Source organism: Electrona antarctica, assembly GCF_951216825.1.
Source record: "Electrona antarctica genome assembly, chromosome: 9".
In the NCBI taxonomy this organism is placed as follows: Eukaryota; Metazoa; Chordata; class Actinopteri; order Myctophiformes; family Myctophidae; genus Electrona; species Electrona antarctica.
In genome coordinates this window covers 14,656,341-14,800,519 of record NC_136790.1, presented here as the reverse complement: position 1 = coordinate 14,800,519, position 144,179 = coordinate 14,656,341, and the positions used below count along the sequence as shown (strand labels likewise).

The 144,179-nt window shown below is 42.0% G+C and overlaps 6 protein-coding genes and 1 long non-coding RNA gene across 12 annotated transcripts in view; 3 read left to right on the top strand and 4 right to left on the bottom strand.

Annotated features, from left to right (window-relative positions):
- The window catches only part of LOC306929841 (BTB/POZ domain-containing protein 10-like), a gene marked incomplete at its 3' end in the record, with an annotated part of 8,035 nt that extends 5,419 nt beyond the window's left edge, over positions 1 to 2,616 (top strand). The window contains exons 6-7 of the mRNA XM_079510577.1: positions 1,123 to 1,211; positions 2,059 to 2,616. Coding sequence (XP_079366703.1) covers positions 1,123 to 1,211; positions 2,059 to 2,616 — 647 coding nt within the window. The remainder of the gene's footprint in view (positions 1 to 1,122; positions 1,212 to 2,058) is intronic.
- Positions 2,617 to 6,372: 3,756 nt separating this feature from the next.
- Positions 6,373 to 33,878, top strand: LOC306929519 (choline/ethanolaminephosphotransferase 1-like). 2 transcript variants are annotated; one of them, XM_079510081.1, is made up of 13 exons: positions 6,373 to 6,547; positions 10,125 to 10,156; positions 12,905 to 13,005; positions 13,285 to 13,405; positions 14,392 to 14,581; positions 15,167 to 15,341; positions 17,534 to 17,681; positions 25,153 to 25,294; positions 26,345 to 26,429; positions 27,831 to 27,962; positions 30,193 to 30,351; positions 30,822 to 30,947; positions 31,904 to 33,878. In XM_079510081.1, exons 4-13 carry the CDS (start codon positions 13,381 to 13,383, stop codon positions 32,030 to 32,032), a joined length of 1,311 nt encoding a protein of 436 aa, XP_079366207.1. In that variant the 5' UTR covers positions 6,373 to 6,547; positions 10,125 to 10,156; positions 12,905 to 13,005; positions 13,285 to 13,380; the 3' UTR covers positions 32,033 to 33,878. The 2 variants fall into 2 exon arrangements, with proteins under 2 accessions (XP_079366207.1, XP_079366206.1); XM_079510080.1 differs by lacking the exon at positions 10,125 to 10,156.
- Positions 33,879 to 41,003: 7,125 nt separating this feature from the next.
- Positions 41,004 to 47,284, bottom strand: LOC306929376. Of its 2 annotated transcripts, none has more exons than XR_013790776.1 (4): positions 47,152 to 47,284; positions 45,202 to 45,356; positions 43,402 to 43,533; positions 41,004 to 42,949 (listed from the first exon to the last, which is right to left on the bottom strand). It is a non-coding gene; the product is annotated as an uncharacterized lncRNA (long non-coding RNA). The 2 variants fall into 2 exon arrangements; XR_013790777.1 differs by having other exon boundaries at positions 45,202 to 45,312; positions 47,152 to 47,259.
- A 21,139-nt stretch (positions 47,285 to 68,423) lies between these two features.
- On the bottom strand, positions 68,424 to 100,973 carry LOC306929840 (integrin alpha-2-like; the record flags this gene model as incomplete). The annotated part of the gene is made up of 22 exons (XM_079510576.1): positions 68,424 to 68,510; positions 69,642 to 69,755; positions 70,026 to 70,115; positions 71,397 to 71,502; positions 72,489 to 72,572; positions 72,658 to 72,740; positions 73,036 to 73,119; positions 74,296 to 74,440; positions 84,604 to 84,661; positions 85,592 to 85,728; positions 86,011 to 86,141; positions 86,733 to 86,936; positions 91,302 to 91,445; positions 92,869 to 93,014; positions 93,622 to 93,760; positions 93,893 to 93,966; positions 94,925 to 95,111; positions 95,549 to 95,705; positions 97,275 to 97,432; positions 98,588 to 98,715; positions 100,002 to 100,111; positions 100,912 to 100,973. 22 exons carry the CDS (start codon positions 100,971 to 100,973, stop codon positions 68,424 to 68,426), a joined length of 2,628 nt encoding a protein of 875 aa, XP_079366702.1.
- A 5,508-nt stretch (positions 100,974 to 106,481) lies between these two features.
- cUnh3orf18 (chromosome Un C3orf18 homolog) lies at positions 106,482 to 115,205 on the top strand. 3 transcript variants are annotated; one of them, XM_079510089.1, is made up of 6 exons: positions 106,482 to 106,951; positions 109,142 to 109,580; positions 109,973 to 109,998; positions 110,472 to 110,589; positions 112,912 to 112,989; positions 115,001 to 115,205. In XM_079510089.1, exons 2-6 carry the CDS (start codon positions 109,311 to 109,313, stop codon positions 115,079 to 115,081), a joined length of 573 nt encoding a protein of 190 aa, XP_079366215.1. In that variant the 5' UTR covers positions 106,482 to 106,951; positions 109,142 to 109,310; the 3' UTR covers positions 115,082 to 115,205. The 3 variants fall into 3 exon arrangements, with proteins under 3 accessions (XP_079366215.1, XP_079366214.1, XP_079366216.1); XM_079510088.1 differs by having other exon boundaries at positions 109,136 to 109,580; XM_079510090.1 differs by lacking the exon at positions 112,912 to 112,989 and having other exon boundaries at positions 109,136 to 109,580.
- Positions 115,206 to 124,011: 8,806 nt separating this feature from the next.
- Positions 124,012 to 138,730, bottom strand: LOC306929048 (uncharacterized protein). The gene is made up of 6 exons (XM_079509399.1): positions 138,596 to 138,730; positions 131,958 to 132,161; positions 130,586 to 130,669; positions 128,585 to 128,635; positions 126,261 to 126,299; positions 124,012 to 124,132 (listed from the first exon to the last, which is right to left on the bottom strand). The coding sequence occupies exons 2-6, from the start codon at positions 132,063 to 132,065 to the stop codon at positions 124,052 to 124,054; spliced, it is 363 nt and encodes a 120-aa protein (XP_079365525.1). The 5' UTR covers positions 132,066 to 132,161; positions 138,596 to 138,730; the 3' UTR covers positions 124,012 to 124,051.
- Positions 138,731 to 143,077: 4,347 nt separating this feature from the next.
- Positions 143,078 to 144,179, bottom strand: part of mst1 (macrophage stimulating 1) — a 28,686-nt gene continuing 27,584 nt past the window's right edge. For both annotated transcript variants that reach the window (XM_079510069.1, XM_079510068.1), the window contains exon 18: positions 143,078 to 143,449. In XM_079510069.1, coding sequence (XP_079366195.1) covers positions 143,264 to 143,449 — 186 coding nt within the window. In that variant the 3' untranslated portion in view covers positions 143,078 to 143,263. The remainder of the gene's footprint in view (positions 143,450 to 144,179) is intronic.

The following is a 144,179-nucleotide window of genomic DNA, read 5'->3' as shown; positions in this document are numbered from 1 at the left end:
CCAAGCATTAGTTTTGCATAAAAACACTCATTGGGCTAAATTTGGCGATAGCAACTTGCCCAACTGTGCTGATGTCAGCACATTTGGGCAAGTTGCTATGGCCAAATTTAGCCCAATTTGGCCAATTAGCCCAAACTAATGCTTGGAATGGATTTAGCATCATGAAACCCCCTAGTTTGATATGTCACATGCTACTTAAAGCATAAGGAAATTTAGAAAATATTGCCTTATAATAGGATGTCAATGGTGGCATTTTGAAAAATGGCTGCCATGGGTGCCATGTTGAAAATTCAGGATGCCTCCACATCCAATTATGTTTGGGATGCCCTTGGCTATATGTGTACCAGATTTCATGCTTTTATCACAAACTGAACGATTCCTTTATATATTGGAGCTAAGCAGCCATTTAGAATTTGACCTCTCCCGGGCCTCAGAGGTCAAATCAGACTTGACTCCACATCTGAAAATACACCTCATGGTATCATCTAACTATGGTAAAAGTTTCATGCTTTTTTGAAAAAGTGCACAATTTTTTGGTAATCCGCTGTACTAGTAACCAAATGGACCCTATAGATCTTTAACTCTTGAGACTGTAAAATTAAACCAAATGGACCTGTATATAATTAAAGTTAAATTATTGTTAGATATCTGCATTACTTAACTACACAACTAGGGAATGTTGAAGATTTTTTTTTGTCTCTCCAACGTTTGCCTGTTGTCTTTATGGTATCACATCAATACAGCATGGAATTGAGGACAAAGTCGTATCCAACAACAACAAAATATTAGTATAATAAGTTTTGGGTCTGAGAGGCTAAGGGCTCCATTTTCGTCACCGCTAAACCCCTTATCCCTACAAATTTGAATAGTTCAACTAGCCAATCTACATTGACACGTTGTGAGCTTGTAGACTGGCCATTATAACTATTCAAAAATGTTTTGCAAAACAGTAAAAAAGGCAAAGAAGTTTAGGGATAAGGGGTTTAGCGGTGACGAAAATGGAGCCCTAAATCTCATACAAAAGGTGATTGGTCCAAATAAATAATGGACCACCTTGATATGAAAAGGGTTGAAAACCACTGGGTTAGATGGACTCGTTGGATTAACCCACTTATTTCCCAGGATACCCCACCTGTAAGGAGAAGGTGAAACGGCGTCCCGGCGGGAGGTCAGAGGTCATCTATAACTACGTGCAGCGTCCCTTCATCCAGGTGAGAACACATAAACACTGCCTTGAGACGATCTACAAGCTCCCATGTGGGACACGGTGCGAGCTTGTAGATCAGCAATTTATTTTGCTAAATTTTAACAACCTGAACTTGTAGAGAGGGAGGGAGACCCGCACACTGTCACTTACTGGTTCAAGAGCTTTTTTATTTAATATCAAATGCAACGTTTCGGTCTTTCGACATTCCTCAGGCCTGAGGTGTGCGGAGGTCTTCCCTTCAAAAAACAACCTGAACTGTTGGGGGGGGGGGGGGGGGACAAAAACAAATTGCACCTGCTGTGTGATGTGACAATAAAGCTGATTCTGACTGATTCTAACTGTAGACTAGAGTGGCTATTTTGAAATGTGAAGTGGTCCTTTAAAGGCATAGAAGACAGTATACAGTATGTATCTGACTTCTCCCTGTGTTTGCATAACAAAACAAATACATTACCCATCATTCCCCTCTGTTATGTAAACACAGGGCAAAGTTATATAGTTTGCCTTTAAGGCCTGACTCACACGTGCACAACAGATTGATGTATAGCTGATGCATGAGACTACTGATGCAAGCTCGCAATGCATTTCCAATGGGAGTCACATGGTTTGACACAACATTTTTGTTGTATGAGGGGGAGGGGGCAGTCGAAACACAGCCGAAAGCCGTACAACACAAATGTTGTGTCAAACCATGTGACTTCCATTGGAAATGCATTGGGGCAAGATGTAAACAAACCCTTTGTTTACATCTAGCATCCAACAATGTTGTATGCTAGATCGAAAGGTGTGAGGCCATAGAAAGGTGCTAAATAAAGTTGTATTGTTGTTGTTGTTATTATCATCATCATCAGATGTCATGGGAGAAGGAAGAAGGGAAGAGCCGTCACGTTGACTTCCAGTGCGTCCGGAGCAAGAGCGTCCCCAACTTGATGACATCATCATCATCATTATCATCGATGCCGGGCGGGGACTGTCCCGCGGCCACGCCCACCCAGCAGGTGGACGAGCTGGACAGACGTATCAGCCCTGACCACCAGAACTCACAAGCATCGCCCAGGCTAATCAGCCCTGACCACCAGAACTCACAAGCATCGCCCAGACTAATCAACCCTGACCACAACTCACAAGCAACGCCCAGACTAATCAACCCTGACCACAACTCACAAGCAACGCCCAGACTAATCAACCCTGACCACAACTCACAAGCAACGCCCAGACTAATCAACCCTGACCACAACTCACAAGCAACGCCCAGACTGATCAGCCCTGACCACAACTCACAAGCGCCGCCCAGACTGATCAGCCCTGACCACAACTCACAATCGCCGCCCAGACTGATCAGCCCTGACCACAACTCACAAGCGCCGCCCACGGTGTTTGTGATGACAACCAATAATCTGTCACTATAAATTGACCCATTGTCATGTCTTCGGATTGCTTCACCTGCACCTCCAGCCCTTCCGCCTTGTTCCGCCCTGGCTCCACCTCCGAGTTTGATAATTGTCGAAAAAAGTATTGCACTTTTTAGTCAATTATTTGAACACTTTAGTAACTACTTCATAGATTTTGATTATGCCTTAATCAAAGGTCTAAATCAATGAACATAAAATGGGTCAGGTCGGAATATTTTATCCAATCAGGATAGAGAACTCAGTCAGGATACAGCTTAAAAAAGTGAAATTGGAAGTGACAAAATTGGAACTGGAACACTGTAAACTAGAAAAAGTGCCCTTCTGGGCACAGGTCTCCACCAGGAGTATAGGATTGTGTGTGATGTTTGGCAAAATGTTTAGGAGTAATATAAACATGTTTATTTGTGTGTGTGTGTGTGTGTGTGTGTGTGTGTGTGTGTGTGTGTGTGTGTGTGTGTGTGTGTGTGTGTGTGTGTGTGTGTGTGTGTGTGTGTGTGTGTGTGTGACGCAACTTGGCCTGTTGTAGCGCCACCATGAGGCTGATTTGAAAACTGTCAAGTGGCATTTCTTCCTCAAACAAATCACATGATCACATGACTATGGAGAGCATACCGATTTGCGTGAAATTTGGATAACATCTGAAGGAGTAATATTAGAAAATGTGTTTTACATATGTCGGCCTCCTGGTGGCGCTATAAAGAGCAGATGTGAAAAATTCAAGGCAAAGGTTTTTCCTTGGCCTCTAGGGAGTGTGCATACATGGTTTTACACAGATCGGTGCAGTTATAGGTAAAACACAAATCGGCCAGTTATAGCGCCACCATGAGGCTGAGTTGAAAATATTCAAGTGGCATTTCTTCCTCGACCTAGTGGGAATGTGCGTGCAAAATTTCACGGAAATCACACCATGTGTTCATGATTTGCAGCATTTTGTTTGAAACGGAGCACTCCTGCGAACTTTGGAAGCCAATCTTAGCCAATCAGGATGGAGTCTGAAAAATCTGAAAGACGCGTTTCGTTGAATGGCTCTAGAGAGACTGTGTACCAATTTGCGTAATGTTTGGACAAAATCTGTAGGTGTACTGTCAAAACATTTGTTTTGCACAAAGCGGCCTCCTGGTGGCGCTATAACAGGCCAATGTGAAAACTTTGGGGCAGAGGTTCAGCTCTGGCATTCAGGGAGTGTGTGTGCAGAGTATGGCTGCGATCAAGCCAACGGTGCCAGAGATTAGCTGTTCACAGACGGACACACGGACGGACGGACACACAGACAGACGGACACACGGACGGACGGAGTGCAAAACATACTCTCTCCCCATGCCTTCGGCCACACGGACGGACGGACACACGGACGGACGGACGGAGTGCAAAACATACTCTCTCCCCATGCCTTCGGCCTGGTGGAGACAAAAATGATAAATATGTACTCACTCCTGTGGCTCACATTTTGTCACCTACCTCACAATGTGTAGGCCTACATTTTCTGTTTAGTAAAGAGATTTAAATTCTTAACAAAATAACCTTTTATTTTAGCAAAATATATACCTTACCTTTAACCACTTAATGCCATAATTTATACTCTACTCTACTTTATACAAACATTGTTGGATATGATCATTTGAGAAATGGAGCATTCTGAGTACATTAATGTCAATAACTTTGTACTTTTACTAAAGTTGTATTTTGGATATTAAGCAATTTTGCTCGTAATAGACATTGTTGTAGGCATATTGCTACAATAGTAATAATAACATGTAATAATAGGAGTAGGTCTACTTATTTCACCATCGCTCATAACAACTGCTGGTGGCCAATTGATTGATTGATTGATTGATTGATTGATTGATTTATTAACAGATCGGAGAATTACACTACATTTCAAGCACAACTCAATACAAAACTGTTAACTGTGGACGACACCATGAAGTATTACACTTGTTTACAATAGGGCCCACCATGTTCAATTCATCAATAAAACTGTAATTCTCAGTCTAAATTGATGATAAATGCAGCTTATTTGTTTCCTTTCTCTCTTTTTTCTCCCTTCTTCAGTCAGTTAAGTCCTGTGGCCATTTGATGTGATGTAGCCATGTGTACACTCGGTGTACGCAGAAATACACCTCTATAAAACAATACTTATTTGAACTTTACTATTGATGTCAAAGCTTACTGTGAATTTCACTTTCAAACATGTTTGGTGTTAGGGCCGATTCATACTCCTATTTTACCGCTGTAGTGCCGAAATGATTCGGCTCGTCAGAAATTTTCAGTAGCACCGAAGAGCCGACTTTAGGACGGTACCCGCCCCCCAGTGTGCAACCAGTGTGCAACTAAAGGCCTATACATACTCCAATTTTTAGGTGGTAAGGTTAGGTGGTTAGTAAAAACAGAGCGATGTGTATGGGTGAGCAAATACATCATAATTTGGGAGTTCCTTTTTAAAACAACATTAGTAATCATTCATGTTATTTTTAAGATCCCCATAGGGTCATCCAAATAACATAATAAACGTTTGATATACTTAGACTAATAGAAAATCCACTAAGTATAACTTTAGTGGATCAAGGTCAATTCAGGGGTTGAAATTTGGGGCCTTATATATGCCTTCAGCGTCACATTATTTTTTCATGTTCTGTTCACAAGGGGGAGTGGCAGGGTACAGGAGGCTAATCACCTTGCGTGACCTTTTATTCAAAATAACGCAAAGCTGTTTCACTGTGTGTAGATTTCTCAGTATCTTAGTAACAACCCCGCCTGTTTGAGGATGTGTGTTGTTGATTGGATCGTCCCACCATGTCAGCTGTTCATCTGCTGCATCACCCTGCAGGGCTGTGTTCATTTATATTCTGTACATAGGCCTTAGGCCTACAGATCAAACTGTTGGTGCCAGTTTGATAACTGAAACTGATATGTCCTTTGACAGATTGACGGTCATGTCCATGAATCATGTCATTCATATGGCCCTGTAGGCCTACGTGGTTGATTAGGCCTATTTTCAACTAGTGCAAAAACAAACTTCTTTAACTCATCATGTATTTAGAGAAACATACATAAATTGTCCGTTTGTAGGAGAGGTCTGTCAGTAACAACTTTTATTTTTTATTTATTTTAATGTTTTTTTTTTGTGGCTTTTGCCTTTATTTTATATATTTTATGGAGGGACAGACAGTAGGCTGACGGGAGATGGGGAGAGAGATGGGGGGGAGGACATGCGGTAAAGGCCGTCGGGATCGGGAGTCGAACCCGCGGCACACTGCCAGACTGGATTACCAGCCAAGGTGCCTGGACCACTGAGACATGGCCCAGGCCAGTAACAACTTTTCTGCCCAAGTAAACTCACATTTAAACTCACAAGTTGACAGGTCCCTGATGATGACTCTTTTACACACACACACACACACACACAGGCATGCACGCGCACGCACGCACGCGCACGCACGCACGCACGCACACACACACACACACACACACACACACACACACACACACACACACACACACACACACACACACACACACACACACACACACACGCACACACACGTCTATGCTCTGCTGCTAGGAGGCAACCCTTACCCTCCGTCTGTGGATTCGTCTATATGTCCTCTCCTTCTTTACATAGCCTTGCCTTGATAGCTAGCCAAATTCCATGTAAAGAAAGGCCACAGTAGGGAAAGAAGGAGAGGCCGCAGACGTCACTTTCCTGGGGGTTTCCGGGGTGTTCGTCCTTCCAGCTGTCAGCTGAGAGCGAGAGCCGGTGTGTGTGTTTGTGGTGACAGCTGAGCCAGCCCAGCCGCTAACGTTAGCAGCTATAGGCAGGCTAACGGTGTGTTGTTGTTGTCGTCACGGATCATAAGGAGCCATAAGGAGCACAAAGGAGGAATCATAAGGATCACAAGGATCTCTGTGTCCTCCTGAATAGGCGCAGGTTGGTCATCATGTCATGTTTTAGCTCTCTTAGTTGTGAACACAACATATGCTAGCAGCTAAACCTAAAGGAAGTCTGATGGTTGTTGCAGTAACTTCTTGTTGTTGTTACTATAACGTTGCTCAAACTAATTCGTGAATAGTGATTGTGTTCATTTAACCCCCAGAGTGTACAAATGTAACCAAATGGACTGGTCCACATTTGCTTACATTTGTACACAACAACACCACTATTATTAGAAGGAGTAGCTGAGATTTCTTACTAAGCTAAATGTATGTGATATTTTGTTTGGTAATATAAATGTTAAATAGCTCTAGTATCTAGTGATATAAATCATTGCTATATAGTGTTGTTCAGTAACAGTGTTAAATAGCTCTATCTGGTGATAGAAATCATTGTTATAGTGTTTGTTCAGTAACAGTGTTAAATAGCTCTATATAGTAATAGTAATAATTGCTATTAGACTGGGTCCGTTTCCCAAAAATATGAACCCCGAAGGCAAATTGTGTCAATGTTTATGTTTTCTAGGGGTATTAAGGTCTGCTGAATCCAAATCTGCTGTATGTATAACTCATAACTTTTCATGGAAATCATAAATCTACATTTCTTATCTCTTTACACAACTAACAGTAATAAAACAGGGGAGTAAATTATGCCACTCAGTCACACATCATTATGATATCAGATTATCAGGAAGCTCAAAGTCTAGACAAGTGCATGACAGTGAATTACACCTTTAATGAACCTAACAATATGCTGTTGGAGGACAAGCATAAAAAGCTTTTTTTTGGTACAGTACTGACTACAGTATGTGGACCATGGTGACATTGATCAATTCTTGATAAAATAGCTTCTAATATATTATTTAGGCCCCAAAATCTATACATCTCAGTCACACTATTAAGGCAACCGGCCGGTTCCACGCACTGCACAAGGTGCCCTTTTTTCACTTGAGCACCTGCCCCTCAAAATGTCTGTGCACGCCACTGCATCCAGTCCTAGTATTTCAGAAATAACAGACCTCACATCCAGTCCTAGTATTTCAGAAATAACAGACCTCACTCTTGGTTATCTGAACTGACTTGTATATTACACATGGAGAAATGTGTTATGTTATGCGATTTGGCAGCAATTCTTAGAACACATTGCTCAAATGTCTCACTGATCCCACTTGGCATTTAGTCTGCATGCAGCATCTGTGTGTCCTCCACTTTCCATATGATATATTCTAGTCTCTAGCAGTGTAACTCATTGATTTGAAATCATGCCCTGTTCTCTCTTTTTTTGTTGTTTATGCTTTTTTTTGCTTTTTTCCCCTCTCTTTTTCTTTTCAATTTTTTTGTCTGTTCTTTTTTTTTTGCAAAACCTTAATACAAATATTAAATGCTGATGGTATATTCTCCATAGTCTCGCTGTACTATAGGGCAGTGGTTTTTAACCTTTTTCATGTCAAGGCCCATTAGGAGAGAACAGGAAAGACAATTCTTCTACATTCTCTAATTGTGTAGACTTCTTGTAAATTTAGTAATGCAGATGTTTAACAATAATCTTAAAATTAAACCAAATTTCGTTTCATTTTATGCTCGCAAGAGTTAAAGATCTAAGGGTCCATTTGGTTACTCTCTATCATTTAGCTGGGGACCACCTGGAACCCCCTCAAGGACCACTGGTATCACTAATATCCCTAATATGTATGGCATGGTGTAGTACAGTTGAGTTTGGGTTTTGCACCCCAGCCTACTGACAGGAAATATGTTGAGCTGTGTATCGGACGGTTATTCTCTTGAAACCACATGGTTTCATGGAAATCATAAACCTACATTTCTTATCTCTTTACACAACTAACAGTAATAAAACAGGGGAGTAAATTATGCCACTCAGTCACACATCATGATGATATTAGATTATCAGATGTAATTGTGAAAGTACAACAGAGGTTAAGGTTATGCGACAACATATATGAGTTTTACGCAATTTACTCACACTTTATTTGAAATCTGAATATTTAATTGGATTCCCCATATATGAAAACCTAAATTAAAAAAAAAGAAAAAAGTTTCTATACCTTTTTTTTTGGTCAAAAATATGCTATGTAATATATTTCAGTATAGTGGTGGCCGCCATTTTTTTTGAGGGCTTAGCATCCATTTTTGAGTTATACATACAGCAGATTTGGATTCAGCAGCCCTTAATACCCCTAGAAAACATGTATGTAATAAATTAACACGATTTGCCTTCAGCACTTTAAATAAGCATATTTTCTGAAATCAAGCCTAGTCTATATAGTTCAGTAACAGGGGTCTCTCTCTCCAGTCTTTCTCTCCAGCTGTTTAATATATAGAATAGAACATACTTTTTCAAGTCAGGATACCAATTTCATCCAATCAGGAGTAGATAACTCATACAGGATAAACAAGTGAAATTGGAAGTGAAGAAGCCCACCTTTTAAACTGTATATTTCAACTCTATACAATTATTGAAGCTGATGCATTTATCTTCGTGGAGTTCTCTCTCCTGATTCTTACTTTAAACTTGACTTTATTTGTTTATTTAGTCGGGACTGGATGAAACCTGAATGATGCATTTTCTTTTGACTCGAGTGCTGGAGAGAAGTCATACAAAGTTACGTGTGGTGAGCTTGTAGATCGGCTGTTTTTGAAACGAATAGGCTCAAAGCTGCACTATACTGTCTGTAACTCTCCTCTACTACACCCTGGATTTGAACCTGGTGTCCTGCGCAATTGCTGACATTCTAATACCATTGACTTGAGGTAGCCGACCTGCTTGCTCAGGGGGTAAATAGAATCTTAACCATCAGGTCAAAATGTGTGTCAGATCCTCATGGTCAGTGTGTGGCCTGCCCTGGGCAGCATTCCATTTCGGGTTTATGATCCGTTCGGGAGCGGATGGTAACTTTCGTCATGTTGTAGTCAATGATTTGTAGTCATCTGGCAGTTAACAAGACGGAATCAGAACTATGAATGGTGGAATTCTTATTCCGCCTTGTGGTTTCCTGCCAGATGACTACAAAACTCTACAAAAAAAACGTGGGCAGCTGTGGCCTAAGGTTGCCCCGACGGGCAGGAAAAATCTGGGTCGGGAAGTGATTGGTCATCACTCACCCAACACCGCTGAAGTGCCCTTGAGCAAGGCACTGAAACCCCAACTGCTCCAGTGGAGCTGCTTAGTGGCCAACAGTATAAGGCCTCACTCACACGGTCGCAACAGATTGCTGTATGCTTGTTGTATACAAAGGGTCAGGGTGTGACACAGCTTGCCCCAATGCATTTCCAATGGGAGTCACATGGTTTGACACAACATTTGTGTTGTATGAGGGGGAGGGGCGCAGTCGAAACACAGCCGAAAGCCATACAACAGCTTGTAGTCCAAAATGTGGACTACAAACCATGTGACTTCCATTGGAAATGCATTGGGGCGGCCATGACACTCACAGCATTCATACAACAAGAATGCAGCAATGCTGCAAAGGTCTGAGTGAGGCCTTAGACTGTGGTTGTACTGGTCAGCTCCCAGGTTTTAATGTGTGTCGTGTCTGTCTGTGTGTTTCTATTTGCAGGGCGTTGCTGAAAATGAGCACTACTACCCTGGGTAAAAAAATAAAAATAAAACAAGACTACAACATGACATAAATTACTATCCGCTCCAGACCTGTTCACACACGGTGATTTTGGAACACAGACCAGGCTTTCCTCCGAAGTGGAAAGCCTGGTGACGCGAGGTCATGGTCAGCGTGGTTCCCAAACTTTTCAGGTCGAGACCCAAAAGAGATTATAGACGTTTGCCCAGTACCCAAACTAGTGTGGTTGTAGATCTGCTGTTTTCACTACTTCTTCTTAAACATTAACTTTTCTAATGTATGGAATTTCTTTGATTTATTCATGAAATTACTGAAACAAATCATTGAATCTTGTTTTTTAAGTCATGAAATGCACATTTGATTTTTTTGCGAATGTTGCTTTTTGGGGGGGATTTTGAAATAATAATGATTAAAAAATAAATATATGGAACAAAAAATAAAAGGACCCATAGAAATGTTTCTGCGACCCACAGGTTTGGTTAACCCAGTGTTTGGTTAACAGTGCTCTAGATAATACAACCACCCCAATTGTATAACTCACATTATTGTATCATTCACATACTCACAGATCAGACAAAATTACGTTTTATTCATTTTAAAAGGAAGTTACAGCCGCATTAAGTGGTTAAAGATAAATAATACTTGTAGTCCAATAATATGACTTTCTGGTAGAGATGTCCCAATACTGCATCAGTATTGGAATAGTATCGGTATCGGCCCTTATTTGTCATATCGGTATCGGCGAATATGCCAGTCTAACCATCGATCAGACACAGGCATAAGGGGTTGACACTATATGGCAGGTAAATAAAATGTTGGGGCATGTGGAGTTTGCTTTGGAGTTGCCCAAACTGCAAGTGCACTATATGAGTGAGGAGTCTGCTATAAACACAACACTATAGATATATAGCTAGATAGCTATAAACACAACACGAGATCACAACACTGTATTCGGTATCGGCTAACACAGAAATTGTGGTAGTACTTTTACTTTTGCTACTTTAAGATATGCCAATACCTTTTGCACTTTTAGAAAACCTTTCCAGTACATAACCTTTACTTGTAACAGAGTAGGGCTGTCACGATTACAACATTTAAAGGAGCATTCAGTGATTTGGGTGATTTGGAAAACCACCCAGTCCGCCCCGGTAACAAAATGTGCACATGCACGCTCTACAGTGGGGGGAAGTGCAACAGGCCAACAGCATGTGCACCAAGGCCCGCCCCCACTCGATCATGATTGGAGGAAGGCCCCTCTCATCCTGATTGGATGAAGGCTTTGCCACCCGCCACCAAAACTGAAACTAGGGTTTTTTGACCCCAGGGGCTCACTGGGGACAGGGAGGAACTCCTTATATAGTCAGCACACTCTATAGTAGGGAGGATTATCCAGAAAAAAGAGAAAAAATAAGTGATATTTGAATTAAGTCAAATCACTGAATATACCTTTAAGGTGACGATTCATTTTCATACAAATAAGTGCAATTTTAGGCTTTTGAAGTAAAACTAGAAAAAGTGCCCTTCTGGGCACAGGTCTCCACCAGGAGTATAGGATTGTGTGTGATGTTTGGCAAAATGTTTAGGAGTAATATAAACATGTTTATTTGTGTGTGTGTGTGTGTGTGTGTGTGTGTGTGTGTGTGTGTGTGTGTGTGTGTGTGTGTGTGTGTGTGTGTGTGTGTGTGTGTGTGTGTGTGTGTGTGTGTGTGTGTGTGTGTGTGTGTGTGTGACGTGACTTAGCCTGTTGTAGCGCCACCATGAGGCTGATTTGAAAACTGTCAAGTGGCATTTCTTCCTCAGCCTAGTAGTGGGAATAGGCATGCACAGTTTCACCGCAATCGGACGCTGCGTTGCGGAGTTGTGGCAATTTGTACAAAACGGGTACAAAACGGGCTACTCCTGAAAACTTTAGAAGCCAATCGTAGCCAATCAGGATGGATAATTATGAGAAATCAAACAAATCACATGATCAAATGACTATGGAGAGCATGTGTACCGATTTGCATGAAATTTGGATAAAATCTGAAGGAGTAATATTAGAAAATGTGTTTTACATTATGTCGGCCTCCTGGTGGCGCTATAAAGAGCAGATGTGAAAAATTCCAGGCAAAGGTTTTTCCTTGGCCTCTAGGGAGTGTGCATACATGGTTTTACACAGATCGGTGCAGTTATAGGTAAAAACACAAATCGGCCAGTTATAGCGCCACCATGAGACTGAGTTGAAAATATTCAAGTGGCATTTCTTCCTCGACCTAGTGGGAATGTGCGTGCAAAAGTTCACGGAAATCACACCATGTGTTCATGATTTGCAGCATTTTGTTTGAAACGGAGCACTCCTGCGAACTTTGGAAGCCAATCTTAGCCAATCAGGATGGAGTCTGAAAAATCTGAAAGACCCGTTTTGTTGAATGGCTCTAGAGAGACTGTTTACCAATTTGCGTAATGTTTGGACAAAATCTGTAGGTGTACTGTCAAAACATTTGTTTTGCACAAAGCGGCCTCCTGGTGGCGCTATAACAGGCCAATGTGAAAACTTTGGGGCAGAGGTTCAGCTCTGGCATTCAGGGAGTGTGTGTGCAGAGTATGGCTGCGATCAAGCCAACGGTGCCAGAGATTAGCTGTTCACAGACGGACGGACGGACGGACGGACACACGGACACACGGACGGACGGACGGAGTGCAAAACATACTCTCTCCCCATGCCTTCGGCCTGGTGGAGACAACAATGTATTCCACTGTGTTCTTCTTGTCCACTGCAGCTTGCAGCTCCTTTTTGGATCAGCATATGGCTGTTGTGTTAGCGCTGGAGGACGCACTACCAGAGGCAGCCTGAGGGAGGCACTAAAGAGGCACTCTGAAGGTAGGCTTGTCACAATTCTTACACAATTACTGTACTGATCACAATTATTTTTGATAATCACTATAACTTTTGCATAATAATAATAATAATAATAATAAATACATTTAAAAGGATCCCTGCCTAATAAGCCTTATATGCCATAATACATTATAATTGCCCTATATAACTAAAGTTAGAAGTTCAAAACAGCTTTATTTATATTTATTTTACAAATAGTTTGTCTTTCACTCAATGGGGACAACTCCCATCACAAGTTGATGTTTGATGTCACATGTCCAGGTCTACCTGAAGGAGGCGCTAAAGAGGCAGCCTGAAGCGTGACACGAGGTGACGGACGGTGCTCCGCAGCCGGCTGGCTGGCCAGGCGCGTCCAGGATGAGTGTCCCCGGACTGCAGCAAGGTGAGTGTCCCCGGACTGCAGCAAGGTGACCACTATCTGGCATGTACCCATGTCATTTCATTCCTTCCCCATACCAATAGGACTGCAGCAAGGTGACCACTATCTGGCATGTACCCATGTCATTTCATTCCTTCCCCATACCAATAGGACTGCAGCAAGGTGACCACTATCTGACATGTACCCATGTCATTTCATTCCTTCCCCATACCAATAGGACTGCAGCAAGGTGACCACTATCTGACATGTATCTATCTGGCATAGAGATGATGTACCCATAACTATCTGACATAGAGTAATTTCATCAACTATCTGACAGATGATGTACCCATATATTCTCCCTATACTTCCTTCACAGGTGTTACCAATGATACTAATTAAGGCTCTGTTCCATTCTGTTTAAACTGAGGCAGGGTGCATGTTGGCTCACTGGAAACAGTGTCCTTGAGTGGGTTCCAAATGGCCCGGTACTGGTGTGTGACTCGGGGAGTGTACAAGTGGAAGCAAATTGACCCGCTGAAGCATTCAAAATATTACTGTAAATGAAATGTCATGTGATAGCGCGTGTGATGTGCGTGGTATCAGACTGGCGTTCTCACCAATACCGGTACCGGCTTTTAGGCAGTGCCATCATCACTATCGGAACAACTCTAATCTGAGATACTCCTAATTTTATTTATTCACTTATCTGAGATAATCATACGGAAACATTTTATAAATGTTGAGGGGAAAAAAATAAACTAACTATAACTAACTATATGAAAAAATAAACCAATATTGTCGTTTAGATAGGCAGGCAGTTTGATTTGTATAGCACTTTTCAACAAGGCAATTCATCGCTCTAGAATCTAGAATCTAGAGTCTAGATTAAGGACCAGTATCTAAGTTGTCCCTAAACTCGTGCTCTACATTAAATCAATCACAGTTATTTATTTGTAATGACAATTTGATCGCCAACGACAATCTCATGACGTTATCACAACCCCTAGGTGGGCCGCGGCTGCACCGCGTCCCTGGCGGCAGCATCAGGGACAGGGACCCCCCGGCCGGGCAGAGCAGCATGGTGGTGGGGGGGATGGATGCAACGTGCTGGCTGGCCCCCGGAGCCCTGCGCAGGCTGATAGAGCTGCCCTCACCCCCTCTGACCAGACACCAGCTCAAGAGACTGGAGGAACACAGGCAAGTTCGCCTGAATTTAGTTTTTTTTGCATAATTGTCATGAATCAAATAACCAACACACACTCAAGCTTCATACTGTACTGTACATGGCAGATTACTATTATTCATTTATTTTGTATTATTATTATTATAATACAACTTAGCCCATTTAGGCCTGACCTCAAAATTTAAAAAAAATCTTCTAAATCCTCCAGTTTTCTGAAATAAATATTTTCACGATTAAAAAAAAATAGCAGACCTACAAGCTCGTAGCGCGCCACTCGGTGGCGCGCTATGAGCTTGTAGATCTGCTATTTTTCAATAGCTAAATTATAACATAATGTGTAAAACACCAAAAGGGGTTCCCGCCCAGAATGGGTTAAAATACAATATTGGTACATTTAGGTTATTTGTCATATCTTCCCCTGTGTAACTTCAAAGCCTAACAGCCAAACAGAAATGTAATATTTATTCATGTACGTACTACGTATGCTCCAATGTGATGACTCGCATTGAGGAACCAGAATCGGCTCCTCAAAGCTGGATCGGGTTCTTCTGGTTCGCTGTGCCAAACCCTATGCGTTGTCTCATCAATATTGGTTCCAGGTACAGCAGTGTGGGCTGCTCTCTGTTTGAGCCTCTGATGCAGCGCTTCTGGGAGTGGCTGGTGGCCAGGGTGCCCGTGTGGGTGGCGCCCAACCTCATCACCATCGTAGGCCTGGCCACCAACGTGTTCACCACGCTGGTGCTGGTCTACTACTGTCCAACGGCCACCGAACAGGTAGCACGGCCTTTCATTGATTCATTGAAACTCTCCCCTGGCAGGTGAAAAGAAGCAGCTCGGACTCCTCATGAATGAAATGAAATGATTACTATATTTACCCAGGGTATCTGGGCTAAGCTCAAGAACTTGTTTCCAGCCAGGCCCTGCTCATAGAACACATTTCATCGTAGTGGTTCAATGCCTTGTTCAAGGGCACTTCAGCGGTGGTAATTTTAACGTGTCGGACCGCTGATTCGAACTGGTGACCTTCCGGTATCAAGACCGCTCCGCTATCCGTTCGGCCACCGCTGCCACCAATAGAAGGAAGCATGAGGTGTCAGTCCACTGCCCCCCCCAGGTTGGCAGAGGGAGTGTAGTGCCCAGGATTACATTAGATAATTGACACTGGGTGAACAAATGGGTTGCATTTTTGTGGGATAGAAATTATAGTAATAAAAAAAAATAACTTTAAGGACCTAGGATACATACTATATTTTATCTTAATTTCTCGGTTCTTATATTATTGTTATGGTGCAGTTGCATTTCCTTGGGGGGGTCTATTGTGAAAATAGCCGATCTACATGCTATCTGCTGTCTGCATGTCTTTGTATTGTTTGCTTGTCACGCTGTCTGCAAATGTGTCCACTAGAGGGTGCCACAACACACTACTCCAGTTGTCAAGTTCTGTGTAATCTTGCACTCCAGTATGCTATGCCCTACAACAGTGGTTCCCAAACTGCAGGGGGTCCCTGAATTATTGTGGGGGGCGGGGGAGAGAGGCGGTCCACAGATGATTAGATTAATGTGCAACATTGTTGTCTCACTCAACAGTAAACAAACCAACATACAGTGTAAGTGTATATACACACAGGGTATCTGTACAGTTCTAAAGTTACAATGTATTGCAATGTGCTGTGTGATTATACAAAAACTATACCTTTTTGGCCGGGACCCCCGGAAATGCTTTGGCCATGTCTCGCGACCCCCTCCCCGCCCCCCCTCCCCACCGCCAATCTAAACTGACTGCAAAAATAACCTTAATAATAGAGAAAATATATCATAAATAAATACTGAAACCAGATATAATCATTAAGGAAAGTGTATGCATGTACTATGTAAACGCTTCATTTCCATTTTCCAGCCATTCAGTTGCAAAAAAAAACCCCATTTTAAAATAATAATTTGGGGACCCCCCAAAATAATTTGGCGAACAGCCCCCAACCCCCCCGAGGGGTCGCGACCCACGGGTTGAGAACCCCTGGTATAGAGCATCGCAGTCCCGCCCCCTTTCATGACGACGAGAGACCCGGAAAAGAGTTCCCCGTTCATTTTCCTCATAGACTTTTCAAAAAGTATTTATTTAAAGACGTTTACGCCGTGGACAAAGCCAACTCGAATTGTGACAAATCATGACAATAAACACAATGTTTTGGGCCGATCAAATAATTTGTTAGAAGAAAAACAAAACAAAGTGTTGTAACCTGCCTTTTTTTCTTCTTTCTAATTATTTGATTGGCTTTGGACTGCGACGCTCTATTGGCCTGACGACGGGGTACAATAATGTGGGGAAAGGTTTTGAATATTCATTGACTAAAAGGAGTAGTTCACCTCAAAAGTTATTTATTTTTGTATCAATTATTTTATAAGAAAAAGTCCTTCTGCACACCTACAATGGACAGGTGCGTCCGATAACTGGAACTGAGAAGTAGAGAAAAAAGAATCCCACACTCTGTCTTCACTTGAGTTAGATTTATTGAGCAACGTTTCGGTCATCAGACCTTCATCAGGCACCCTGATGCCTGATGAAGGTCTGACGACTGAAACGACTGAAACGTTGCTCAATAAATCTAAAAGTGAAGACAGTGTGCGGGATTCTTTTTTCTCTATTTATCAATTATTCACCTCATGAAGCCTTTAATTCATGGAGAGTTTTTGTTGTTGTTTTTGTCGCTTTCCTGAGCCAATAATTTAATGATCGGAGGATAGAAAATAAGTAATTTTTCGGGTGAAATTACTGAAATAATTACTGAAAAATGTGCGGGAACCCAGTTGTTCAATTGTAATAACTGGTGTGTGTGTGTGTGTGTGTGTGTGTGTGTGTGTGTGTGTGTGTGTGTGTGTGTGTGTGTGTGTGTGTGTGTGTGTGTGTGTGTGTGTGTGTGTGTGTGTGTGTGTGTGTGTGTGTGTGTGTGTGTGTGTGTGTGTGTCAGGCACCGTTGTGGACGTACCTCCTGTGTGCGTTGGGACTGTTCATCTACCAGTCGCTGGACGCCATCGACGGCAAACAGGCCAGGCGCACCAACAGCAGCTCTCCACTGGGGGAGCTGTTTGACCATGGCTGTGACTCTGTGTCCACAGGTGTGATCTATTAAAATGGCATTTTAATGCATTCTAGCCTAGGTTTTATTTTATTTTAATTATAGCGAAATTTTAGATCAGGGATCTTCAACGTTTTTCAGGCCAAAGACCCCTTCGCTGAGAGAAAGATGAAGCCGGTACCCCCGCTACATATTTTATAAAAATATGTTGCAGATTAAACTTTTTCGTAGATTTCATGATAGCTTCATCAACAAATATAGATAGATAGACAGATAGATAGACATAGACTAAATTAAAATGTTAGGGAGGGACTAGTGGAGAAGAGATCCAGTAGAACTAAAAGACAAGTCATTTTATGCTTGGTTGTGTGTGTGGGTCTCACTCAAACTCAAACTGGCAATCTACAAGCATGTTGTGCTATTTTCGGCACACAGCTGGTATAAATCAGACATTAACGACACCACCAATACATTTAGTCGACCATAGCAACTGTAGATTTAGTTGCCTAAAGTCTAAAACTAGATTAAAACGGAAACATTTCAGATAAAAAATATCATATCTTATGTTATGGTATGTTTATTATCTGTGCAGTGTTCATGGTGCTGGTGTTATGGCAATCTGTGGGACACATGCTCAGGAAGACATAATAATGAGGCAACACAAGGATTCATAGTTTGGAAGTATTAGGATTTTACTCGAGTAAGGAGTCAGGAACTTACATGACCAATTCAATGCATCGGAAGACCCCAGTCTGACTCTCTGAGTAAACATAAGGCCACAGCCTTTATAGTCTCCACTCCCACAAGAGACATCCCCCAACATAGCCCAAAGGAATTTGGGGAAGTAACAAAGTAACCAAAACAGCACCACAGGGGTGTCACAGATAAGATAACATCAGAGTGCAATAAAGGGGTATTATTATATGTTTGCAGTCTAAATTTCTATGACATTACCCCACTTTTAAACATTTAAAAACCCCTAAACACCACTTATCAGTACATCGCAGATGTAGGCAAAAAACCTGGAACCCAATGGGTTAGACAAACAGGGAAAATTCCTACATGGCCCTCATCTATGAGCGACCGCACACAAGGCCTACGATACACAGTGGTACAATAGTTTCAAACAAAACAAACAAAACAAGGCAAAGCCAAATTAAACATACAGCAAAACGTCGTAGCCCTCAGACCAAAAAAACATCTCAGCACCAGAAAGCGTCCGTTCAGAACTGTCCACTTGCACACATCACAGACAGTGTACTGCAGGTGCCATGTGGTCCACACCGCACAGAGCAATCCAAAACCGGAAGCAGCTCTTTCACAGAGCTCAAAGCACCAATGTGCATTACATCCACAAGCTCCAGACATGTCGTGAGCTTGCAGATCGGCCATTTGACAGAACTGCACACGTCACAGCCTTCCAAAAGACCAGAAATTGTCACCGCACAGGTGATGCAACATCATTCAGAAACGGCTCCCGAGCACATGATCGCAGGATTCAGAGTCCAGAGTGCTAACAGCACTTGATCCCCCATAGGGACATCAGCGTGGACACGTCGCGGACAGCAGACTAACCACTCATTTCTGAAAAAGAAAGAAAACCAATGCGAGTAATATGTCATTAACCACACCTAACCGGAGCCGGGCATTCATTCGAGATGGCCCCTGACCTTATATGAATCACGGGTCCTGCTCCGTGGGCATGCCTGCATTTAAGCCCCCAGCCTGCAAGAGCAGTCACAGCAACCCCTGGTCTATTATGGGTAGGTTAAGTCGGGTCTTGAACCTAACCTGCATTAATCAACCGTACTTATCTTCTGTCCACAACAATCAGCTGGCACATTATTACCTTGTGGTATCTCAACATGGATAGGTATAATAAGCCTTGGCTTGATCATGTAACACAACTGTCTTTTAAACACGGAAATGTAAGTACCAAAATTAACTATTCATTCATAAACCAGTCTATACATACTATCATTCATTCAACCCGACTCCGCATCTAAGTGGACCTTAGTTAGTTGACTTAATTGACAACTTCTCATAATACATATTCCATATCATCCCCAAACGATACTTAGCCATGTCATCAGATCCACTTCATCATTCGTCATGTTATTCCAACACGACTCTTCTCATTATTATGGAGCTGAAAGAAAAAATTACAACACCATTGAAAAGCCCTACTCTACCTGGATCACATTTCCTTCGCTATGTCATCTCCAGCTCAGATACAGTCACATTACTACTAATTTCAATGTTGATGGTGGACTCAATACTACGTAGTTACAGCAGCAATAACGTGTATTATCAGGCTATGCTCAGCTCCACCGTACAACTCTAACTCTCAGTAAGCATATGTGTGTTTGTGCAACTATCTATTGCGTAGATATCTTATCTCTGAACACATTCTTATATGTCTCTTTAGTATGGCATCATCAAACAATACCGTTGTTCAGAACTAATCGCATAACTGCAACAGAACATGATTTAGAACATCCTCCTATGCTCAATTATTCCACCAGGAAACATCAAGTTGTTGCATAACTTACCCACGTAATACTCACAGATTTTGATACTTTTTCCTGCAAATACAGCAAGATAACATTCGGCGTACATGCACAATTTCAACCCATGCACAATTTCAACACATGCACAATTTCAATTTAGTCAATTTCGTTAGTAACACCATGCCACAAACATATGAGAGAAATCAATCTCATGTTCCATCAATCTGGATCGCCTCCACATGAACCTAAGAAAACTTGGATCAGAATATTCATACAGGAAACATAACAATTTTAGTACACTCTTACATACTTATGTTTGTTTCAAGGCGTCCCTCGAAACAAACCCCTTTTATCACACGTATATGAATAATGTTTACAGTGAAACACATACCTTGTCCTATTTTAAATACACCATATACTTCTATTTCTCATATGATACTCCACCTTGGGGTGTCCAACAAATAGATCACAATATGACCTATTTTGTCAATGGGTTCTTCTCTTCCTGCCCAAATCCTTATTCAGCTCATACCTGCTCTTACTACTGTAGCCTACTTATTAATGTATCCTTCTACTGATATGTTCGCACTATTGGTGAGATGCGAAAATACTTTCCGCTGTACTTTGCTTGTACTGTACACTGACACACATTCAATTTATCAATTCAAATTTACCGGTCCAAACCGTCATGCATCATTACAAATACTACTCAAATCAATTGTTATTTAACAAAACTATGCCTGCAATATACTGAACTTGCAAGTCTTGCATCCTAATTTAATTCTCTAACCAACATAACGTAGAGATTGACTGATTTTACACCATTTCAACCTCTAAGATTTTACCTTGATCATGACCTTCAGGACATTCTTTAAGAATTATTCTATCTTAACTGTCCTTCTTATTTGAGTGAGCGTAATTACTGCACACACATGCTGAAGTGATTCAATGATCTATCTCACTTATCTAGTACTATAGGCCTACTATTGAACTCCACCAATGTATTAGTATTGTAGTATCTGACCCTGTGCAGCTGATCATAGTATGCCTTTACATTCTCAACATAGCATCACCCATAGCATCACCCTCCCCAGGCTAATCAAAACACAGCTGGCCTACCATCATAGAGATAAGAAACACAGCTGCCCTGGGGCTTCTTGCAAGGTTCTACCAGGTCAACCCAAATTCCTTGACAATAGGCTACTCCTAAAGCTTGATCACAATCTGATCATGTAAACAGGTTACATCAGTACAGTATGTCTTAAATTTAACTCATACAGCCAATACATCAATAACAGCCATGTAATCAATAGACCTTTTTGCTAAAACTACTCATAACTTCGGCACCACTAATTGAACTAAATTAACTTGTACTTTCACTATACCTTGGTCTGAATTTTTAGCCGAATGAAGCCTCTTGGCAGCACTTCAACGTCTATTCCCAGAAGGGGGTTTTATTGACCATGTCACAGGAACTTAGATAAGTGCCCTGAAACAGCTGGAAATCCCTTTGTTTACTGATAAGATAATTTTACGTCCTGCATGGGACACAAAAAGTCAAACTCTGTTTTTAAGAGTTTGCCAGTTGTCAGTGAGATTGACAACCAATCACAGTATCTATCACTACTATATTTTTGTAAATACAACCTATTTTTGTTTTATAGCAGCCATAAGTGGAACAAATGCAACTCTGTAGCTACTCACTATCATTCGATCCCAATGTACACCTGTCAGCTTCACCTCACCCCTCCACCATACTGCAGAGAGAAACACAATCAGCCACAAAAATAGCACAGCTTTTTTCGCATTCAGTTGTCACCAACGCGTACTCCTTCATGTCGGGATTCCGATTCAAGAATCTTTGTTTCCTTCAGATTCCGATCGTATCATTGTCCAGTGATCCCCCATCACTGTTTGCAATGTCAGTGCATCAATGTCCAATGCTAGTGACCAATGTCCAATGTTCAGTTCGTTCTCTTCTCAACCCTGACACAGAGTTGCCCCCTCATACTGGAAAAAACAAAACCAGTAGTTTGGACCCGTCCATGTAACCAGTAGTTTGGACCCGTCCATGTGGTACCCTCTTTCCAACGGAACAGGATGAGGTGTTGTCGACAGCCGTACATTTATTTTTGCATAATATTGCAATCCACTGTACACTAAAGTTTGCAATTATAGCTGCTATATTCTATTCCATATTTAACTTTTGGGTTCCTGTCCTTCAAACAATGTCATCAAATCAATCACCGTCACAAGCTATCAGCATGTGGGCATACTCATTTTATTTTATGCCTTATTTGGACTTTCAAAATTTCAAATCTGTATATACTTTAAGACATAGGCCTACTGTAGATTTACACTTTAAGACATACTGTAGATTACAACCCAACACAAACCGGGTATACTTATGACTTACACTACATTTTTCACTAAGACCTAAGTCCAGCTGGTTCTCCCTATACTGACAACAAAACCCTACCCCCAGGCATTTTGCGACCCACCTGGGGTAAAATACTTCACATTCTCTGCCTTTTCTGCTTTTACAAGCCGACGGCTTGGAGCTACTTTACTCCCCCAGCACATTTTACGTTCTTAAATTAACCCTAACACTACGAGTTGGCCTAGGGGTAAAAAGGACGCAATATACTGTAGGTGGTAAATGATTCAGCTCTTTTGAATGCATTGATTGCATACACTGCTCTGTAATATTTTCGGCCTATTCGGTGTTCCTATCCTAATCTTACCTATCCATTCTGTTTTACCTTAAACATTTTAACATTACCATACTGTTTGGCATTTTTTCTTTTCTCCAATCTGTCTACAATTAAAACAACGTGCTTATAATAACTAGGTTCGCGCGCACGCAGTAGATCTGTCATTTAAAAAAACTTTCTTTCAGTCTCAAGTAATCTTTATCTCAATCTCACTCCACTAACTGTCACACTGTCCAATTTACTATTGAGCAGACGCTCTTAATTCAGAGCGATTTACAACATGAATATCCAGGGGCATACTTATACATCAAGCTGCGTATATTACAGAAAACAGGCGATAGCCTCCTATACTGTATGGTGCATGGCTTAGCAAGGCTCACTTCTTTAGGAACTAAAGAGCCACTTAATTTTAAACACTTAAACTAACTTTTAATATCAATCAGGGCATGGCCTGCCTGGGGAATTTAGATTAAATTCTTTCTACATTTTAAATTTCACGACAACTCCCCTTGAAGGGAACCGTACAGCCCTCAGGGGCTAGCTACCATGCCATGTTAAGGATAAATAAGTCTATATTAGACAGTCACTTGATCAAAATGAAGTGATAACTAGTAAACCAGTCATCGATGCTACTCTTTCATCAAGGCTACTTTAGCCCCACACTCAGGATAACTGAGTGAGGTAATAGATTAAACTATTTTGACTACCATTTCACCTGTTGACTACTCTAGCCCACATTTCGACACAGAAACTGTACATAATGCACCTAAATATCCTCTCCAGGCCCTAAAAATGTTCTTCACAAGTTTGAGCATTTTCACTCATACACATGTGTACACTCACGCTTTCAAACAGTATACATTGAGACATATGTACTCCATACACATACTGTATTCACTTCCTTATTTTTATCCCTATTTGGAACTATTTCCATTTTCTCGTCTCGAGAATCATATGACATCATATGATTTAAAACGTATTACTTTACCTTAATATATCTCTATATCAATTCTCATATCTTCATTTTCATTCTAGGCTGTTAACTATTTAACATCCCTTTTTCACAATTTCCTCTCACACTTCTTTTCTGTCTCACACTGTCTGCCTCTCTCTCACACACTCACATACAGGCAGAACACTCCATTCTACACTCAATCAGTTTTCATGACAGACCATTCACATTCATTTTCAAATGATATATCCATACATAGCGCTTCACAATTGTTTTATGCTTCTGTTAGCAAAGGTACCCTAGTATAAGGCGAGGATCAACCCCCCTTCTCAGTAGCTACGAAGTTTAGGCAAGACAACTTGTCTCCCTTTTTTTTTTTTTTTTTTTTTGGCCATACATTTAACACTCACAGACATACACTTAGGACTTAGGACAATACACACACACACACACACTCTGGCTAGCCAATTTTTGTTGCTTCATAAAACAACAAGGATACCCTAAGGCAGGATCTCTCCCCCTCTTTAGACAGCAGGCAACGTAATGAGTGATTTATTGAATAGACTATTCTTTTTTTTCCAACGTACACTGGTACCATTTGTCAGACCTCCTTGTCTAACCATCTTGAGTCATTCAACCAACCAAACACTGTTCCTCCGTCTCTCATGGCATGCACATGAAAGGCAAAACTTCCGTTTCCCTCTTTTAAATAGGCCATCAAAAAATGCCTATCGTGATCACAACCAAATTTCATCACTAATACCTTAAAACCCTGAATAAAAGCAATACCTCATTTTCTGAACATCCAAACAGACACCCATATACTCACTTGCGCACGTCGTCGGCCCAGCCCGAAAGAATGAACTTACTCACCAAGCCGACGACCGCCAAGTCCAGCATTTAGCACACCATCTCGGTAGGAAACCTCCAAAATGTTATGGCAATCTGTGGGACACATGCTCAGGAAGACATAATAATGAGGCAACACAAGGATTCATAGTTTGGAAGTATTAGGATTTTACTCGAGTAAGGAGTCAGGAACTTACATGACCAATTCAATGCATCGGAAGACCCCAGTCTGACTCTCTGAGTAAACATAAGGCCACAGCCTTTATAGTCTCCACTCCCACAAGAGACATCCCCCAACATAGCCCAAAGGAATTTGGGGAAGTAACAAAGTAACCAAAACAGCACCACAGGGGTGTCACAGATAAGATAACATCAGAGTGCAATAAAGGGGTATTATTATATGTTTGCAGTCTAAATTTCTATGACACTGGGCACGTGCATAGCGGTCCAGCTTACTATGTTATGGTATGTTTATTATCTGTGCAGTGTTCGTGGTGCTGGGCACGTGCATAGCGGTCCAGCTGGGCACCCACCCTGACTGGATGTTCTTCTGCTGTTTCGCGGGCATGTTCATGTTCTACTGCGCCCACTGGCAGACCTACGTGTCGGGGACGCTGCGCTTTGGCATGTGAGTGTTACTGGATTATATTCGATATTGGATAGTGTCCGGCAGAAACCAGAGATTGTGAGTTATGGTGGTAGCCTGGTTTTCCAGCCTGAATTGCTGCCTTCTGTGATTTGTTTTGTCACTTCGCTACTCAGTCTGGAAAGTCTCCTATCTTCTTGGTAGGTGGGGCATGACAAAACCGAGGCTTCTGATTGGTCTGCGGTGCGGGTTGGGACCAACACACCAGTTTGACATCGTATCAATGCGCCTACTGTGGTTGCCCTGCAACGTCCCCTTATCATTCACTAAGATCACCCCACACAGCCGGCAATTATTTTGTACTACTGAATCTGACAGTGGACTACTGCTGAATCAAAATAGTTTTTACTTTTGACGGTAGATTTTACTCTCGCTTCTTGAACTGGTGCTATTTTTTTCCAACAGTCACGAAAAGCATGGCTGATGAAGTATCAGCAACAACGTGGCTACGTAACGGGTGACGTTATGATATACGAACCAAACGGGAGGCTGGTCAGACTGAGTAGCGAAGTGAAAAAACATCACGGAACGCAGCGGATCAGGCCGGAAACCAGGCTATTATGGTGGTCCTTGAAATGAAACACTTTTAGAACTACTAGCATTGTAATTGTAGTAATTGTAAGTACAGCACTATACCAGCTCTGACAGCGTGATTAAAAAAAAGAAAAGAAAAAACGGTTCCAGAAACAGGTTCCAAATCTGATGGAACCGACTCCGGTTCCTCAGTGTTGGATCCAGTTCCTCCAGTTCAGGATCTAATGACCCCAGTAAGATGTATAAAGATGGTCTTTCCTGACAGAAGCATTTGGAGCTCGTCTCCATCAGTAAAGCGAGCGGCGGAAGTCGAGGGTAACATAGCTCTAAATGCTTAGCTCATTAGAGCTATGGACCAGAGCTACGCTGTGCTGTGGAAGAATTAAGACTGCGTAGAGATCTGATCTGCTACTTCCCTGTGCTTCTCTCTTCTCTTCTCTTCTCTTCTCTTCTCTTCTCTTCTCTTCTCTTCTCTTCTCTTCTCTTCTCTTCTCTCAGCATCGATGTGACAGAGGTGCAAATCTTCATTATAATCACCTATTTGCTGGCTGCCGTGGGAGGATCCGATTTCTGGCAGTCAACGGTAATTCACAATGCTGACTAATTCACCATCAATTGAGATCAAATCGTTAAAGGACCACTTCACCACTTTTCAAATGATCTTCATATAATTGGTCCTCACTAATGTTCATGATAAAATACCACCATTTCTTTCTACTCTAGTCTGTGTCTCAAAGGAGGGCAGTGGGCAGTTCAGAAACCCGTCCTCCAGTGACATTAGGCAGATTTTATTTAAAAAAGAAAATAGATAGAAAGCCTGCAGTTTCTATTAGCTTGGATTCCCCACCGATGATGTCACTGGTGGATGGGTTTCTGAACTGCCCACAGCCCTCCTATGAGACACAAACTGAGTAGAAAAGAATTGTGGGCATTTTATCATGAACATTAGTGATGACCAACTATATGAAGGTAGGTTGAAAAGTGGTGAAGTGGTCCTTTAAGGGAACACAGAATATGCTGTTTGACCTGGCAGCGCCAACCTCCATGTCTTTCTATGGTAAGGACACACATGGAAGACTGGTGGCGCTGCCAACTCAAAGTACCAAAGTCCTGACGTTCTTAAATCGTCACACAAATGTGCAGATATCCCGTATAGACACTTAAAGGTATATTCAGTTATTTCACTTAATTCAAATATCACTTTTTTTTACCCCTTTTTTGTGATAATCCTCCCTACTATAGTGTGCTGACCATATAACTAGTTTCGGTTTTGGTGGTGGGTGAGAAAACCTTCATCTAATCAGGATAGAGGGGGCCTTCCTCCAATCAGGATCGAGCGGGGCGGGCCTTGGTGCCCGTGCTGTTGGCCTGTTGCGTGTCCCCCCACTGTAGAGCGTGTGCACATCTTGTTACCAGGGTGGACCTTTTGATTTTCCAAATCACTGAATGCTCCTTTATTTTGGTTTGTTTGCTGTTGAGCGGGAAAACCATGTTGCACATTATGCTAAATATCTGGGGAACGCTCTGGTCTAGACCCTCAGTTTGAGCAGCACTGTTATAGAGGCTAGTTTGCACACACATTGTAAATGGGTGAAGTGCTCCTTAAGTACAATTTTAAGGTACCTTGACTGTTTCAAATTCTCAACACTTATAGAATTATGTTATTGATATGACTTGCTGTAGGTAGCACTTGCCCTAGCCTTGACCACCTTGCAGGCTCATGCAAAGGCTAAAATGTAACTTACTGTACAGTAGATGACATGTTATGTAGACAGATGACAGGTCATTTGTAGATCTGGCAAGGATCTTGTTTTACCTATGACTCATTTGATGTATTACCTTGTGTTGCCCATGCTGAACTGTAAGACGCTCTGGACTAAGTGCCTAAATTGTACGATATGATATGAAGATGGGTTGAAGTGGTTGTTAAATCATTTTGAGTTTGAACTCATTTTTATTGTGATCTCTGGTGCATCTTCCATAGATTCCCATTATAAATGTCCAGATGAAACTGGTCCCTGCGGTCTGCACGTTTGTAGGTGCCATATTCACCTGCACCAACTACTTCACCGTTATTTTCACGGGTGGTGTGGGCAAAAATGGATCCACCATCGCAGTGAGTACATGAACGCTGCATGATTTAATGCTTGAAAGACCTAATGCAATGATTATTGTTTTTCCCCACAGAGCTTATAATAAGTTCATAATGGAGACAATGTCGAAAAGAAAATATACGAGGTTACTCTGTGGTGGGAAATAATACTAAGTGATATAACTTCCTTAGGAAGTTAAGTATACATTTTTTTTTCCTTTAGGTTTTTCTTTTTCAAATTGCTTAGATGATTTTGTGCTCTTTTACAATGTTATCAAAACATGGTGGACCTTACAGGTCTGTAACTCTGTAACCCACAAGGGTCCATTTGGTTCCATTTGTACACTCTCAGGCTCCTTGAAATGTAATAAACTTTGAGAACCAGTGGTCTAGGTCCTAGACCTAGACCACTGGTTCTCAAAGTTTATTACAGTATCCTAGACTCTAGGATACTCCAAAATTGGGATAGAACGTAACAGAGGCAATGAGGGGGTCCTGTCCCGAGCTAAATAGAGAGTTTGTAACCAAATGGACCCTTATACTGGAGATCTTTAACTCTTGAGAGTGTAACATGAAACCAAATGGACCCGTAAGCCCATTTGGTTCCATTTTACACTCTCAAGAGTTATTGTTAAACATCTGCATTACTTTTAATTTACAAGAAGTCTACACAATTAGAGAATGTAACAGAATTGTTATTTTGATCAACGTTTGCCTGTTTATCTCTCCTGTGGTACCAACATCAATACAGCATGATGGAAATGTGGACATATTCTTTAGTTTGGGGTCTGCAAGTCTAAGACTCCTTTTACACGGCGACCATCTCCAGATAAAACGGCAAAGTCCCGTTGCGTTCTCAGTTTTTATTGACCCTTTACACGAGAACGCACACTTTATGAAAACGCTATAATATCGCTAGGTGGCGGTAACGGGCTGCCAAATAGACCAGTCACCCACGTTATGTACAAGAAGAAGAGCCAGCTCCCCCTTCACGCAACAGTTTCATTGTTCCGTGTCAATCACACTACAACACACACTACAAGTACACACTTCAACCCCCACTTTTCAATGACTTACATAGCTTGCTGTGTTAAGTGTTAGACTACGAGACCATTGTATGCATTGGCCGTGAGTTCAAACCTCACAGCAGACAGTTTTTCGCGATTTTTGCGGTCACTTTATTTTCTCACATATTAATAACGCTACCAGATTAAAGTTAGGAATAAATAATACTGAGGTAAATGTGATGTTAATTAATAGGTTAATAGGGGAGGGTGATTCCTTTTTGTTTAATCACCTGGGGAGGGGACTGGATTTTTATTTTCATTCACAGGGAGGGTGATGGTGGTGACAGACAGCCCAGAGCATGCAGGCAGAGCGCGCCACGGGATGGTTATATATTTTATAATACATTAGGCTACATAAACGCTGCTGCCGCGGCTGCCACCTATCACAATTAAGGCATTTTATTTACATCATGGTTTTACATTCACCATCACTGATGAGCAGCGCTTTGTAGGCGAGGAGGGAGGCTTGTTCAGGAACTCCATTATATCATAATTATGCATCAATGTAATAATATATGCGCTGCGAGCCAACGTGAGCCATGATGTCATAAGTTTTGCAGATTCACCGTTTTGCCTGTTTACACGGAGAAGGGATAAAACGGTGTTCTCAAAGATTTCCACTCTGGTATGGGAGGTGGTTTCACTTTGTTGCGTTTTCACCTCCTGAAAACACCATTCTCGTCTAAACGGACCCCAGCAAACGATACTTTTTTTTGCCGTTTTATATGAACACCATTCTCGTGTAAAAGCCACCTTAATCTCATCAAATGGTGGTCCGTGGCTCAAATGCAGAATAAATAATGGGCCTTGAGATATGAAAAGGGTTGAAAACCACTGTTTTAGTTGATAAAATGAACACTGCACTAGGGCATTAACTTCTAGTCATTTTTACTAGTTGACTAGTTGCCTAGTTTACTAGTAGACTAGTCGACTAGTTGTTTAACTACCTAGTATAAGAAATAAACATTTGTACATTTAAAAAAAAAACTGTGTGACTATAACTATAGTCTACTCTACCTGATCTTGAGGCCTACAAAATCGGGAAAAAACAGTCAACTAGTACCAACAAGGTCGACTAGTGGATTTACTAGTCGAAGTAAACTAGTCGACTAGTTGCTTAATGCCCTACACTGCACTGGAATGAACACTGCTCATATAACCAAGGTGTTTGCCTTTCGTCCCTGCAGGGCACCAGCGTGCTGTCCCCCGTGCTCCACATCGGCTCCGTCATAGTGCTGGCCATGATGATATACAAGAAGTCAGCCGTCCAGCTCTTTGAGAAACACCCCTGTGTTTATATCCTGTCCTTTGGCTTCGTCTCTGCTAAAATCACCAACAAATTAGTTGTAAGTGCCACACACACTGGGGACCCCCCGCCCTGAATTGTAGACTCGATTCCACAGATACATATTGTGAAAATATCCAAACTACAAGCTCACAACGCCTCGCACCTTGCACTGTGAGGTGTTGTTTGCCTATATTTTTACACTTTTTGCCTCTTTCTTGGGCCATATTTTATTATTTGCCAAAAGGTCTTAAAAGTCTTTAAATTGTAACTTAAGAAATGTGCAGAATACCCTGTATACACTTATCTTGTGTACTGTATCTTAGTTTGTTGAGAAAAGAATGTTGTACATTAAGCACATCATCTGGGGACTCCTCCATAATAATTTGGGTTTTGAATGGGAACCACTGATGTACACAGTATGCAAAATTACACTGAATATGTATTGGCACAACGCATACTTTGTACATGACAGTGAACCTGCATGATAAGTTTGTACGTGACACTAAATATGTATTATCTGATCCATAGGTCGCTCATATGACAAAAAGTGAGATGCATCTCCATGACGTAGCGTTCATGGGCCCGGGGCTGCTGTTCCTGGACCAGTATTTCAACAGTTTTATTGATGAGTACCTGGTGCTGTGGACTGCACTGGTGAGTGGTTCAACAGTTTTATTGATCAGTATCTGGTGCACTGGTGAGTGGTTCAACAGTTTTATTGATCAGTATCTGGTGCACTGGACCAGATACTGGTGGATGTCCCAAACCATAATTTTGGTTAGTTAAGCCCATATATGGGAATGTCAATATATGGCCATATTGTGAGAGTCTCATGATAACCAGTGTGGTTTCCGTGACGCGAGTCACAAATGAAACCAAGTTGGTGCAACACATGGATCTCCATTATGTGGAGCTGACTATCATCACCTGGATCTCCATATATGAAGATCACGACACTGACCTCATCAAACCCTGGATAGCCGTACATGGTTTGACATACTAGATCTGCATATATGGATTAAGGCGGCCAGCAACTCTACTCTACTTGCTTACTTCATTTACAAAAAGTCTACACAATTAGAGAATGTACTGAGAAGAATTGTTATTTTGATCAACGACAACAAAATATTCTTTAGTTTTGGGTCTGAAAGGCAAAATCTCATCAAATGGTAACGGGTTGAAAACCCCTGGTTTAGACTGGCTCATCAGGTTCATAGTTTACCTGTGATCCTAGTTTACTGAGGCACTACACTGTCCCTGTACTCTACTGTATATGTACAGTATGTGTTTTACCTTGCTTATCCCATTTTGACGAGATCAGATTCTAAAAATGTATTCTACATCCTGACAGTTTTCTGAAAAAGCTATGTTTCTATGTCAGTGGTTCTTCGATTTTTCAAAAATAGCAGACCTACAAGCTCGTAGCGCGCCACTCGGTGGCGCGCTATGAGCTTGTAGATCTGCTATTTTTCAATAGCTAAAGCATAACATAATGCTAACACCAAAAGGGGTTCCCGCCCCAAAATGGGTTATTGCAAGTCACTCTGCATAGTACGTTTTTTTTTCTTGCCTAACCGACGTTTTCTTCAACGGTTTCTCCTCCCGTGCAGATCATCTCGTTCTTCGACCTGCTCCGGTACTGTGTGAGCGTGTGCAACCAGATCGCCTCCCACCTCCACATCTGCGTCTTCAGAATCAAGCCGTTGTCCCCAGCCAGTGCCGCCGCCGCGCTACAATGAGGAACCCAACCCACACCTTCACTGACGCCGTCTTCTAACCGGTCACCCTTTGTTCTATATCAGGGTTCCCCAATAGGCGGGCCGTGGGCCATTTGCTGCCCGCGGAGCGCCCCCTTGGGTCCCAGATATAAATGGCATTAAATGGGGGTCAGTAGCCTATGCATGTCAAACTGGGCATCCTTTTCAAATGGGGTCTTGCCCTGAAAATGAATTTTCAGGGCAAGACCTCGACCTCGGACTCGGCCCCCAGCCTGGTACCCTAGTCAAAATATGGCCCTTGAGGAAAATTAATTGGGGAACCCTGTTCTATATGCTTCGTCATAGTGATCGACCCATTATGGTTTTTCAGTGGCCGATGCCGATATCTAGTGAATAGGGATGGGTCGATATAAGCCTTTTTTCTTTGGTTTTTAACCCATTTTGGCCTGACATCGAAATTTAAAAAAATTCTTATAAATCATGACAGTTGTCTGAAATACCTATCAGTGGTGCTCAATATTTCATGTCAAGTACCCCAAAAATGATATGTAATTGCCCACCGACCTCCATCTGAAAATATGTTGTCCCAGTGAACCCCCAGAAGCAAAGATTTGAGTTAAAAACGTTCGCTCTGAAAGAATATAATCAAAGATTTCCGCCACATTTTCACGATTTTTCAAAAAAAGCAGACCTACAAGCTCGTAGCGCGGCACTCGGTGCCGCGCTATGAGCTTGTAGATCTGCTATTTTTCAATAGCTAAAGTATAAAATAATGCTTAAAACACCAAAGAATGGGTTAAAAATGTAAAATGAATAATTTGAAACAATAACAAGCGGACCTGCCGTGGCTGCTCGTTTTCTCCCACAAACTAACAACATCTACAAGTTATGAACATGTGCTCACGCCTCATGGACATGGAAAGCTGTGATCGGTGTTCTAAAATCACTTGATTCCCAAACGCTGTGAAAATAGATGATCATCCACAAGCTCACACACGTGGCACAAAGTGACACATTGTGAGCTTGTAGATCTGCAATCTTCACTAGTTTGTGTCCCGGGCAAACGTATAATTGAGCTAAATAGTTTGGGAACGACTGAAAAATAAAGGTATAAATTCGACCGATATAATTTAGATACATCGGTAACATTATTATATGTGTAAGAAACATACTTACATAATACGTACTTCACCATTAACACAACAGCCGATATTTAGTCAAACAGTCGATTGTGGATCGATGGAACTAACGTAGTCTAGTTTAATATTAATGTTGCATTATCATGTGTTTTTGCCAATATTATTTGGGGTGGACCCACTTAATACCCTCAGGGCCCACAGGTTTAGAATCTCTCCAAAATTGGGATCGGTCATCGGTCGGGCTCTATAGAAGTGACAATTTGAAAAGAAGGCTTTTGACCCGACGGTGTTGGTGTTGAGAATAACACAGTGTTGATTAACTCTATGAGTGCTAACCCAAATGTCAATTTGGGTTCACTTGTACACTCGTTCACACTGGCGTTCACACTGGCAGCTGCAGAAGATACACAGCTGAAGGAGCTAGGCAGCATACAGTACCTGTCGTTTTGCACCCGCTTCGACTGTTATCAATGGACAAGACCGCAGTTATCAGTTCGGATCAGTACGATTTGTTTTCGACGAGTATGGGCATGCCTGCCGACTGATAAAAAAAAACGACAGGATTAAGGTTGGCGAACATGCGTTAATATTAGGACCGCGCTGCAACATGCTTGTGGTTAAGTTTAGGGGAGGGTATGAGGAGGCTTGTCGTTTTTAGTAGGCAGTAGACCAAAACGACAGGATTAAGGTTGGCGAACATGCGTTAATATTAGGACCGCGCTGCGACATGCTTGCGGTTAAGTTTAGGGGAGGGTATGAGGAGGCTTGTCATTTTCAGTAGGCTCAGTAGACCTGAATAGACTGTTAAGATCCAATCGCAGCCAGTAGGCTCCAGACGAGCCGATCGGCTAGATAAGATCGGCGTAATAAGTAACCTACTGGGAATTATCGGTTGATTTTCGGTTGAAACGGCTGGAAAGAGCTAGGCAGCATACCTGTCGTTTTGTAGCTGCAGTTGAAGCCAGCTTGTCTTGTAGATTTTGTAGCAGCTACAAACACCGGGTGCCGCTTTGTATCTTCACGTCGCTGGCTACCGTTGAAAATGAATGGTAGCCTGTTAAATGGTGCATTTATATATAGTAAATGGTGCATTTATATAGCGCCTTTATCCAAGGCGTTTTACAGAGATTGTGCATTACATTCACCCATTCACACACTGATGGCGGCAGAAACCATGCAAGGCACCAAACAGCACATCAGGAGCAATTAGCGGTTCAGTGTCTTGCTCAAGGACACTTCGACACTAACTCTGGGGGAGCCCGGGTTCGAACTGGCAACCTTGTGTTGGTTACCATCCGGCCTCTCTACCCCTGAGCCACCGCCGCTACAAACACCGGGTGCCGCTTTGTACAGTGTCTTCACGTCGCTGGCTACCGTTGAAAATGAATGGTAGCCTGTTAGCCTTGTATCTTCACGTCGCTGGCTTCCGTTGAAAATGAATGGTAGCCTGTTAGCCTTGTATCTTCACGTCGCTGGCTTCCGTCGAAAATTAATGGTAGCCTGTGTGGTTTTGTAGCTGCCAGTGTAGAACTCCATTCGGGTCCATTCGGATTTACCTGTTCACTCTCAAAGTTGCCGGTCAATTTGGTTTGACCTGTACCCTACTACAGAGTTACTTACGGGTCCACTTGGTTTCACCTGTACCCTACAGCAGGGGTTCTCAACCTTTTTGGCCGGGGACCCCCAGAAATGCTTTGGCAACGTCTCGGGACCCCCGCCCCGCCCCCTCCCGACCCCCAATATAAATTGACTGCTACAATAACCTTAATAATAGAGACAATACACCATAAATAAATACTGAAACCATCATCATTAGGGAAGGTGTATGCATGTACTATGTGTACTATATGTAAATTCTTCATTTCCACTTTACAGCCATTCAGTTACAAAAAAAAAATCTTTTTTTCTTTTCTTTTTTTGAAAATAATTTGGGGACCCCCCAAAATAATTTGGCGACCCCTCGAGGGGTCGCGACCCACGGGTTGAGAACCCCTGCCCTACAGAGTTAAATTAACACTGTGGATTTCACCACTGTAGTAGGTGCTACTTGATATGTCTGTGTCAACATACATTTTAAAAAAAAAAGATATATATTTTTAATCATTTATGTACAATACCATGTTTAGAATGAATGGAATGGTTAGCCTTTGCTTTCAGCTTTTTTGTTTTGCAATATTTGCATATAAGCTTTTACTTTGTATTATTATAAATATAAAATACTACCTAGAGCGTTTATATTTATGCGCTTATGCAACTCTAAGTTAATGACGCTGCTTTTATATCCTTTTACTAGGTAAGACTGTATATTAAGGTTTTGTCTATAGTACATTATAATCACATTTACAATGCATTATAATGCAGTTATAAAGGGGCTTATGGCCAAAGAAATACCAACTAAATATAATAATATGCACTTATAAGGCGACCATAACACTCGTTATAAAAGTGTTTATTAAGGATCCCCATTAGTCTACACCGTAATGGAGACTACTCTTCCTGTAATAAGCGATTTGTGTGATAAGCGATTATAATGCATTGTAGACCCGCCCTTGATATAAAGTCTTACCTTATTTTCAGGTGTGTGACCCCCCCACACACACGCACGCAAACAGACACCCACCCACACCCACACACACACACCCACCCACACACACACACACACCCACCCACACACACACCCCAGAGCAAATAGGGACGTACTGTAGATCAAACACGTTGATAACCTATAGTTGTCTAAAATGCATTTGTTTTGACCGTCATTCTACTAATTCTGAAATTAGTAGAATGACCTCCCCCCCCTACATTCCTGCAGAAAATGTCGGCCTCTTCATTTCTCTTATAATGCTAGAGGAAATATTAGGAACTGTCCCACAACTTCAAAGCATATAGTATGTAAATGTGCCCTGTGTTTACCAAAACAATACATATTGTCTACCCAGCATTTCCCTCTATAGCAGCAGCCACTACAGATATTTAGTAAAGCTTCTGTACAACTATATACAACGACTTTGTGAGATCAACCTTCACACTTTCACATCGGTATCGGCGAATATGCCAGTCTTAACCACCGATCCGACATAGGGGTAAGGGGTTGACCGACTTGACACTATGGCAGGTAAATCAAATCTTGGGGCATGTGGAATTTGCACATTTGAGTGAGGAGTCTGCTATAAACACAACACGAGATATATATATATATATAGCTAGATAGCTATAAACATAACACGAAATATCTGTCTCTAAATAAACACCGCCGCTCTGCTCCGTCCATAGCGTTGGCTTTTCTTTTATTATAAATATGATTCTCTGCTATCGGTATTCGGTATCGGCTAACACAGAAATTGTGGTATCGGGATCGGATCGGGAACGATACAAGTGTATCGGGACATCCCTATTTGAGACACATTCCTAGACGGTTTGAAATGAGATTCAAATCTGATCTCTAAAGATGTGTCTCAGAGTGATATAAACACACAATACAGTTTCAGTTAGTTGTTGATTTTGTGCAAAGCCTAGTTTTTAATTTATTTCACTTAACCCATTCTACTGCCTTCTAAATCAGTACTTCTAACGTTTTCCATATATATATATATATATATACACACACACAATTATTTTCCGCATTTTTATTTATTATACTATTTTATTTTTTTGCCATCCATTGTTTTGTAGGCTCGGATACTGAAGCCCAATGTATAGACTATTTACTGTTGCTCGCCGGAAATAGCCGATGACCACAGCAAATAATGCAGATCGACTACTGTATGTCTGAAATGAATACAAACAAATCTGTTCTGATCACTTTCCACTAACAGTGGACAGTCAGTCCTAAAGGTCAGATTTGTGGCTTCAAAACAGGTCTGTGGTGGAAACCAGTGAATGGGTGACGTCACGGCTCCCTTAGATCTGAGAGAAAAATGGGATTTGCCAAGCAATGTAAACAAAGTCTTTGTCAAGACTAGTAAACTGCCTTAAATGATGTATGATTGATTGTATGTAGGCTACATGAAGCCTTTTAAATTGTGCATGCGCCATGCGGTCTGTTTTATCTCTATTTAAGTGTTGCTGTTTCTTTTGTTTTCTTTCATCTTTTTTTTCCTGTGAAGCTCAGGTATAATATATGAACCATTAACAATGTGCAGAACAGTGATTTTTTTTTCTTTTTCCTATAGAATACAAAAAATAAATCATCAGTCGACAATCCACATCTACCAATGCAAATAAATGCGATAAGCCCCACGTGAAGCGTTGCTTTGTCTGTCATTGCATTGTGTTTTGTAGTGACCAGGCTGCAAGTATTAGGTACTGGATTTAGTGACCAGGCTGCAAGCATCAGGTACTGAATGTTGTTAGTGACCAGGCTGCAAGCATCAGGTACTGGATTTAGTGACCAGGCTGCAAGCATCAGGTACTGTATTTAGTGACCAGGCTGCAAGCATCAGGTACTGTATTTAGTGACCATGCTGCAAGCATCAGGTACTGGATTTAGTGACCAGGCTGCAAGCATCAGGTACTGAATGTTGTTAGTGACCAGGCTGCAAGCATCAGGTACTGAATGTTAGTGACCAGGCTGCAAGCATCAGGTACTGGATTTAGTGTCCAGGCTGCAAGCATCAGGTACTGGATTTAGTGACCAGGCTGCAAGCATCAGGTACTGAATGTTGTTAGACGTTAGTGACCAGGCTGCAAGCATCAGGCACTGAATGTTGTTAGTGACCAGGCTACAAGCATCGGGTCCTGACTTGAAGCCAATGAGGATGTCATTGAAACAATGCAGTTCTTCTCATTCATGGCCTGCCCTAGAACACCTTCCCAAACACTGGGTCGGGACCCATTTTTTGCGTTGCGGAACATTTCATATGTTTAAACATCAATTCAAAACAATTCCAACATTATTCAAAAGCATTTGATTAAGAAAAAAACTGTTAATACATTTTAAAAAGGTTTAATTAGTAGTGAAAATAGCCAATCTACAAGCTCACAACGCGAGACGCATTGTGAGCTTGTAGATCTGCTATTTCTCTTTTGGCTCATGGGATAGTTTGATAAAATAGCCTCCAAAACAAATGGGATTTGCCAAGCAATGTAAACAAAGTCTTTGTCAAGACTAGTAAACTGCCTTAAATGATGTATGATTGATTGTATGTAGGCTACATGAAGCCTTTTAAATTGTGCATGCGGTCTGTTTTATCTCTATTTAAGTGTTGCTGTTTCTTTTGTTTTCTTTCATCTTTTTTTTCCTGTGAAGCTCAGGTATAATATATGAACCATTAACAATGTGCAGAACAGTGATTTTTTTTTCTTTTTCCTATAGAATACAAAAAATAAATCATCAGTCGACAATCCACATCTACCAATGCAAATAAATGCGATAAGCCCCACGTGAAGCGTTGCTTTGTCTGTCATTGCATTGTGTTTTGTAGTGACCAGGCTGCAAGTATTAGGTACTGGATTTAGTGACCAGGCTGCAAGCATCAGGTACTGAATGTTGTTAGTGACCAGGCTGCAAGCATCAGGTACTGGATTTAGTGACCAGGCTGCAAGCATCAGGTACTGTATTTAGTGACCAGGCTGCAAGCATCAGGTACTGTATTTAGTGACCATGCTGCAAGCATCAGGTACTGGATTTAGTGACCAGGCTGCAAGCATCAGGTACTGAATGTTGTTAGTGACCAGGCTGCAAGCATCAGGTACTGAATGTTAGTGACCAGGCTGCAAGCATCAGGTACTGGATTTAGTGTCCAGGCTGCAAGCATCAGGTACTGGATTTAGTGACCAGGCTGCAAGCATCAGGTACTGAATGTTGTTAGACGTTAGTGACCAGGCTGCAAGCATCAGGCACTGAATGTTGTTAGTGACCAGGCTGCAAGCATCGGGTCCTGACTTGAAGCCAATGAGGATGTCATTGAAACAATGCAGTTCTTCTCATTCATGGCCTGCCCTAGAACACCTTCCCAAACACTGGGTCGGGACCCATTTTTTGCGTTGCGGAACATTTCATATGTTTAAACATCAATTCAAAACAATTCCAACATTATTCAAAAGCATTTGATTAAGAAAAAAACTGTTAATACATTTTAAAAAGGTTTAATTAGTAGTGAAAATAGCCAATCTACAAGCTCACAACGCGAGACGCATTGTGAGCTTGTAGATCTGCTATTTCTCTTTTGGCTCATGGGATAGTTTGATAAAATAGCCTCCAAAACAAATGGGATTTGCCAAGCAATGTAAACAAAGTCTTTGTCAAGACTAGTAAACTGCCTTAAATGATGTATGATTGATTGTATGTAGGCTACATGAAGCCTTTTAAATTGTGCATGCGGTCTGTTTTATCTCTATTTAAGTGTTGCTGTTTCTTTTGTTTTCTTTCATCTTTTTTTTCCTGTGAAGCTCAGGTATAATATATGAACCATTAACAATGTGCAGAACAGTGATTTTTTTTTCTTTTTCCTATAGAATACAAAAAATAAATCATCAGTCGACAATCCACATCTACCAATGCAAATAAATGCGATAAGCCCCACGTGAAGCGTTGCTTTGTCTGTCATTGCATTGTGTTTTGTAGTGACCAGGCTGCAAGTATTAGGTACTGGATTTAGTGACCAGGCTGCAAGCATCAGGTACTGAATGTTGTTAGTGACCAGGCTGCAAGCATCAGGTACTGGATTTAGTGACCAGGCTGCAAGCATCAGGTACTGTATTTAGTGACCAGGCTGCAAGCATCAGGTACTGTATTTAGTGACCAGGCTGCAAGCATCAGGTACTGGATTTAGTGACCAGGCTGCAAGCATCAGGTACTGGATTTAGTGACCAGGCTGCAAGCATCAGGTACTGAATGTTGTTAGTGACCAGGCTGCAAGCATCAGGTACTGAATGTTGTTAGTGACCAGGCTGCAAGCATCAGGTACTGGATTTAGTGACCAGGCTGCAAGCATCAGGTACTGGATTTAGTGACCAGGCTGCAAGCATCAGGTACTGAATGTTGTTAGTGACCAGGCTGCAAGCATCAGGTACTGGATTTAGTGACCAGGCTGCAAGCATCAGGTACTGTATTTAGTGACCAGGCTGCAAGCATCAGGTACTGGATTTAGTGACCAGGCTGCAAGCATCAGGTACTGAATGTTGTTAGTGACCAGGCTGCAAGCATCAGGTACTGGATTTAGTGACCAGGCTGAAAGCATCAGGTACTGGATTTAGTGACCAGGCTGCAAGCATCAGGTACTGAATGTTGTTAGACGTTAGTGACCAGGCTGCAAGCATCAGGCACTGAATGTTGTTAGTGACCAGGCTGCAAGCATCGGGTCCTGACTTGAAGCCAATGAGGATGTCATTGAAACAATGCAGTTCTTCTCATTCATGGCCTGCCCTAGAACACCTTCCCAAACACTGGGTCGGGACCCATTTTTTGCGTTGCGGAACATTTCATATGTTTAAACATCAATTCAAAACAATTCCAACATTATTCAAAAGCATTTGATTAAAAAAAAATCTGTTAATACATTTTAAAAAGGTTTAATTAGTAGTGAAAATAGCCAATCTACAAGCTCACAACGCGAGACGCATTGTGAGCTTGTAGATCTGCTATTTCTCTTTTGGCTCATGGGATAGTTTGATAAAATAGCCTCCAATGCTAGGACCCTGCATTACTTTATGAGCAGTACATCCATGTAGACAAATTATGTGATGACAACGGGGCTACCGGAGGGGGTCACCAACAAGACTACTAAAATGGATGTTATACCGGTATATATTTTTTAAATGATGAAAATGAACACTAATTTTTGATTGATTGAATACTTTATTAGACAAAAAAAATGAAACTGCACAGATCGTACATAAACACTTGGGCTCAATGGATAACACAAATGTCATGGGGACTTGTTTTGATTGTGGTCCTCATTAATGGGGACTTGTTTTGATTGTGGTCCTCATTACTGTTGCGAAGGGGACTTTTTGGGAGTGCAGTGCACGACACCGGGCACTGCACTCCCTGTGGTGGTGTGGAACGTGTGTGTCGAATTTGAAGTCTGTGGGGCGAACGGTTCTCGAGTTGCGTGGATTACAGACGTACACACAGAGACGTGGTGCATTTATAGTTATTATCGTACTTGTTTGTGTTCAGACTGCTGCGTTGTGTGATTGTCATTGCCATTCAGGATTACAATGATCATTCTGTCTGCACGACAACACAGATGGGGAAATTATGTTGTCACTAACAACTTCTCCCCTGTTGAAATCCTCCTATCTTCAGATGCACATTTTAACCAAAGCAACTGTACACATTAAGGACTTGACCCCATATGAGTCATCATGTGTCTCCGTAGTGTACACCTTTGATTAAAGCTTGTGTCACAAACGCTGCAGGTAAAAGGTTTTTCCCCTGTATGAGTCATGGTGTGTTTTTGAAGATCACCCTTCTGACAGAAGCCTTTGCCACACATTTGACAAGTGAAGGGCTTTTCCCCTGTATGTCTCATGTGTATTTTCAGATTACCTGCCATACTAAAGCCTTTGCCACAAACACTGCAAGAATAAGGTTTTTCCCCTGTGTGAGTCCTGGTGTGTATTTTAAGTTCACGCTTTCGACAGAAGCCTTTGCCACACATTTGACAAGATAAGAGCTTTTCCCCCGTATGTGTCATCATATGCATTTTTAAATTAACTGTTTGACTGAAGCCTTTGCCACAAACGCTGCATGTAAAAGGTCTTTCCCCTGTATGAGTCCTGCTGTGTATGTTTAGATGAGACTTGTTATAAAAGCCTTTGCCACAAATTTCACAAGTTAAGGGCTTTTCCCCTGCATGCGTCATCATGTGTATTCGTAGTGTATACATTCGGTTAAAGCCTTTGTCACAAACGCTGCAGGTAAAAGGTTTTTCCCCTGTATGAATCATGCTGTGTTTTAAGGGCTTTTCCCCTGTATGTGTCATCATGTGTATTCGTAAGTAACACTTTCGTTTAAAGCCTTTGTCACAAACACTGCAGGTATAAGGATTTTCCCCTGTGTGTGTCATCATGTGAATTTGTAGTGTATACTTTCGGTTAAAGCCTTTGTCACAAACGCTGCAGATAAAGGGTTTTTCCCCTGTATGCGTCATGCTGTGTGTTTTTAGTGCACTCGGTTTACTAAAGCCTTTGTCACAAACGCTGCAGATAAAGGGTTTTTCCCCTGTATGCGTCACGCTGTGTGTTTTTAGGGCACTCGGTTTACTACAGCCTCTGCCACAAACCGGACTGCTCGCGGAGTGAGTTTGGTTTGATGAGTTCAGGCCCTGGGACGGCTTGCTAAAAGACAAGCTGGGAACATTTTGCGTCTGGTGTGATTTCAGTGTGTTTAAGGCTGACTGAGCTTCCCTGGTCTCTTCCCAATGCTCATCTCTGCCGTCGGTGTCAGATTCTGAACAGTGTGAAGAGGGGAGCGCCTCATCTCTGCCATCGGTGTCAGATTCTGAACAGTGTGAAGAGGGGAGCGCCTCATCTCTGCCATCGGTGTCAGATTCTGAACAGTGTGAAGAGGGGAGCTGGTCATCACTAGTTAGTTGTGAGGTTCCACTGTATTTTATTTTCATGTGTTCAGTTGAGGTGCTGGCTAGAAGCTCTGCCCCTCTGTTTTCGTCATCCTCACTTGTCCCTGCTAGTAATGTCATTGTTGACGCATCAGCCTCCTTTGGTCCTTGAAGCAGCTCCTCCTGTGTCTCTTTTATCCGTGAAGGCTCCGGCTCCTCCTGTTCCAGACTGGGGCTCCTGTCCTGCTTTTCAGGCGAAACCTCCTCTTTACACACAGGCAGGAGCAGGAAGTCTAGGCAGAAGGGTAAAACATTGAATGTTTGAACTTAACATTGTATCCGTCTCTGTTCAAGTTGTTCCAACTGTGTGTAACTACGTTGCCATCAACTTGCAGAGAGAAAAACGCATTTGTTAGCATGAAGTTCTGTTCTTGCAACAAAGTGAGTCATCAACAACAACAAAAAAATCAATATACATGATCCTAACCCTGCGACATACTAGCGCTAGCGTTGTCATGTCTAGGGGGTGTACTTGTACATCAAGCTGCCTATGCTCTGGGATTTTTCTGCCATAAAGTTATACTATTTGGAGTTACGTCACAGCAAGGGAAAGCACGACTCAAACCCAAAGTGTAAATTGCTTAGAGTTGTTCTAAAACCAGATTATTATTATTATGGTAAACTCTATGTAGAACATCCTTCATAGTGTTGTCCAGTAAAGCGCCGTTTTACATTCACCACTCACGTTTTGGGATATTGGGGATAACAATGACGGCATTGTGACACGGTAGAGTGACAGGTTCCTCTTTAATCTGTGGAGATTGTGGTTCCTCCTTGACCAGACTGGGGCTCCTCTCCTCATGCTCAGGGGGAACCTCTTTACACACAGACAGAAGGAGGAGAGTCAGCACAACAACTCAAGAGTTTTTCATATTGGACGTCATTAGTCTCCTACTTAACCCATTTAGACCTGAGATCAGATTCTAAAAATGTCTTCTACATCCTGACAGTTTTCTGAAAAAGCTATGTTTCTATGTCAGTCGTTCTTCGATTTTTCAAAAATAGCAGACCTACATCTGCTATTTTTCAATAGCTAAAGCATAACATAATGCTAACACCAAAAGGGGTTCCCGCCCAAAATGGGTTAAGAGTTCCATTAGTATCACTGAAGTAAAGTGAAAGGTTGGCCAGTAGATTTACTCTCTTGTCAAACGATCAACTTCATCTGCCTAATAGATAAACAGACAGACATTGTCATTGTGCTCAAAGAATATTGAAAAGACTGTTTAGTAACTAATCTGCAGTGTGCGAAATACAAGTTCAAGGAATAAAAGGCACTATTAGAATATAAATTGAATAAATACAAGGACATGAGACAATGTGAGCTAAACAGTAGGACGGTGGACAAGTAGCAGCATCTGGCTGCAATGTGCAATATTTAATGTGGTCCAACAGTGACACCTAAAGGTGTTTTTCAGTCAGTGTCAGTGGAGGGAAATAAGCTGTTTTTCTGCCTGTTTCTGCCTTTTTTTTTAAATATATATTTTTATCCCACGATTTTGTAACCCATTTTTCACCCCTGTGTCAATTATCTAATGTGATCCTGGGCTCTACACACCCTCCGCCAACCTAGTCCCCATATATGGGGGACATGGGGAGAACTCATGCTTCCTTCATGCCTGAGTGTCCAAGTTGCTCCTTTACACCTGACAGGGGGGAGTTTACCTGGTTGGACGTAGCGCGTGGAAGGAACACGTTATTCCAACCAGTTCCTTTCCCCTCCATCAGGCGCCCTGGCTGGCCAGGGGGAGGCAGTTTAGAGATCAGGGTTACTGCATGTTTTTTGTGAGGGTACCACTACCTACCCTAGGCGACACGGGGAGAACATGCAAACTCCACACAGAAAGGCCCTTTCGCCAACCTGATGACGCGGAGGAGGAAACACGCCACCAGCACCCACAGCGTCCCGAGCGGGAATCGAACCCAGGACCTTCTAGCTGTGAGGTGACAGCACTACCAACTGTGCCACCGTGCCCCCTTTGTTTCTGCTTTTTCATTGCCCAGACTCTAGTACCCTGTTCCAGAGGAGGATAAGTAAATATATTGATGCCTTATCAGATGTCACACTGATAAGAATCAGTATGGGCGCGCAGGCCGGCACCAAAAGCCACAGGAAGGGTGGCGTGTCGGTTAAAAGGAATATCAAAGATCTAAATAATGAATCAAGCAACTTAAAAACTGTCCAGGGTGTTCACAAAAGCCTGAGTAGAAATGACCGCAAATATGTTTGGAAGTAAAATATGTTGTAATATACAGTACAGCTTGTGGAACATCCTTCATGATGCTACAGGTAAAACAAAACAAAAGGTAAAACATTTTAAATGTATTTATTTACTTACTTATTAATTTACCAGGGACATAATATGCAATTAAAACATTTCAGTATTCACATCCATGTAAATGAGTCACTCAATTCAGTAGATATATTAATATTCCAATGATGGGAGTCAGTCTCTATAGTAAGAGAGAAGACGTTCACACTCACGTGTCGGGATATTGGGGATAACGATGAAGGCATCCTGACATGGTAGAGCGACAGGTTCCTCTTTAATCTCCTTGAGCAGACTGGAGCTCCTCTCATGTTCAGGGGAAACCTCTTTACACACAGACTGGAGCTCCTCTCATGTTCAGGGGAAACCTCTTTACACACAGACAGACGGAAAGGATCAGCACAACATCCCAAAGGGATTGTTATTCAGGGACCGATCGGATTAACCTCCAGGGCCCCTGGGCTGGTATTTTTTTGCGTGCGTGTGCGCAAACTTTTTGTGTTTTTATCATCTTTTTGACCTAAATTTAACAAAATCAACAGTCAGTAGAGGCTCCAGGAGCCCTTTCAGGGCCTCAAACCCAATACGGTGCGGTCCAATTTCCCCCGAAGGGCCCCTGAGAGCCAAGGGCCCAATGGCGAACACATTTCTTTACATTACTCGGCCCGAGTTTGAATCCCGGGCTTTACACATACATCACGCAAATCGGTATACAGTCTCTATAGTCATATCCCATATTCAATCCCGATAGGCTGATCCAAAGCTTGCAGGATTGGTCTGTTTCGAACAAATTGCCACGAATCATGAACACAGCGTGCGATTTCCGTGAAGTTACTGTATTACACGCACATTCCCACTAGGTCGAGGACAAAATGCCACTTACATTTTTTCAAATCAGCCTCACAGTGGCGCTATAACAGGCAAATTCTGATTTTTACCTATGACTGCACCAATCTGTGTACAACTTTGTATGCGCACTCCCTAGTCTAGGGACTACTCTAGGCTAAAGGCCAAGGCAAAACCTTTGCCCTGCATTTTTCACATCTGCCTGTTATAGCGCCACTATGAGACCGATTTTTTGCAAAACATTTATTTTTGTTGTTACAAAATAATATAATACAAAAACATACATAACATGTTTACATTACTCCAAACATCACAAACACTAACACTCCTATCCTCCTGGTGGAGACCTGTGCCCCGAGAGGCACCTTTTCTAGTTTGGCACGATCACCAATGTATTATATTGTCTCTTCATTGCCACAACAGTGATGTGGAAGGGCTTGCACAGAGTTCCATTGAAGTAAAGTAAAAAAAAGAATTAAAAAAAAGATTGATTGCAGGCTACTTGGTCTGATCTTTTTTCACTCTAGTCCACACCAAATCTCTTGAAAATGGAGGACCCTGATGCAAACAAGTCTTAAAGGAGCATTCAGTGATTTGGGTGATTTGGAAAAAACCCCGGTCCTTCCCGGTAACAAGATGTGCACATGCACGCTCTACAGTGGGGGGACACGCGACAGGCCAACAGCGCACCAAGGCCCACCCCGCTCGATCCTGATTGGAGGAAGGCCCCTCTCATCCTGATTGGATGAAGGCTTTGCCACCCAATGCCCAAACCGAAACTAGGGTTTTTTGACCCCAGGGGCTCACTGGGGACAGGGAGGAACTTCTTATATGGCCAGTACACTTTATAGTAGGGAGGATTATCCAAAAAATAAGTGATATTTGAATTAAGTGAAATCACTGAATATACCTTTAAGTGCTTTTCTGGTTTCATCAGTTTTTCGTATTGACTTCTTTCGTTTGAAATGTACCCATTCTACATCTACATACCAGTAATACAAATTTAAATCAATCAATCAATTATAAAAAAAAATATTCCCCCCTGATCGTTTACTTCCTGTTTACGTTGAGGGCTGCTCACTACACTACAGACTACTGGGAACTATTTCTTACGGGATTAAAACACGTCTTTATTGAAAACTAAGGACAAATACGTTGCACAAGAACTCCGGCAGCCTCTCTAACGTTTGGGACAAGGGGTAAGCACCTTATATTTTGCATTTTGTACACGTTGGGAGGGGACTTTAAACTCTCGTAGATACAGATCATCTACGAGTTTACATCTTATTATAGGCTAGAAAATGAAGCTTTGAACCAACCTGTTCTGTGTAGTTTGACGTGTGGCTGCAGCATCACGTGCAGCCGTTTGTTTTGTTTCCCCAGCAGAGTTTCTAGTGTCTCCATCTCTCGCCCCAACACAAACACTCTGGCATTGTGCTTCACACAGTAAACGTGATCAACAACACCACGCTGTTTTAAGTGTCAAGCATACACACATGGCGCAGTAAAGTATCCAGGCACTGTTGGCTTTCGCCCCCTGATGGAGGGGTGTGTGTATTGTCACTCAGACTGTGGTGAAAGAAGACTATTACTTTTACTTGTGTAGTATCAATACAGCAATGCAGAAATAAATACTCTGTTTACTTTGTTGTGTACAAGTAATCTCTACTCCTCATGTAGAATGTCCCATTTTAAATGTTTGTATAATGATTTTGAAATGACAGATATACAAGCTCACAGAGAGAGAAATAAAAGGCACTATGTTTCAAGCTTAGAGCTTGTAATTGAAGTGACAGGTCTATTGTTTTATCGGCATTGTTTGCATATTAATTTTTTGCATAAATGAATAAATTAAAAAAAAATGTTTGATTAATTAAATCTTAATCCCAAAAGCGTGTAATTGAATGTTTTGGAATATTATCATATTCTAAAGGAATGTGGAATATGCTAATTATCTAAACGCTGCACTATTGTGCGGATGTTTAAATATTTATTATAAAGTTAATCCCTTCTCCTGAGAGGATAAACCCTCTCTCCTGTTCCCACACATACACACACCCCCACACACACACCCATCACCACCCCCACCCACCCCACCCATCCAATCCACCCCTCTCCTCCTGTCCCCATCCCCTCCCTCCACCCTTGTATACATTCGCTTGTACGGGTGTGTGTGTGTGTGTATGTGTGTGTGTGTGTGTGTGTGTGTATGTGTGTGTGTGCGTATGTGTGTGTATGTATGTGTATGTGTGTGTGTATGTGTGTGTGTGTGTGAGCGAGTGCTTAATCACCTTTGTTATTCAAATTCCCAAACAGGCCATCTAAAATCCGCTATCCCCGCAGCATCCAAACCCTGCATTTTGGTTCTACCTGTTTGTGATCGAAGCGCTAGTGACATTGGGGGGGTTTCCCCCACCTTCTCACAGCAGGCGCTCTTTCATGACTTCTATCAAAGACCACGGGATGCGCTTCACGCCTCCGTAGCATCTTCTTGCGATTTAAAAACAAAACCCCCCTGTCATTACGTCCCCCATCAACGTGAGAATTTCTATTGATTTCAGCGCGTCACCAAGCGGCTTTCCCGTCCCAGCGAGCACAGCTGGGTCTGAGCTTTTTTTTCTCTTCGCCTATTCGTCAAAGAGTGAGCTAATTGTATGCACAACGCGCAACCACTATTTATCATTTAGAAGTTAAGGGTTTTCCCAAGTCAGACGCACAGCGCTTCTTATATAATACGAGCGAGCAGTTCGCAGCCGCTCCATCCATTCATTTCTACAAACGCCTAAAACGTTTTCTTCGATATCAGCATCATCACCACAGCACCAGATGAACACACAAGCTCAACCGCTTTTTTTCAACTCTGGTGTTTTTTTCAACACCATCGATCACCAACCCAACCTACTCGTCGAAACCCGAGTCGGTAGACTTCTCTCTGGGGAGAGATATCGCTGCATGAGTGTTAACAGGGAAGCGAATGGGATGATGAATCACGTATACCCCACGGTCATCGCCTCCCCAGGATATAATCACCTAACCTCTCGAGCCATAGAGATATTCTCGGCGGAGAAAGAGGAATGGAAACGCCGCATGATTTCACCGTTGGAGAAAAAGGATTGGACACTTCAGAAGAATTCCCCAAAATCTCGTACCGTACGCCGTCTTGCAATTGCTACATTGGAATTGATGATTTTCACCAAAATTAATGTGGAGCCTCTTCGCGAACTTAAAGATTTCGCTTCGCACGATGAAGTCAACGAGGCGTTGTCTCATGCTATTCATCAAGTCATCATTGATCACCATTTGGACCTAGACGAGGATGAGATCATGTTTGAACTGCCAACCCTTTTTGAGAGGGTATTCGTCACCAGAATGGAGCTACTGATTTCAACCATCGACGTTCTAAAAGACGAGCTTGTTCTTACCGGGGGCAAAATTGCCAGGCCCTTCAACCAAGATCTAGCTAAAAAAGCATTCACCCGTCTCACCCAGGAATATCTCAAGTCCCCCACTTTTTTGGAAGATTTTCCAAAGGAGATTAGTGAAATGATTATTCACGAAGTTCGGGCATTCTACGAACAATTCAGAGCGATCTATCCCCACGCTTTTGATGTGCACGCCGCGAACAGGCCACGTTCGAGCGCCCCACCTCCACACCCCCTCCCCGTCGAAAATGAGAAGGAGGAGGGGGGTGGGGAGGATGCCCCAACCTATGCGAAGTTACTATGCGCCGCACAGCACCCTCTCAAATATGACACCGAGGAGGAGGAGGAGGAGGAAGAGGAGGAGGAGGAGGAGGAGGAGGAGGAGGAGGAGGAGGAGGAGGAGGGGGGCAGCATACCTCAATCACAAACCGTGCCATCGACACCCCCAAATTCGCCAGCCATACAAATACCTACAGCCGACCTGTCCCCCATTGAGAAAACTAACGGGGCTCCCCACGAGGAAGACGAGGATATTATAATCGACGAAATCGACGAAGAGGGAGATAGCGATTCCCACGTTCCCCAAAGCCACACTCCACGTTCACCACCAGAGGATCTCGATAAAACCCTCTCCCCCCATCAGTTCAAGGAGGCGGATTTTTCCCCCCCTCGTTCACCTTCAAATGCCACGTACCCCATCTTCAGACCGAGGACCCCTATGCCAACCCGCCGACGCTCTCATGTTAGAGCCTCACATTTAGCCGTTGCGCATCAGAAAATGATTGACAAAATTCACGAGCATTTTGTCTACTCTGTAGTAAACCATCTTTTGGAAGACTGCGAGGAGGGATCACATCCATCCCAGTGCATCGGTTGTATGCGGGCACGCGCGGGTGTGCAAGGAATCATCAGTTTGGTTTCAGTCCCACAACTGTACTTGGATAGAGATAACCTCACTTCGCCGGAGCGCGTTTTCAGCAGATCGGTAACTTCAGCAGCCGCAGCGATTGCCAGAGAACGTGTCGTCAGAGCGATTTCACCTGTAGGACGTAACACAATTCATCCACCAGGGGCTCGTGACCGTCTCAGGATTCATAATGAAAGCGTGCGTCTCAGAATGCAAAGTGAAATGCCACAACCTTAATGCATCCATTTAACCCCAGCTCCTCACCCCGTGCCAAAACCCCTCCCTCTTTTTTTTTTTTTTTTTTTTTTTGATTTACTCTAGATGACAGAGGCAAGTGTGTGATTATCCTACTCACTCTCAGCTCACACGCAACATTTTTGATGTGACAGACAGGATTTAATCGGAAAAATGACCCAGCATTTTGACGAACATTCCTCTCAAAACGAAGATTTCTCTAATTTTAGCCCGCTGCTCCACACCGAGGAGGAACCTTCAGCATCCGTTTTAGGAGGAGAGGCCTCCCCGGGCTATAATAGTCATCAGAGCAACATTCTTCAGCCATGCACATCACATCACGAAGCTCACCCCCCTTCTTTCACCCCACCCACCAGCGATCTTCCGCACCACCAACGCTGGCCGTCTCCATCGTTTTCCAGAGACACCGTACCACTGCAGAGGGCCAGTGTGGCACCCAGAGTGGAACGATTAGCCGCTTCTCCTCCCCCCCGCCCCACAGCTCCGCGCGGACGCCCTAATCTGGAGGAAGACACCGCAAGAACTGTACGCAGTACGCACATGCTTCATTTTATCAAACGCGGGATTTGCGTCGCTCTACAGGATATATTTGCAACATATTTACGCTCTCAGTGCTTTGATTGTGCCCAGCAAGACGCTACGGGTTTTCATGTGGGCTGTCAACAACCCCTAGGCGATTGGTTTCTTAAAAATAATCTCGTTTTCATTCAAGGGCAACTGTTTAACGGGGGTCTGGTCCGTGCACTATATCATATCTTGTACACTAATCCGATGCTAGTATCAGATCCAAATTTTAATCCTGATAGGGTTAATGGTGCCATAGAATCGATGCTGTTCAGCATCGCCGAGCACAGAGACGTATTTACCTTTGTGTCAAATGTGATAAAAGCCATGCCCTTGCAAGAACTTCTTCTAGTGAGAAGTCTTTTCGCGATTCGTGAAGCGTAATTGGTTTCACGAATGCGCTCATTGTGATTTTATTATTATATCGAAAACAATTTTAAAGACATAAAAAATAAATAAATATGGGAGCCTTTTTCTCAAAGATTGCTTACATTCAACCCCCCAGTGCTTCCCCGAGCGAGGGAAGTATTATAGAGGGGTTAAGCAAAATGTTGGAACGCATTCTTTTTGTTAAACTAGGATGTAAATGCAAATGTACCGAACTGATGTGTTGTTCGTCATCCACCAATGTTTTAATTTCGCTTTTTGACATTTATAGAGAACATAAAGTGTATGATGTGGTAGCAGAGGCGTACACAGTCCTATTTGACAATGGAACGAGTTTTTTAAATAATTTTTCACATGTTTTCCTTGCGATGAACGAAGACGCAAAGTTTTCAGAGTCACGATTATTAGCATTTTACACCCTGTTAATCGACGTCACCGAACGAGGTGTTAGAATGGACATTATCCTAAGGAATGATGTATTTGAGCTCTATCAGAAGCTCCACCACTTTATAGTTGAAAATGGTGGCATTCATGTTTTGAAAAACACCTATTTAAAGTATATTGCGTAGTTGGGTTCATTTTCACCCTCTAGTTCTTTACTTTTTTTTTTTTAAAACATACTACCTAATTGTTTTCATTGTTTAGCTATTTTCAACGTTTATATGATTTTAAAAACATGTTATCTTGTTGTCATTTTTCAACGTTTAACAGCTTACTTGTTTTTGTTTTTTATAAAACATATTCTCTACCTCCTTTTTAAAACCAATAGGGTTAGGGTTACAACGTTTATTTTTAAAAACGTAATGTCTAGTTATAATGATTTTCTGATGACACAAAAAAATTAGATTAGCCACTCTGTTATAAATGAATCTTCTTTCTTTCTGTCTTGCTCCTTTTAGCGTGTAAATATACTTTCTTCATTTAAAACGTAATGTCTAGTTATAATGATTTTCTGATGACACAAAAAAATTAGATTAGCCACTCTGTTATAAATGAATCTTCTTTCTTTCTGTCTTGCTCCTTTTAGCGTGTAAATATACTTTCTTCATTTAGTTTTCTTTCACTCAACCTATATTTTTCTTCAAATAAAAAATGATTTACGAATACCCGACAGAAGCCGTAAAAACATGTCCCAGCATGTTTACGTTACTATTGATGCTATGATGTGACGAGAGATGACAACCCGGCTCTGTAACGTGTGTCGCCGGCACACATCAGTTGCTTTCTGTTATTAAAAAAACATGTGTTCGTGAAAAAGATCTTCGCTTTCTCTGCCTCTTGCACACACTCACACACACACACACACACACACACATCCGTCGCTGGCTGTTATTTAAAACATGTGTTCGTGAACAGGTTAGTCACTTTCTCCACCTCTGACCGCATGAGAGGCTTTAATCATGGCCCACGTTGATGATAACATTTTAAAAAATGCATATTTAGACCCCGCGCATCCTGCCAGCTTCGGAGGAGCGGAACGATTAAGGCGTGGATTATTCACACACGATGGTGTAAATGTCGGATTAGCACGCACGAAAGAGTTTTTAATGGGAATAAACTCCTATACACTCCACAGACCCGCCAGACTGAAATATGTGCGCAACCGAGTCTTTGTTTCACGTCCTCTAAGACAGTTTCAGTCGGACTTAGTAGACATGTCTTCAAAGGCACGTTTCAATATCAAAAAGAAGATTAAATATAAATGGATGTTAACCGTGATAGATGTTTTTTCAAAGCGGGCATATGTGAGGCCGCTCGCGACGAAATCTGCTTCGTGCGTAACACAGGGATTCCTTCATGTGTTAAAAGATGTTCGTCATGAGTTTGGAGTCGTTATGGAAGCTCTTCAAACTGACGAAGGCAAAGAATATTACAACGCCCAGTTTCAGAATTTAATGAAAAAAAATGGGATCAGACATTTTTCCACAGCTTCTAAAATAAAGAGTTCCGTGATAGAACGATTTAACAGAACATTAAAGTCACGCATGTTCACATTTTTTACAGCCAGCAATAGCTTCAGATGGGTGGATGTATTACAAGATTTAGTAAAGTCTTACAACGAGAGTTATCACAAGTCTATTAAAATGAGACCCGTTGATGTTAGCGCAAATATAGGCAGAGCATTTGTGAACCTTTATGGTACATTTCCTGTCAGAAAGAAGACGACGACCCACGCGTCAAAACCCTCATTTAATATAGGTGACTATGTGCGTATTTCGAAAACCAAAGGGGCCTTTGGGCGCGGTTACACGCAAAACTGGTCGACAGAGCTGTTTATAGTTAAAGAGATTGTTCCTCGGCACCCCTTAGTGTTCAGGATAACGGATTTGGACGGTGAAGAAATATTAGGGGTGTTTTATAAAGAAGAATTGCAGAAAGTTAAGCCATTAAAGCCCACGGACTTTTTTCACGTGGACAAAATATTAAAACGACGCACGGTTCTCCGCGGGAAGAAACGCGTGCGTCAATATTTCATATCTTGGAAGGATTGGCCCGCTAAATTCAATTCGTGGATAGATGCGTCTGACGCGCAAGGTATATGACTACGTTCCTCACTCCGTGCGGAAACATTTCCGCCCCACCACCACTCGGAACCTTTCATCACCGGACATTCGTCCGTCTCGCTAAACAGTTCGAAGGAAACATTTGTTTAATATGGAACAGAATGACTCTTTTTACATCGAATTACCGTCAAACGCGAGCCATGAAACGTTCACGGCGAACACCATCTCCGACTATCGCATAAATCTCGCCCACGTTCTGCATTTGGAAGGCGATTGGGAAGTGGGTTTGGTTGAATTATCATATCCAAAAACATGGTACAACGTCCCGACCGAAGCAGCCTATTTCGATTATAGAATCCGACCGCTAGATGGCAACCAAGATCCGAGCAATGTGTTCAACAGCTCTTCCCTGCAGTCCTTCATCCTTCTGCCGAAATCTGCCCCTAGCCCCAGAGCGTTAGAAAGACCAACCTCCTCCTCCCCTGCCACACATCTGCCCACGGGCGATAGACGAAAGCGTGAACTCGTCGCACCAGGCGTTAGAAGACAATCTATTTGTCGAGGCAATTATGAAAACATTAACGCTCTGCTCGATGAACTTAAATTTCAATTAGGCTTCATACAAGATTTTCAATCAGGTTTTTTTTATTCATCTCAACTACATCAAATAACCCTGCGTGGAAAGATAGAGTATGAAATCAAATTAAGTAGACAGTTGAGTTATATTATGGGATGGGATCCAGAAATTTGGCATAATGCCTCGACCACGCCTCGAGGTTGCGTCGACATCACGGGGGGTCAATATTCGCTTTTCATATATTCAGATTTTATTGATTTTATGTTAATCGGTGATGCATACGCTCCTCTATTAAGGACTTGTAAGGTGGGGGGAAAGTGGGGGGAAATTGTGAGTCTTCATTATACAGCACCCCACTACGTGAATGTGACAAAATCTCACATCGACACGATACAAATTCAAATACGTTCCGATACGGGAGAACTGATTCACTTTATCTATGGGAAAACAAACGTGAAACTTCACTTCAGGAAAAAGATAACTCCTCCCCTTTTAGCTGTATAACTGGATATAAAGGCTGATGCTAGACCGGATACAAAAGAAGTGTTTCCGGAACACGCGTTTCCGCCGGATATACATTAGATTCATATCTTTTTATGACAATGGACCCTTACAGATACGTTAGTTATTATAATAACCAGATAGGGCATGGGGGAGAGTTCTTCTCTGGTGCACCTGTACAGTATGGGCGCGGTTTGGGAGCTTTGTTTGGAAGACTTTTCCGTTTTATAAGTCCGTTAGTAAAAAGTGGAATTACTATAGCCAAACCGCATATTAAGTCGGCGGCGAAATCAATCGCCTCAGACTTGGCCACGAGAGCATTTAAGCGAATGACGACGCCGTCGGACGGCGAAGATAAAAAACAGCAAGGTCAGGGGTTCCGAAATTTATTATTTAAAAGACGTTTAATACCGCCGGGCATTCGCACGTATAAAAAACGCAAGAGGGCTGGAACCCGCTCATTTAGAAAACGGGCGATCAAGAAGAGGCGAAAGACCCGCTCCAATAAGAAATTCATATTTTGAAGAAATAGCCCTATATATCTATGATCCACATCCCATCATCAGCATCATCATCATCAGCAACACTCCATCGCTCTCTCGCGTTTCCTCCTCTTCCGTCTGGAACGACTCCTCCCACGGCCCCATCGATTGCTCCCGTCTAGCAAAATGGCCTTTCATAACAGATCAAAAGAATGTACATTGAGCGAACTCGACCTCTTTCAGGGTAATCTGACGCAACTTTCTATTGATTCTGAATCGCACGTTTGTTACCTTCCTATTGGCTCACCTATGGGGGGAGGTAATCATTCGCCCGTGGAATTCCACGTGAGCGGGGATGACAGATTTATAGATCTCTCCGACATTATATTAAATCTGAGATTGAGAATCACAAAGGCTGATGGGGGACCTCTTGTGGCCGGAGACAGGGTTGCAACCGTTAATTATCCTCTTAATTCTATTTTTACTCAATGTGATATTACCCTGGGTGATAAATTGATAAGCCAGAGTACAAACACGCATCCGTTCCGGGCGTATTTGGAGACGTTGCTAAATTACAGCGAAGCAACCCTCGAGAGTCAGTTCACATCGGCGCTTTTTTTCAAAGACACGGCCGCACATTTTAATGAAACGACGCTGGACGGTGACAACAAAGGATTCAACGCCAGAGCGCGAGCTGCGTCTCTTTCCACACCCTTCGATGTAATAGGGCACATTCACGCGGATTTATTTACGTGTGAAAAGTTACTGTTGAATCACGTCGACTTGCGAATCAAATTAATTCGAGCCAGCAATGATTTCTCCTTAATGCAACCCGCCGATGGAACGTTCGTTCTTCACATTGATGAGGCGTCTTTATACGTTAAAAAAGTACATGTGAGCGCACCCGTCCGTTTGGGAATCGAGTCGGCGTTATTAAAGAGTAACGCCGTCTATAATATGCAAAAGATTGTATGTAAATCGTACACAATTTCCGGCGGGTTAAAAGTATGGAACATGGAAAACCTCTTTCTCGGATTAACGCCGAAATATGTGTTAGTAGCGTTATTACATCATGAGGCCTTCAGCGGGTCGAAAGCTTTAAATCCCCTGGAAATGAGACATTTTGGCCTAAATGAAATATGTATTAACGCCAATGGGATTCAAATTCCTGCCCTCCCTTTTAAACCGGACTTCGCACGCTCGCTGACCGTTAGAGAATATTTTAATTTATTCCAATCGAGCGGAAGAAACATGAAAGACTTGCCTATGGCAATAACCCGAGGTGAATTTTCAGGAGGCTATACCATATTCTCATTCAATATTTCTCCCTCCTCGGATCTGGCCTGTGCGTCACCCCCACAGAATGGCAGCGTTCGAATTAGTTTGTCATTCACGCAGGAACTTCAAAGGACAATCACTCTGCTAACATACGCTGCTTTTGATTCCGTTTTGGAAATTGATTCGAAGAGACAGGTCATCATGGACTATCATTAGGACGTTGGTTGTCAAACTGTCGTACACTAGTACACTACAGCCGTCGTCAAGGACGTGCTCCTTTACGGCACACGTTCTCCTTTACGGACGACAAGCGGTCGCCACCAACCTACAATGAACACATTCGAGTTGGAGGGATTGATGACAAAATTAATAGGATCGAAGCTCTTTAAAGGCGTTTATGCGTTGGACACGCTGCCTAGCGCCGCTACAAACTCCATACCGGGATTTTATATAGTGAATACAGACCCTCGCAGTAAACCAGGAACACACTGGCTGGCGATAACGATGGAAAAAGAGGGGGCAACTTTTTTTGACAGCTATGGGTTTGATTTCGCTACATACGGAGAAGAAATAAAAACATTGTTGGAAACTCGCAACATCGTTACTTATCACACGGCCGTGCTGCAAAATCTTCATTCGTCCGTCTGCGGGCAACATTGTGTTTTTTATCTCTCTCATAGAGCACTAGGCTTTAGTTATCAGAGATGCATGGAGAGATATTGTCTCGATAATCCTGATAAAAATGATAAAATGGTTTCAGACTTTGTAAAAAAATATAAATCATGTGTAAGTCGTGTTAAAACACGTAATTCCTGTCTAGCCCAAATGGCACGTTCATATTATTCATGATGAAAATTAATAAAAACACTGAACCCTCATTTTCGTCATGGTTTTTTTATTTCCCAAAAGAGTGTCACGTTACAAATCATTAACTTTCGCCATCATTTTAAAACAAAACAAAACAAACAACATAAAACTGTGGTGTATCGAGTGAACCGTATGGATGATCGGCTACAGTATATATATATATATATATATATATATATATATATATATATATATATATTTACTGTGTCATTCTGCGGCAACGTCATCCGTTCTCTCGCAGGGCGGGGCTTTCTTGCCGCGGTCTCGCTGCATGATGTTTCTCGTCGAGCGCTGGGCGCAGCACGAATAAGGTGGAGAAGAATTCCGACTTTTCCACACATATTGATTCACGTTTTCCCAGCGTGCGTGATGAAGGACTGAATGAGCGTGCGAAAGCATCGTCCTCATGCTCGAGAGATCGTTAAGCTCGACACATAGTTTCATATCAAAATATCTCTCCTTATTAAGCACGTGAAGAGGGGGCGGTGATGATATAGCCCGGGTATTTTCACAGAAACGCACCAAAAGCCATTTAAGCGAGCCATCGGCTTCAATTAAAACGCTTGTATTTCCACCGACGGGTTGAATCATTTTTGCGGACATCAAATATGGCACGGCGGTCTGTGAATTGTGACACAGCTCCATATAGTCCATCATTTCGGTCATGGCGATTTCAAACGCCGGAAATAAGTGTTCGCTTATCTCCAAGTCATTTGACGTTTCCCCCGGAGTTCTGAAAGCAAAATGGGGGTTAGGTGGTCCGAAATAAGCAAAGATTTCTCCATGTTTCTCTTTAAAGTAGACGGATAAAATATCTGAGGCTGGAGGGTGAGAGGCGAGTCTGACGACTTTTGAATCAGAGGCGAAGTTCATCTCTTTTCGTGAAGAGGTTGTCGGGAAGAGTCGAGAGCGCATAGCCTTGTAGCCGCGTACGTGAACGAGCTGTACTGTAACCCTTGTTGTTTTATTCACTCTCGTCAAGAGTCTCCCAAACAAGCGGAGCGAGTGACGCGCCTCTTACCCCTCTGACGCTGTTGCGAGTTCTTCGCCGGTCACGTGGGCGCGTTATTGTTCCTCCCCCAGAGCCCTCGTCATCGGCCCTAAAGTCCTCTGCCGCCAGGGGTTCCCTCTTAGGGGTTCCCCCGACACGCCCCCTCGGCCGTCCCCCTCTCCCCCTTCTTTTACTAACCCCCTCGCTGAAACGTTGGGATGAAAAGTGGTCGCTGATGACGTCTGCTGCGTCATAGTCTTTATGAAGGCTGGTGTAATATTGATCACGCACGGTAGAATTTCCTATTAGCGACGCAGGAGTGTGAAGTTTTGACAGAAGAGACAAAAATGTGCCGCTTCCTTCGGGGGGTGAATCTTTTCTCCTCTTATTCCCGACATGTGGAACCACGGCGTGTTTTATTAAATCTAAAATGTGGGAATTTCTTATGGTCTGATTGTTGTAAATTAACTCGCCCGTATCGCTTCTCCAGTCCCCATAAGTAGAGGCTGAAATCTTTTCTAGAATGTAACGAGCGTTTCTTTGCACACGTTCCGGTAGAAATTTAAGAATTTCGTTCATCTTTGACGCACGATTTTGATCATTAGCTTCTTCATTCTGCACCCCCTCAGCATCGCTCGGCGAGCCAATTATGGTCACGGGAAAAGGCTTCTCTCTTTCTGTCGTGGCGTGTTTATACGCGGCTAGAAATCTTTGTAAAACTATATCATATTTTTTAACCTTATCCTCGATGTGTAAGCTGTCGTCTCGTAAAATATTTTCCATCTCCTCGTCCAAATGCGTCGCTGTTGAGGGTGACGCTGCTGAAGGCCTTTCGGCCGCTTCGACCGCACGCTCACGCCACCTCTTCATATCTTTCAGCTGCTGTTCAGAGATTAAATACTGCTTATGAACTCCTCTGTTATGACTATTAATCATTACGATCTGCGCGCTGCAATAAGGCTGGTGATCGCAGGAATCACCGCGGCTAATAATGGAAGAAAAAACCCGGAGCCTTTCTGCTTCAATAAAATACCTCGTTTTTTGTTGAGAGTCAGTTTATCACTAGCTAGAGAGTGCAGCAATTTTTTCCCCCGTTTCAAGGATTTATACTGACAGCTCGTCAACGGGACGTTTCCCCGCACCACGTTTACAGCCCCGTCCGAAATGCAGGACACCAACTCTGTAGCCCCTCGTTTCAAAATGTCTCGTCTGCGTTTCGGGGAGGCATGCAGCAGCTTTTTCATATGATGAATATTTCTGGAGAGTTTTTGAACGTCCCCCCCGCTGCGGATTCGCTTGACCCGTTTCTTTTTGACAGAGACCGCGCGGCCTCTCTCTCTTCTCTCTCTTCCCCGCAGCATAATCCCTCGTTTCTTCTCTTCTCCCCGGCTCCTCGACGAATCGTTCAGTCGGGGGAATAAATTATGGTCTGGTATAAACCGTGACGGGCGTATCCTTTTCAACACCGAGCAGTCCCGAGCGAACCCTGCATTTTGCCGGACACTCCTGGGTCAGGTCTAGCACCATATAGTTGAAGGGTTTCGCGACAACCTCCTTAAATACCTCGGATAGAAAGCGTGAGTCCTCCGGGTAAATTTGCTGCGATATCACCCGTATTTGGAGTTTGTCTCTGGGGTTATTAAACAGTATATAATATTGCGTGTTCAAAGATATCGTTCGGGCGTGTTTTCCCTGACAGAATATGTTTTGACTCAAAAGAAAAACTGATATGCTTTTGTGATGACGAAATATTGTAAACAGCTTTAAAATGCTGGTCGAGTTAGACGACTCTGTCATCAAATCGTCGAGAATGATGAGAGAATTTTGCTCAAAGGCATCAAAATTCTCTGGGAGAGAGTTGACAAAGGTGATGTTTTTTATTTTATTTTTCATCGCATCATACAGGGGCTGCCAACATGAATAAAAATACACAATTTTGAGCGGGGGTACGCTCACACATTTTTCAATGTTGAATAATATTTTGCTAACGAGCTGACTTTTCCCCGAACCGCTTGGACCCGCAAACACCACAGAAGTCGGTGTTTTAATTCTGAAATCAAATTCTGAACAAGCAAACTCAGCCATTTTTAAAAAAAATCTTTAATGATGAACAAAATCACATACAGTATAAACAAAACAATTCAAAATCCAACGATCGGGTTAAACGGGGCAAAATCCAAAAGGTTGAGTGTTTCCACCTCTAAGAACCCGTCTTTTGTCAAAAACAACACGCACCCTTTTATTGACGCTCGTATTATGAAGTAAAAACCCATTTTTGCGTCGTTTTATACCTCTCTGTTTTACAAAGAGGGTCATCTCTTCATCATCATCATCATCATCATCATCATCATCCTCGTCATCATTACGCCCCTCTTTGGCCCTTTTGCCAGTTTCCCTGCGTTCGACTCTGGTGACAAATTTGTCAATCATTTCCTTTAAGGAGGAGAAATTGATTGTGCGCGCTGCTTCATAAGTTTGAGTTATTCCCTTACATTTTAAAACAACGTTATTTTTTGAGGTATGAAATCCATAGCTTTTAGGCCCGCTGCTACAGAATTCATCGATAAATTCACCCACGCCCAATTCACTAGTCAGCATGCCCAAAAAACTTCCTAGTTGATAAAGTTGCTCACCCTCTTTACTGACATAAAAAATGGAATCGGTATCCGTGTACAGTAAACTCGTTGGATCGACATGGGCCATATGTTTATATAGTTCGATTCGTCCGTAAGATGTACAAAAAGCTGCTACGAATATATTTCCTGTTTTGTTTGGGACCGATGTGAAATTAGAGCCGTCGCACCATTGAACGAGAGCAGTCTCTTCGTTTAGAAATGAGAAATAAGATATTTTATATTTATCCGAGAACATTAATTCAAAAAACCTCTCCACACTCTGTATTAGCTCGCTCTGGGGGAGATTATTTCTTTGAGCAAATTTTCCATATAACGAATTTAAACAGAGTTTAGAAACCATTCTCTGACCCTCATTTTTCTGAATTTGATCTATGTCCATTTTAATTCCTTCGGCCATCTCGTAATCTTTAACATATTTAAGTTTTTCCTCTAGGGAAATACAAGATGGAGGGAAACCGGAACTTTGCTGTTTTTTTTTGAGAAACGAACGCACGTAATCGGTAAAGATGGTATTACTTTTATGCTCGAAATGCCACACTTCATTTATTTTCACAATTTTGTAATCCAGCGAGAGAGCAAATTGAATTTCCACACTAACCCATGTACCGTGTAAAGCGCGTTCATCATTTGAATGAGGGCACGACGTTTGATTATTTGAATTGGCACACGCTGCACATAGAGTAAAAACTAACTTACCGCTGTTTGTTTTAAAGGGAAGAAACGGAATCAACAATTCAGTGGGGGGAAGGATTATGCATTTGATTAATCCGAAATACGAGTTTACATCCTCAAAATCTCTGTATAAAATCGTGGGATGATGTAGCGGGAAATGTTTTGAGCTTAAGACATACGGATATAAACTCGTGACATCCACAAAGTGTATTCTCTCTTTATTCTTAACCGAATGAATCATTTTAAAAGTCTCCGTTCGTCCCCCATATAACGCTGCCCTGGGCTGTAATGCTTCGTGGGGGCGACGCGCTGCTAAAAAGGCTATGACCCTCTGATCGCTGCGCTTCATCTCGGTCCATTCATGTTCCCATATGGTGACTAGGCTTAAATCGAATTCGTTTTTCAATCGCTGCTCCCTATAAAGGGTCTCTGAATAGATTTCCTCAAACGTTTTACCCGTAAAGGGATTAGTCTCTCGCCCTCTGTTACAAAATAAGCAACCGTGATGGATACACCCGTAAAAGTCCCAACCCTGATAAATATCTGAATTAAAACCGTCCAGATAAAAAGAGCCTATTTTCTTTTCACCTCTGTTTAAGGCATGCTCGATAAAAATATCGTCGGTGTGCGCCATAAAATCTAACCATTCAATACTGGCTGTGGAAAATTGCTTAGACACGCGCTTATAATCAAAGGGGCAGGGAATAGCTAAAGATTTAGGAGGGAGGAAGTGCGTTCGGAATACAGCCATACAGGCGGAGCTGAGTGTGATGTAGTTGAAAGGGTCTATTTTACACTGATCGATAAAGCTTTGTCTGAAAATTGTGCACGCCTCCCTGAGTATCTCCGTATCGGTTCTGCAATACTTGATCGCTTCCTCTTTAAAATTAAACACCCCTCCGTTTTTACTCACTTCATTATACCACGAGTCAAAGGTGGCTCTGTCGCTCGGCGACATTGAAACGTAATTAAATTGCTCGCGAGAGGGATAAGGACCGATATAAGTCAGATTTTGAAGGGAGCTAAAATTATGCGGAAATATCCCCTTTGTGATGTTGTGTTTCATACCGAGACATTTGGGAAGTTGGGCCAGGCGCATTGTGAGAAAACTTAGACTGTCTATAAATTGCAATTTGTATTCTCGTTCCTCAAATGAGAGCACTTTTCCTCCTTGGAGAATTAACGTGGGAACTAAGCCCATTTTTACAAACGCGTTGAGAATTATGTAGCCGTCGAAGGATCTGGAATTATGTGCTATAAAAATTGTATTTTTATGCTTCGGTTTGCGAAAGTGCTGTAAAAATTGTTGTGCGCAATCCATGCCCCAAAATGAATTAGCTTCACCCTGTAAAGACTTTGAGCAAATTAAAAACGGATGATGCTGGAGCGTGGATTTATCGCAAAATGTTTCTATATCGTAAAAAACCAATTTATCGGAGTGCTTTTGAGTGGGGGCCACTTTTTGAATATAGCAATAATGAGTCGTCTCGCTGGATTCCGGCAGAGGGTCTCCACAGACCTTGCATTTTTTTGAATGACAGACGTGCCTTTTTTTGGCGAGGTAATAGATTCTATGGCAGATCTCGCAATATTTAAAAAGATCACAATTGCTGAGTAATTGTCCGTCGTTTCTCAAAAGAGGCGTTTGATGGCGAACGACACAGTCGCTAGAGTTACAAATCCGCATACATTTTGGACACTTGATTGTTCTGTCTTTAACACAGTCATCGTCGAGACATACGGAGCACGAGTGTATACATCTGTGGGAGGATTTCTCATTATATCCTTCATAGCAGTGAGTGCATGTGAAACTAGCTCCTAAAAATCCTCGCACATTTTTTATGCCATAATAATGATTGTCAAATAAAAAAAAGAAGAATGTATTTTCTCTACGCGGTGTGGCTGTTTGAAATTTAGAAAGAGTTTTTTTAATATCACGCTCGCGATAGAACACAACTATTTTACACTGGAGAGCTTGCTCAAATTTGACTAAGTCATGAAAGGAGACGCTTTCATGCGGGGTCAACCCCGCAAGTTTTTGAATATCACCACCTATTTTATTGCACTGTTCATCCGTAAAACCGGGATGAAGAAGGTGCGCAAAGTTTATGCTGAAACATAATGAAGAGTTGGGATTAGATATGATGAAAAGATGTTTCCCTTTTAATTCTAACATTTCAAAATCAAGTACTCTCTCAATTTTCCTTCGTCCACTCCCTGCTGGGGGACGTACAATTTGAACGACGAGTTCTAAAGAGGGGTCGGCGATTAACTCAAAGTTGGACTGAACCAGTCTTTCTAGTAATTCTTCAAACCCGCTTTCTGGGAATGTCGCATCCCCTTGTAATATCAAACTGTTGGGATGAGCTAGATGATTTGCCACCAATTCGATTTGAATCCTATCGGAGGGGTTAGCCGAAGCAAAAATGTTAGATAACGTGAGTTGAGCGCTTCCGACAACATTTGTGAAAAAATTTGCATAGTTTATATCGTCGGGGTGGGGGGGTATGATGTTTAAGAGTTGTCTAATTTCAACGTTGTTAAATCTATCGCGTGAAATTGAAACGGGGTTAGTTTCGTTCCGGTGAAGAGGTAAAAATTGGTTTTGACCTTGGTTTTGACCTTGAGACGAAGGCCCCTCTAAGGGGTCAGCGTCCGCAGCATCTTCCTCCTCCTCCTCTCCCCCACCATATTGAAAGTGGGAAACTGTCGAGGAGAAGGAGGAGGAGGAAGATGTTGCGGATGCTGACGAGGAAGGTGACACAGAGGATGATGAGGACGTTGACGAAGATGATGATGAAGAGGTGTTTACGTTTACGTGAGAGGGCTGGGTTGAATCATTTATTTCATCTATCAAATATAAGAGCTCGCTGGGAATTGGTAATTCATCGGATGACTCGTTCGAGACAAGCGATGAATTAATTTGATTTATTAAAGATAATAAATGCGGGGGAAGTGGTTCATCTTTTTTTTCATTATTATTATCATCATCCATGATGAAACACAAAAAACACTATGAAACTAATCAAGTCTATTTAATCGGAATTAAAGTCTATTTCACTCTTTTTCCTAAACATTCTACACATGGTAAACCGATCTAATATGGTTTTATTGAACAGTAAAAGAGTTGAACGTTAATTTTCCGATTAACGGTCTTAACACTCGATTCGATCATACGCTCAGCCGATGCCATAAACTCCGTCATGTTACGATTGATTGACTCGTCGCCTCCCTCCTCGGTGCCCTCGACGTTTTTCTCCTCTCCTCTCTCAGCGGCCTCATCGGGGGGTGAATCAGACTTGGAGGCTGAAAGCTTTGGACCCTCGGAGCGCGCCTCTTGATCCCCTGATGGAATGGGGAAAATAGTTTTAGATTATTTTCGAAAATGTCAATATCCTCTTCATTATTTCATATATTATACAATGAAGGACTCTCACCCTCGCTTCTGCTACGCTGATGGGGAAGAAGGACCCGGCGCTTGGGTTGAGAGCGAACGGGTCTATTCCCCCGGGTCGATGGGGGTGTGGTGGGGTTTCGTATCCAGCTGACTCCGGGGCGTGAGAGGAGGGTGGATGAAAGGAGGGCTCTGTAGGGTGTTGGCGTTTCTTGGATTAGCTGCGGTGACTGTGAAAACCGTTGGCCGTTTGGGAAGTCTCCACCTCCCTCCTCTTCGGGTGCTGTGCGTCTTCTGATAGGCGTGCAGTGCTCATTCATTGCTTGAAAATAGATAAAGAGAAAAAAAAGAGGGTTGGGTTAATCACTTAGAATGAATATTATAAAATTATTATTTTATTTTTATTATTATAAAAAAAGAGTAAAAATGATAACTCACCCGCAGCTATTTCTTCATCTTCAATTTCTCTTTCCCCCATATTCAACGAAGTAGCTGGCGGTTCGCTGGAACCCTGCCGACGAGGCTTTGCATCAAAATATAATCCTGGTATATTTTCTCCGCGTCCAAAAGATCATGAAACCTGAGAAGAACTTCGTGATAAGAGCGAGCAAAGGGAAGGTGTGAGTCAATGAAGAGGAAAATGGACTCCTTTCTGTCGTTCAAAACTCCCCTAATGATTGCAATATCTGCTTCGGTCACAATCGACGCGGCTGCGACAGCTGTCAGAAGCGAACGTGTCCAGACATCGAAGTGAACGCTGATAATCCTTTTTTGAATGAAAATCACTTCTGCAGCTGACGGGCAAACATTCTCATCAATTCTCCTTTTAATACACATTGATCATCGATATCGTCGCTTAAATGATAAGCAACTAGATAGTAATATTGCGCAAGCGTTATCTGTTCACAAATAGTAAGACTCGTGCTTTGCATAAAGCAAGGCAACCTAGCTCCGCGTTCAGCTCGGTGAAATTTGAGATGAAGACTAACGCATACTCCTTGTCGGTTAGAAAGTCTGGCATCTCTCGTTGAAAAGTAGCCTAGCGAAACACCACTTTGCTATATATCGAGAGCCGTGTGAAAGGGAGACATTTAACATTAGACATTTGGGAGAGGAGAACAATCATATGGACACGCTCGGTATGGTTATTCCATTGTTGCCTGGTGGAATTCGGAATACCCCCCCCAACTGTGAGAAGGTATGGGGGAAAATCCCCCCAGCTGTCACTAGCGCATCGGTCACAAAGCAGGAAGAGCCGAGGAGAATGAGGGAGAAGGGTTGGGGTCTGCTTGGGTTGCTGGGTCTGGATGCTGCGGGGACAGCGGATTTTAGATGGCCTGTTTGGGAATTTGAATAACAGAGGTGATTAAGCACTCGCGCACACATACATACACACATACACACACATACGCACACACATACACACACACACGCACACACACACATACACACACACACACACATACACACACACACACACACACACACACACCCGTACAAGCGAATGTATACAAGGGTGGAGGGAGGGGATGGGGACAGGAGGAGAGGGGTGGATTGGATGGGTGGGGTGGGTGGGGGTGGTGATGGGTGTGTGTGTGGGGGTGTGTGTATGTGTGGGAACAGGAGAGAGGGTTTATCCTCTCAGGAGAAGGGATTAACTTTATAATAAATATTTAAACATCCGCACAATAGTGCAGCGTTTAGATAATTAGCATATTCCACATTCCTTTAGAATATGATAATATTCCAAAACATTCAATTACACGCTTTTGGGATTAAGATTTAATTAATCAAACATTTTTTTTTAATTTATTCATTTATGCAAAAAATTAATATGCAAACAATGCCGATAAAACAATAGACCTGTCACTTCAATTACAAGCTCTAAGCTTGAAACATAGTGCCTTTTATTTCTCTCTGCTCACAACACATTGAAAAAAGTGGTTAATGTAGCCTCTCTCCTGCTCTTTGTCTGCAAAAAGTAAAACACTGTATGACTGACTGTACATGAATAGTGAGTGCAGTGGAGTGTCCAGTCAGTGGGTGGTTTCACGCCTGGAAAAGTGCACACTGGTCACCATTTTACAGTTTTATTTTATGTGAGCCTTATAGGGTCGTCCCAATCTGGGAACCCATTGGCAAAAAAGGAGGAAAAAGAGTGGCCTCTTTTTTCCTGTGAGTCAACTGTCTTAGTGGAGACTTAGTGCAGTGGTTCCCCAAACCTTTTCACGTCAAGGACCCCCAAAAATGCCAAAATGATACTCATTGCCCCGTGGACCCCCATTTGAAAATATATGCGAAGGACCCCCATAAGAGAAGGTTTTTACGGCTCTAGCAGTGATTCCCAAACATTTTCATTTCAAGGACCCCCAGGTTTGACCTGAATTATAGGCTATGCTCCCCTATGTAATGGCATTTCTATCTCTGGCACCCCAATGTACTGTATATTGTAAAATCAAAGTTAATTTAACTCTGACTAGTGTACAAATCGTTTCATTTGTACACTGTCAGAGTTACAGACCCATAAGGGTCCATTTGGTTCCTAACTATCATTTAGCTGGGGACCCCCTGGAAGTTGGAACTCCCTCAAGGACCCCTGGAGCCACCATGCAGGGACATGCAGAGAATGCTAGAATTTAAGTAAAAAATAAGTCTTCCATACAGGTTTTCAGTATAAAATATATACACATATGTAATATGAAAATACAGAACATAATCTCATCATTTGTCATTATTACATTCAATTACACATTTTATGCGTTGAAATAAAGTTAGCGATCATTACAAAATATTCATGCATTTATGTACTATAATAGCCCTTTTTTATCTAACAAAAAAAATAAAAAATAAAATAAATAAATAAAAACATGTATGTTTCATTCCTGGTTGCTCTGTGGTGTGTCTGCCTCTCCCTCCTCCACTCTCTCATTCTAGCCCTTTATCTAACAAATATAGTCAAAAAAATAATAAAATAAATAATAAAATAAAATAAATAAATAAAAACATGTATGTTTCATTCTTGGTTGCTCTGTGGTGTGTCTGCCTCTCCCTCCTCCACTCTCTCATTCTAGCCCTTTTTTATCTAACAAATATAGTCAAAACAATAATAAAATAAATAATAAAATAAAATAATGTCAATAAAAGCATGTATGTTTCATTCCTGGTTGCTCTGCGGTGTGTCTGCCTCTCCCTCCTCCACTCTCTCATTCTGCTCCAACTTCTTCCTCTTGAAGAAACCCAGCTGAGAAACATAGAATTAAATAAATTATATAATAACACAAACATATAGAATGAAAAAAAGAAGAAATCCATAGAAAAGTCAGCCAGTGGTTGCCAGGTGTATCCTAATGTGTCATTAATACATAGGTATTACTAGGGGGTACTAGAGATGCTCCGATAATCGTCCACCGATCGGTGATCGGCCGATATTCACTCCAAATAACTCGATCGGCAATTTACCCTTTTATTTCTGTGATGATCGGCAATTTACCCAATGTGTCAGTAACACTTATGTTACACTTGTGTTACTAGGGGTTAGCATTGGTTTAGTCATGTATCCTAAACCGTGTGTGTTGCTAGGGGGTTAGCAGTGATTGCTATAGGTGTGTCCTAGTGTGTCGGTAATAATAGGGCGTTACTAGGGTGTTGGTCGCTAGCTGGGTTGCTAAAGAGCCCCACCTTCCAGAGAGCGACGGCCATCATGGCCAATAGGAGCAGACCTCCGATGACGCTGCCCGCAATCACGGCCACCGGACTGTCTTAGTGGATTAGTGACGGACAAGCCCACCTACAGAAAGAGAGAGAGCAATATTCAACTTTTGGGAAATAGCCACCTAATAGCTCCCTTGCAATACCCACAGTGAGACCCAGTGTTTCATGCAGTTCTTAATGGATCATCACTGTGTTGGTAGCATGGTATAGTACCAGTCGGTCATTATTCAGACAAACCCGTGCTGCGGATTAAAAATCACCCGTGGCTCCCGACATGCCCCCCAACATGACCCCCCAATATAATTTGGCGATCCCCCGAGGGGTTGCGACCCCCATAAATGTTGAGGAAGAATGTGTGTGTGTGTGTGTGTGTGTGTGTGTGTGTGTGTGTGTGTGTGTGTGTGTGTGTGTGTGTGTGTGTGTGTGTGTGTGTGTGTGTGTGTGTGCAGGTGGGTGTTTTACCGTTATTTGTGGGTGTGTCACAATAAGAAGTTCTGGTTGTTGGGTTTCGATATGAGCTGTGCTGGTCAACTCAATGGACTGAAACAATGCCTGAAAACATACACGCATGCATGCATGTTTAATTCTGTTTAAAATTATTATGATATGATAATTATAATAAATAATACATGTGTAATGTATAAGTAACGGTAATAATTACGGTGGCAAAGGTTCCCTTCCAGATTCTGCTGTTTACGGAGATGCTGTACATCCTGTTTGGGCTCATGTTGTTCAGGACGCATTTGATTGGTCGACAGGTGGCCGTGTCACAGTCCTACGAGCAGGGGATTGGTGGAGGGGGGATTCACCAAATTATTTTATGAAATAATTTGAAGAAAAATAAATATTGAAATTATCATTTGCCTCCTACTACTACTACTACTAATAATAATAATAATAATAATAATAATACATATATAAATATAGCTGCAAGCAACCATAACAGGGTCAAGCAATACAAAAAATACTATATGCAATACGCCCATAAGCCATAGACACATAGACTGAACTTGAGAGAGAACAAATGAGCATTTTTGGTACTCACCAGCTGTTTGGTACCAAACAGCCTCTCTTTACTGAAAGAGGCGGAGCTGGGCATGGTGTCGACAGTGACATCACAGGTCACATCATCACTCTGGAGGCGGGGTGAGACAAGAAACACAGGTCAAAGGTCAAATGTGTTGAGCACTGTTGAACTCACTGCCTGTCCTGTTACCAGAGATCTGCAAGCCCGACACAGGACTCGACCTGTTAATTCCGTCCGGCCTACTCATCAACCATGATGGGTGATGAGTTGTAAATATGCCCAGCCTGTGCATTAGTCACCAGTAGTGGATTGAACGGGGAGTGTATCTATGTTCCCCAGGTTCTATGATCCCTCATATGGGTTTTGTATTGTATTTATGTTATTTGCTGCTGGATCAGGACCAGGACCTTTTTGTGTTATCCTTTTAGCCCAAGTGTTTTATTGTACTTCCATGCAGTTTATTTTTTGTACTAATAATGTACTCAATCAATCATGCAATCAAATAAGCAATCACAATTGCGTGCGTGCGAGTGTGTACTCACTGGCTGTGTTGCTACTTCAGTGAGGAAGAGGAGGGGGTTTCCTGCCTTTGTTGAAGAAGGGAATGCAATAGATAGAAGACACTCATGGACAGGAAAATTACCTGTAGACACCTGAGAGAGAGAGAGAGAGAGAGAGAGAGAGAGAGAGAGAGAGAGAGAGAGAGAGAGAGAGAGAGAGAGAGAGTGTTATAGCAATATCGGACTGTATATTAAAAAGGGTATCTTTGAAAAACAAAGAAGAGGTCCCGCACACTGTCAGACACTTGCAAAAAAATGTTGCTCTTTATTAGGTCGACGTTTCGGTCGCTTAGACCTCCATCAGGACAATGTCGGTCCAGCAGTGCTACGCACTATTAGTGCTCACTCTTCATCAGTCTTCGCTGACTCTCCTTTTTACGGTTAGCATTATATTCAAATTATTTTATTTTTCATATCAAAAGTGCAGGAAGTCAAATGTTGAAAGAAGTGACATTTTGGTCCTCAGACTCAGAGCATCAGGAATATAGCCTACGTGCATTCAAAGAGTCTCAACGTTCGTCTTGTCGTGTGTGCGAGCCTATTCTGTTGTTTATGGACTTTAATGCTGTGCCTCTCGCACCTGTCTTGAGTTTAGAGAGCAGGCCAATCACAATTTGCGTCCTAACTTTTGTCTTCAATGTTTGTGTTTTCACAAACACTCAAAATTTGTGTTGGGAACTTGGGACAAACACTCAAAACTGGCCATTCATTATCAATGTCGTTCAATGTTTGTCTTAGGACAATGTTTGTGTTGACACATATCCTCAAAGCTGGACATAGGAGGGGCAAGCCCCCCTCAAAAATGCATAGTCAGGATGAACACTGTTACCTTGATAGTAAAGTTGTATTTGGGTCCGATGTCGTCCAGGGTGGTGAATTTGGTGATGCCACTCTCAGCGTTGCCAGTCGATACGTAGAAGTTGAGGTTGGACTCCCTGAGAGAGAGAGAGAGAGAGAGAGACAGAGAGAGAGAGAGAGAGAGAGAGAGAGAGGAAGGCCAATGAACAAATTCTCTGTAGTACTTGAGTAGTCAGACAGACAGACAGACAGACAGACAGACAGACAGACAGACAGACAGACAGACAGACAGACAGACAGACAGACAGACAGACAGACAGGTACCTGGATACACTACTGTAGAATCATGCTGAAAGAGAGAGAGAGAGAGAGAGAGAGTGAAAGTATTATTGGGTGAACTCTGACATGTCAGTAATGTTCATGGTCAAATTGGGTATACAGCGAGTATACAGTGTGAGCGCTCACGTCGGCCGTGGTAATTGGTCTGTACAGTGAGTGTGAGCACATATACATCACATCAGTGAGCTCGTACAGTATGAGTGGTAGTAAACAATTGCACAGTTTATGACTATTGCCGCCTTTAGGCCACTTTGTCCTCATTGGAAGAGCGAAATCTCTCACAGGCTGAGTAACAGAGGAGTAGTACTGCAAACAGAGTACTTACAGGCTGAGTAACAGAGGAGTAGTACTGCATACAGAGTACTTACAGGCTGAGTAACAGAGGAGTAGTACTGCATACAGAGTACTTACAGGCTGAGTAACAGAGGAGTAGTACTGCAAACAGAGTACTTACAGGCTGAGTAACAGAGGAGTAGTACTGCATACAGAGTACTTACAGGCTGAGTAACAGAGGAGTAGTACTGCATACAGAGTACTTACAGGCTGAGTAACAGAGGAGTAGTACTGCATACAGAGTACTTACAGGCTGAGTAACAGAGGAGTAGTACTGCAAACAGAGTACTTACAGTCTGAGTAACAGAGGAAGGCCAATGAACAAATTCTCTGTAGTACTTGAGTAGTCAGACAGACAGACAGACAGACAGACAGACAGACAGACAGACAGACAGACAGACAGACAGACAGACAGACAGACAGACAGACAGACAGACAGACAGACAGGTACCTGGATAGAGACAGCTCAGAGTCGTACATCAGAGGAAGGCTGAAGGTCGCCTGGTTGTCAAGAGGCTGACGCTCTGTGTCATCACTGTCAATCAATACATCAATCAATCAATCAGTCAGTCAATCAATGAGTTAACGAGCTGGTCAATATTTCAGGTGATCATTCAGACCTTAGGACGTTGAAGGTAAACACGGCGTCTCCCCGCAGAGGTCGCTCGTCCATGCCGAGGTCAAAGTTCAGTGTGAAGGTCACCTGGAGGTCAGCGATAGAAAGAAGGGAGGGTGAATTTATAGACTTTATAGACCGTGTGTGTTTATAGACTTTACACACAAATGAAGGGAGAGAGAGAGAGAGAGAGAGAGAGAGTAATGGTGCGTTCAGACTTGGATGGTTAGAGCGGCGCGATTACATACGAAGTCAATGCAAAGACGAGAATTGCGCAAACAGGCGCGGCACGACCTGGCGCAGCACAAACGGGACGAACCGAGGCGAATATATATATATATATATATTCAAGTCGGAACGCAGCTTAAGACAGAGTACGTACCTCCTGGCCGTCCATTAGTGCTGGGTATCCTACCACACATGTCAGCATGTCAGTGACATCACACTGCACTACTGTAGAATCATGCTGAAAGAGAGAGAGAGAGAGAGAGAGAGAGAGAGAGTGAAAGTATTATTGGGTGAACTCTGACATGTCAGTAACGTTCATGGTCAAATTGGGTATACAGCGAGTATACAGTGTGAGCGCTCACGTCGGCCGTGGTAATTGGTCTGTACAGTGAGTGTGAGCACATATACATCACATCAGTGAGCTCGTACAGTATGAGTGGTAGTAAACAATTGCACAGTTTATGACTATTGCCGCCTTTAGGCCACTTTGTCCACATTGGAAGAGCGAAATCTCTCACAGGCTGAGTAACAGAGGAGTAGTACTGCAAACAGAGTACTTACAGGCTGAGTAACAGAGGAGTAGTACTGCATACAGAGTACTTACAGGCTGAGTAACAGAGGAGTAGTACTGCATACAGAGTACTTACAGTCTGAGTAACAGAGGAGTAGTACTGCATACAGAGTACTTACAGTCTGAGTAACAGATGAGTAGTACTGCATACAGAGTACTTACAGTCTGAGTAACAGAGGAGTAGTACTGCATACAGAGTACTTACAGGCTGAGTAACAGAGGAGTAGTACTGCGTACAGAGTACTTACAGGCTGAGTAACAGAGGAGTAGTACTGCATACAGAGTACTTACAGTCTGAGTAACAGAGGAGTAGTACTGCATACAGAGTACTTACAGGCTGAGTAACAGAGGAGTAGTACTGCATACAGAGTACTTACAGGCTGAGTAACAGAGGAGTAGTACTGCATACAGAGTACTTACAGGCTGAGTAACAGAGGAGTAGTACTGCATACAGAGTACTTACAGGCTGAGTAACAGAGGAGTAGTACTGCATACAGAGTACTTACAGGCTGAGTAACAGAGGAGTAGTACTGCATACAGAGTACTTACAGTCTGAGTAACAGAGGAGTAGTACTGCATACAGAGTACTTACAGGCTGAGTAACAGAGGAGTAGTACAGAGTACTTACAGGCTGAGTAACAGAGGAGTAGTACTGCATACAGAGTACTTACAGTCTGAGTAACAGAGGAGTAGTACTGCATACAGAGTACTTACAGGCTGAGTAACAGAGGAGTAGTACTGCATACAGAGTACTTACAGGCTGAGTAACAGAGGAGTAGTACTGCATACAGAGTACTTACAGTCTGAGTAACAGAGGAGTAGTACTGCATACAGAGTACTTACAGGCTGAGTAACAGAGGAGTAGTACACGTTGGAGTACTGGGTGGTCAGGCGAACGTTGTAAGCCCTGTCCACCCCCTCGGCATTGGAGACTGACACCTCGAAGGACAGACGGCGATTCTTGTAGCTTAGCAATAGTTTGGACGAACTGGAGAAAATACAAATTAATTTTAAAAAAATCATTTAACTCAATTTGTTTTGTTGTTTTCTACGTACAGGTGTCAGTGGGTATTGTCAGGTGGTGTTTTCGGTTTGCGTGGACCCGTGAACGCGTCTAGGACTAGTACATGCCATTTAACCCATTTTGGGCGGGAACCCTTTTTGGTGTTAGCATTATGATATGCTTTAGCTATTGAAAAATAGCAGATCTACAAGCTCCCTCTACATCCTTCTCGTAGCGCGCCACCGAGTGGCGCGCTACGAGAAGGATGTAGAAGACATTTTTAGAATGTGATCTCAGGTCAAAATGGGTTAATATACTTTAACTCTCTAGATAAGAGTGTATCAATGTCTTCATTGTCACAAAAAAAGGAAAATTTGTCCTGTAACTGGATCTCTTCTCCACTAATCCCTCCCTATAACTCTAGTTTTTATTTGTTGACGAAATGGTCAGTATATTTCGATCATTGATTGATTGATCTCTCATCTCTCTCCCCCTTCTCTCTCACCTCCCCTTATCTTTCTCCCCCCTTCTCTCTCTCTCTCCCTATACCTCTCGCTCCCCCTTCTCTCTCACCCCCCCTTCTCTTTCTCCCCCCCTTCTCTCTCTCTCTCCCTCTACCTCTCGCTCCCCTTCTCTCTAGATAAGTCAGAGACAAAGAACACATCTTAAATCTTGAATCTTCTAAATAGTACTATTGTAGTGCTTCACTGCTTACCTAGGTTTGACTCGGATAGACAAGTCACACATGCACACGTCAACTGACCCACAAACCTTTGCAAACGGAACCTGGGGGGGGGGGGGGGGGGGGGGGTGCACCATTAGTTGCAAGTCATTTAATGCAATTTATAGTAGCAGCAGTACTGTTTTTTATGTATTGTTTGTTTACCTGGTATTCTATAGTTTCAATGTACAGATTATTATTTAATTAATATTTTGATAATGTATTGTTCAAAGTTTACTGAGGGCTGAGGCACTACACTGCTTATTAAGTCACTCTGGGTAAGAACGTTTGATAAATGCATACATTGTAAATTGTACTAGTAGTACTATCTTACTTGAAAGTTCCAGGACTTTGTACTGTAGTGGTCTAGAACTGGACTGGATTCTGAACTGGACTGGATTCCTGGCTGAGAGACTGTGACTGATAGATAAATTCTGACATGTTGTTTACACGTCATGTCAAGTTGGCCACTCCATCATATTCTGTTGGTCAACACATATAGAATTTGGGGCCCAGACCGTGTTCCATATAGGTCATATTTGGTCATCTTGCCCTTTTATCATCATTTTACTCTTAGCCTACTGCCTGTTTACTCCGGGTTGTTCTTCTTATCATCATAAATGTCATGTCATCCATGTTTATGGCCAAAATATGTTTTCATCTGTCCCATTTAATATCTTGTTGACTCCTTATTCGGTCTCCATACTGTCTGTCCCCAGGCAAGTTAACTAGCATACTGAGAGGTCTATTTTGATTTGAGACTACATGCATTTGACCTTGATGCCTAGTGAGAAAGTAGATAGCAGGCCATTTCTCTCTGTCGAAGTTAACAGCTAGCAGGGAAAGAATGTTATCTTCAGGTTGCCATAGCAACGCCAGCCTCTGTGCTTTCCCGGTCTATGGTCATCAATGACTGAACCAAGGAAGATGTCACAATACCAGTCCTATCATCCATGTGCTGGTCCAATGAATGCTCGACAACCAGCACCACCGTGGATATTGCGGAAATGAACTATCTATTCAGCCAATGAACGTTTATCAACAACTGACGTCAGATGCAGTATAAGCCAGGAAGATGCTGTGAAGAGGGGCAGTTCGGATCCATATTGGAACAATTGAATACTCTAAATTATAGTGATGTATTGTACTATTATTATTATTATCTGAACCATGTAGCACATTCTCTATGTAAATTGACTTTATTACCTACTAAAAAGTACAGTTAAAACCTTAAACTTCCTCTCAGAACTTTATTTCGTCTGTCTCCAATTCGTTTTTAAGGTATCCTTCTATTTTTTATGGTAGAGTGACTGTCATTCAAGATTTAAAGGGCTACTCACTCATTTTTAAGGTAAATACAGCACGGTATTTGGTCTCCCTGCTGGGTTATTGAAGATATATATATATTTACAGTCCTTTCTAATTAGCATTACAGAATAGATATAATTTATTTTTATCCATTAATACGATCCTTGGGGTCGCCGGAATTTTATTTCCATCAATTGGTCGATCGAGCCGGATTCAGAACCCTGCAAGTGTTAATCACTAGACAGGGGGACAGAAAAAAGAATCAGTTTTTTTCCAATTTTTTTTTTTACCCATTATAATTCTTTTTTAATTAGACATTTTTGTGTTGCCTCGTTTGAAGAGCTGCTCTCCATCTTGACTCCTTCAACGTGAACAACGATATAAGGTAGGAATCGATTTACAGAGAAAATGTGCTGCATATAGTACTTACATCATGGAAATTATTTACGTCTTTAGTAAATAAAAGCAGACTAATTATGTGACGGAGCTATCATGGCCACGTCAGATATGACGTCTGTTCCCTCTCCCCCTCCACACACCCTTTTCCCTTTTTGTTTGATATTCTTATTTTTTATTTTAGCGCTGTGGCATAGCGTAGCTTTTGTTTTTTTTACTAGATAGTTTAATGATTATTATGATTCATTTATCTCGTTCCCCTCCTCAGCTGAGGCGATTTTTTTTCCCCCTGTCCGACTGTTTTAATTTACGCTTTTCTTATCTACATTTGTTTTGTGTCTCCCTTTACACTCCCGTTAGCGTGCGCTTACTTTGTAATGCATGTCAATGCAGTCTCAGTGTGCGTGCGTGCGTGCGTGTCTCTCCCTCCCTGTCCATCCATGCCCTCCTGAATGATGTGCGTGTGTGTGCGTGCGTGTCCCCCTCCCAGTCTGTGCTGTGGGAACGCCATCTTGTTTTATAACTTCAGAAGTGTATTAGGAATAGTTATTTTTACAGTTTTTACTGCATTTACATTTTTTATCATTGCCTTAAGATTACATCTGGATATTTTTCATAATATTACATGTAACATTAGGTACAAATTTCAGTGTATCCTATTTTGTGTCTGTATGCCTGAAAGAGCAGCCCTGTCTGTCTATCTGCGTAATATCTCTCATGTGAAATGCACAGTGTGAGAACAGTCTCTTTCTCTCTGTCCTCCCTCTATATGTGAAATACATAGTGTGAGTGACATATGTCTCTGACATATGTCTGTCTCTCTCTATTCTCCCTCCATATGTGAAATGCACAGTGAGAACGGTCTGTCTCTGTCTGTCCTCCCTCCAGGTGAGATTTACGGGGATAACGCTGGGTCTGTCTCTTTCTCTCCCTCCCTGTCTCAGTGTGTGTGAATCCATGCCCTGCTGTAGGTGATGTGTGTGCAATGTGTGTATGTACGTGCTTGTCCATAAGCGTCAGGGTGGGTTAATTATAGGAGATATATCGCAGAATGCCCTGAACACTTAAACTAAATTATTATGTGCCAGGAAGGGTCCAAAGTCGAAATTGCTGATATCCTGGTACTAGACTCTAAATTGTTTGTTGTTTTAAAATCCAAGATAGAACTTATTCTCCCTATTTATAATTTTGTATTATTATTTTTTTAATTACTACTCTTATGTTGTCCAATTTAATTTCTTCCCCTGCTAATGAATGGTCACAATAGGTTGTCTATCTTATATCCAACTTTATAACGTTTCAGGACATACGTAGGTCCTATCTCTTTAGTTTGGCTATACCTCTCCTAACTTCATATCTTGTGACATAGACTTTGACATAGCTCTTTTGGAGTATGTCAGCCTAGGGCATATATTTATTGTTTTCTTCCTTTCCAAGATGTCTTTCCTGCCTTGAGTCGACACGAGAATAGAAAGAGTTCTTACTTATTTTATCTTGACCACGACCCTCAATAGTGTAAACTCTTAGTTATTCTCCCTTTTAGATTTTTCCCCCTTAAAGGAACATTTCACCATTTTCCAAAGTGAACAGATCACACTGTTCTTTCCATTCATTTTTTTTAAGTACATTCTCCTCTCTTTTTACTACAGGAGGGAGATTATGGAGCCCATTTTAATTTCTGTCATTTGAATACTTTCATACCGGTCTTTATTTATTTTAATGATTTATTTTTGTACTTTAAATCTCTCTCTGCTTGGAACGAGTAACTTAAGGCTCTGACAGGTAGAACTTGTGATCTCACAATTTTTTTTTTGGCGTCTTATACGCGACATTAGCTACGTCATTAATAGCGTATTTGATAAGTACATTTGCATACATGTGTTTTTTGAGGAGTGATGACCTACTTTTTTTGTTTATTTCTGTCCGTGTTGCATTTGCCATGCCATATTATGCATGATAGTCTTAAAGTCCAGTGCAATGCAGGGCAAAATAGACTTGTGCGTTTATTTTCGTCATCATCAGCTGTAATTTCCTGTGTTAACGGATCAATCATTGCAATTAAAACAATTAAATAGAAAACAATATAGAGAAAAAAATTAGAATACTTTGAGATATCTTTCTCTCTCTCTCCCTGCCTCTCTAAGTATCCTCCCTCTAGGGTTAATCTCTGTGAAATGCATACTGTGAGAACGTTGGGTCTCTCTCTCTCTCTCTCTTAAGTACAAATATATTATCCTTATTATCAATCAAATTTATCAAAATGTATCATTTATTAGTCATGTTTTTGCCCCTATTTAACCTGTCTCACCAATGTGTTATAGTTTTCCTATATGGAATTCTGCCTGCCAAACTACACAGTAAACCCTCAAGTATTGTATTTTGTATTTTATTTAATTTATTTAAACACCCAGTTACATTGTTATTATACATTCTCACCTGATATTTTTCCCTGTATAATTCTGATATTTTGTTTTCTTTATGGTTCACCCACAGGATTTTCTGGCCACTATCACTGGCGTTGACGTGAAGGGCGGGGTTTCAGGGGATCGAGGTGAGTGATATGCTGGTCATAGTGCACTCTCTTGTTCTCTCTGGACCTCAGCCTTGAGTACTGTATTTCCCAGTGATAGTGAGTACTGGAAACCCAGCCTCAGTTCATTATTCATTTTGATTATTGGTTATGTTTTCTACCTCACCATGCCTTTAAGGTTAATTTTATTTCACCATGCCTCTAATGGTTATTTTATTTTTATTTTTTATTACCCTGATTCAATCATTATTTTTATTTTTGCACCAACCACACTCATACTCGTACAGTTGTTTCCCCCCACCCCCTCCCCCTTCACCCATTGTCCTTCCATTTCTTATTTTCTTTATTTGTTTTTATGTTTTGAGAACACTTGCTTCTTTGTTATATAAACAGCTATCTAATCACCATCCCTCCCAGTTTTGGGTGCATTCCAATCGGGAACGCAGCCTTCCCAACTTAAGGTTAAATTTAGTCCATTCAGGACACTCAAGGTTAATTTTATACCGTTTTTGACACTCTCAGTTTTAGGGTGTTTTCCCATTTTTTACCATGGACATCCACCGTCTCAATCACTTAATGTAATTTGTTATTACTGTTTTGATATTAATATTGGGCCTTGGCCAAAGTATTTTTCTCTCCTTTCTCTCCTCTGATATTCATATCGCAGGCAGGTAGTCAAAGAAGTCAGAACCAAACCTCTGCTGTGGCATTCCATTGCCATTATCCCATAGTTAAGTTACCATTCTGAATTCAATAATTCTTCCACATATGTCCCAGTTCATATCTCCAAAACATGTTTTAATTTTTCCCCTTTCATTCTGTTCATCCATTCTCCAGGAACTGGTGTGCCTCCCCATTAGGACCGACGAGGACTCAGGAAGTATTGAATAAAGGGAATGAGGAATATACCATCTCATGTGAGTTTTGTCTAAATTATTTTGAGGATACATGCACATAGATCCTATGGACTTGTATCCAGGCCTGTTGGCTATGAGAACCCACCTTTGTGGGTGATAATGTTAGTAAGGTTTCCACAGGACCCTAGACTAAATTTTTTGACTTTTCACTAACTTCTACCTGTCATAAGGATAGCCTCTCTTAAGTTTACTGTGGTTTGCTGTTTGAGAGCTCTGAAATGTGACCCACTGATGTGATCTGAAGGAATGTGATTAGTGCACCTGGCTGACAAAGCCCCCATGTTGAAGGTACTGTGGTCCATTTGAACCTTGGCTCCAAATTGTAGGTTGTTTTGGTCATTAATTTTATAAAGACCCATTTTTGGGTGGAACATGACATGGTATTTTTCTGTTTACCTTAACTTCAATGCCCCTTACCTCAATGTAGATATATATATATTTTGTTCAACACCCAATCCCATTTTTAGCTGTAATCTCATGCACATCTTTCTTCTCCCTTCTATCTTTCCTATTTTCTTAATCATTCTCATTTTTCAGATCCACCATTCAATCAATAAATCAGTTCTATTGTTGTGGTATAGGGAAAGTCATTTGAGGTTTTCTACATTACAACACCTTGTTCAATTATTAGGTACATTTATATAATTATTTGTTGTTGCTAGTTGCTTAGCTTATGCTTCTATTATTATCATTTTTATTAAAAAAAAATAGGTTTTAATTGTTTTATTTTTTTTCACATTCGGACATCCTAAATTCCATAAATTATAATTGACCTTTTCCCATTTTTAAGTAGGGTTATTTTGTTGCCACCTTGACATTATTGGTAAACAAAGGGCGGAGTTGATAGATAAATTCTGACATGTTGTTTACACGTCATGTCAAGTTGGCCACTCCATCATATTCTGTTGGTCAACACATATAGAATTTTGGGCCCAGACCGTGTTCCATATAGGTCATATTTGGTCATCTTGCCCTTTTATCATCATTTTACTCTTAGCCTACTGCCTGTTTACTCCGGGTTGTTCTTCTTATCATCATAAATGTCATGTCATCCATGTTTATGGCCAAAATATGTTTTCATCTGTCCCATTTAATATCTTGTTGACTCCTTATTCGGTCTCCATACTGTCTGTCCCCAGGCAAGTTAACTAGCATACTGAGAGGTCTATTTTGATTTGAGACTACATGCATTTGACCTTGATGCCTAGTGAGAAAGTAGATAGCAGGCCATTTCTCTCTGTCGAAGTTAACAGCTAGCAGGGAAAGAATGTTATCTTCAGGTTGCCATAGCAACGCCAGCCTCTGTGCTTTCCCGGTCTATGGTCATCAATGACTGAACCAAGGAAGATGTCACAATACCAGTCCTATCATCCATGTGCTGGTCCAATGAATGCTCGACAACCAGCACCACCGTGGATATTGCGGAAATGAACTATCTATTCAGCCAATGAACGTTTATCAACAACTGACGTCAGATGCAGTATAAGCCAGGAAGATGCTGTGAAGAGGGGCAGTTCGGATCCATATTGGAACAATTGAATACTCTAAATTATAGTGATGTATTGTACTATTATTATTATTATCTGAACCATGTAGCACATTCTCTATGTAAATTGACTTTATTACCTACTAAAAAGTACAGTTAAAACCTTAAACTTCCTCTCAGAACTTTATTTCGTCTGTCTCCAATTCGTTTTTAAGGTATCCTTCTATTTTTTATGGTAGAGTGACTGTCATTCAAGATTTAAAGGGCTACTCACTCATTTTTAAGGTAAATACAGCACGGTATTTGGTCTCCCTGCTGGGTTATTGAAGATATATATATATTTACAGTCCTTTCTAATTAGCATTACAGAATAGATATAATTTATTTTTATCCATTAATACGATCCTTGGGGTCGCCGGAATTTTATTTCCATCAGTGACATTGAGGGACAGAGGAAGGAACGACTCGGGATGTTTCTAAGAGAGGAGAGGACAAATGAGTGTTAAACAAAACATGAAGACAAAACCTAGAAGCCCCCCCCCCCTCCCCTCCCTCTCTCTCTCTCTCTCTCTCTCACTTGTGCGTAGACAGTGTGGGTGTGGCAGACGGGCGTCCCGTTCTCCAGATGAACCTGCACCTCCTTCCGCCGTCCGTCCTCCCCGTCCAATGTCCCTCTGCTGTCCACCGTTATATTATACCATAATACTGAGACAGACAGACAGACAGACAGACAGACAGACAGACAGACAGACAGAGAGTTAGGCCCAGTTCCAATGTCCCCCCTCACAGACTCGTTTACATAGACACTTAGACCAAAGCGCGATGCGTTGGTCACGTAAACGAATGAGGAACGAGTAATACTTTTATTCAGGTTCCATGTAAACAGTTGGGTATGAATCTCTGTTCGGAATGAATTCATTCTGAATAAAAAATGTCCATGTAAAAGCAGCGACGCCTGTTCACGTGAAGTCTGTGAGCTTGAGGGCTGTCCCTTCCCTAGCCTGGTAAACCACTCCCCAGGGGCGGACCTACCGGGGGGGAAGGGGGCGTGGTCTCCCCCCGGCCCGGACCTCCTGGGGCCCGGGCTGTCAGATGATCGATGGACGATTTTTTACACAGTCACTCACGACAGATAAAACCAGCGGGCCCCCGCGAATCCCGCATCCTCCCGCAATTAACCAGATACAGAGCTTATAGCTATAGCCTATAATAGCCTACACTTTAGCAAAATATGAATGTCTGATGAGAATGTATAATTTCCCTACTGCGCTGTACAAGCACCGTGGAGTCTGTCTCACACTCTCTCCAACAGACATCCTCAGCCACGCCACGGGTGTTGTTGGGAGTCAGGTTCGGCGAGGCCCGGTCGTGCGGTCATCCCCCCGGCCCGGTACAAAGTTGTTCCGCCAGTGCCACTCCCGCTTTGTGGCCGTGATAGTCTCACGTGATATGTGAGACTTCACCTCCGTGTTTTCAACCCAGCTTTGTGTGTCTTCGACTACTGGCCAATCACAGCAGGGCTTTCCGAGAACTGCGGTGAGCATGGAACGCTCTCCCTCCCTTTAGCTTCCCCACCTCTCTCTATCCTTGCTCGATTTCAGAGCGACCACACAACCTGCCCAGCACGGACAAAACCCGGTCAGTGGCCAAAGACACATCGCTGTCTGCCTTCGTTCAAAATGTGCGCTTTGTGTGTGTGTGTGTGTGTGTGTGTGTGTGTGTGTGTGTGTGTGTGTGTGTGTGTGTGTGCACGTGCGCGTGTGTGTGCGCGCATGCGTGTGTGTGTCTCACTCGGACACACGATATTCACTGCGACACAGACACGTGGCGTTAAGCGTGAAACATAGTCTTGCCAACACCATAACGTAGCCTTGGGAAGTCAAGACTCACCCAATGACACGTAAACTGTCTTCCAGTGGGTTGTTGGGTTCTCTGAAGGCTCACCAGCGTGGCAAGAGATTCTACCTGAAGCATACTGGGAAGGAACACCAACAGATCTACACCAGAGAAAAAGCTTTGCTCTGTATCAAGTGTGACAAGTGTTTTCGTCGGTCAAGACATCTTAGGAAACACCAGTATATCCACACTGGAGAAAAACCCTTCCACTGTGACCAGTGTGACAGGAGTTTAATTGAGTCAGGAGGTCTTACGAAACAGCAGCGTATCCACACTGGAGAAAAACCCTTCCACTGTGACCAGTGTGACAGGAGTTTAATTTAGTCAGGAGGTCTTACGAAACACCAGCATTTTCACACTGGAGAAAAACTACCTGAAGCATACTGGGAAGGAACACCAACAGATCTACACCAGAGAAAAAGCTTTGCTCTGTATCAAGTGTGACAAGTGTTTTCGTCGGTCAAGACATCTTAGGAAACACCAGCATATCCACACTGGAGAAAAACCCTTCCACTGTGACCAGTGTGACAGGAGTTTAATTGAGTCAGGAGGTCTTACGAAACAGCAGCGTATCCACACTGGAGAAAAACCCTTCCACTGTGACCAGTGTGACAGGAGTTTAATTTAGTCAGGAGGTCTTACGAAACACCAGCATTTTCACACTGGAGAAAAACCCTTCCACTGTGACCAGTGTGACAGGAGTTTCATTGAGTCAGGAGGTCTTACGAAACAGCAGCGTATCCACACTGGAGAAAAGCCCTTCCACTGTGACCAGTGTGACAGGAGTTTCATTGAGTCAGGAGGTCTTACGAAACACCAGCGTATTCACACCGGAGAAAAACCTTTCCACTGTCAACATTGTGACAAGAGCTTCAGATTCTCATGCAAGGTTACCGGAGAAAGACTTTTCCATTGTTGACACTGTGGCAAAAGCTGCAATAAGACAGAACATCTGAAGTCACACCAGCGTCTCCACACCGGAGAAAAACCTTTCCATTGTCGACACTGTGGCAAGAGCTTCAATCGGTCAGATCAACTGAAGTCACACCAGCGTCTCCACGTTGGAGAAAAACGAGTCTTTTTTATCAGTTAGAAAGGCCAAACATACATAAATGTTTCCTCTGTAAGAATTGGCTCAACCAGTGCACCAAAACATGTTCGAAAACATGCATCTAAAACATGCATCTTCAGACGGATCCAGCACAGAATGCCACAACTTATCTTTCCCCGGCTAATTTGGCTACTTCAAACTGAGGGATCCAGAGGTGCTCCGCAAGGCCAGTCAAGTCAAGTCAAATGTATTTCTAATGTATAGCACATTTTAAAACAACAGCAGTTGAACCAAGGTGCTTTGCAAAAGACAAGAGCAACGTAGACAGTATATTCACAAAGCAATAATAAAGGCATACAACACAGTAAGAAACACTCCTACTCCTACCCTAAACAAATATTAAAGTTGGGAATGCAGCCCCACCCGAGTTATGAACTACCTGGTGTCAAGAGTACTCTGTCTGTCTGACTGTGTCCATTTTGTGCCCATATATGGATGTCTCCATACTGTATATATCTGTCTACTTATCCTCTGCATCTGTCCGTCCATCCGCATGCCTGTCTGAGAGCCCTGATGTCATCGTATGGGCATTTAATGTGGATATGACTACAATAAATTAGGCCAGAGGTCCAGAGGACTACAATAAATGACCCAGAGGTCCAGAGGACTACATTACCCAGAGGTCCAGAGGACTACATTACCCAGAGGTCCAGAGGACTACATTACCCAGAGGTCCAGAGGACTACATTACCCAGAGGTCCAGATGACTACATTACCCAGAGGTCCAGAGGACTACATTACCCAGAGGTCCAGAGGACTACAATAAATTACCCAGAGGTCCAGATGCGGTGGATGGTCTGAATGTGGCGGTCAAACACACGGTCGCTATGGAGACCGGACGGTCACTCAAGCTCAGCCTCTGGGGGTCGAAGGTCATGGTGGCCGTTACTACAGCAACAGGCCTTGACCTATCAGGAGAACAGAAAGGTTGTTGTGTTACCAGATGGAGGACGACTACATAGAATGCTGTTACTAGTGCTACTACCACTAGCTAGTACAACTAGTAGCTACTACCACTAGCTAGTACAACTAGTAGCTACTACCACTAGCTAGTACAACTAGTAGCTACTACCACTAGCTAGTACAACTAGTAGCTACTACCACTAGCTAGTACAACTAGTACTGCAGACACTACATCAGCTACAGAACCTGTCAAACTGGAAGTAATCAAACAGGAAGTGGTGTTTTACCAGAGGTTGACCACTTTCCCATAAGCCCCTACAGTGATGTCATTGATCAGGTCACCGTTGAGGTCAAAGGTCGTGTCCAGTGAGCGTCCAAAGTACATCAACCCGGAGTCCAGCGTGGAACCTCTGATTTTCTGCAGAAAAAAACACCACAAAATAATTTATCTTCCCACTGAAAGTACACCATGTACAGTTGCCAACCATTATTTTGACTAAGCTTGAAATTGGGGAGAAAAAAGGGGTGAAAAGTAGCTTGGGAAGCCTTCCTCTTCGGGTTTATGAACCGGTCGGGAGCGGACGGTATCTGACGTCATGTTGTAGTCACTGATTTGTAGTCATCAGGCAGGAAACGACAACCGGAATAAGAACTAATAATTCCCTGCGATAAAATCCTTCATTGCAGAGTAGTTTAGCTGATTTTTAAAATGGGCTTAAATGTGAGTGTACTTTCCAGAGACTATTTAGCGTCTGTAAACCTTTGTTATCCCACAGGGAAATTCAATTTGATTGGGTAGGCCCTAAAATTATGATAACAGGGAATTATTTTGGGTAGTTCTTATTCCGGTTGTGGTTTCCTGCCTGATGACTACAACATGACGTAAGTTACCAACTTACCATCCACTCCCGACCGGATCACACAGTGATTTATTAACACAGACCAGGCTTTCCTCCGCGGTGGAAAGCCTGGTGATGGCGAGGTTAGGTAAAAAGCACCCCAAAACCACCTGTGAGTACTGCGTCCTCAGAGTACTGTTGCATCCGTTGTAAATGTAGATGACTCCCTTGTTGTCTTCCTCCAGAGGGGCTCCGACCACCACATCGGTGTACCCGTCCAGGTCCAGGTCCCCGGCACCGGCCAGTGCCTGCCCAAAACCAGAGTTCTCTGCTGGGGAAGGGCCAGAGAGGAACCCCCTGTCTGTCAGCACTCCCTGGAGGTTGAGGATAGGAGATACTATTAGCATTGAGATTTGAGATGCATCCTAAAATCATTCACGCTCAGGATATATACCAACCAGGCTGCTGGAAATGAGGTATCAGGGCGTGATGCTCTGCTGGTTGCAGAAGAGTTTACATATGGCATTTATCTCAATGGGTATTTCACTGGACTTCACACACAGTTTAAAGTCTTCTTTTAATTATCATGACTTGTACAGGCCGGTCGAGCTCTAGCGCCACGAAAGAAATACAATGAATGAGTGAATGAATGAGGTGTAATGCATAAACCTGTGTCCTCTAGAGTCTAGAATGATGTTACCATGTGCGCGTCGCTGTTTGATGACGTTGCACATAGAGTGGTCCTGATGGGCAAAAGAGGTGGCTGAAATGTGCCTGAATAATGCGTTTTATATATGTGAAGACATTGAGGGTGGGATAATGAGCCTAGAACCTTGGCAGACACCACGTCGACCCTATTCTGATTCTGGAAGTGGGATATGCGGGAAATTATGGTACCATTCATTTTAAAATTGATGATAAAGTAGGCCCAGCCAGTACGGTATGCTTCTAGGGTTTCAACCGGTTAGAGTGAAGACCGTCCCTCGCTGCCCTTCCAGCCAATAGCATTTGTTTGCGGTTGCTTTACGGGACCGGATGTTCCAAGACGGTGGATTTGAATTAGGTCTGTAGAATCCAATGGGTTCCATTTTCTATGATATGAACGCTATGAGGCTAACGTCACCTTGCTAAAGGACATATAGTTAGACTAGTGCTAATGAGGCTAGCATTAGCCTACCTTGCTAAAGGACATGGTAGAACAGTGCTAAGGAGGAGGCTAACATTGCTAAAGGACAGCCTGCGCACGTTGCTGTTGGGTGAAATCAGCCCTTATTAGCGCCTTCTTTCAGAAATACGGGGAGGGGTGGGGCGAGGCAAGGACAGCATGCAGGTAACAGTGTTAATGAGGCTAACATCACCTTGCTAAAGGAGTAAAGGACAGCAGGTAGAATAGATAGATAATGAGGCTAACATCACCTTGCTAAAGAACATCAGGTAGAACAGTGCTAATGAGGCTAACATCACCTTGATAAAGGACATCAGGTAGAACAGTGCTAATGAGGCTAACATCACCTTGATAAAGGACATCAGGTAGAACAGTGCTAATGAGGCTAACATCACCTTGATAAAGGACATCAGGTAGAACAGTGCTAATGAGGCTAACATCACCTTGATAAAGAACATCAGGTAGAACAGTGCTAATGAGGCTAACATCACCTTGATAAAGGACATCAGGTAGAACAGTGCTAATGAGGCTAACATTACCTTGATAAAGAACATCAGGTAGAACAGTGCTAATGAGGCTAACATCACCTTGATAAAGAACATCAGGTAGAACAGTGGTGATCTTAACATTGACCTCTTGAACCCTCATGGGAATGCTAAAACAGCCGATTTTATAAACGGAATGTATAGTAAAGGCCATTTCCCAATCATCACTAAACCAAGTAGAATCACAACAGATACAGCCACATTGATTGACCATATATACATAAATGCAACAGATTGTCAAACCATGGCCGGCCTACTAATAAACGACATAAGTGACCATCTTCCTGTGTTTGGGATATTTCAACAGCTTCTTAAAAAGGAAAACAATATCCAAATGCACTCCCACAAGCTGATAAGATGTAGAACACCTGAGTCCGTTGCTGCCCTAAAGGTTGACCTGAGTTTGCAAACCTGGGACGAAGTATATGCTACTGATGACCCTGACCAGGCCTATGATGTCTTTCTGTATACCGTGCTTAAGCTGTATGATAAACACTGCCCGTTAAAACAGTCCAAACTCAAGAACAAAGTTAAGCAAGATAAACCATGGATGACCAAGGGCCTTGAAAATGCATGTAAAAAGAAAAACACATTATATAGATTATACATGAAACATAGAACAAAGGAGGCAGAAAGTAGATATAAAACATATAAAAATAAATTAATGAGTATTATAAGATATAAAAAGAAGGAATATTATCATAAACAATTGGAACAACACCGAAGTAACATCCAAGGTACATGGAAGATTCTGAATAGTATAATTAAAAAGGGCCAGGTAAGTAACAACTACCCAAATCATTTTATTAAAGATGACACCATTATAAATAATACCAAAGAAATAGCAAATGAATTTAATAACTTCTTTGTAAATGTCGGGCCTGCTCTTGCAAAAAACATCCCGGAGCAGAGAGATAGTGAGGGTTTAGATGAAAGAGTAATCAAACAGAATCCAAATTCGATCTTCATCAGGATTGTAAACGAAAGTGAAATCCTGGAGATTGTCCAGAAGCTAAAAAATAAGAAGTCAACAGACTGTACAGACATAGATATGGCACTAATTAAAGACATCATATATTGTATAGTAGCACCATTCACATACATCTGCAATCAATCATTTTTAACTGGGGTCTTCCCAAACAGTATGAAGACTGCTAAAGTAGTTCCTATATTCAAAAATGGAGACAAATATAACTTCACAAACTACCGACCTATCTCTCTGCTGTCACAATTCTCAAAAATTCTAGAAAAACTGTTTGTGCAAAGGCTTGATAACTTCATAGAAAAACACAATTTATTAAGCAGTCACCAGTATGGTTTTAGATCAAACAGGTCCACCTCTATGGCAGTCACGAAATTGGTAGAACATATATCTACAGCAATTGATAATAATGAATATACTGTAGGGGTTTTTATTGATCTGAGCAAGGCATTTGACACTATACATCATGGCCTGCTCCTAAAAAAAATGGAAAGATACGGTATTCGAGGAACTGCAAATTCATGGCTAGAGAGCTACCTCAGCAACAGACAACAGTATGTAAGCATGAATAATGTTGAGTCGGAAAAACAAAACATCTCATATGGAGTCCCACAAGGCTCTGTACTTGGGCCCAAACTGTTCATAATGTACATAAATGATATATGCGAAATATTGGAAAACTTAAATTGCGTATTGTTCGCGGACGACACAAGTCTGTACTGCACAGGGGGGAGCCTCGAGCAGCTCCTGGACACAGTAGAAAAAGAGCTTATAACTCTGAAAAAATGGTTTGATATTAATAAACTGTCACTAAACTTAAGCAAAACTAAATTCATCATCTTTGGAAATAGGAAAATAGACAAACAGATCAAAATCAAGTTCGCTGATGTTGAAATCGAACAAGTACAAGACAGTAAATTCTTAGGAATTATAATTGACAACAAACTTAACTGGCATACACACATAAACAATTTAAGAACCAAAATCTCTAAAACTATCGGAATACTGTATAAGATGAAACCCATTTTGGACCAGAAATCACTGTACTTACTGTATTGCTCCCTCGTACTTCCGCACATCAGTTATTGTGTGGAAGTATGGGGGAGCAACTATAAATCAAACATCAACCCCATATTTCTTCTCCAAAAGAAAGCAATCCGAATTATAAATCACGCCGATTATTACGCACCAACAAATCCACTTTTTATTCAGTCACACACCCTAAAATTGCATGATCTGGTAGACCTCTCAACAGCAGTTATAATGTATAAAGCACATAACAGACTGCTTCCGCCCTGTGTCCAGGAGTTGTTCGAGGCTCGAGAGAGCAGGTACAATCTTAGGGGATTCGGCATATTCAGGGGGACTAAGGCTAGAACCAACAAAAAAGCGAGATGTATAAGCGTAAGAGGTGTGAAACTGTGGAACGGCTTAGACAATGAACTGAAAAAGTGTAGCTCAATTTATACATTTAAAAGAATGTACAAATCTAAAATAATAGATAAGTATAGAACATTATTATAACCTAGTATATTTACTAATCATATCTTAATCATATTAGTACACAATTATTATGATAAAGCAATATAATAACTATATAATAACCATATAAATAACTTCTTCTCATGTGCGACTCTGGATTCTGTGTGATCAAATCTGTCTTCTCCTGTGTGTCTTTGTTTTATTTTTATTTTTATTTTTTTGTCCGTTTTTTTGTTTTTGTTTTTTTGTTTTTTGTTTCTTCTCTTTGTTTCTCTGTCAGTTTTATGTCCCCCCCACTCCCCCCCTGGGATAGGCACAATAAGCCATTGGCTTCAGCCTAAACCCTTTTGGTCTAAGTGTAAAAAACACGATGAATTGAATACATGTAATGTAATGTTTTTTTGTTTTTGTATTTATGACCAAAATAAAACTGAACTGAACTGAACTGAACTAATGAGGCTAACATCACCTTGATAAAGAACATCAGGTAGAACAGTGCTAATGAGGCTAACATCACCTTGATAAAGAACATCAGGTAGAACAGTGCTAATGAGGCTAACATTACCTTGTTAAAGGATAGCAGGTAGACTCGTCCTGTTTGTTTCTTCAGGGGACTCATGAAGTTTTGTGCAGAGACCAGTAGCAGGTCTGACGTCCCGTCACCGTCCACGTCCAGAGAACACAGGACACCGCCGTAGTATGACCCCAACTACACACATACACACACGCACGCACACACACACACACACACACACACACACACACACACAGCAGGCTTGTGAATCTCTATATGAGGGAGATTTGATACGCATCCTGATACGATACATTAACGACACATTGGAGCCCTATAGCTGCCAATACGATGTGATACGATTCACCCCTGTTCATGACGCAATTTGACAATTTCACGACGATTTCATGAGCTTGAATTTATGAGCTTTCATTTCCTAAAACACACTAAAAATGTATTCCCAACTATAGGGTTGGGATCCGGATCCACCATCGAGGAACCCGAATCGGTTCCATCCATTTGGAACTGTTTCTGGAACTGGTTTTATCACACACTGTCAGAGCTGGTATGTAGACAATAGAGGGTATGCGCGTGACATCATCATCATACCCGGAAGTTATGCGGGAACGCCTACTGGGTGGCACAAAACTACTTTCTGGCCTTGACAGCCCATACATCCAAACAGAAAAGTAATTTCTGATTGCATTAAAAGACGTTAAATGACATTAAACTCACTTTGCCACTCGATTTGCCACTCGATTTCCCATTCACTTTATGCATGCGCATACCCTCTATACCGGTGTTTCTAAAACTGTTTTATTTCAAGGACCACTACAACTCTATGAGAGTGTACAAATGGAACCTAATGGACCTGTAAGGGTCCATTTGGTTCCATTTGTACACTCTCAGAGTTACAGACCCTGTAAGGGTCCATTTGGAACGAGGAATCGTTAAAAAGGGAATTGCGAAAGCCCAAACTGCACCAATGATTCACCACACAACTCCTTGCAAGGAGTTGCAATGGTGTGGTTGACCTTGTTGCAAGGAGTTGCAACTACTTGTGACTATTTGCAAGGAGTTGCAACTGGTGTGGTTTGGTTTTAAGGAACCGGAATCGCAACTTATAGAATTATGGGAGAGAGAGAGAAAAAAAAAAAAACGTTTAATTATATACTAAATTGCTATTAACTTAAAATTGTATGATTTGTACTGATTGTATACCAGTCCCAGCATGCTGTTTTTGATATTTCATATAGACTCTCCTATATGTGTGTGGCTGTGTCCCTGGGTCTGTCTGTCCCTGTGTCCCTGGCTGTGTCTGTCTGTCTGTCCCTGTGTCCCTGGCTGTGTCTGTCTGTCTGTCCCTGTGTCCCTGGCTGTGTCCGAGCACAAAAATAGCGTTTGTTCACCACCAAGTGTCACTGTTGCACAGCCTAACACACAGACACACACAGGCCAGGGAGGAGGGCTTGTACAGTACAGTACAGTACAGTACAGTACAGTACAGTACAGTACAGTACAGTACAGTACAGTACAGTACAGTACAGTACAGTACAGAACCACTCTTCGGTCCAGAAGAGGTTGGGAAGGACACTGTGCTATTATTTATAATTGTCATCACCTGTTCTCCTCGGTGTGAGTCCAGGACGTCAGGCTGCCCCCTGCTGTTCAGAGTGTAGACCACCACCTGCCCCGTGTGGTTAGAGCGCGGCGCGCCAGCTACAAAGTACTCCTCCACACCGTCATACAGAGTAGTGACCGAGTACCCTGCACACACACACACGCACGCACACGCACGCACGCACACGCACACGCACACACCCGCACACACTTCAGACATTAGTCAGAAGCATTGAAGTACAACAAATCACCATGCATAGTCAAACAGAGGCAAGTGGTAGTAGTAGTAGTAGTAGCAATAGTAGTAGAAGTAGTAATAGTAGTAGTAGTAGTTAAGTAGCAATAGTAGTAGAAGTAGTAATAGTAGTAGTAGTATAGTAGCAATAGTAGTAGAAGTAGTAATAGTAGTAGTAGTAGGGCGGCGGTGGCTCAGGGGTAGAGTGCCTGGATGGGAACCGCAAGGTTGCCAGTTCGAACCCGGGCTCCCCCAGAGTTACTGTCAAAGTGTCCTTGAGCAAGACACTGAACCCCTAATTGCTCCCGATGTGCTAGTTGGTGCCTTGCATGGTTTCCGCTGCCATCGGTGTATGAATTAATGGGTGAATGTAATGCACAATCTATGTAAAGCGCCTTGGATAAAGGCGCTATATAAATGCACCATTTACCATTTACCATTTAGTATAGTAGCAATAGTAGTAGAAGTACTAATAGTAGTAGTAGTATAGTAGCAATAGTAGTAGAAGGCTAGTAGTACCTAGATATGAGCTGTCATCTCTCTCTTGCAGTATTTCTGCAAAAGAACCTTCGGGAAAAATGATGGTCTTGTTTGCAGTTTGATGGACCACCGTTCCACTCCAATCATATGCACCCACAGCACCGAACAACCATGTGTCCTGGGTGGGAAGAGTGAAATGCACACATTATACATTCATTCCTCGGTCGGTCGGTCGGTCGGTCGGTCTGGCGGTCGGTCGGTCGGTCGGTCGGTCGGTCGGTCGGTCGGTCGGTCGGTCGGTCAGTCGTACCTTGTCTCTGGTCTGATGAGCGCTGAATCCAACTTGTGACATCTCCATCTTGAACTGCAGGCCCTCTCCAGTACCTGCACGTTTGACATGACAAGTGATATTACTGTATGCACTCAATAACAATGTATTGAAACATGGAAACACTCTCTAGGTACCTAAGTAGTACTAAGTAAAGAACTTTGAGACGTTAACGCGATTGGCTGCAAACAGACGGTATAAGTTCAATAATATTAGCTGATAATAAGCCACATTTAGCTAATTCAGAAGACAATGGCTAAAATATATCAAAATGTGCGGTCCAGGCACCTAGGGCGGTAATCCAGCCTGACGGCGTGTCGCGGGTTCGAGTCCCGAGCCCGTCGGCCTTCCCCTTAAGAGTATATAGAGACATCACCGGATTTCTCCTCCCATCCACTTGCATTAAGTTGCTCAAAAGTGCATGAGGCCATTTCACGCCCCAATAACATGAACGCGCTGGCCGTTGACTATCATTGCATTACTATCATCATCACGTATGAAACATAGCGTTCACGTGTCATGGGCCCAATAACATGAACGTGCGCAATGATAGTCAACGGCCCAGCGCTGGCTCGAGCTGCAATACCAAATTCGGCCACTATGTCCATTTCGCCTCAGGGTTTCCTCCCGGTGCCGTCTCTATTAACCCATTTTGGGCGGGAACCCCTTTTTGGCATTATGTTATGCTTTAGCTATTGAAAAATAGCAGATCTACAAGCTCATAGCGCGCCACCGAGTGGCGCGCTACGAGCTTGTAGGTCTGCTATTTTTGAAAAATCGAAGAACCACTGACATAGAAACATAGCTTTTTCAGAAAACTGTCAGGATGTAGAAGACATTTTTAGAATCTGATCTCAGATCAAAATGGGTATTCTAAGGTCTTCCCCCCATCTCTCTCCCCATTTCCTGTCTAATTACTGTACCCTATCAATATAAGGCAAAAAAGAGTGTGCAAAAATAATGTGCTGTCAAACACTGGTCACAAATGTACAAGTTACTTTCCAGAGGACTAACACAGACCCTCTATGTTGTTTTCAGCATGTGTGGAGATCCTGTCTCCCAGGGTCGCTGCGATCCCCACCAGAGCATTCTCGTCGGCCACGTTGAAGACGTATTGCTCGCTCGGCACGCTGGCGATGGACTTGATCTCTGCGATCAGGTCAGACGTATCCAGACGGTTACGAGTATAGTAGCCGAGGACCTGGAATGGACATTAAAAAAAAAAAAAGAAAAGAAAACATAAACAAAACAAAACAAAACAATAAATAAAAATAAATACATAAACAAAAGACAAAAGATTTTCCAGATATGTTCACAAATATTGATAATTGTGAAAATAGCCGATGCAACATGTTATGAGCTTGTAGATCTGCTATTTTCACTATGTTTGGAATATGGCTCCAGTGGATAATTCAAAATGTACTTTGTTTCCCTTCATAGAAATGTAGAGGAGTAAAAAAAATAAACTATCTTTGAAATGTAGAGTGGAGTGAAAGCCATACAGTAAGTATCCAAAAATTCTCCACACATACTCAAAAAATAACTTGAGTATAGTACTCAAGACGTATAGTGAATGTCTGCCTCTAACTAGGTGTAGTACAGTAGTAATCGTTGAATAATATTATCTGCAGTACTCACAGCGATGCCGAAGCGAGTGATGCCGTCCTGCTCGCTCAGTTTGATGACATCGTTCTCATCACGCAAGTGCACGTCATGTGAAAAGCCATCGGTGACGACCACCATCACCTTGGTGGCGCCCGGCCGCCCGCCATGCTCATGCCGGAACGCCTCCTCTCTGTCGAATGAATGAGTATAAAGTAGGTAAATAGTTTACTATGAAACCCTGCCTATCCGTGTGTTAGTCACGCCTCCATATATGGTTACGCCTCGTGACATCATGCCTCCATATATGGTCACGACTCGTGACATCACGCCTCCATATATGGTCACGCCTCGTGACATCATGCCTCCATATATGGTCACGACTCGTGACATCATGCCTCCATATATGGTCACGACTCGTGACATCACGCCTCCATATATGGTCACGCCTCGTGCCATCATGCCTCCATATATGGTCACGACTCGTGACATCATGCCTCCATATATGGTCACGACTCGTGACATCACGCCTCCATATATGGTCACACCTCGTGACATCACGCCTCCATATATGGTCATGCCTCGTGACATCACGCCTTATGACACGCCATGCCACCACATATGGCCATCTCCATATATGAAGATCACGACACTGACCTCATCTAACCCTGGATAACCATGCATGGAGAAGACTGGATCATCACCTAGATCTCCATATATGGAGCCGGCCAGCAACTCTACATCTGACCTCAAACCTCAAACTCTTAGATCTCCATATATGGAGCTGACCTGTTCTGACATTCCATATGTTGATCCTTCCCACCCGTCCTTCCTGTTCTGACATTCCATTATGTTGATCTGACCTCATCAAACCCTGTACACTCAAGACACGCTCCATAGTATACAGAATTCCATCCATATGTTGATCTGACCCCCCCAACGCCAACGCTCGCCCAGCAGTCTGCCGTCACCTATAGGTGGATGCGTGTACACTTCCATCTCGCCCTCAGGGCGTCTTATACTGGTATTAATAACAACAATGCCTCGGAAGGAAGGAAGGAAGGAAGGAAGGAAGGAATTGATTGATTGAATATTTTATTAGACAATAAGAAAAAAATGCAAACAGCACAATGTACAGTTAGGCATTTTTGGTCCAAAGGGATTTCCGAAGAAAGACCTTGCGGTCTTGTTTCCATTCGGGTCCCATGCACTCACACACATATAGTCATGAACAATAATCTAAAACAGTAATTTGTCACCTCCTCTCCCTCTGACCTGCTGACAGGTGAAATTTTAGGTCTGTTTTAAAGGAGGCCAGTGATTTGCTTGTTTTAAGGGAAGGGGGAGGGCATTCCACACCTGAATAGCAGTGCTGCGGAAGGTGAATTTACCCATATTTGTTTTGTAAGTGGGCGGCACCAGATCATTGTTTACGCTACCTCTAGTTTTGTGGCTGTGGGTGTCGCTCACTTTTTGAGTGGTGTAAACCACTCCTACAACTGGCTTTGTTAGTTTACGTGTCTGTCCATACCAAAAAAAATGAGCATGGTTGCTATGGTCACCCAGTTCACACGGGTGTGATTTCATTACGTCAGACATTACGTCAGACCACAGCTGATCAGTCTATATAAGACCTTACACCACTCAGTTCACACGGTAATTAGTCAAGTAAATGGGCACTGAGGGCATGGAGGGCAGAGCTGCATGTACAATTTTGAATGTCGGACCCATTTTCAATTGTTTAAAAATTGTTTGAAAAAACCTTGCATATGTGATGGCTCCGAATGTGTTTGTCTCCCTGCCCTTCGTCTCTTCCAGCTGAGTGATGTCTGCCACGGCCTCCAACAACGACTCTCTGGACGGATGCTTGTTCAGATGAAACTCCACGCTGGGCTCGCTGTTATATTGGATTATACAGACCTAGGAAAAATAATCAACCAATCACATCATCATGTGTATTAACCCATTTAGGCCTGACGTCGAAATAAAAAAAACGTTGGCTCTGAAAAATTATATACCTATTCAAAGATTTGTGCTGCATTTTTACGATTTTTCAAAAATAGCAGACCTACAAGCTCGTAGCGGGCCACTCGGTGGCGCGCTATGAGCTTGTAGATCTGCTATTTTTCAATAGCTAAAGTATAACAGAATGCTTGAAACACCAAAAGGAGTTCCCGCCCAAAATGGCTTATAATGACCTATAAAAAAAACATCATCCAATAATATTGGATGATACTGACCTGTGAATATAACCAATCATAATGGATTATACTGGCCTGACTATTTGCTGGTCCACTAGTAACTAACTAGTTGGTCCACTCGTAAACTACCTGAGTGTTTGCTGGTCCACTACAATTTAGGCATTTAGCAGACGCTCTTAATCCAGAGTGATTTACATTAAGCAATAACAAAAAGCATGGCATACATCACATATATAAAAAGTAGTTATCATGAAACATGCGTAAGCTAAGAACGTAACAGTGGAGTATCTATGTAAACTATACATACTATACTATATTATATATTATACATTTGTACTATAAAGTGCTATGACTACATAAAATGCAATTCTAGTGCTGTCTACGTAACATGCTATAAGTCTGTTTAAAATACTATCTAAGTCTACATAAAGTGCTATATTTAAAATACTATCTAAGTCTACATAAAGTGCTATCTAAGGGGCTAGTGCTACGGGCCATGGTGGAGTCTGAAGAGGTGGGTTTTCAGACTACGGCGGAAGATTGGGAGTGAGGCTGCAGTTCTGATTGTGATGGGGAGTGCATTCCATAGTTTTGGAGCCAGAAGGGAGAAGAGTTTGGGACGTGTGGAGCGTTGTCCCGGCGTTTTTAGTGAAGGTACTTCCAGCTTCCCTGTGTTGGGAAGCTAGTAACTACTGTGACAACCTGAGTGTTTGCTGGTCCACTAGTAATAATAATAATAATAAAACTTTATTTGTATAGCACCTTTCATGACATGAAATGCAGCTCAAAGTGCTTTACAGAGCAATGGAGAAAAAAAGAAAAGAAAAGCAAGGCATAAACATTAAAAAACAAGAGCAGTAACTACTGTGACTACCTGAGTGTTTGCTGGTCCGATGTCCATGGTTTCTATGAGTCTGTGCAGGAAGGTTGTTACTGGTTTCCAGGGCTCTATGCTGTTGGAGCCGTCTAGCACGATGACAATGTCTACGGGACCTCCACATGCTGACAGACAGACAGGCAGACAGACAGACAGACAGACAGACAGACAGACAGACAGACAGACAGACAGACAGACAGAATTTCAGAAAAACATAAATCGGAGATTTTTTTTACTTCAAAGGGAGAGCGGAGAGGTGACGATCTGCGTTCACACTGGCAATCATTACCATCGTCTATTATTACCCTCCCTGATACAACAGCAGTGACACAGAAATGTTTGTGGGGAGGACTTGTTTTCTTACTTTGAAGGGCCGGCACGATGGCAGGACGTGCGTTGTCCTTAGCGCAGACACCAGGCAGGAAGTACTGACTTCCACACTGCTGAGCCCACAGTGGAGCACATGCCTGTTTCAAAATGAAATGTTACAAAATGCACATTTCAGCCTGTTAAAGTAAAGTAAAATAGCACATATCAAACGCGTTGTGAGTTCAAAGATCTGCTATTTTCACTCATTTGGATCCCAGGGAATTCAGGGGTCTCAAGCAAGAAGGTTTGAGAACCACCAATTTAAGATTTATACATGATCTTTTTTTGTAATTGTTGATGATTAGTTTTAAAATGTCAATTAAATTAAAGGAAATGTGAAAGATTCACTGAAGAACAACATTATAGCTTGTATTTATAAATTATAGTTAGCAGTGGTGGCGACAGCAATAGCAGTCATCACTAATGAATTGATTACAATTGAGTACCTTTTAGCATGACTTTATTACATGTATCGTTAACAAACTTTGTTCAACCAATCAATCAAACTCACCATAAAATGTCCATCAGAGCTTCGTGTTAAAGTCAGTCCTAAACTCATATTAACGTTGACATTTCTCACTTCAGGAAAACCGATGGATTCTGAAACATATTCATAATACCGGTAGTTAGGCATGTAATTTACGATACGATTCGAATCACCATACTAGGTTCACAATGCGATTTTAAATACAAAATCATTTTCCAGACAAATTACGGAAAAAGCTTTTTATTATTATTATTTCTCTCACGCAAATCCAGTACTCTATTTTTTCTTCCAGTAATCTTCTTCTCTCATTCTCTTTTCAATACAGTAGCAAATCCTTTTTGTTTAATCAATTCTCTTACAAAGAGAGAAAATGCTGTATTATTTTCTCCTTTTTGCTGTTTTGCATCAAATTCAAATTGCGATTTATTTGTGATTTAAACCAGTCACCAGTTTGAATGGATTTTATCGTTACATGTCTACCAATAGTACTGATGTTAGTAATGGTGGCAAATTTACTCCAAACTTATTATTCAAAGGACGGGTGAACAACCGCACCTGGGAGGCGGAGCTTGTCGCAGGCGGAACCCGGGGATGTGATGTCACAGCGGAAGACGTCCCCCTTCCTGTTGCCGGGGTCACCACTCCACGGGGAGCCAATCACAATCCTGAATACACAACCCAATATGTATGGAAAAAAAGTATTAACTGGGGATGCACAATAATTAATCGGTCATCATATTGGTATCGGCAATATCTGCATTATAAATGTGATACCGGATATGAAAATAACATATAGGTTTTAGCCAATATATTAATATAGGTGGTAATATATATTGAGAAAGGAACCATGCGTGGGCCTTTAATGTAATAATAAGCAGACCCGTCTGAACTGAGTGGTGCTGTGCTGTAGGCCTACTCGTACTGTACTCTCACTGTACTGTGCTTGTACTGTACTGGTACTGTACACTCACTGTACTGTACTCGTACTGTACTCTAAAGGTCTCCACACACCGGGCGCAAATCGGATGCGAATTCGGATTTTTAGCGGCGTTTCTCCATCGGTTTTCCGAAAAACGCGGCCGGTGTGCAACCACCTTTACTGTACTGTACTTGTACTGTACTGGTACTGTGCCACACTGTACTGTACTCGTCCTGTAGTGTACTCGTACTATACTGAGTCGTACTGCAGGGTATATGGTACTAAAAACTCAGCTTCCCTGTACTGGTGATACACTGAAATAATATTTTGACAGATGTAGTCACTACGACCACAAATGTCCCAAGAAACTATCTAGCCTAGCCACCGAGTCTGTGTGTGTGTGTGTGTGTGTGTGTGTGTGTGTGTGTGTGTGTGTGTGTGTGTGTGTGTGTGTGTGTGTGTGTGTGTGTGTGTGTGTGTGTGTGTGTGTGTGTGTGTGTGTGTGTGTGTGTGCGAGCGAGACCTTTGGTCAGACAGTTGTTGTACTTGGTATCCAAACTGCTGTTCTTTGGAGCCGACAAACTGCTTTGATCCTGAGGTGGCAACATTGTAACTTACTACACCTATGAGAGAGAGCGAGAGAGCGAGAGAGAGAGAGTGAGAGAGAGAGTAAATTGATTCATTAATTGAATGAAATGTAAATGTTTATTATTATATTTTCATTCATTCATTCATTCAAACCTTTATTTATTCTCAAAAGACATTGAGGTCATCCTCATTTGTCGTCGAGATAATATCAATATAACATAACATAATTCAATATTTCAAAGCAATAAACAAAAACAGAACAGAACAGTAGTAGTAGCATTTCCTCATCGCGTGACACACACACACACACAATTCAATTCAATTCAAAGGGCTTTATTGGCATGAGAAAACATACGTTTACATTGCCAAAGCAGAAAGCACAATACAACAATACAGCAATACAATCAAAACAAAAAATATGTACATTTGAACGTCAGAATCTTCAATAGATCAATTTCTATATTGTACCAAGATCACTGGATGCAGGTATAGTGCAGGAATATACACAATGATTAGTCTTTAGGGTGGTTGTGTTCCGTTTGATATCCTTCTCCTATCACAGCAACTCACGAATCTTGCTGCTGTGTTTGCACATTGTTGTACTTCGCCCAGCAGATATGGGAGTTTTTTGTCATTGGTCATGTTTTCAAAATCTCCGTGTGTGGTTGTAATCTGTGGGAAGTATGTGTCTCTGATGTCTTGGTACAATGGACAGATGGTTAGGAAGTGTAGCTCGGTTTCCACTTCATTTTGTGTGCAGTGGGTGCATAGTCTGTCTTCTCTCGGGATACAGGTCTGCCTATGACGGCCTTTCTCGATCGCAAGACTGTGTTCGCTGAGTCTGTACCTAGTTAGGATTTTCCTTTGTTTTGGGTCGGTCACGGTGCTCAGGTATTCTGCCACTGCGTATTCTCTGTTTAGGGCCAGATAGCATTCTAGTTTACTCTGCTTTTGTGTTGCTTCTTTCCAATGTGTCAGGTAGTTTTCCTTTTGCTGTTTTATAATTTGGTTTAGTCCAATGGGTTTTCTATCTCGTGGCTCTGTTTGTGTTTGTGCCCGGAGTTCCAGGGCCAGCTGGCTGAGGGGGCATCTCTCTAGAGTTTCGCTGTGTGTGAGTGCCTTGTTATGGAGTGCATCTAAGTCGCTTTCTTTTAGGTGGTTGTAGAACTTAAGTGCTCTCACACACACACACACACACACACACACACACTTTGTGGTAGCAGTGAGAGCAGTATATAGGCCTACTATAGTGCTCACATATAAAAGCATCAATATGTCTTAACACAATGTAGAAACATAGGCCTAAACCACACCACACCAATGTTGCAACAAAAACTGTTTTAAGCATGTAACACTAATGCAACTCCTTCCTGTCCCAAACTGCTATTGGGGATAATGATTATGCAATACATGCAACTCCTCGCAACCTTAATTGGTTGCAAGGAGATGTGGTGAATTATTGGTGCGATTTGGGCCTTACAATTAGGCTACAATATAAAAAAATAACAGGAGTATAAGTAGAAATGTCCTATACCGGCATCAGAATAAATTATGACAAAATATATTATTATGCAGTAACTAATAACTAAAGTTTTCAAATATGTAGAGAAGTTAAAAGTACGACTTCAGTAGGCCTAAGCTGATTTGATTGATTTATACAATATACATGGGTATACATTTCAAACAAAAGCACAAGTCAATACAAAAACTGCTACTTTGAGGACGAAACCATGAAAAGCACTAAGACTTGTTTACGTCAGGGTCCTTCATTTTCAATCAATCATAAACATAGTACAGCCTACATAAGTAGGATACTTAGTTACTTGCCCACTGGTCGTTGGTAGATAGCCTATAGTCTTGTGTAGTAGCTATGTTCAATTTCCATATAGTATAATAAATACAACTTACATTCAATCCACAGTAACAGCAAGACCGTTGTGCACTCCGTTTCCATTGCAAAAAAATAAACAATGACCAATAAAAAACTAAATAACTATCTATAACAATAATAATCAACTGATCAAAGTGATCTCTGCAGTCCAGCGTGCCTGACTGTCCACCTGCAGTATCCGTACGCCACAGTCCAGCGTGCCTGACTGTCCACCTGCAGTATCCGTACGCCACAGTCCAGCGTGCCTGTCCACCTGCAGTAGCCTATCCGTACGCCACTTGACAGTTATTTGGGGAGATCTTTTGAATTAGACTAGAGAGAGAGTGTATATAGCAGGCCAGAGACAGAGAGAGAGAGAGAGAGAGAGAGAGAGAGAGCGAGAGCGGAGGGGTGGGTGGGCCGTGAGAGGTAACCTGCCATGACTACACTGGGTTCCCCCCTGTGTGTGTGTGTGTGTGTGTGTGTGTGTGTGTGTGTGTGTGTGTGTGTGTGTGTGTGTGTGTGTGTGTGTGTGTGTGTGTGTGTGTGTGTGTGTGTGTGTCTCACACTGTTAACATTTGATAGACCTTTGACTAATGCCCAGCATAAATTATTATTCTATTGTTTCAATAACATTGCATCTGTATAGAGGTTGTTTCTTTCCTCCAGTTTGATCTTAACTTATTCCAACAACTCTACACTCAAATCTGGATGAAACTTCATGTTACATAACATTTGTACATAGGCCATACAGTATTCGTAATAAGCAAATGTGCTAAATAGAGGTTCAGACACACCCAGTCATAAAGATAACTATTCCAAAATGTTTGTAATTGTCAGAAAACATGATTTAGACACAAAGTTTGCATTCATAGCTCATCTGGTTCAAAAGTTCTAGACAAAGGTGGCGGACTGGTGGCCATATTGGATTTGGCCACTATGATGACCCGGAGGGTTGCTGGCTCGGGCACGGATTCAACAAACATGAGTATTCTGAATATTTTGAGCACCTCAGAAAATCTGTAGCTCCAACGGTTTAGAAGATATAGCCATGTTTGAACTAGCGGTCATTTTAAAAAGGGTGTGGTCATTTTCGGGTATTTCGAGGAGGCAAGGGATACTGAATAAAGATAGCTGACTGATAACACCAGAACCGGCGTCTCTCTGCCTACTAGGCCCTTGCTACACGAGGACGTCTCGGGCTGTTCCCCGCGCAAGTTTGTGAACGATATAAAACTTTACTGCGTCTACATTGCGGTTATGTTAATTATGTATGCTGTATACACAAGACCGGTAAACTGCTCCAATTTCAAGATACAGCTGTAGTATGTATATGGCCGGCCTGTAGATGGCCACCCAAAAAAAAGAAAAAGCTTATTCTATTAAAGGCTATATGAAAGCATTTTATAAATTATACTATTGGTATTTCACACAGGTGTTGCCAAATAACTAATTATCTTGCCAGTCAGATGCGCATATGACATAGGCTATCTAGGTCATATCAATTTAATCAGCAGAGGTTGCAGAGCAGTGCTGCTTCTCACTCTGCACACACTGATTTACCAGCTAAAGTTGATGCCTACTTTAAACCATAATATGACAAACCTTGGATTAATTCTTCTGAAAACGAGCAGCACGCACAAAGTAAGTGATTCACACATTCAGAGAGAGAGAGAGACAGAGAGAGAGAGCGCGCACCCCTTCTCTCGCTCAGATCATCATACAGCTCACAACGAGGAGCGGGCGAGCGGCATGGTACATTGTGAACTTATGAGTTTGACTTTGGAGATTGAATATATATTCGCTGGTGCGCAACACCTCTGAATGTCAGATAATTGCTCGTTTAGCAGCACAGCGCTAATCATTGCACATAGGCTATACAAAAAAAGTGCCCTTCTGGGCACAGGTCTCCACCAGGAGGATAGGAGTGTGTGTGATGTTTGGCAAAATGTTTAGGAGTGATATAAACATGTTTGTTTGTTTTTTGCAACAATTTTCTTCATTGTGTTGAGGAAATGCAGAGTTAAAATGCTTAGGTTTATAGGTCCTTCTCAGCTCAATCAACAGGACCAGAACACACCTGGGCTGGCTGCCAGGATCACATCCACCAATGGGGAGGCTGTCTGTGTCCTGTCATGGTTTCTCCTCTGTATTATCTGATTAACATCCACGATAACACTTACAAGCACTAAAGACACCTTTGATGCACAGCACCATTCATATGCTCTGTACATGATCCCAAGGCCCCATTTGAAAAGTGACACCAAGAAGAACAACTTACAACCTAAAAATCACTGAGAGCTCAGTGGCACCCTTGTTAAGATGACGTCCATGTGAGCCAGAGGTTGTGAGTTCAAATCCAGCTGAGTTCCTCCTACTTTCACTCTGCAGCATGTTCTGGAGAATAACATCCAGAAGAGAACTGGAAAGAGATGTAAAGCTGAGGAGATTCTCAGAGAGCATGTTGGCACTCTTTGATAAGCTGCTGTCTATGTGACCCACAGGTTGTGGGTTCAAGTTCAGCCCATGGCCTCAGACGGCATACTATAGCATGCCATTTTTGAGGATTTGAAAAAAAGACAAAAATCACTCCGAGACCATGGGATATAGCTATAGATTCCTTTTCAGGCAAACATGTCCACCGTAAGATGAACCTAAATAGGTTTGAATGGTGTTTCTAGGTGTAAGTATATAGGACTAGTAGCATGCCAAAGTTTGTGCTATTGCCATTGAGAATGCATTGGGCGTTTAAGTTAAATAACTCAGAAACTACAAAACATTTCAAAGTAAAAAGTTCCAGCATGTGTCTCCACAGTAAGCTGAATTTGAAACAGTGTGAATGCAGTTTCTAGGTGAAAGTGCTTTTTTGAAGTGCCAATATCTGCCATTGAGCCCCATTGTAGATTTCTCAAATTTGAAAGCACTATTTTTCTAAAACAATGAAACATTTCAAAGATTAATTTTCAGGCAAACATGTCCACCATAAGATGAACATATTAAAGTTTGAATGGGGTTTCTAGGTGTAAGGACTACTATAGCATGCCAATTTTTGCCAAAGTTTGTGCTATTGCCATTTGTTATATGATTCATGTAGCACAGTGGGTCCTCTAAAAGCAGCACAAGTGATCTATAAAGTTACAAGGAAAGACGTTCTGTCTCAGTTTTTTTTATTGAATGCAAGAGAATGGGCCCTATTTTGAAGTGAGCAGTAGTGGCAGTAGGAACTCCCCCCTTTACCAACTCGCCCCTGGCGTACAGCCGGCGGAACTGCGCGGCCTGGTATTCCTAAAGTAACCCAAGTAAATGATGCTTAACGGTTAAAACCTAACCTTATTCCTAACCTTAACCTCAGTAAAACTATGCCTAAACCTAATCCTATACATACCTAATCCTATACCTAAACTTAACCCTAAACTTTTGTATAACCTTATTCTCAGTGAAACAATCATCATCATAAAACTATCATAATCATAACGGGTTAGGGTTGCTCAGCCACCCCGGCCCACCCGGATGCAGTCATTCGCATGGTCCTACCCTGGCAGCCAGCCAGCCAGGCAGCATCTGCTGAGCAGACCCATGAAAAATCCCATTTTCAATCCCCACTAAAACCCAAAACAGACAGCCGAGGGAGCCAACCGCACCGAACACCTTTAAGCCACTGTTCCAATCGCAGTGAGCGGGGGACGGTCACGGGACATGGGAGGGAGCTTGTAGCACCGTCCGTGGGCTCGGGTTTGCAGGCAGCATCCTTTTTCTGTTATTCTGTGTAACACAAGACCGTGCCGGACAGAGGAGGAGGAGAGCAGATCTTAGGAGGGGGGAGGCAACCGGAGAACAGGCAGGGACAGGGGATCTTTGTGCAGGCTGTGCTGGGGATAGGGTTGCGTGATGTGCGTGTGAGTGAAGGGGTTTCATCATGACTGAAAATGGCTGTGTTGTTGTTGTATGTAGGCTATAAACAACCGATCTGTGTAGCGCCTGCATTGCTACTGCTGGAAGAAGCAGAGGAGGAGGGGGAACTAGGAGGGAGCGTTCTCTCTTCCCCAAAAATATTAGCCCATCTCTCGTCGTAATCTCCCTGCCTGTTAGCCTCCGATTCCTGTTTGAAGTTGACATTATGAATGAAAGGTACGTATTTACCCGCTAATCTGAGAGGACGCGCAGCTAGGGAGGAGCAATGTCACGTTGACTTGGACAGGATTATGTGCCTGATTTATACATAGTTGCGCGTGAGTGTCGCCGTGTCGCGCAACCGATATAGCCGATCGCGACGCGCGGTGGGCAGCGGGTTTGTAGATCGGGATATTTTCGGTATACTGTCACAGTAGTGACACCATCGTGCGACGAAGTATGTATCCGACTTCTCAGAGGGTGGCTGTGATGTGTGATGCATGTTGACATGGAGAACAAAACATGATGATGCACAGTAATGCATCAGTAATGCCGAGGAATGTGGCCACAAAACAATAGTCTCCCACAAGACGAACCGTCCGTCTTGTATGATCTTTAATATTTTATGGATGGACTGAGTTACTGTCTTTGTACTGTTGGTTGTTCCCTCATTGGACAATGGCAAGGATTAAAATATATCGCCCCAGAGTTTTGATTGGCTGTCGGGTTCAGCCGCACATGTTCCTCATTATAGTGCCAAAAAGCAGAATGCTCTCTGTGGAAAGCAGAATCATGCATGCATTGCAGTTTGCCTTTTGTTTCCTGTGACATAATTCAAAATTATAAGCTTTTAAAGCCACAAACAAAGGTGTCGTAATTGGGAACAATAATAGCAACAACTGGCTAACTCTTGTTGATGTTGAGACAATAATACCAAATTGTGATATCAAACTTATTTTTATTTATAAAATAAATAATCAAAAATAGTGATACATTTACAACATTGTACAACATTGTCCACAATGATACCTATAGTCTTAACATGATCAATATAATATTTCCAACCCAGCATGTAAGCATGTATGCATGCATATGTAGTATATACTGTAGCCTATGTAATAATAACTAATGCTGTGTGTGTGTGTGTGTGTGTGTGTGTGTGTGTGCGTGCGTGCGTGGGGGGGATATTTATATAACCTATGTACAGTGTTACCTGTACGTGGGGGCAAGTTGTACATTGAAATGTGAACATGCTTGTGCCACACTGGTTGATATCACACACGGCTGAGTTGGTATAGAATTCTGTCTGCAAAGTGTTCTAACACTTTGCGTCAGTGGAAGTGTGTCTGTTGCCCACACATCCTGCCGTCCTCCAGAACACCCACCACAACCATGGCTGGCACAATCACTTGTGTGTTTTGTTCAAATGACATGGTGGGTGGGTGGGGGGGTTTCTCTGAATTACTTGCCATCTCTTTTCTTTTGTTCATGGTTGTGAAATCTATAGGCACATCTTCAGTGCAGCTAAATGAATGGAACAGACCATAATGAATTGTGAATTTGGATGGGTGTCATTTCCCCATACTATACTATACTATACTATACTATACTATACTATACTATACTATACTATACTATACTATACTATACAGCATACATTTCATCAAAGGCATTGTGGAGTAATATGAGATATACTGCAAACTGAGTGTAAGGATCCATTCACGTCACATTATTTTATCCAATCTGGATGTCAGAGTATAGTACATTATATAATGACCTACAGAGGTTGGAGGTGGTCTTCCTATAGTCTTCCATTGATGAAGCTCGACCTTCAGTGTAAGGGTATATACCACGTAATATCTTCCCTGGTCAGGTGGGGATCGACTCTTGCATGAGCAGTAGAAATGTAGTCTACTCAGCTCTACTGTATATGTGGGAGAGGAAACCCAGGTTCGAATCCCGGGGTATGATGTAAATGTTACAGATTTTATAGTGTGGAAATCTGCAAGTGGCATGATAACCCCCTGCTGATAACATAGGGCTGGGCAAGTCACTGAAAATATAGCAACACCGATATTTAGAGACCATTACCAAAATTGTTTTGCGAATTGCTTGCGAATGGTCGAGAACAAGACGTTGTTTTCTTGTTATATCAACGAATCAACACGAAAAAAATCATAGTATTGTAATTGACTTATATTATATATATATAATTGAAAATAGCTGATCTACAAGCTCACAATGCATTACATCACAATTCGTTTTGAGCTTGTAGGTCTGCAATTTTCACTATAGCCTACTGTATGTATTTTATTTTTTCAATAAACATAATCGAGGCAAACATTTGAAACAATCACAATATTGATTTGAAGTCATATTGCCCAGCCTTTTGATAATGTGAAACCGCCTGTGTTTTCTAAGCACCAGGTTTTCCACCAGAAGATCTATATGGCCAAAGCATCTCCAATGCTTCAGCAGACTCTAGGCCAGAGGGGAGAAAACCTGCGTCTGCCATGCGTCACATTACCGGAGAGTGAGGGACAGACAAACTGCCACCTAGGAGAGTGAAAGCAAAGCCGTCCAACTGCAACCCAACATGTCTGTGACCGTCGCAGACACAACCGCTGGCTTCCTCGCCACAACTGCCGCCACTTCCGCAGTCCCTTTCCTTTCCACGGCCACCGACGCCAGAGCCAATGTCACCTCCAGGGCGACGACGTTAATGACCGTTACCATAACCACAAACGAGACCGGCTCCTTCAATGCCACCAAGCTTCCGGCAGTGGTAGACGAGGGCTCGGGGATGGGGATCTCTGTGCTCGTTCCCTTTGGCATCATCACCGTGATTGGACTGGCGGTGGCCATTGTAAGACATCATTATGTCCTATTTTCTATGTTTCTGCTTTTGATATATTCCCTCTGGTCATTATTTTATGGTCGTTGAAGATGGGTGTTTTATCTTTCTTCTGTTCAGATAATATGAAATGTTTGATATTTATATTTAATAACGCAATTTAAGAATTTAATACAATATTTGTTAATCACGTTCACCCTGGCATCCCTATTTTGGGCATGGGCGACATTTCTACATTCTTGTTCTACATAAAAATAATAAAAATAGTTACGTGTAAAACAATCAGTTATTACGTAAAGTATTAATGTGTGTGTGTATGTATGTATGTCATTACAGTATGTGAGAACTATTGATAATAACAATATTCTTCCATTTTTGTCTCCTTGTCTTTGTCTCTTTCTCAGATGCTGTATATTCGGAAACGGAAGCGGTAGGTTTAATGTTTTAATTTCATCAGAGTAGAATCACCCTTAATCGATTTAGACATGAGGGCGTTTTTAAAATCGCCTTCTAAATCCTAACCTACGTTTTCAGCTTCTTTATAAAAAAAATCATTTAAATTCATGTCATTTTAGATGTTGCTATTTTTTATTCAAAGAAATCCTGTTGCTACAGTATAATAGGCTACAGGATTTCTTTGAATAAAAAATAGCAACATCTAAAATGACACAGAAGCTTTCCTGGTTTTAAAGGTATAACAATGTGCATGCTTAATTGGTCAACGCATCTCACCATGGACTAAAGCTTGATTTACAATTCATCGGATGACGATTTCACATGGCAAAAATAGCTGATTCACAGTGAGTTTGTAGATCGTCTATTTTTGGCACGAGACCCCGCTGGTACGGCTTGGTATAAATTAAGCGCAATATACTGCCGTTGACCTCTGACCTCTCGTTGTAGGCTGGAGAAGCTGAGGCACCAGCTCATGCCCATGTACAACTTTGACCCCGCGGAAGAACAGGATGACCTGCTGGAACAGGAACTGTTGGATCACAGCCTGGCCGGCCCCAACGCCAAGGTGCGTTGTTCCAGCACAACTAACCACTCTGTAGCACTCTTAATAGAACACCTGAACCGTTCAGATGAATACAAAGAATGAGCTCATTTTGGTTTATTTCAAACATAAATTAAAAACAAAATAAAAAAGTAGTTGGACCCGTTGGCCGCCTCGTTATCCGTTCGTATCACCGGCAGCGCTCGCTGTCTTTGACTTTATTAAGTTTCATAAAAGTAGTGTCGGATGGTTTGACTTTCATGCCGTTCAGACTATGTTTTTGCTTGCTAGCAATAGCATCCCATGGCTGAGACAGAGTCATGCCGTTCAGACTATGTTGTTGCTTGCTAGTTGCTAGCATCCCGTGGCTGAGAGGTCGGCTAGATGCAAAAAGTGTCTGGTTGCCTAGAGACGAGGCAGCCAATACGGCAGCCAATGAGAAAGATAGCTTGCTAGTATGTGAAAGGCAAAGTGATCGAACATAGACCAGCTCAGCTGTGCTTACACAGCAGCTGGTAAAAACTGAAAAATAAACAATTCAATTCAATTCAATTCAATTTTATTAAAGTGTCAAATCACAACAAGTTGTCTCAAGACACTTTACAACCAACAAAGATCCACCCAGAGCAAGCAATATTACGACAAAACAAGCATAACAACACAGCAATGTTTGAAAAAGAGTAAACTTGTAAACTCCTACCCCCACTCTCACCAATGCAAACTCTATTAACTCATAATCATCACAATTTTATACACAACCAAAACATTTCCACTCCATGTTCAAAGAAAAAACTATTAATGGTAGTGTTAGTAATAGAATAAAGAAATACAACCAAAACGTTGATTAATTTAACCCATTAAAACCGAGAAGGCATCCATGTCATATAAGATGACAGCATCGGCTATTCAAAAATAGCAGATATACAAGCGCGATCACAACGCGTTATTTCGTGCCATGCTGCAAATCTGCTATTTGTGAACATTTTAGAAAAATCTTGAACGTGTGAGAACTACTGATTTAAAAGGATTTTTTAGGATTGGCCTTCGGGGTCTTAACCCATTTAGGACGGGAACTCCTTTTGGTCACCCCAAAGATCCACAAGCGTGTGACGCCACGACGGGACGCACTCTTCAACTCGTCGTGAGCCTGCAGGTCTTCCAACAGAAACATTGTGTACACTCAGCTGGCCTTGCGGTTAGAGTGTCCGCCCTCGACGTTGGGAGGTCGCCAGGGGGTGTACTTGTTCTACACAAACAGGTCGCTAAGCTCCTGCCCTGTGGGCCACAAGGCTTGGGAGCATTCTGTAGCTCGATATTAGTACAGCCAACCGCTCAAATAAAGAAAACATGAGCAAATGACACTATAGAAAGTATGCTGGTAATAACAAATGCGCAATGTAATTTATCCATTCTGATTGGTCCCTGGCTGATTGGTCCCTTTGGTCCACAAAGCAGCGGTTGTTTATGCTGACTTTGCTAAACATAATACTGCACCTGAGAATCGAGATATTACTTTTTACTTTCAGTTTCAAATTCGAATTGAATACTTTTAACCCATTAAGACCTGAGGCCGATTCTACAAATGCCCTCTAAATCAGTAGTTCTCACACTTTCAAGATTTTTCAAAACTGTTAGCAGATGTACAAGGGTGGCACGAAGTGACGCGCTGTGAGCTAGTTAGTATATCTGCTATTTTTGAATAGCCAAAGGGTTAAACATCAATACGAGGCAACTGAAAAACATGGACGGAGAGATTATTTGTGTCCAACCTAGCAATAAAAGATAAAATGTGTGTGAGAAACAATTAACTATTTTACCGCCGAGATTGCCTTTTTGTCACCTTCTGGTCCAAACGCCCTCCCCGCCGAGATCACCTTTTTTTTTACCCATTTTGACCTGGGAACGATTCTATAAATGTCTTCTAAATCCTGACAGTTTTCTGAAAAAGCTATGTTTCTATGTCAGTCGTTCTTCGATTTTTCCAAAATAGCAGACCTACAAGCTCGTAGCGCGCCACTCGGTGGCGCGCTATGAGCTTGTAGATTTGCTATTTTTCAATAGCTAAAGCATAACATAATGCTAACACCAAAAGGGGTTCCCGCCCAAAATGGGTTAATATACATTGTTTACGTTTCACAACTGTGTTCTCTACGCGTTCGTAACACCAAAGAAACGGTTATCAGGCGGTAAAAGCAAGTCTATTTTGATTCGATTTATTTATTAGATCCCCATTAGCTTGTTGTACATCATGACACCAGCCACTCTTCCTGGGGTCTCAAGTCTATGAAAGTGTGTTTTAAGAATTGATTTAAGAGAGCAGTGAATGTGCTGTCCTGATCCCCTCAGACAGGCCAGTCCAAAGACCAGGAGCCGTGGTGGCAAAGGCAGATGCCTGTAGAATCCACACAATGTCCTGTTAATGCTGTATGTGCTTTTCCTTTATTTTCAGTTTTATGTGCACATTTAATATACTATGCATTTATTTTTCACATTATGTTATACTTATTTCATGCCATATTCTTTCTAGGATGTTGATTAATTGGGAACTGTAAGATAGAGCTATAATGAAATTAGACTAGATAACGATTATGACTATGACAATATCTTATAGCTTAAACTGTCTAATGCTGGTTTTACTGCATTTACTACAGTGTAGAGTGATGCAATGTTATGAACGTATTTTTATTTAATGTTTCTAATACACATTTCTATCCTTGTTTACCAAAATGTCGTACGTCAAATAAAACAATCTGCAAAAGGTTGTCACATTGCCTTAGAAACCTGTTGTGATATTGAATTGATCAATATTGCACAGCTCTATTGTCCATAGTTTTATTTTAGTTTATCATTTAATAGTGTAAACGCGAAGGGTTCTTTTCCTGTCATAATTTCCCATTTTCTTTCATGTTTCTTTTAAAGTTTTGACAATGGCATAATGGTAAAAAGACAACCCTGGTAAAGTATGACCGTGTGCGTGTGTTTTTATCCGTGTTCCGTGAACCTGTTCTTTCACATCACTGATCCTAAAGCTTCCTTTATCTTTGGTATCACGGCGGTGACGCTCAGCCAAAACACCTGTCCTGAGCCACACCGACATGCGACCAAAATACACCTTACTACAACAATGATAGTTGAATTCAGTGGTTCTCAAACATTTTAATTTCAAGGACCCCCATAACTCTGTAACTCAGAGTTACAGACCAGCAAGGGTCCTTTTTGAACACCTTCACAGAACCCTGAGAATTCCCTATTTTGAGAACCGTTGGTTTTACTTGCAGTGTACAGTATACAGTAGTATGTCTTCAGACCATTCGCTACCAGGATACTTGTGTGCGTGTCAATGTGTGTGACACTCTCTCTCACGCACACACGCGCGCACGCACGCACACACACACGCACGCAATCTCTACCTTTAAAGGTGAGCTGAGATCGCATTTTCGAGTTATTGTTGGAGTGTATGGTATTCTGTATGGTGACATATTTCATAGAGAAACAGGAGCTGTTAGCCATGTGTTTGGCTAACAGTGAGTCTTAGCCAAACACATGATGGGGCACAGGGTTGAACCACATCCTCCAGACAGCAGCTATAAGGGGGATATTTCATTGTGCCATTTAGTTGTAAAATGATAATTGATCACACTTCCGCCATGTTTGTTTATGTTCAACATTGCCATCTGGTGTCTGTATAGGATAATGAAACATGGCCCTGTGTGGAAGATTGATTGGCATTTTCTGGCATATGTTGCCAATAGTTTGAATGCCCCCGCCCCCCTGTCTAAAATAGCTAAAAACGCTAAAACGAAAGAAAGCAGCAAATGAAACACTCAACTTTTACTTTCTCCAATAACAACCTAAAACATGAACCTTGGTTGAAAAAAAAACAAAGTTGTCCCAACAACTGTAAGTTCCCAATATGACGTATGCTTATCATTTCAGCTCATCTTTAAATCCACATTATATCCTAACATAATTATAATCTTTAGTATCTTTTCCTTTTTACGTCTTGGTCCTACTGTCAAGTACTTCTCCTTCAAATTATTTCCGTTCTACTATAAATGTATCTATATTCTATTTTATTTATATTCTATATCTCTCAGTAATCACATTCTTAAACGATTCATGAAAACAGAACAGAACAGAATGACCTCCCTCAAATAATATGGTAATAATAATAGACACTGGGAGAAATCTTTCCCCTTTCTGCTTCGTCTAAGCCCTAAGGTCCCAACTTTACAGTGGTGGCGAAGGCAATTATGAATCAACTGAATCTACCGTGGCTAATGTATTTGTCCCCTTTTCCACCTCAATGTTTTCACTGTTTTCACTATTCGTCGTACAACAAAGTATATAGGGCTTAAGTCTGGAATGCCTGTAACTTACAGTTTTAATGTTTTGTGCCCCCAACCCCTCCACCCCCGGCCCCTTTCATCCACAGACCCTCACAACGTCCCAAGGGACGACACAGCGGCCCAGTCGACTGGTCTTCACAGATGTAGCGAACGCTCTCAACGCTTAACGGCCCTCCCAGACATGATGAGACTGGGCTTTATTATGGGGACGGTTGAATGGACGGTTACCCTCCCCATCGTGGAGGTGTGTGTAGCTCAGGAAGTTCAAAAAGAAAAGAAAAGGGAAAACTGGATGGTATGTTTTAGTGGGGATCTTTGCTTTCTTTTACCTGATTTGGAATTGTAAAAGTCTACCCACTAGTTTCATGGTTTCACAATCACGTCTGTCTAGAAATAATGTCTTTGCTGAATAATAATTAAATATTTCGGGGCGACGTCATGTTTGATCGAGCACTGTTAACCCATTCTGGACGGGAACCCCTTTTTGGTGTTTTAAACATTGTTATAATTTAGCTATTGAAAAATAGCAGATCTACAAGCTCATAGCTTGTAGGTCTGCTATTTTTGAAAACTCGTGAAATTATTTCACGTTTCTTTTTTTTTTTTTTAGGTCAGGCCTAAATGGGTTAATCTTTTGGCACACAAAGACACTGTAATAGAGCACGACCGATTTAGCGGCCAGCATTTTACTTTTGTGGCGACCAGCAGTTATGCAATCGAGGTGTCCCGATTTGTTAAACATTTTGTTCTTGGTGTTCAAATGTTGTAAAAAAAAAAGATTCTAAAATAGCAGATCTACAAGCTCACACCATTTTTGAATAGGGCTTTAAGTGTTTAAATAAAATAAATTCTAGTTTAATCCATAAAAGACGGGAAAACCTCTGTGTCATTTTAGATTCTAGTGTTGGCTCACAGCGCGTCACTTCGTGCCACACTGCAAGCTTGGACATTCGCTATTTTTGAACATTTTGGAAAAGGCATTTGTAGAATACATAGAAACTTGAATCAAATCTAAGTTCTACTAAATATTAGTACAAAATATCGTTCAAATCTGGTAGTTGGTGGTAGGACTTTCCAAAATTGGTATCGGCATTCGACTAAAGACAGCTTCGGTCGAGCTCTACACTGTAATGTCCTGTTTTTGTGGAATTACCTTGGTGTCATTGCTGTTGAAATGTCTTGAGTCAGCTTGTCAGTCAGCTTCCTGTCAGTCAGCTTCCATGTAGCGATGGGACGATAATAATTAAGAACATTTAACACGATTATTGTGGCCAAAATAATTGCGATGAACAATGTCTACAAGCTCGGTTATGTTCGGCAAAAATATTTGGCTTAAGAGTGAAAAAAAAGAGCGTACCAAGTTTACAGTATAGTGAGTTTAAGTGGTACCGGATTTATGCAGCTCAGCAAAAGCCAATTGCTAATTCCATGATAAATTAAAATTGTTTTTTTAACCCATTTTGGGTGGGAACCCCTTTTTGTGTTTTAACTAAGCATTATGCTATACTTTAGCTATTGAAAAATAGCAGATCTACAAGCACATAGCGCGCCACGCTACGAGCTTGTAGGTCTGCTATTTTTGAAAAATCGTAAAAATGCGGCACCACAAATCTTTGAATATATATTCTTTCAGAGCGAACGTTTTTTTTATTCGACGTCAGGCCTAAATGTGTTAATCATATAATAATTATCGTCCCAGCCATGCTACTTCCATGTGTTTGACACGAACATAGTATAAACTATAAAGTGTTTTGCATTGTTTCTTGACGTTAAGGCTCTGGGTACCGTTGATCTTTAACTGACCTTGTTTTACGAGTTCCATCTTGGAGAGAACCCTCACCCTTCTAATCATCCTTTCTTTCGTCTGTCGAGGAAGTAAACAGTGCTTGTTTCAGTGACACATTGGTTTGGGTACCTGTACCCAGAACCACATTAAACCTACACGGTATTTAAACCTTTTTTTATTTGTGTTTTTCCATAGGCACCCTTGAAAAAAAAGAGATTATGTGAAATCTTTATTAAAAGGAAATTAGATACAAGTTGCAGTTACACAAGTCACACAGTAAATTGTAAAAAAAAAAAAAAATCTAGACCACCACGGGTTTGCGAGGTGTATTTTGCCATCTTTTATAACCTGAATCCTATCATTCTGTTGTGAGAATGTGAACATCTGACACTTGACACTCAACGCTGACTCTCAAAGGGGCTTTCATATCTCCGCTGGTCTACGTAAAACCACACATTCCAATGCATATTACGTAAACCAGTGTTTCCCAAACCTCTCAGCACCAGTCAGACCACAAAGAGAAATTTGGTGTGTTCCTGGGACCCAAAACGTACAAAAATACATCTACAAGCCCATGTGCCTCGATTCGACGTGTTTGTGAGCTTGTAGATATTGCCTATGGGGCCTATTAATGTTTCTTAAATGCTTTTGAAAAATAAATGTTAGACTTTATTTTTTATTTATTATGATTTGTGTGCGTGCGTGTGTGTGTGTGTGTGGGGGGGGGGGGCTGCTGGAATATCAAAAAGGGATTTTTACTCGAGGCCCATAAAAATGAATCCACGATCAACCATAACCACATGCTGAAGCCACGGCTGAGTCTTAAACGGATGTGGGACTATATCAGACTAACCCCCATAGCTATCAACACTCTACAGTAAGTCAGACTAACCCCCATAGCTATCAACACTCTACAGTAAGTCAGACTAACCCCCATAGCTATCAACACTCTACAATAAGTCAGACTAACCCCCCGTAGCCCATAGCTAATTAGCTATCAACACTCTACAGTAGCTTGGTTATCTTCATATTCCGCAACCATTGCTGCCGGGTGGAAAAGCATGCATGTCCATTTTTTTTAAATTATTATTCTTTCAAAAAAAATAGAAAAAAAGTGAAAGAACGGAGATCTACAAGATTGTAGATCTCCGTTTTTGTACTACTTTGTGTGACACTTGCATGACAAACTAGTGCATTAATTAAAAAAAGAAACGACAAAAACAAACAATTTGAAATAATGGACCTACAAGGTTTTCTCACTAACAGCGATGGTCCTCACTACAGGTGAAGTTGCCCTTGAAGTTTCAGAGGATGAGGAAAGGATTAGCTGTTATCATGCACCGAAAATAGCAGATCTGGAAGCTCACAACGTGTCGTGGATGCAATTTAGACTAGAGTGGATGTGAGTTTAGATCTGCTCATATCAGCACGCGACGTGATCATAATTATGACAATTGCGGCAGTACAGAATTACAAAACGACATTTAGAAGGAGCAACAGTGACAATTATCATTTCTCAAGTTATACACGCTATACTACTGAGATGTCGACTTAAAAAAAACAACAACAATGAAAATGGATCAAGTAGACTACATCAAAATGTTACATCACTGTCAGTAATAAGGTCACTGAACAACATTTCCACCATATTAAGACAGTGAATATCCAAGCAAAGAAAGGCACCTTTTGTTTTTGGCTCAATTCCATTGAGTATGCTCTCATGAATGTGGTGAGGTGAGATGAGTGTACTACACTACACAGACAGTGGTGGAAAGTAACTAAGTACATTAATTACATTTACTCAAGTACTGTACTTGAGTACAACCTTGAGGTGCATTTACATTACTGAGAGAATTTCCAATACTTTTACATCTACTTTTACATCTACATCTCGGAGGCAAATATTGTACTTTTTTTTTTAATTGAAAACTTTAGTTACTAGTTACTTTGTAGATTTGAATTATTACAAAACATACATTAACCACTTCAGCCCTATTTAAACTTTGGCTATTTGAAAATAGCTCATAGATTAGCTCTTTTCAAAAGATTTGTATACGTTATATATATATGTAAAATGGGGCATTCTGCATAATGAGTACTTTTGGTACGCAAGCAAGTATATTTTGAGGCCGTATACTTTTGTACTTTTGAAGTAAATTTTGAATTCCGGACTTTTACTTGCAACAGTGTTTCTACATTGCGGTATTGATACTTTTACTTAAGTAAAGGAATTCAGTACTTTTTCCACCACCGACTACAAAATTCTTATATCGTCGTTGTTGGGTGGGAAACTTTGTATAATCCAAAACACGTTACCTTTCAGGAAATTGAAAAATAATGGATAATGGATCCAATGTAGTTATTATTTAGTCACAAGCTCTTGTTAACCCATTTTGGGCGGGAACCCCTTTTGGTGTTGAACATTGTTATAAATTTGGCTATTGAAAAATAGCAGATCTACAAGCTCATAGTGCGCCACCGAGTGGCGCGCTACGAGCTTGTAGGTCTGCTATTTTTGAAAAATCGTGAAAATATTTATTTCAGAAAACTGGAGGATTTAGAAGATTTTTTTTTAAATTTTGAGGTCAGGCCTAAATGGGTTAATACTAATCATTGGTTCAATGTTTATATATAAAAAAAATAAAAAAAACACTTTCACGGCTACTTCCAAAATGTTTCAGAACTAAGACGATCTACATGAAATACAGGTGAATATATATACGAATCTATATTAAAATAGTATTGTAGGGCATTCATTTAAAAAAAATACGTACAAAGTTAAAAAAAAACATGGATACAAGGTTTCTGCCCCGACATCGACGATATAATCTCGACAGCTATATTTCAAGATTATACAGGGGGCTGGTGATCTTCCGAGCCATATCTGGATGTTCTCGTGTGATCCTTTTACCCAAAAAGGACCCTATACGAGTCGAGGTTAAAAAAGGACAAAGTACAGTATAGCTAAAACCAAAGCAAGCATTCCTCCTCATAGTGGCTGAGGAGGACCCGAGCCTGTTGGGTTCCAGAGGTAGTCCAGTGGACAATGAGGACCCGAGCCTGTTGGGTTACAGAGGTAGTCCAGTGGACAATGAGCTTACAGAAAAACAATAGACTCAGGGCTTTGTTCAGACTGCAGACCAATCCGATATCTGATCTTTTAGGACTTAACTGTCCACATTTGCTATTAGCAAGACCTTAAGGCTGGGGCGATAGGACTTCGGGAAAAAAACGTCCACCTCGATTACGATTGATCAATGATTTGTTTTGAAAGAAATGCGATCTGCAAGATTTAGATTGGCTATTTTCACACTCTAAATGCATTTCCGATTAGGCTTAGGGGTCCTTGTGTTTTGTTTTTGTGGTTGAGACTTCATTTAAATAAAAAGTAATAATAATAATAATCTGATTCCAATCTGGAATAGGCCAAACATCTGATTCGGGCTGCCAGTGTGAACAGAGCCATAATGTACAGTACATCAGTTGTGTTATAGCATTTAAACAGTGCTGAAATATGGGGAATTACTGTGGAAACACCACAGTAATGACGTCATTTAACCATGTGAAAACATCATATGCAAAGTAATGCATTAATGATCTATTTATATGTATGCCAAACATGATATGCATTTCACATAAGGCTAGGTCACAGAAGGGTGAAGCAACTGAGCTCATGTTGAAGGCAATCTTGTTTCAAAGACATTTGAAACAATCTTTTTCACCAAATTGTCGTGATGTTTTTTTCAGTGTTTTCCCACAGAGTTCAGTGCTACCCCTCGCTTTTTATATGAGAGTGATACAGAGTGTACATACATACACGCTTTACAATTTACAGTGTAAAATAAAAAAAAGAATCTAAAGAAAAACATGTCATGTTAAAAATGTTATTGTACTAAAGACTTAAAACAAAACCTCATCAAGTTCATGTAAACTATTAGGCTCATATCTAGCCCAGGAAAATAAAACAAGTGTCTTTCCAGGTTTTGACTCATACAGCTTGTAAAGAACACCCACAGGCACTAATACACAGTACAATATATGGACTGTTACGTTTAGGGTGCGACGGTTAATGGAAGTAATCAATTTAGGCTTGTAACTAATCAATGGGGCTTAACCCATTTTGGGCGGGAACCCCTTTTGGTGTTTTAAACATTGTTATAATTTAGCTATTGAAAAATAGCAGATCTACAAGCTCATAGCTCGCCACCGAGTGGCGCGCTACGAGTTTGTAGGTCTGCTATTTTTGAAAAATCGTGAAAATGCGGCACAAATCTTTGAACATATATTCTTTCAGAAGACTTTTTTTTATTTCGACGTCCGGCCTAAATGGGTTAAGTGGTTCATAAGACTAATAATCGATTTACTCTGTTATATCAAGTTAATTAGACCTTTTTTTATCCATTTTTTGATATATAAAATATATATTTATAAAAAAAGATCTGTGTTTAACGGTTAACGTTTACATTCCCAGGGTCAAATGAACACTCCAGATTTTGTACTGTGTAGTAGATCTTTTATAGGAGTCAGACATGCTGATTGTTTGTACAGGAGTGTACAGTATGTGTGAGAGTGAGTGTACAGGTATTGTCTTATGTTCATGTACGTTATGTATTTTGAATTTATACTGGTGAGTAGGTGTGCATAAACAGATACTCTGCCTGTCTACGATTGAACGTCTAAAATGTGTGTGTGTGTGTGTGTGTGTGTGCATGTGGTCGTGTGTGTGTGTGTGTATGCGGTCGTGTCTGTGTGTGCGCGCACAGTGTGTGTGTGTGTGCGTGCGTGCGTGTGTCAAGTGTATCCTGTGTGTTACACTGAGGTAGAATCAGAATGAAGGTAAGTGAGGCGTAGTCGAGTGAGGTCGTTGTGTGGTTTTTTTCATGCTGTGAATGTCAAACAAGGAGATGCAGAACAAACACAGGACAATAAGTCAGAGTGAAAACATGTTCCTGAATAGTTGTGTTACCTGAGGTTACATGGTCACGGTGATGAAAAGTCATTTATCAGTAATGTCCTGAGTGCGGTCAGATGAGCTGTAAAAAAATACTAGTGCTGCCGACTACATACGGTAGGAGTAGTTTCAGTGGCGTGCACAGACATTTAGAGGGGCAGGTGCTCAAGTTAAAAAAGGGCACCTTGTGCAGCGCGTGGAACCGGCCGGTTGCCTTAATCCATTTTGGGCGGGAACCCCTTTTGGTGTTAGCATTATGTTATGCTTTAGCTATTGAAAAATAGCAGATCTACAAGCTCATAGGTGGCGCGTATGAGCTTGTAGGTCTGCTATTTTTGAAAAATCAAAAAAAAAGAAAAAAGTTTTTTTTTTCCGTTTTTTTTTCAAAAGGGCACATTGCCAAAAGGGCAGGGGGTGCTCTAGCACCCCCTAGTGTCTATCTGTGCACGCCACTGGTGCTGCCGACTACATACGGTAGGAGTAGTTTCATTCCAAAAAGGAGACACCCGCAATCCATTCCAGTCGGGCAGAAACCTCTTATCTCCGTGTTTTTAACCATACTTTGTCATACTACACAGACCTAGCAAACATAGCAAGATCTACAAGCTCAAAAGGCTTGTAGATCTGCCGTTTTTTGCTATTTTTGAATTCTGAAAAGTAACAGGTTTCCACCCGACAAGAACAAATTGGTACAAGTCACCACACAGTCAAATTTGTTAAATTAACACACTGGATTTTACTGTGACAAAATGATTGCCAGCTGTAAAATAACACTCCCTTTGTTATCAAGAATGTTGAATTATTATCTCAGTATGGTGGTTACTCACACAACACTTGCAATCGATATCCTACAGATTTGTGTTTTTTTGAAATATGCAATTAAAAAAGTAATAATCTTCCTCTCCAAAATTGATGTGATTTTGGAATGAAACATTTCATAATGATGTTCATAATGATGACATCAGCACGTTTGTAAAATCAAAAAATAAAATAAAATAACATATGCTAAAAATATCACTGTCAAAAGTCTAGATCCCATGTAATAACTGGGAGCAAAACTCTTGATTTAGTACTTGTGGTTCAAGACGTCAGTTCTGTTTGGCAACTGTTTCTTCCCTCCACCCTCATCCATCCATTCTGAAACCCAAGCCAACCCCCCTAACACACACGCACGCATGCACGCACGCACACACGCACACCCTGAACAGCGACATCCATAGAGCAACAATAAAACAACAGAGGTATGCCTGCCCATCATTGAAAACAAACCCAAGATACAGTATGGCAATACAGCCGTAAAGAGCAGAAACCATCTCCTGCAGTGAATCCTTCTGAATTCCCCCAAGTCCTTAAAGGAGCCCTTCGCCCATTTTCAACCTCATCTTCATATAATTGGTCCTCACTAATGCTCATTGTAGATGGCACCATTGCTGTCTAGTCACTGTCTAGTGTCTCAGAGCCAGAGGCCTACAACAGAAGATAGAACGAAAATGTACAGTAGGTGGCTGCTTTTAGGCCCACTTAAACAAGTCTCCTTGGTTGAGGTATGATCGTATATGAGTGAGGTATGACCTCACAACCAGTGAGGTATGACCTCACTCCCAGTGAGGTAGTGTCCTTTTTCAAAGGGGCTGTACCCTCTTTGACCAACTCTCTTGTCGTCCTTAATTGGTTTTGGGAGACATAAATGTGTCAGATTGGGGGTGTCGGGAGGCGACTTACTATTCTTTTGTAATATAAGAACAATGGATTCTATTTCAGCATGTTAACTTTCCAGGAAGAGAGAGGTTATAGTTTCTATTAGCTTGGAATCTCTCCACCGCTGATGTCATCGGTAGGCACTAGGCAGGTTGCTGAACTGTTCGTTGTTCGTTGTTGCTGTTTTTGATGAATTGAACATGGTGGACCCTGTTGTAAACAAGTGTAATGCTTAATTGGGTCGTCCACTCAGTTAATTCGTTGTATTGAGTTTGTGCTTGAAATGTACTGTAATTCTGCAAACTGTTAATAAAATGTTCAATCAATCAATCAATCAATCGTAGCCCACCAATGACATGCAGTGTGAGTAGACTGAAATGGGGCCATCTTACAACGAGCATTACTATCAACCGTACATATGAGAATCATGATGAAAATGGGCGAACTGCTCCTTTAAACCTTTATACTTGGTTGCATACCAGTGTCGTGCACAGAAAATAGCGGATCTACAAGCTCACAACGCGCCGCAGCACAACACGTCGTGAGCTCATCAGCTCGGCTGCGAGATCGGTCATTTTCAGTGACATGACACGATGCGCGGCCAAGTATAAATGGGGCATCAGAGCGGATGTGGGGATCAATTTGTATCCCTCTTTGACAGAGGCCAAACTATGAGGTATAGGCAGAGGGGCCACTGTTTCTCTAGTCTTCCTCCTGTTCTGGAACCTGAGATGGTGAGGCTTCAGGGGACGAGGACCCCTCCTCAGCTTCTCGTGAAGGGCCCTGAAACACCAGGGACAAAACAAGCACTGTTGTCAGTTTACCTTTGTCTCTATACACGCCGAGGAAGGCTTGACACCAAAACGCATCCCGTGTATGCTGTCCGTGCCTCTATGAATAAAAAGTACCGGAAGGACTTCGGAGTGCTGGCTATTATTTTCTTATTGTGTTTATTACTTTTGTCTCTATACTGAATTTCATCACCATCGAGGAGTATCTCTGTATTTCAAACTTTTAATGTTTTGTTTTCCGCAAATGAATGCCCTACTTCGCCATTCTACAGTGTCAAACTAAAGTACAGTAGCACAAAATTGCAGATCTACTTAAATTTGAATCTTGAGAAGTAACAGTTTTGGCCATATGAGGTTTTCATCCGACAGCGACAATATCTTATTTGTGTAGTGAATAAAGTAGGACTGGCCGATATGACTTCAAATGAATACCACCATTATTCCAAACCGTTAGCTCAAGGACTGTTAACACATTCAGACCGTACGACGTGTGGAAACGTCATAGCTAATCCAACCGACTGATTGCGACGACGTGTGACGTGTTGGTCTATCCTTCTGGTAATAGATTTTTTGCTTGCTGCCAGGTACCTGCAGTAGCTTCCTGCCTCATGTCAGGTTCAGACATTCAACATGTCCAGCAGGTACAAGGTTATGAAATTCAGAGGCATTTGACATTTCTAAATTTTAATGTACTTTTTAAATTTGAAAGTATTTATGAAAGCATGTACTTTTGAATGCTAATGTTTTTTTTTTAAAGTACAACTGTAACCCAACTACAAATTTGACACAGCAACTTTCACTTGTAGTGGAGTAATATTTGACCAGGAGTATCTGTATACTTTTGACTCAAGGACTGGGGGTTGGTTTATGTTGTTACTGTGTTAGCAGCAATAACTTGATACCAGCATGAGTGTTAAGGTGTCAGTGAGTGACTGTGAAAGAGGGGGAAACGTGTCCACCTGTTAGACACCAGCAATGTTGAGGAAGAGGACCGTTATGCCAGGAAACAGAGAAGACAGGGGAAGAGAGAGAGAGAGCAGTTAGATCAGGCTTCCTTCTCTTCAGCTTGACTCATTCTTCCCCTTCGCGTGCGAGCATCTGAGAAAGGGAGTCTGCCTAACGGTTTCACTTCTTGCAGCATCTCAGACTTCTTTGAAACTACTTTTCAGAAGAGAGGATGCGATAAGACAGATGGAGAAGAGGGCATCGAGGAAACTGGCCCCCTTTGGCTCGAAAACGGTTGTGTAATATGCCGAGTTGTAATGTGGAAAGTTTCTTACTGAACGACGACGGGCGTATTTTCATTCCCTGTGACTAATGATTTTTTTTGGCTTTCGCCTTTATTTTATATTTGTATGGAGGGACAGACAGTAGGCCGACAGGAAATGGAGAGAGAGATGGGGGGAAGACATGCAGTAAAGGCCGTCGGGATCGGGAGTCGAACCCGCGGCACACTGCCAGACTGGATTACCAGCCAAGGTGCCTGGACCACTGAGCCATGGCCCAGGCCATGAATAATGATACTTAACCCATTTTGACCTGAGATCAGATTCTAAAAATGTCTTCTACATCCTGACAGTTTTCTGAAAAAGCTATGTTTCTATGTCAGTCGTTCTTCGATTTTTCAAAAATAGCAGACCTACGAGATCTGCTATTTTTCAATAGCTAAAGCATAACATAATGCTAACACCAAAAGGGGTTCCCGCCCAGAATGGGTTAACCACTTGAAGAGATTTGGTGGCGGGGACGGAGAAAGCAGTCCGAGTACAGTTGTCACTGAAGTCTGTTATACTAAGACTAGAACGTTTAAAAATGGAATGTGCAAAAGGACATAATCAGGTGTAGAAAAACTCATCACATCTGCAACGATGCTTGGTTTGAGGACAGACATTTTAAGAACGGTTCACAGGCCTGCCTTACCTTATGATGACAGAATGCATTTACATTTCTTCTAGGGATGTCCGATCAGGGTTTTTTTTGCTCCCGATCCAATCACGTGATCGGATTGGGACAACCCTAATTTCTTTGTTCGTTTAGCTCTTGCATTTCAGACATCAACGTGTGCTACAGAAAACTGTGGGATCAAGGGCACAGACGCCAAATAGAGGTTTTTGTCTCACCTGGTGTCCTTCGACTGCCTTTAAAGGAACCTTCTGGGGCTGTGAAGAGAGGTGAATCGGAATTAATTGAACATAGTGGACAATTGGCTAAAAGAGGAATTGAAACAGGTCTTATATTCATTTTCAGGCCAATGCCGTTTCTACTGAAGGTGAAATCACCATGTTGAGGCCGCTTAGGACGTGACGCAGCCTTGATAATTCAAATGCGAGGCGGACAGACTGTCACTGTCACTGATCACATACCCAAAGAAAGATTCTACCATCTAGGCTCCGAATAAGTTGAAAATGGGTGGTTTGTATTGTCCTTTAAGTGTCATTAAAATATACATTACCATTTATTAAATACATGTAATAGAATACATAAATATAAAAAAAAAACAGTTTTGGTTACAGTACCCAACACTCTGGTATAGAACATAAAACGTGTTAAAGTGTGTATTGTCCCTCACATATACAAATATGTGAGGGACAATACACACTTTGTATGTATGTTCTAGCAGAGTTCTGGACACCAGTACATGGTGTCAAGCCTACTGCCAAGCCTACTGGTCAAAGCTGGAACTGCAGACGGGCCCCTTGCATGTAGCACGAGGAAACCCTGTGCAGCTGGGGTTTAACATTGAGCGCTCGTTTTGCACTTACGCATTTGTCCACCAAAATGTGGTGGGCGAATGCAGAAGTATAGAGCGTTCTTCCTGGTGCTTCAAAACGCCACTGAGCAACTTCCATTGAAATGAATAGCGGGGGGGAAGGGGCTGTCACTCCCGGGTCCGCTCTCTATCCTTTAGAACCCTATGGTCTGAGAGTCTAGACCAGGGGTGCCTGCACTTTTTTGACTTGAGAGCTACTTTAAAAATGACCAGCAAAACAAGATCTACCCACCAAAAAATGATCCCATTGTCCCAAAAATGTACCTGAAGGGGCTTTTGAATAGCAGTGCTGGCGTTACATAAGACAAACACACTCGGAATGAGATATAGAGGGGGGGGGAGTTGTAATTGGTACCGTTTTGTTTTGTATAACTTATGCGCAACACTCTTGAAAACAAAGTATTTCATTGTGGGTTTGAGCCGACAGGACCTATTTGATGTCTGTCAATCAATGACGTCACCATAATTCAAGTGGCAGATGCCTTTAGTTTTTTCCTTTTTTAATACATTTTTAGGGCCATGTCATGTGATCTACCTGCACAGCCTTTGTACTGGTAGATCACGATCTACCTTTTGGGCACCCCTGGTCTCGACTATGCACAACAGCCATATTGGAAAGAAATTGGGCCCTCTTTCCTAACTTCCTTCATAGTGGTTACCAATTAGACAAATGAAGGCTCTCCGTTCTGGTCAAACAGAGTCGGGGCTCACTGGAAACAATCTAGTAGTTCATAGTGGATTTACAGTACAAGAGTTAGTTATAGGTTCAATCAATCAATTAATTATTAATTAATTGTCTCTTTCTGTCATGGTGGCATTGTCCTGCATCAGATCATGTGTCCCTATCCAAATCAGGTTCTCCAATGGCCTCTTCTGTTGTTTTTTTGAGTGGTGCAACCACTCCAATGAACAGCAATGTCCGCGTTCACCTATGTGTTCACCCATGTGTTAACCCGACTATGTCACTATGAGCACGAGTACCAAGGACTACCAAAATTGGCGCTGTTGTGCCAGAAACAGAGAGAGAGAGATAGTGCTGCACTGCTGACTGCTAATGAGAGAGAGAGAGAGAGAGAGAGAGAGATGAGTTGCATACTGGTGGAGCTCTCGTTTGAGACCAGTGGGACTCATATGGTTCCTTGAGGGGGTTCCAAATGGCACATCCATTTGGCTCCATTTGTACTCTCTCAGAGTTATAGGGGTCCTTGAACCCATTTTGGGCGGGAACCCCTTTTGGTGTTTTAAGGCGGTGGCCTATAGAGCGTCGCAGTCCCGCCCCCTACCATGGCCCAGGAAATGATTCTCCGTTCATTTTCCTCATAGACATTTCAGAAAGTATTTATTTAAAGACGTTTACGCCGCGGACAAAGCCAACTCGAGTCGTGACAAATCATGACAAACAAACACAATTCTTTTTTTTGGGAAAAAATAAAACACTTTTTTTGTTGTTTTTCTTCTTTGTAATTATTTGTTTGGTCCAAAATATTGTTTGTGTTGTCATGAGTTGTCACGACTCGAGTTGGCTTTGTCCGCGGCGTAACAGTCTAAATACTTTTTGAAATGTCTATGGGAAAAATGCATTGGGATTCATTTCCTGGGCCATGGTAGGGGGCGGGACTGCGACGCTCTATACACAGAACATACAATGTTTACGTGATTGGATTTGTCACATACCCATTTCCTTGGTCGCCCGCGTGGTCGTCTCCCCCCAACCGGCTCTTGTTTCTGAAGCAGAGTAGATGAATGTTTTTAAAGTGACATTGGACTTTGGAAGAGCATTGGGCACAAGTCACTACAATGCAATGACATTTTTTGTATTATACCCATATTATGAGGAGCCCATTCACATTAACCCATTTTGGGCAGGAACCCCTTTTGGTGTTAGCATTATTTGTTATGCTTTAGCTATTGAAAAATAGCAGATCTACAAGCTCATAGCACGCCACGAGCTTGTAGGTCTGCTATTTTTGAAAAATCGAAGAACAACTGACATAGAAACATAACATTTTTAGAATCTGATCTACACTCGGACTTGACCGCCTGCCCCCCCCCCCCCCCCCCCCCCCCCCCCCCCCCTCCTCTTGACTTGGACTCGCTTTAGGTGGACTAGATCCAGGGGTTCTCAACGTTTCGGGCTGGGGACCCCCGGAAATGCTTTGGCCATGTCTTGCGATCCCCGCCTGGCCCCCCCTCCCCACCCCCAATACAAATTGACCGCTACAATAACCTTAACAATAGAGAAAATACATCAAAATAAATACTGAAACCAGATATAATGATTAAGGAAAGTTTATGCATGTACTATGTAAACTCTTAATTTCCATCAAGAGTTTTTTAATAAAATGTGGGGACCCTACAAAATAATTTGGCGACCCCCGAGGGGTCGTGACTCCCAGCTTGAGAACCCCATGGACTAGACTACACTGCCAAAATGGTAGCCAATGCCTGCTTCTGCTTGACGAGGGAGAAGTAGCCCGCACCACTTTTAACACCATATCGTTCTTCGCTTTACAATGGTGGGTGGCGCACAGAAATAGCGACAATAGCAGAGTTTGGCAGACAGCTTGGGAGTATAGACGCCTTAAGAGACGTACGTCACACTGATAAGCAACAGCATGCGCACGCATAACGGCAGCAGAAGAACACCACCTCCCATAAGATGCAATGGAAAAGTTCTAACTGCACTCACATGTAAAAAATGCCCCAATCAAACTTTTAGATGCTGTTTTTATCCCAGTGTGGAGGAAGAATGATTAGGATTTTTATTGTGATCTCTCGCCCTTGAAATATACAGTATAATCCATTGGTTTTTGTTGTGTTTGAACAATAATAGCAATTCAAAACAGTTGTCCTCAAAACCACACCTCCAGTCGCTGTCATAAGAACGGGAGGTGCGCTCATGAACACGGCAGCAGAGCCTATTTGTGCACGGCAAGTATAATTTACGCTTCGTCCCGCGATGGTGTCGCGCACGCAGACCTCTAAGCTCACAACAGTCGCATCCGCGATGTGATGTGAGCTTGTATATCAGCTGTTCTCTGCGTGCAGTACTGTTGCGCAATGAAGTATAAATGTCTCCTAGGGTGCATCTCACTAGCCAACACACAAGAGGAGGTTGAATGGACTGAAACCAGCGCTCCCCAAAACAACAGGTTTGGAGATCTGTTGGGAATTGATTACATGAAACAGTCTGCTCACAGTCCCAATGTTTGTAAACAAATAATTGGTCTATAGGCTACTGTGGTGAACCTTTGGTGTAGCACGGGGCCCCTTGTTCTTGGAATTCCGGTATGTGACCAGATTTGACTGAGAGACTGCCATCGCGCAAACTCCAGCTTCTCACCAAAGGAGAAAACTCAAAAAAATGAGTTAATAGCACAGGCAGACTCTTCACATACTAGAGCATGTCTGAAATAAGTGTCAGAGCTGAAATCGACATGTAAATATGAAATACATGCTTAAACATGTAGCTAGGTGTAATGTTAGAGCTTTTTCTCTGCAAGACATTACTCTATAAGCCATATCTCCAAAACTGGTGGGTCAAACTGAACAACCCATATGTCAATCTGAAGCTATGGTTCCCTGCTTTCATATGACATGAAAAAACGAAAATTGAAAAAATATCCAATGGCAGTCCCTCAGTCAAATTTAGTCACATTTGCTAATGTGGTGAACCTTTGGTGTAGGACGGGGCTCCTTGTTCTTGCTCCCTCTTGGTCTTCCTCTGGGTCGTTTTGGAGGTAGAGGTCCAACAGGTTCCTGCAGGAGAGAGACGGAAATAAAAGCAAAAAGTATATTTTCGTGATGGCCATTTTATTTATTTACATCGTTGTAAAATAATTAACCCATTTAGACCCGAGATCAGATTCTAAAAATGTCTTCTACATCCTGACAGTTTTCTGAAAAAGCCATGTTTCTATGTCAGTCGTCAGTCATTTTTCAAAAATAGCAGAACTACAAGCTCGTAGCGCGCCACTCGGTGGCGCGCTATGAGCTTGTAGAGCTTGTAGAGCTTGTAGATTTTTACCTACCTAAAAATAAATGTATTTTCTGTTTTATTAAAGAGCTAATGGATATTCTATAGAAATGATTACTATCAGAATATACTTTAACTACTTCTCACACACACACGTTTTGTTTTAAGCATAAAACATCTACAGTACCTACACTGCGCACGCACGCACGCACGCACACACAGTCGTTAATAAATTCAAGGACTAAGGGGGAATAAGGGAGGAATTTGAAAACAATCACACTTGTGTGAAGTGAGGGGCTGCCACATGATGTCACGGGGGGGCATGGTGATTTTTTTTGGGGAGGGGGGCTATGAACTTGTAGGTCTGCTATTTTTGAAAAAGCGTGAAAATGGCGGCACAAATCTTTGAATATATTCTTTCAGAGCGAAGGTTTTCAACTCAAATCTTTGCTTCTGTGGGGTCACTGGAACAACATATTTTCAGATGGGGGTCGGCGGCCAATTACATATAATGTTTGGGGTCCTTGAAATGAAATATTGAGCACCACTGATACAGAAAAATTAGGTATTTCAGAAAACTGTCAGAATTTAGAAGACATTTCGACGTCAAGCCTAAATGGGTTAAAAGTCCATAGACTTGGCTAGCCACATGCCGTCATGTCTGAAAGCCATGGGCGTTACTTGGGGATCGAGGGGGGGCATCTATAGTAGCCTGGCTAATAAGCCAGACTAATATCACACAACACTGTCGCGGTATATTAGTCTGGGCTGGCTCCACTTGGATTTCATTTCCCGGGAGGCGGGTTCAAACATTTTCTCTTTGACGCAATTGGTCAGAGCTACTGTCAGTCAAAAGTCTCAAGCATTGAACGTCACTGTACCAAAGCCCGCCCATATTGCATACCGTGTCCCGATTGGTCCGACCTGTTCTCGGTTGTAGGAAAGAGGCGTGCTACTGAGCCTCGCCAGACCGTAATCCGCTGGTAGGCATTTTTTTTTTGCTAACGGCTGATTCGGTCTGGTTTATTAACCAGGCTACATCTATAGCACTTTCAAAGCCTTCTCCCCCACCTGCTGCTGCTTGCGTGGGCGGCCCCTGCCCCTGCGCGGAGGCTCCTCCGGTGTCTGTGCCGCCGTGTCTGGCTGTGGAGATGGCTCCGTGGTCCCCGTGTCACTCATCCTTGTGTCTGTCCACCAGCTTCAAACAGTGCAGGCATTGAAGCACGACGCAGAGGCCTCCCAGGGCTTAAGTAGATCTCAGCGATTTATCGGAGGCTGGGCGGGGTAGAGAGAGAGAGAGGATAATAATGAATGACAATGTCTGTCTTAGGGCATTAAGCAACTAGTCGACTAGTTTACTAGTAAATCCACTAGTCGACCTTGCAGTAGTTGTAGTTGACTAGTTGATAAGAAAAGGAAAAAAAGTATTTTTTTTATTTTTTTCCCGATTTTGTAGGCCTCAAGATCAGGTAGATTATAGTTATAGTACACAGTTTTTTTTTTTCTTTTTACATAATAGGTGGTTAAACAACTAGTCGACGAGTCGACTAGTAAACTAGGCAACTAGTCAACTAGTATAAATGACTAGAAGTGAATGCCCTAGTCTGTCTGATCTCCTTTGCAGCTTCTGCCACTGTATGTTTATTTTCGAGGGGCAGTATATACTATAGCCCCTCCTATATCCAACTTTTGATGAACTTCCAAACAATCATTAAATTCCCCATTGACAATGAATGGAGAATTTCACATCATAGTGCCTGAGCAAATAGTAGTGTCTATTTTACGCTGTGATGATGTACGGTGATAAGAGCACCACCTCACTTCACACAGTGTGATTTTACAGAATACAGTGGAATGTGTCATGTGCATCTAAAATGTCGCATTCACACCTGTACTTTAGGTAGACGTGGCGCTAGCCACTTCTTTAATCCATTGAGACCTGGAACGCATCCATGTCACGTTAGCGTTCAACCACATTAACCATTAACCCATTTTGGGCGGGAACCCCTTTTGGTGTTTGAAGCATTATGTTATACTTTAGCCGTTGAAAAATAGCAGATCTACAAGCTCTGCTATTTTTGAAATACCGGTATCGTGAAAATGAGGCACAAATCTTTGAATATATATTCTTTCAGAAGACTTTTTTTTTATTTCGACGTCAGGCCTAAATGGGACATTTAGCAGGGACAAACAGGGACAAACAGCTTTTGTCCCCACACGTCTCAATATTTGCCATCGACAATGAATGGAGAAATTACGTCAGAATTCCGCTAAATATGACAGAAATTAAACATCAAAACATTAAACGCCATTGACATTGAAAGGAAAATGAATATGTAAACATGGAAATCAGCTACCCAATCACAGGCAACATGCATTCTGATTGGCCAGTATGCGATGATGTATGATGATAAGAGCTGATAACTCCGCTAAATATGACGTAAAATAAACATCAAAACATTAAACGCCATTGACATTGAAGGGAAAACTTACATCATATGTAAACGAGCAAATCGGCTAACCAATCACATGTTGGTGGGAGCTCTTGGCCAATAAGGGACCACCTTATGTACCTTATGTAGCAATGTCAAATGTCCGCTAACATAAATTGATGTGCGATGCCCCTCATTTCACACAGGTGTGATTTCTTTTAAGGGCGCTAGCCCCCTCCTATGATCAGCTTTGAGGTTGTGTGAACACAAACATTTGCTGATGATTGGTTTATCACCCCATAGCGATGATTTGATTGGCTGAGCAAAGTACATAATGGAGGATAAAAGCGAGGGCACCAAAGTGAAAAGTGACTGGCCGGAATGACATTTGTGATGATTTCATTGGCTGAGCACGGAATTTGATGTATGATGATGTATGATGATAAGAGTGCCCCTCACTTCACACGAGTGTGATTTTGATTTGCTGCGTTCGCATTCACACTGCATCAACCGCAGCAGGGATCCACAGCAAACACAGTGTTAAAGGGATATTTCACTATCAAAAAGTCTCAGTCTTATGTGAACACCCAGACAGTTCTTAACCCATTTTGACCTGAGATCAGATTCTAAAAATGTCTTCTACATCCTGACAGTTTTCTGAAAAAGCTATGTTTCTAGCAGATCTACAAGCTCGTAGCGCGCCACTCGGTGGCGCGCTATGAGCTTGTAGATCTGCTATTTTTCAATAGCTAAAGCATAACATAATGCTAACACCAAAAGGGGTTCCCGCCCAAAATGGGTTAAAGGGATATTTCACTTCTTTTTTTTTTAAACTGTAATTTCATCGTCCACTCAGTCTTATGGGAACACCCAGACAGTTTTTAAGTTACTTGATTCAGTATTTAGATATTTGATATTCATTTTAGCTGCCCCGCCCCCTCCCTATACAAACCCATTGTAACTTCTAACTAATTTTAACCAAAAACACCCGTCCTTTCTTCTGGTGACTGATATTGTCCTAATAATACGTGGTTTTTCATTTACTGTTTATTTATTTTTAAATATTGTTTGGATTTTTTAGTCTCTTCGGCCATGCAGCAGCTTCTCCTCATTATTTTCCAAAAACAATATTTTAAAATAAATGAAAACGGTAAATGAAAAACCAACTGGGCGTTACTGTGTGTGTGTGTGTGTGTGTGTGTTCTTTTGGGCACATGGAGGCACAGTGGAGACAGCAGCGCAAAATGTATCCGACGTTTACAATATACATACTCCCATTGATGATCCGATCATCATGTAAGGGATAATGTATGGCTGAGTGGTCATTGTTTATAGATAAATCACCGACTGATTAACCACAGACGTGAAAACGAGGTATTTCCTTGCTTGGTAAATGAAAGTATTCCATAAGTGTCGCTCTGGCCGGCGTCTTCCCAGCTGCACTTCCTTGTCGGAAGACAAGGAAGTGAGTTAAATGGTAAATGGTAAATGGTGCATTTATATAGCACCTTTATCCAAGGCGCTTTACATAGATTGTGAATGCACATTCACCCATTCACCCATTCACACACACATTCATACACACATTCATTGCGGCGGAAGCCATGCAAGGTACCAACCAGCACATCAGGAGCAATTTGGGGTTCAGTGTCTTGCCCAAGGACACTTCGACATGTAGACAGGAGGAGCCGGGATTCGAACCGCCGACCAATGGATCATTGGACGACCTGCTCTACCTCTTGAGCCACAGTCGCCCCGATTGATCAAATAGAATCCATTTTCAGGTACTGCATCGTCTATTCCTCGCTCAAATGTTTGCAATGTTTAGCTGTAAATTACATTGTGTGTGTGTGTGTACACGTGTTTACATGGCTGTGTGTGTGTGTTTACATGGCTGTGTGTGTGTGTGTTTACATGGCTGTTATGTTGGAAACAGAAGTACATCAGCGGGGCACAGAATAGCACCGTTATAGAGCGGAGCGGTCATTATCCGGAAATAACAGACCGCTGAATTTGGTGATTGACCAATCAGAATAAAGCATTCAACCAAGCCATGTAATAAATAAAATGATTATGCATATGCCATGTTAGCTACAGTTACATAGATCATGCTGAGCTAAACATGTTTAATTTTGAAGTATTTATATTTAAACGATTTGAAGATAGTCCCCACTCCCCACACCCAGTGACAGCGCTCCATGTTTAAGCAGAGACAGACAGTCATCCACCACATTTTTTGCTTCATTTCCTTTATTTGATGCGGATCGCATTCACACCCGCAGTGAATCGAATTAGAAATCGGGTGAGCTTGGAAGTGAAGCGAAACCCCTGTATTTTGGCGAACTAGAATGCGTTTGTTTGATCCACACCAGAATTTTTTTTAAAAGACTTGTTTTTGGCTTTTGTGCCTTTATTGATAGTTACAGTGAAGACAGACAGGAAAGAGAGAGAAGGGGAGAGACATGCAGCAAAGGTCGTCATGAACGGGACTCGAACACGCGACACACTGCCTTTATGTGACATGCGCCTGGACCACTAGGCCACCGGGTGCCCCTCCGCACCAGAATTCTACTGAGCCTTCACCCCTGCCGACAATACGCAGCAGAATTCGTTTTAATCGCAGTAAAACATCCTGATGTTAATGAGACATAAAGCTACATTCAAACCTGGATAGTTTGAGCGGCGCGATTGCAATACAAAGTCAATAGAAAAAGGAGACACTGCGCGAACGAACCGAGCGGTCGCCTGGTATCTTCAGCCCAGCTGCAAAGACCCACCTGAAGCGACCTTCGCTCCCCCCCCCCCCCCCCTACCCCCCGACTCCACCCATCAAATCCTGACAGCCAATCAGCGTTCGTTGATGTTGTCCAGGGCCACAGCAATGTTTTATTTCAGCTCCAAAAGTGGGGTCCAGGGGGTCCTTGAGGGGGTCCCTTACAGTTTTGTAACTCTGAGAGTGAAAATATTTTGTACACTCTCAGAGTTATGGAGGTCCTGGAAATAAAAAACATTTGAGAACCACTTCCCTGTAAGGTACACTAGTTGATTGGAGGCCCCCCAGGGGTCACTCCTCCTATTTTCCCTCTATACTAAATATCTTTGCTGAAAATAGCCGATCTACTATTGATGTTTGTCAATTTCCAGTAGATAATGAGCCAAAACAATTAGGTATAATCAAAAGGTTTATTTGAAGATAATACAAAAATGAGAATAAGTCCAAAAGTAAAGTACAACGATGAATCCAAAAAGAATAGCTGTGCAAGCAGCCGATGAACCGTATAGAAGTAGAGTCGCACTAACATTTGGATACTGCCAAAAGGTCGACTTGACATGACTTTTATCGTAAGTTTTATCGTACCGCACAAAGCATCATACCATATTCCCCACCCAACCAGTTCTGATCTTGAGGGAGTAATCAGAATATCTGTGGTGTTGCAACACTGTACTGGTTCAGATGGAAACCACATGTCACACAAAGGACACAGTGCTGGGACCACATGAATACACTCAGTCAGAGAACAAATTGAAGCATACATAGGTCAAAGGGTTAATAGAATATACACCTGTTTATATAGAATGATACGCCTCTATATGTATGATTCCTATACACTACAAGCTCACAGATCAGCTATTATCGCAGAATGTTCACCCCTGAATAGGGACATATGCGCACACACACACTATAGGGTTCAAAGACTGACAATGACTGAAACGTCATTGCATGCTTCCATTTTGCACCGCGCATTAACGCGTGTTTGTTGTTTGTACAGTACGACAAACAATTCACAGGACTACCCCCCCCCCCCCCTTCCATGCTCGATTCGTCATATTGATGATTCAAATTCACACATGGTCCTTTTCGCAGTGCAAGCGTGAGAACTGCTTATATAGCCTTGGTGGCGTAACCGTCATGGAAGGTTCATCCTACACAGACGGGGCTTTGGCAAACGCAGCAGGGAAACATGAGAACGGTTTGCAGTGAACTAAAAGTAGCACAGATATTCACAACTCAATATACCATCCAGAATGTAGACTATACCTATACTCTATATCCAGTCTCTGCTGGTTGCCATCAGCACCACCAACCAAGTAGCCTACATTTACTCCACTATACTGGCTGTGCCTACAGTTTTGAGGTACAGAGTAGCCTCTATATATATATATATATATATATATATATATATATATATATATATATATATATATATATATATATATATACACACACACACATACACATATATACATACATACATACACACATCCATCCACTGGTTGGGACTACTTGATGGATGTTTCTTAACTCATGCTAGTGCTGTATTTGAACTTGGGAAGATTGACAGCTTCACATTGGGTTTTTCCCCAATTAGCACATTGTTCTGTCATTAAACATGCTAATTAAGAGTATTTTATATTTACTCAAATTAAGAGTTAGATGCTGGTCCAAGTTCAACCTTCAATGGGGTAAAGTAGCCTATAATTAGATATTATATATATTCAAAATCATTATTCGGGGAAAAGTAACAAGTAACAACATTCATCATCAAATAATAATAATAAGTCTAGACTATTGGCAGTAGCCCATTTAAATCTGCAAAGGAGCAGGAAGTTATCATTCAAGAAAGCTAAGCTCCATTCGCCATACATTAAGTTGGCCACAAACGCAAACGAGTGTTGCTCATACTTCTGGAAGTGGGACATATAATACAGCCCATAGCCTAGGCTACTCCACCAGCACACACAACTCAAATTCAGAACTTAATGTTCTTTTTTCCATATAGCCTTCGAAAGAGGGTTAAGCAACTTTAAGCAATGCGTGGAGCAATCAATAGAACGCTGGCCTTTCGTTTCCACTTACAATAACTAAACGTATATCAGCTCTGTGTGTGTAAATGACACCACATATAGACTTTGACTATAAACCCCCGACGCAAGAGTCCAAACGAACGACCATAATAGTAAGAAGCTAATGTACAGATCTTCACATGCACGGCGTGGGATCTTTCCACCATCACCCCCGTGTGTAAACTGGCATTTAAACGCATTAGTCCGTGATAATATAGGCCCGCCAGATTGTGTCTGTGACTCTGTGTTGTCAACAAAAGCAGCAAAAGTCCCGGGAGAACAACATGTAATTTGCAGGTGTAAATCTTCTCATGTTATTCGGTTCAGTCAAGATCGCCAGACATCTCAATAATAAACTCCCTTTAAAATGTATGAGACCAAAGACCGATAGGGGGGGGGTGGGGGGGAGAGAAAAACATGTTTTTAACTTACCTTGCTACAGCACGACCTGTTCTGGTTTGAATGGGCTGGCACTTGAAAGTTTAGACCGAATCTGTCTCGAAAATGTTTTTTTAAAACTGGTCTTGCAGCAAACTTTGACAGTCGAAGAGTCGATCGAGCTTTCTTATTGGTTGGAATGAGACGGGAGACGGCAATCTCAGGCCCGTCTTCTTCGATCGGGAATGTGTTTGATCGGCCAGACAGACAGACAGACAGGGCAGACAGACGTACAGACAGACAGACAGACGCTGTGTGCAGGGCCAGGGTGGTGTAGTATAATGGGTGGGTGGGAGTGAAGCCGAGCGCTATGCATTGCACACTTTCTCTATTAAAGCGTGCGTCGAGACCCAGAAGAACTAACTGCAGGAGGAGTGGTAAACACGGAACTCCGCCCCCCCAGGGCGCCCCGGACCACCCACTTGAGAGCAGACAGACAGCATCAAACAGGACCCCCATACATTAACGTGAATTTGGCCGCGGGTCCCCCCCCCTCCCCCCATACAAAAGTTGTTAAAGGTTTAAAAAAAAAAGTTACAACATTTTTCAAGATCTTTTGTAGAAGATGTAGGGTTAAATGTGGTTATAGGTTAAACTGATTTCGATGCTATATCTAATTTTGCTGGGGACCACCTGGAACCTCCTCAAGTATAGTAGCCTAACTGCTCTGTCAAATTATTGTAGTGGGTTAAAACACGGTAGCTCATGAGATGTAGTAGTAGTAGTAGATTATAAAGAGTCAGTACTCCAAAATTCACTTAAGCAAGTACTTGAGTAAAATGCATTAGCTACCTTCCGCTAGCTATAGTGGGATACTAAAGATATTTAGATGGCCAAAAGGATGTGAATGTGATTGAATTGCAGTGTACTGCAAAAGGTGGTAAATGGTAAATGGTGCATTTAGTAAATGGGGTGGCGGTGGCTCAGGGGTAGAGTGGCTGGATGGTAACCGTAAGGTTGCCTGTTCGAACCCGGGCTCCCCCAGAGTTGGTGTCGAAGTGTCCTTGAGCAAGACTCTGAACCCCTAATTGCTCCCGATGTGCTAGTTGGTGCCTTGCATGGTTTCCGCTGCCATCAGTGTATGAATGTGTGTGTGAATGGGTGAATGTAATGCACAATCTCTGTAAAGCGCCTTGGATAAAGGCGCTATATAAAATGCACCATTTATTTATATAGCACCTTTATCCAAGGCGCTTTACATAGATTGTGCATTACATTCACCGATTGCGGCGGAAGCCATGCAAGGTAGCCTACCAACCAGCACATCGGGAGCAATTTGGGGTTCAGTGTCTTGCCCAAGGACACTTCGACATGTAGACAGGAGGAGCCGGGATTCGAACCGCCGACCCATGGATCATTGGACGACCTGCTCTACCTCCTGAGCCACAGTCACCCTAGGTGCAGGGTGTCTAGTAATTAAAACATGGTCAACCCTGTCTTGTTAGATTCATCTTTTTGAGTAACAGAAATACCAATAGCATATTGTGATTGTCATCACTCACCCAACACCGCTGAAGTGCCCTTGAGCAAGGCACTGAACCCCCAACTGCTCCCCCTGGAGCTGCTTAGTGGCCAACAGTATAAGACTGTGGTTGTACTGGTCAGCTCCCAGGTTTTAACGTGTGTCTGTGTGTGTGTGTGTGTGTGTGTGTGTGTGTGTGTGTGTGTGTGTGTGTGTGTCTGTCTGTGTGTTTCTATGTGCAGGGCGTTGCTGAAAATGAGCACATGTGCTCATCTACTTCCCTGGGTAAATAAAGAATAATAAAATATCTCTTCAGGCTGTATACAGTTTAGGCTGCTGTAATATGAATGCCTGTTTGTCTCTGCTGATGCGCTGTATCGACACAAACTAAAGCAGTGTGACCAAGATAGTGTTTTCTCTGTGTTTTACGTCATTGTGATGAAGACTTTTGGTCTTTCCAGTTTGCAGACAATTGATTAAAACAATAATAATAAATAAAATGCAGTGGCACATTCCATGGGTGGCTGGAGCTCATGGAGTCATTTCAGGTGAGCATGCTGGAAAACGGCCAGAATGCACAACATTTGCTCTGCTGATAATACAGCGCACAACGGTGTCGTAGACCGGGGGAAATAATCTGATCTACAAGCTCACAAGGCGCTGCATCGCATTGCAACACAGCCTTCAATCAGGCTTGAAGAGTCAGACAAAAAAGTGTTATAAGCTACCATGTTTAACCAGCAGTCTATTATGTCAAAATTTCGTTTTCAAAATGTTATCTAAATTGATACCAAGTCAATTGCTTTGTCATAAGAATTATCATAATTTGTCTGAAACGAAATTGAGAACTGTTGAAGGTCATTTCTTTGTAGAATTGTTTGTTTCATAACCTCTTGTTTCCAATAACTCTTTAACAGTGATGGAGAACTAACATATTTGTTTTAGTCATCTACTATCAAAATTAATACTAAGTGAAAGTGAACAAATCATAACTGCCAACCTACCGCTGAAGCCTGTGATGGAATAATGGTCATTTATGAATCTGCAACATGCTGTTTGCCACGATTGGTGTCTATTTTGCACATTAAATATGCAAAACGTTGCACATTAATTGTGCAAAAATGTGCGCTGTAACCTAAATATCACCATATATGATGTGTACAGGAAAAAGAAAGTGCCTAAATGTGTTGTGCAATTTACAGAGGCAGAAAGCATGAGACAGAGAGGGGGGGGGGGGGGGGGGGGGGGGGTTATGAGAGAGAAAGAGAGAGGGGGGGTGTGTGTGAGAGAGAGAGAGAGAGAGAGAGAGAGAGAGAGAGAGAGAGAGAGAGAGAGAGAGAGAGAGAGCGCGAGAGAGTGTTCTGTGCCCGACTGCAAACTGGTGTGTCTGAGATTCTGTTGGACTGTGATCTTGAGGTTTATTTAAGCTGAATTCCGTGGGCTCATCAGGACTGGGTTACAAAAACCCTCCTATAGAACTAGAAAGAATGTGCAGCGCATACAGTTCTGCATAAGGCACAAAGGCATGTCTTTAGAGATGGGGGCAGGCATCAAAAGACAGGCAGAGAGGAGGGATTTCTTTAGAGAGACTGGGGGCAAAGAAGGTATTTCGGAGCTCCATTCAACGGCAGGGGAGAGGGGAGGTGTAAAGTTGTTTTGTGGGTGAGAGGATATCTGCTGGGGGACATTAGGAAGTCAAAGTTTGACAAAAGGAAACACATTTGATGGTGGCGCCCGCAAAGACACAAAGACGCAGGCACACACACGCTGATGTTGTACAGTATGTACAGTATAGGCCTACGGCTGCATATAAAGACAGTGATTAAAGTATTAGGCAGTTGAAGAAGAGAGAAAAAACAAAGAGGAAAGCAGTTGGGATTTGTTCCTAAACTTTGTTGTTAGATTTGTTTTCTTTCCGGGCAGGGCATTTTGACTAACAGTGGTACAAAGCGTCAGTGCAACGCAAACTAAAATCATTACACTCCCATATAGAGAGGTTAAAGAGAGTCAACAGTGACGGCAAGGGCTCCTTAAAGCAACATTGAACTCCAGAGTTCAGAGCGAGCTCGACTGCTGTGGTGACCCTACATAACCTAACGTTTTTAGTGTCACATTCATATGTGTGCACGTCATCGTCGCTGTCGGGTGGAAACCTTCCATGTCCAAAACTGTGAATCAGGGAAAGAAGATCCTTTGTTACAAATGGACCCAATAGTTGTTATTTAGTCACAAGCTCTTTGTTAATACCTTTTATAAAACACACAGAAACGCTTTCACCCTTAAAACGTTTTCCAAAGTTAGTGAAAATAGCAGATCTACAAGTCCAGGACGAAGTAGGGCGTTCATTTATGGGGGAAAACGTCAAAAGTTGAAATGTGGAGATACAAGGTTTCTGCCCGACAGCGGCGATATCTTATCTTTTACCTTTCATGTTAAAGCTGAGGTCACACAAGTCAAAACTGGGTCACACGACTCACTGTATTAGATTATTACAACAAAAGAAACAAATATCCGTGAGATAATGGCTGGGATCCTGTACCGTTGCAACATACACGTGTCCTGCTTGAATATGTATCTGTCTAAATATTAATGGCCATAATAGAATATCTTTGTGTGCATGTTGTGCCGCTGCTTATATGATTCACTTTTGAAATTAGCCATTGAAGACTTGCGTTTATTCTAGCAATAATGCGGCTATTTTACGTAACTTTGGATACGTTTCAGTTAAAATAATTGAAACGATATAACAGAGTAAATAACTGGGGGGAGAAAATGTAAATAACAATACATGTTTAAAACATGAACTTTGCACTTTTACCGCACTTTCAGCATGTGTGTTTTAAACATTATGTTATAATTTAGCTATTGAAAAATAGCAGATCTACATTTTTCGTTAAAATGTGCCTCAAATCTTTCCGAAAATTGTCATGATTTAGAAAACTTATTTTTTTTTAATTTCGACGTCAGGCCTGAATGGGTTAATAACTGAGTTCATAGATTCATTGTAGATCGACTATTTATTTTTAATGAAGAGATTTGGTTGTTGATGTGAAAAAGCCATCCAAATACAGTTGTAACTCAAGTCCATCCCATTGAGATTTATTTTTAAACAAATGGAACCCTGCATAGGGTCATTGATTGTGGTTGTGGTTTCTGTGGATTAGGTCTCGGCTGAGCAGACCTATAGGCTATGATCACAGTCACTGTTGGGGGACAATGTCCTCCGTCCCCATCTCCATGACCTTCTTAATCCAGGACACATAATGAGAGACGCGGATGAAGATGTTGGGTTGTCCCGGGTGTCCGCAGCGCCTCATGGGGATGATGACTCCCTCCAGCACCCAGCAATCACTGTTGGGACAAACCAAAGGTCCCCCGTAGTCCCTCTGTAGGGGAGACACGGACACACAGTTCAATCACTGTTGGGACAAACCAAAGGTCCCCCATAGTCCCTCTGTAGGGGAGACACGGACACACAGTTCAATTATACACCGAGTGACTGTGTGATTATCGTTGCTGTGCGGGGCAGAACTCTTGTATCTCCTTGTTTCAACTTTTTATGTGTTTTCGTAAATAAACGCCCTACGAGCGCGGCGTCACGCAAATGTAGCAAAAATAGCCAATCTACAAGCCTTATTGTTCAAAAATAAAATTACGTTAAAGTGGTTATAATGTAAGCCTGTGTGGGTTTTAGAAATATGTAAGCAATGAAAAGTATTAACAAGAGCTAACTAAATTATAAAACATATTCCATTCCATTCCATTTCCTGGTAAGTAACTTGATATTAAGGCTTGTCCTGTTGTCCGGGACAAGTAATAAATCTTTCCGGACAAGTGCCTTCAAATTTGAATTTTGCCTTCAACCAAGTGACTCTTGGTTTCACTTTTTCTGTGACGCTTCTAGCGGCTAACAATATTGCCATTCCGTTTCAGGGAAACCGAACATCGTGTTATTCTGTATTTCTTTAAAAAACTACCCTGGCTACATCACATATTTATATTTATTTTAAACCTACTGGCCAACATCACATCTTTCTTTGTGCTAAACGAGCGATCAATCTTAATGGCTCGATGATTACATGAAACATTTAAAACATGTTTTAAAATCAAATAGAT

What these genes read in the sequence shown, in the direction of transcription:
- cUnh3orf18 (XM_079510089.1), top strand. Translation starts at nt 109,311, where the DNA reads ATGTCTGTGACCGTCGCAGACACAACCGCTGGCTTCCTCGCCACAACT. An exon ending in TATATTCGGAAACGGAAGCG is followed by an intron (nt 109,999 to 110,471) that starts GTAGGTTTAATG and finishes CTCTCGTTGTAG; the next exon opens with GCTGGAGAAGCTGAGGCACC. An exon ending in TGGCCGGCCCCAACGCCAAG is followed by an intron (nt 110,590 to 112,911) that starts GTGCGTTGTTCC and finishes TGATCCCCTCAG; the next exon opens with ACAGGCCAGTCCAAAGACCA.
- LOC306929519 (XM_079510080.1), top strand. Translation starts at nt 13,381, where the DNA reads ATGAGTGTCCCCGGACTGCAGCAAG. An exon ending in AAGAGACTGGAGGAACACAG is followed by an intron (nt 14,582 to 15,166) that starts GCAAGTTCGCCT and finishes TATTGGTTCCAG; the next exon opens with GTACAGCAGTGTGGGCTGCT. An exon ending in TGGTGCTGTGGACTGCACTG is followed by an intron (nt 30,948 to 31,903) that starts GTGAGTGGTTCA and finishes CCTCCCGTGCAG; the next exon opens with ATCATCTCGTTCTTCGACCT.
- LOC306929048 (XM_079509399.1), bottom strand. Translation starts at nt 132,065, where the DNA reads ATGAGTGACACGGGGACCACGGAGCCATCTCCACAGCCAGACACGGCG. An exon ending in GCCCACGCAAGCAGCAGCAG is followed by an intron (nt 130,670 to 131,957) that starts GTGGGGGAGAAG and finishes TCTCTCCTGCAG; the next exon opens with GAACCTGTTGGACCTCTACC. An exon ending in AGCCCCGTCCTACACCAAAG is followed by an intron (nt 128,636 to 130,585) that starts GTTCACCACATT and finishes ACTCTGCTTCAG; the next exon opens with AAACAAGAGCCGGTTGGGGG.